Raw genomic sequence first — 144,179 nt, 5'->3', positions numbered from 1 at the left:
CTTAGCACCTAAGAGAGGAAGGACAGTTTTAGCTGAAAAAATAATAGTTCCATTGATCCAGGAGGTAAGAATGCTACCTGATCATTTTGAGCTCCTCAATCCCCTGAATGTGTTGGTGAAAAGGGATGGGGAGATACTTTATTGGTTGACATGACTGATTATAATAATCAAGAGGAAAGAAGGTTGCTGTTCCACAGTGTAAGCAGAGAAGCACTTGTCTAGAAGCCAACAATCCCTCTGAATCCTCTCCCAGTACTGCCATGTTAATGGTAATAGTCAATGAACAACTACAACAACCTTATAAAGACAGGACAGCTGAGGCTCAGACCCGTAGAAATGAAAGTATGGGTTATCCCACCAGGCATATCATACTCTGACTGAGGGTGAAAGGAACATAGAATGGAGAGCAAGGAAAGGAAATTGCTGATGTGCTGTAGGAATGATAATCATGGTATACACCCCTGTTTTCTTCCTTGCTCAAATGTATTCATTAATCTTTTTTAAAAAATTTCTCTTTCTCCTATTATTTCATATATGATACATTAGTGGTAACTAACTTAACAATTTAATTATGGGATATCATGACAAGATTACTATTAGCTAGAATAGGGGTCAGCAACCTTTTTCTGTAAATAGTCCAATAGTGAATACTTTAGGCTTTGCGAGTCATACTGCATCTGATGGCAATAATTACTCAACTCTGCCACTGGGGCACAAAAGCAGCCACAGACAATAACAAGTGAGCACGGCTCTGTTCCAATAAAACTTTATTTACAAAAATGAGTGGTGGGCTGGATTTGATCTGGAAGCAGTCATTTGCCAACTCCTGAACTAAAGGCTAAATGTGCATCATGATATTTGCAGTGATTGGTGAGACTTGGATTCTCCCCTTTGGGAAGAGGGTGAGGAATGGGTGCATTTTGTTTTGTAGGAAAATGTTTTTGTAGCCATCGTGATTTTGAAGTTTAATTATAGGTCTTTGTGGACTCAGGTAAAGAGGTGGACTGTGGCAGGTATTGAAAACTTGCTCGCTCAATTTCTAATCCCGACCCCTTTTACCATGCTTGTCTGTACAGTAGAGGCTGGAAAGCTGACCCTTCATGTCTAAGAATCCCTTTGAGCTGGGGCTTTACATGTAACCTAAGTTCTGCCAAGAAGACACATTCATTCAAGACCTGAGAGTAGAACTGAACTAAGGGAAGTTCAGCAGTACTCAAGGAGATCAGATATTCAGATGAGCCCAGGGGCAGGAGGCTTTGGTTCTCTTAGGGTTAACATGGTGGAGATTTCCCTGTGTGGTCCCTAAGATCACTGGAGTTGAGCAGAAAGCAGCAGTGAAGGGCAATTGCACCAGAACAGTTTTCAGCAGGATCTAAGCTTTCTTCAGGCTGCATTGTTTCCAACTGTCAGCATCCAAGCTTGGATTACTCCAGAAGAGTAGAATACTAAAAAATACTAGTTTTTATTATAGGAATCACTTCTCTTCTGAATAATGACTCTTTTTTAATAATTTTTACTACCCAACAACTAGTAGAATGCCTAGCACATAGTCAGCATACATAATATTGTAGTGAATTGAAATCAGTGCCTTGTTATTATCCTAAATAGATGGGACTATAGCCGGAAGCATGTAAGGCTGGAGAATGCTGTAGTGGCTGTACAATTTTCTTTTCTCCTTATTAGCCAACTTCTGGGACTTTGGTAAAGGAAACTAATAACAAAAACTTTGAAATGAGGCTCAAAACTAGAAGGCACAGATTTTGTTGGGTTAAAACTTCACCTTTCACAAACAAAAGCAGATCTTCAGAGATAGCACTGGCTATCTACACAATGGCTAATGTGTGTGCATATGAAATCATTAATTTACATTTATAACTAATAAGTAATTAATTAATTTATATTAAATTAATAATGCTAATTGAGTGGCAAAGCCTAGACATTGGAGGGGAGAACATTTATTGTATATTATGTATTAAGTAGTATGATTTAAATACATTTTCTTATTTAATCCACACAATGCTATAAAGTGAATATTATTTCATCTTCACAGCCCCTATAAAATAGGCATCATGAGGAAACTAGGAATGGGGTTGGTTAAGTAACTAGTAATGGACATTCACTGAAATGCCATTCCTAGAATGGATCATTCTCCCCATTGCCTCAGGCTTCGCACAAGCTCTTCCCTCAGTCTAGAATGTTCTGTGTGCTTGGTTTCAACCAATTACTATTTATTCATGCTTCATCTCTCAGCCTCAACATTACTTACACAGAAAAACCCTCCCTGAGCCCCCAGTCAGAGCAGGTACTCTCATTGCTCCCTATATCTTTTCTTCTCAGCATGTATCACGGTTTTCAACCACTCATTTTGTGGCCATTGGATTTGTCTATCTCCTCTACTAACCTGTAGGCTCATTGAGGCCACCTAGATCTGTCTTTTCACATCCCCAATTCCTAGTACAGAGCCTGGCACATAATAGGTACTCAGTAAATACATCTTGAATGAATGCTGCATGCCAGGAGTATTGCTAGACACTGTACCTTAATTATCTCATTCAATCCTCGCAACAAACCTATGAGTTATGTCCCATTTTTGTCCCCATTCTACAAAGAAAAAGTTGAAGAGCAGGAGTATAATAACCTGCCAAGCTTCACAGACCTGTGAGTGACAGAACTGAGACCCAAGGCTGATAACTTTTTACTACACTATATTGCTCTTATATATTTCAATTAGCATCTTCAGATAGACTTTTATTTTCCCTCAAGTGAAAGTGAAGAATAAGTCACTACAAGACAAGCAAACCATCACAAATATAGCTTTATCATGTGTGAAGGCTGCTACAGATGGAAGAAAGCACAATATCAGGGTCAGACTTGAAATTCTTTCCACACTTTCGTGGGAGGAAACAAAAGCTGGGGATTTCAGAAAACAAACTTTGCACTGTAAGAGCTTTAGAAAAAGCTCCACAAATCCTGCTATACACATTGAACTTCTATAACACCATAATTTAAAAGAGTAGTCATCTTAGGTTTTTGCGCACACAAAAAATCACTATACAAAAAACTATAAATAGGTGACTAGATTATCTTCTGCACAATCTTTTCTTTTCCTAGAAAAGTTTTCATAAATTCTATCATCTGTTTTATTTTACTTTTAAATGAACTTTCATTTATAAAAATATATATTTAGACATAATCTTACATAAATGCATAAATTTGGAGCTTTTCTTCTCTTTTTTGTTTGACTTTTGCAATCTCTTATCTTCCGTCTACATCCATCAGCCCTTACTCCCACCCCAAGGGAGTCAGTTTTAACAACCTAGTTTATATCCCTTCATGTATTATTTATGTTCACATAATTCTATTTACTCTTACATATGTACATCTATATATTATAGGAACAAACAAGTATTTTGGTCGTTGTTTTACAAGAGGAAGTTTGTATTACTTATGCCTTTCTGCATCCTGCTTTTCTCCTTCAACCTCTTGTGGAAATTCCTCCCTATCAGCTGGGATTGCTCTAATTCATTCTTTTAAAATGGCTGCATAGTATTCCATGGTCTGCATATATCGTATAGTTTATTCAGTCCTGCTCCTGTTGATGGGAAATGTTCTTTTCCTAGGGGCCACTAGAGAGCACCATTGGAGCAGGGTCACGTTAAGCAGCATCTCCTTTAGGGAGGAGATTTAGAGACACGTTTGTTATTAAACTTGCCTCTCTGTTCTCATCCTCCCTGTTCTGATCAAGGTTTTGTTCATCCGCAGCTCAGAGAGGGATCTGAGAACTCTGACTTTCCCCAAGCAGTAGCTTACCATTCCAGCCATGGTGGAATGATAACAGGCCCACCAGCATTCTTTTTCAGATTCCCCACAATTGTTCACAGACCCAGAGGGAAAAGTCTCTGTAGAAATAATATAATCAGTAGAACCAACAAGAACAGCCACTATAACGTTATCACCACTATTACTGTAATTTATGGGGAGCAAAAAATTGCCAGTAATCAGGCTAAGACCTTGACACATGTTATCTCACTTTATATTCACAACAATCCTGTGAAGGAAGCACAACCGTTATCCCATTATACAGATGAAGTGTATGGTATAGAGATAACACACAGAGAGATCCAGACCTTTCCAAGATCCCAGGGAGGTTCCTCATGCCCATGTATTAAGTCTGTCACTGTGGCTCCTCCTGGATCTCTGTCTTCGACTCCTGGCACCACCTCTCCCAGTCCAAGTCCAATCCAAGTTTCCTACAGTTTTCCAAAGGTCACAGAGTTCTTACGCCTTTGCATTCGCTATAACTCCTATCCTGCATGCCTTCCTCTGCTTCCCAGGAGCGTCACCTTGACCCCAACCAACCCTTTATCCCTGAGTCAAGGAGTCAGCTTACATCTTGCCCTGTCTGTGGAGCTTCCCCGGGGAGACTCAGACATGCCTTATACCTCAAGATAATGAAAGAGTTGCTTACTTATCTAACTCTCCTACTAGAAAGAAAGTTCTAATGCCAAGTCTTACTGTTTTGAATATCCCTGTGCCTGGCACAGTGGTTGGCCCATAGCAGATGGTCCATATATGTTCATAAATGATTAAATGATTGAAGGAATGAGATATAAGGACTCTCTCTCTTAAAAAACTAGAGTCAACCCAAGCATAAGATAAATAAGTAAAAGCCAATAGACTTGGGTCAAATCCATTTACCAAGCCAATTGGTAGCAAATAAAGAGCCCCTGGCTTCTGTTCCACAGCCGAGCCCGCAGCACTCCTGTGCCTGTGGATCTGGACAGTCAAACCTGAGGAAAGAGTGTGCCAGGCTATTCACATATCCCTAGGCTCTGTTATTAGTTGCTGCCGAGAGATAAGCTGCGATTTTTTTATTAGACCGGAAGTACTTCAGGATTCAGAATCATACAGCAGCTCTTGGCAGGAAAAAGCGAGAGAAAATTCACCTTTCATCAGAAAAAAATTTGTGGTAAAATTGGATATTATTTTTCTCTTTCAAAACACACACAGAAACTGTTTGGCTTGGTTGGGCTTACTTATTATTTCCTCTTGCAAAAGGCTTATCAATCCTCCTGGGAAAAGAAATGAAGACCCAGCAATGTGAAAGTCATTGGGATCACAATTAGAAATGTTCTTTCTCCTGTGGTGTTTTCTTTTCTGTAAACTCCAGATGCCACTAATGAGAATGCCCAATTATTACATCTATTGACCAGGGGCAGTGCTCTTTGCTGCCCAATAATACAGCATTCGGTGGCAGCTCATTCTAATGAGAAACTCGGTTATTGTGGGATTCTTCACTCAGGAAGACAGTTAAAAAGTTATATTCTGAGTTGAACTTGCAGCTACAAATGCATGTATTCAGAGGTACTGGGAGGAGACTTCTGGAGAGTTTTTCCCCTCTGACAGAAGTTGGCTTTCTACTTTTTTGCATTTTCATGCCCCAAATTTTAAATACATTTTTAATAAGACAGAATCAGAGATTTAGATGGAAGCCCTGAACGTTACATGCCCCCACACAGGCAGAACTCTTCTTAACTCTTTCCTGGAAGCAAACCCACCCTTTTCTCAAAAATATCTCAAAGGGACATCACAAACTGGTGCATCCTGCTATCTCTTGGCACAATTTGCTTCCTTGAGGCTCAAATACTATTGTCTTCATTTCCTTTACTGCTCAAATAGGAGCTTAGCTTTTCCATTGCTTTGATTTCCTCTGCTGCTCAAGCAGAAGCTTAGTGTTTTCCATTGTCTCCAGAGTCATTGTGGTCTTTAGTCTGTAGAGAGATGTCTAGAGAACGGTCCCTGTATGCTTTGTGCTGTTTTGTGCTTCCATGTCTTTGCACATACTGGGCCGTCTGTCTGGAAATCTTCTCTTTACCTGTGATTCACCCTTTCCCACATTAAGAACTCCTGTTAAACCTCCAACACCTGGTCCCTGTGAAGAGCCACTCATCTCCACGTTCTGCCACTCCCCAATTTAGGATATCAATTACTAGTTCCTGTGTGCTACCGAAAGCTCTTCTAAAACTGTGCTCTTCAAAATGTAGTCCTTAGACCAGCAACAGCAGCATCACTTGGGAGATTATTAAAACTGAGCACTCATATGCCCTACTTCTGACCCACTGAATCATTATATCAGGGGTGTAGGGCCTGGGGATCTGGATTTTAACAAATTGCTTAAATTTAAGAAGCACTATTCTAAAATAGTTTTAATCGCAGATAATCTTTGGCAATTGTGGATTTAATACTCTTAACAGACAAGAAGGTTCATGACATGGATTTATCATTTTACTGAACAAAATTGAGACAGAATCCTGTGGAGGTCATTTAGTGAAAAGAATCTTTGTAACAACCCAAACTCTACGTCTCGCTGAAATCATTGATCTTCATTTCTGATTACAGACATATCTGGGGGGAAAAATTACAAGGCAAATTTGGAAATCCATAGATATCTCCCTTGAGAATGTCAAGGGTCAATGCTTTTGCCCTTTTAACATTATGTTGGAATTATTCCTTTGCATATTTGTCTCATATTAGTCATAAAGTCTACATCCATCTATCATTCATCTCAGAATGAACGAGCATAGGCCCTGACACATAGTAAGCATTTAAGATGTTAACTGAAACAATAAATGAATGAATGTCCACATAGAGTGTTTCTTTCTGAAACCACACTGCCTATTGTAGACAATACAGCCACCAAACTTTGTTTTAGTTTGGTCTCTGCAAATAGTTTTGGCTTATCCTAATGTTTTTCAAACTGAGGTCCCTGGACCGACCAACTGCACTTAGCATCATCTGGGATGGACATCCTGTACAGATGCCTAGACACACCCTATAATATTGCATCTGAGTCTCCAGTTTGTGGGATGCAAAAATCCCAGGTGTTTCTTATGTAAACAAAGTTAGAGAACCACTGGATTATGTGGTTATCCCAATTTACAGTATTTCTAAAGTTGGTCACTAACTATGGAATAAGGAAAAAAAAAATCCCTAACCAGAAGGCTCATTATCTAAATTCGGTGTAGGAAGAGTCCTAATGAGATAGGGAAGAAAGGATCCCATGGAGAAATTTCATTATGCAAAGATTCCAAACAGTCCCATGAGTTCTATTGTAGGTTTGCATTGAAATCCATACCTTTGTCAATAGTTGCTTTGGGAAGTGGGAAAAGAGTTTAAGACGTTTCTTTTGTTAAGCCAGCCCTTACGTAAGAAACCAGAGAAATGTACTCCCAGGAATTCAAATCAAGGAAAGGAAAACAACTAGAGGAAGTAGGAAAATTATTTTAAAAAGGAAAAACTAAAAAAAGCCAAGCATAGAATTATAGATTCTTCCCAAGCCCCTCCTTTCAAAAGAGCCTGATAAAGGGCACAGGAGACGGCAATTTGCCACGGTTTGATTTCAGGGTTGAAAACTCGATATTTGCTCCCTGAGAGTTCTTTAACTGAAGATGTGTCCTCCTGTTCCATAATTTGAGATAACACCCAAAATATACCCTGAGGAAAAAAAACACATTGGCCTAAATTCAAGATATAATATGGGAAGACGGTGGTGGAGGTGTGTAGCTTTTTAATCTCCCTAAATCATCCCGTAAAAACAGACAAAGCCAAACCAAAAAGCCACAGCCAATATCTGTAATATTAAGTAATAAATTGTCCTCATGAACTCCAGGTCAGGAGTGAGCGGGGACAAATCAGCAAGACTCATGTAGTGTCAGCATCTATATTGGAAGCAACCAAGGGCAGGAAGGGGGCATCTACAGATCTGAAAAGAAGTTAACTCCCAAACTGCCAACCTATATTGACTGGAAAGCATGGGCAGCCAATGAGAGGACTGCAGCTGAACCGGAGGGGTTTTTGGCAGGTGAGTACAATGGGATGGCAGTAAGGTTTTAAGAGGCTGGATCAATCTGGGACTCAGGAACTGTGGAAACAAATTTGCCAAAGTGATCTTTTTGCGTGTGTGTGAGGAAGATTGTTGCTGAGCTAACACCTGTGCCTATCTTCCTCTATTTTATGTGGGATGTGGCCACAGCATGGCTTGATGAGCAGTACTAGGTCCACGCCCAGGATCTGAACCCGTGAGCCCTGGGCTGTCAAAGAGGAGCACATGAACCCAACCTCTACACCACCGGGCCAGCCCCCCAAAGTGTTCTTCCAGGACAAACCCCCACGCTAGGGAGACTGTTGGGAATAAAACCTAAATTGACCAAGGGAGAGAAAAAAAAAGAGAAAGTCCAGATAAAGTGGGGATGAGAATAAAATCAAGAGACCTCCAAAACTATGAGGCCATATTTTTGAATAAAAATGATAAAACAATAGAAGAGAGAACTCTATAGCAATGGAGCTAGAAAAGCTATCCTGATCCATCCCCTCCTCCTAAAGGTTGAGGAAAATTAATCTCTTGTAAAAACGAGCAACAAAAAAGGATCCTAGTTGAATTCTATACAACGTTTTTATAAGAAAATAGAAAATTAGGCACAGGAAAACATCCCTATAATAATGAAAGCACTTCAAAGAAATGTCCATAAAAACAGATGAAAACTACAACATTTTTTAAATGAACTAAGAGAAAAATTCTTAATGATAAATTACCTGAAAGAACAACACAAGTCAGAATAAAAAAACTCAGAAATTGGGGCTGGCCCTGTGGCTGAGTGGTTAAGTTCGCGCGCTCTGCTGCAGGTGGCCCCAGGGTTTCGTTGGTTCAAATCCTGGGCGCGGACATGGCACTGCTTGTCAAACCACACTGAGGCAGCATCCCACATGCCACAACTAGGAGGATCCACAACGAAAAAAAAACTCAGAAATGAGGTGGTACAACCAAGGGCAAAAATAAGAAAAATTTTTTAAAATCATTTCAAAATGTAGAGTGAATCACAACACAAAAGAAGATATCCAAATGGCGAATAAGAATGTGAAAAACTGTTCGACGTTACTAGCCATCAGAAAGGCAAATATAAACCCCGAGATATCATGACACATCCATTAGAATGGCTAAAATTGAAAAGACTGGTAATACCAAGCACCAGCAAGGATGTGGATGAAATGGAATTCCTATACACTGCTGGTGGGAGTGTAAAATGGTACAGCTGCTTTAGAAAACTGGCAGTTTCTAATACAGGTAAAAATGCATCTGCCCTGTGATCCAACAATTTGTCTCCTAGATATTTTCCAAGAGAAATGAGTACATTTGTTCTCATGAAGATTTACACAAGAATGCTCATCACAGCTATAATTCGTAATAAACAAAATCTGAAAACAACACAAACACCCATCGATAGAAGAAAGAAAAATTGTGGTACACATATAAGAACTGCTGAAATACACTGCAATGGATATTGTATTGGATATTTTTGATATATTAAGTACTGTGTTGATATTTTAGATATATTGGATATTGTATTGGATGTTTTTGGATACATCTCAAAAAACATTATCTTGAGTAAGAAGTCAGACATGAGAGTACATACTGTTTTGATGCTATTGATTTGAAATTCAAAAACAGGCAAAAATAATCTATGGCAATAGAAGTCAGAATAATGGTTGCCTCTTTGGGGATGTAAGGATTTCTACTAGAAAGGAGCACGAGAGAACTTTCTGGAAAGATGATAATGTTCTGTATCTTGATGCGCTTGATGGTTACACAGGTCTATACATGTGTGATTTGGGGGTCCACAAGACCACTCCCAAGTTCAATGACTTGCCAGGAGGACTCACAGGACTGAGCATATAGTCATAGTGGGCTATGATTTATTACAGAAAAAAGATGCAAAGTGAAATCAGCAAAGAAAAGGCACTGAGGGCAAAGTTCAATGTAAACAAGGAGCAAGCTTCCTAGAGTTCACTCCTAGTGAACTCACACAGGATATTGTTAATTCCTGTGCAATGACTTGCCATATGTGTGAAGTGTCGTCTCCCAGGGAAACCCCTCAGAGACTCAGTAACAGAGTTTTTATCGTAAAGCAGTCACATAGGCAGCTTCTGTCTAGCATGTACCAAACTTTCAGACTCTTAGAAGGAAAATAAGTGTTCAGCGTAAACCATGTTGTTTGCATGAACACACAATGAGCCTTTCTTATCAGGAAAACAACAGAAAACCTCCTGAAATTCAAGTTCCTAGATGCCAGCCAAGGGCCAACCTTGCAAGCATCCTTTTCTAAGCACAGCAGTCAAGCCTGCAGTGTTAACTCTTTTCTGCACAACATGTAAGACTTCACCAAGCTGTACGTTTAAGATTTTGGTATTTTATTGCATGTAGATTACATATCAATTTTTAAAATTTAAAAATGTAGAATGACAGGTCCAGGTCCACAGATTCTCTTCTGTGAGCAGATGGTCATGAGTCATTAAACAAGAAAACCATGATGACATTGAGGCCTACAAAGAGGGCAAAGCAAAGGGCTCTGCTTCCCTCAACTTGCTAAGGGCTCGACTGTCTCGGGGGCATACTGGTTCCTGTTCTTCAGCAGCATAATGTAATGGAAAGAAAATGGGCTTTGGCCTCAGAACGAACTGGTTTTAAAATCTAGTTCCATCATTTGGTAGCTGGGTGATAACAGGCATGATAATTCACTTATCTGAGCTCTAGTCTCTTCATCAACAAGATGAAAATGGCAATGTCCACCACTGAAATGTCGTAAGGATTAAACAAAACAACACATGCAGTAGGCACCTAAAAAGTGTCAAGTTCCTTACTAAACTAAGCTAAAATTCTATAAACAAAGATAAGACACACATATGAAAAATTATAGGACAAGAGAACTTGATAGGTTCCATGAAGTTTGTTGAAAGGCCTGATCTCTGTAGGGGGCCAGACAAAGAGGTTACTGGTGGCCTGATGAAGAACTCTAGGAAAGAGGTGACATATGACCTGGTGATTGAATATTTGGAAGGATTTTGAGATTCAGAGATGAAGAGGGGGCATTTTAGGACCAGGGAAGGGTACATGCAAATTAGCAAGCTGGATTTATCTTGGGCTCTTGCCAGCCCAAATTTTGCTGAGAGAACTAGCATTTGTTTACCCTCATGACTTCGCCATGACCAGGCTATTATGGGTACCAAACATAAAGCCATGCTGAAGGCGTAACACAGTGGGCTCTTCCAGTCTGGATCTAAGGCAGATGCCAATTTGGCTCTTGACATATAGCAATATGGAGCATGGGGATGACCTCAACCAAGAATACCATTGAATCCACAAGGTAAAATGGCGGCTCTGGAGAAACATCAAATGCCTGCAGTCTTCACTTTGTTTGTTACAGTCTGCTCAGATTCTACCTCTTTTTTCTTTTTATTTATTCAATGGATATTTATAGAGTGTGCTGTCTGTGCCAGGCATTGTGCTACACTCTACGAATGAACTATATGCTTCTTGGCCCCAAGGAGTTCACAAACTGGTCACAAAGGCTACATGTAAATGCATGAATTACATTAGAGGACAGCTGGAGCTTCAGGGGACAGATGAACAAGGATTTCGGGATCACACAGGATATGACTGAGCCCTAGTTTGATGCATCTGGTTTCAACTTTGACAAAACGCTCACAGCTGCCTGTTAAACTGAAGGATGGATATGATAAACTAGCTACTTTCCAAAACTGGTCATATGAAAAAAACACTGGGCTCTAGGTAAGGTCGGAGTGCCCTCTACTGAAACGGGAAGCTGGAATTAGAAGACAAACTATTCTGAGTTTGTCTATATAAAAACACTCTCTGTACCCTTTTATTTGTAGAAATGAACAAATATCTTCCTCTCGTAATAATAATCCACCTTGAGCCTCACTGGATTCTTATGTTTATTGGATTGGGAGGCAAGAAAGGAGGACCAAGGAACATCAAACAGATGTGAACATCACAATGGCAAAACAGACTTAGGCTAACCAGCACAGCAAAACTTTCCAGGTTGATTGGTGGGCTATTCAAATCCAAGGCGGGTTAGCCTGGAGCCTGTTCATAGAATGACCACAACACTGGAGCCCCTACTCTTGGCAAGCTACCAGGTGTTTTCATGCTCCCCCTTCCAACACTTTACATGGATAAAAAGAAATTCAGCCATGAAAGACATGGAGGAAACTTAACAGCATATACTAAGTGAAAGAAGCCAATTTGAAAATGCCACATACTGTATGATCCAATTGTAGGACATTCTGGAAAAGGCAAAACTATGAAGACAATAAAAAAAGGTCAGTGGTCGCCAGAGGTTCGGAGGGAGGGAGGGATGAGTAGGCAGAGCACAGAGGAGTTTTAGGGTAGTGAAACTACTCTGTATGATACTATAATAATGGATACATCCCATTATACATTTGTCCAAACCCATAGAATGTACAACACCAAGAGTAAACCTCAGTGTAAACTATGGACTTTGGGTGGTAACGGTGTGTCAATGTAGGTTCATGGATTGTAACAAACGTACTCCTCTGGTGCAAGATATTGACAGTTGGGAAGGAAGCTGCACGGTGGCAGGGGGAGCTATATTTGAGAATTCTATACTGTCTGCTCAATTTTGTTGTGAACCTAAAACAGCTCTAAAAAGTAAAGTGCATTTAAAAAGAGAAAAAAATTAATTAAGGCTAAATTCATCATAAGGCAGATCTCGGCAGGCAAAAGAAGATCGTAGACAGGTAACTTGTCTTGCCATCTAAAGGGGCTGTAGATAGGAAGACAGGCTATGTGTGTGATGGACTGAATGGTAGTGTTAGCTGCAAAGAAAGCCATCTTGATTCTCTCCTCTTGCCCAATCTCCCCAGCAAACAGCAAGCCCCAGCGACAATGACCGTCATTACATGTGGTTGAAATTCTGATCGATTTAACAGAAATTGAGGCATTCACTCCAAAGTAGCAACGATTGTAATCTTAACTCTTATTTTTAACATGTGCCCCAAACTGTAGAACTCAAACTGACGTTCAGACTAAAGTGTGACACCAAAGGAGGAAGCAATTTCCTTAAGGACTCACCTCCAACAGCTGGAGAGTGCCTGGCCCTGATGATTGGCAATGTGCTAAGGACACAATATTCATTTCTTCTGTGTAATAGAAGAGACAGGGGAAATGCTGTGGCTTGCAAAAATGGAGGTTCTACAATAAGTGACTCTTTAGCATACAAGTTACCTTATGGCAGCAATCGGGGGCTAATATCAGTATCTTTCCTTTGGGTTGGATTATTTGATTTTAAGTCCTTATTTACCCCTCTGAATTAACTTTCCAAAATGGATCCATATTTTGAAAGTGTGATTAATAGATCTTCAAAAATGTCCCAGGAGAACACTGTAGTCATTTACTTAAACTGGCATTTAGATTAAAGTAATTAACAGTTCTAGAAATTTTCCTAGTTTCTTTAATTACAGAGTGAGGCTAAATATTTCATCACTCCTGCGTGATTAACATGCTAGTACATATGAAAATGTAAGGGGGAGTTCCCCCTTTGGACAGGTGCTGAAGGCCTTTCTTGCAATAAACATCCCCAGCCACCATGAGTTTGGACATCTGGTAGAGATTTTGTAGCAATGGACATCTGGAATTTAATTTGCTACATGTACTAGAAACTCCTTCCTAAAAAAAAAAACCTCTTCTTTATTCAAAGTAATCTGCAGTCTCTTATAATCCACTCACACCCCCCGACCCAGCCTCTTGGAAAAAAAATCTCCACAATGCCTATTGTGAAAACTCTTGGAATTCATTGGCTTTGCAAAATGGTAACTTATTGCAATTCAAGCAAAGTTATTCCAGTTCTTCCTCATTTCAGTCCATTGATGAGATCTGGCTTTATAAGTAAAGTGATCTCTCACGATACTTCAGCTTCATTAGTCAATGTTGTCATCTATTCCGTGGCCTGTGGATTCAACAGTATGTGCGAAGGTATGGTAAGAGGGAGCAGCAGGAGAGGCAGCAGGGACTCATTTGTGTTTCTTGCGTACAGTGTTCTTTTCCTGTGGAAATGGGCTTTTGTGACTGCTCTTTCCACAGTTCAGCAGATTGCTTGCTTCCCTGCAAATGGCTGCTATCAATGTACGCCCTTACTTTCATTTGTGAGACCCAACCACCATTTCCCAAAGTAGATTTCAGGCTTAGATTTCAGCATGAGGTAAAACATATTCCAAGACATGTCTTGAATAAAGTCAGGATATTTAAAGAAAACCTGACAGACCGACCTCAGGTAAGATGGTTCTTGCTCTTTTATTTTTTGCCATCCTCAAATGCTGGGTCAACCCACCTCCAGAAAGTAAGAAGGAGCCATTAGATAACATCAGCCCCCTTTTCAGTCTCAGGGGTAGCAGATTGCCCCACGGGATGAAAAACTAGAAGCTGACATTTAGATCCTGACTGTGTCTTTCCCAGTCCTTTCTAAACTTGGCCTACGGGCAGTTTCACGTGTAATATAAGTACTTATTAGTACTTCTCAGAGTGGTTCCTCCTCCGTTGAAACAGATCCTGAAAGGAAATGTTGACTCTGACTCTTCCCTTAATTACTCATATTCAGCATTTCCTACCATCACTAACACCCTTCTCATTAAATAAAAACTGTCCTCAAACAGTTATCACTCTTACAAAAATTTTATGTTCCTTTCTTTCATCTATGTCTCCTTATAAGAAATTTTCCTTCAGGATCTAATATATCAGATTCAATCTGCTAAAGCACTTACTATGTTTCTAATAATTGAAACATGAATTGATTGCCCATGAAAAACATGCTCATTCCAGAAAAACACATCCCTGTAGTTGGGACCTTTTGAAAAACGGGAAAGTTACATATGGGAAATATACAATATGGGAACAGTTTAAGTGGGTTTCTCTAAGTCAGTACCAGATGATCTTCCAGTAGTCTTTTGCTTTAAGACAAAATGAAACCTAAAGTTGGCTGAGTAAAGGAGGACTTGTGGTGGTGGGTTTTGTAAATATATTAGATTGGGAACACATGTTTTTTAAGGAAAGGAAGCTTGACACAGTGAAACCTTTTGACACAACAAAGGAAGGAAATTTGTGTCTGTCCATCACGTGCTATTTGCTGTTCAGTGTCGCATTCAACCCCGATCTCTGGTGTCCCCGTTTGTATTGGAGCCATTTCCTGCATGATAGTACGTTCCTGTTTGAGCACGCCATGCCTGGGAAAAGGCAGTATCGCTTACCCCACCCAGGCAGGCGAGAGCTGTAAGACGTCATCAGCACCCTCTCCGTTTCCGTTGCTGGGCGTTAGTTATTCTGCAGGGTTTGCATCTTTCTCTATTTACTTCCTGCTCAGTTCAGGGAATACTATAGAAGTGTCCAAAGCCTTGGTTTCAAGATGAATTGGCAAAGCTCAGAAAAGGAAGACAAGAAGGAGGAAATACATTTCAAGGTCCAAGATTTTATTACCAGAATTTTGAAGCCTATAGGATTCACCTGTTCCTTGCCACTCAAAAGTGTGACCCATGGACCGGCAGCATTGGAATCACATGGTTACTTATTACAAATGCAAAACTTCAGACCCACCCAAGACCTGTTAGATCAGAATCTGCATTTTAACGAGATACTCAAGTAACTCACATGCACACTAAAGTTTGAGATAAGTTCACTTAGTTCAACCCTTTTATTTACAAAGAAACTGAGCCTCAAGCAAGTAGTTAATGCCAAACCACAAAGCTATACATCAGTGTGGCTAGGACTAGAACCTTAACACAAATGTTCCAGCTAGTCTATTTCATTGTGTATGAAAGGAAGATCTACAGCTCAAATGTCCCAGCGACAACAGTCCTACAAACTCTCATCACGTTTCAACCCACAGGCCAAACCAAGTTCTCCTTATCCATCAAAGCTGCCTCACTCTCTCCTCAGCCATCTTGGATTCCATGACAATCCTTCTCCAGCAAATTCTTGAACTCCCCTTGGACCCTTTTCTCAAAGCACTCACCTCGAGTCAACTCAGCCACCCACTTTCCCCATTCCTGCACCCAAACAGCTGGGCAAAGCTGGAGAAAAATCACCCAACTGAATAGATTGCTATCAATTTACATTTATAATCAGCAGCCTCATCTGAGCCCTCTGTGGTGTCCATTAATCTACTATTTTTCTATAGCAGCAGCTTTTCCATTTTATACCTTTTCCAGTTTCCTCAAACTTCCCACACCCACTCTCAAGTAATGACTTGTCTCCAACTTCACTGAGATAATAAAAGTAATTAGCTATCAAACCCCTCAACTTCCCACCACTGATTCTAAATCTGCATACCATCCTGCATCCATCTTCTCCTTTCCTCCCTTTTACAATAGAGAAGTTATCCCCCCACCTCCTAACAGAGGCTAGCTCAGAATGGACCCGGTGAAACGATTCACTCTCCTCTTCTCTGGAAGCGACCTTGCTCCACAGATCCTCTCTCTTTTCCTTAAATATGCACATGCACACATCTCTGCTTCTGAATCCATTTCATCTGCATCCAGATATATTCTAGTACCTCCCTTCTTAAACAAGAAGCAAACTAGCAAAGTTTTAGGGAAAACCTTTCTAGTTTGATCCTATTTCAATTCTCTCCTTCACACTTAGCTTCTTGGAAGAGTGCATTCTCTACACATATAGTCTGTACATTTTTATCTCCTGTTCACTATTTTTCAGAATAACTTCATTGATAAATCGTTGTTTTGTTTTTTTTTTAATTTAAACACTAGGGGGAAAAATGAAAGAAGAAAGCAAAGAAAATATCACCAGAGGGGCCGGCCCAGTAGCGTAGTGGTTAAGTTCACGTGCTGTGCTTCAGCAGCCCGGAGTTCACCAGTTCAGATCCTGGGTGGGGACCTATGCACCACTTATCAAGCCATGCTATGGCAGGCATCCCACATATAAAATAGAGGAAGAAGGGCACAGACATTAGCTCAGGACCAGTCTTCCTCAGCAAAAAGAGGAGGATTGGCAGCAGATATTAGCTCAGGGCTAATCTTCCTCAAAAAAATATATATATACATATATATATATATCTCACCAGAACTCTCACACCCCCAAAATAATCATCTCTTTTCTCTTTATAACATTTTTCTCTATTAATGTGTACCAACAGGAAGATGGATATGTAGGGGGGAAATGTACAAATGGAATTGTATTCTATATGCCGTTTTTTAGAGCAAAATTGAACTGTTCTTGAATTTAGTGGAAGGAATGTTTAGGAAATGAAATAAAAAGACTGACTCCTTATTTTGAACAATAAGGAAATTAGCCTTTTATATCCTCACATTGTTAGCTTTTATGAGTTATATGGTGGCTTTTACTTTGTCAAGATTTTTAATACTTAAAATCTGTTTTGTAGTTATAATCCTTCAAGTATTCAGCCAAAGCTCTCTATTTAAATGTAACTACTGTGGCTAGAGTTTGGTGGGAGAGCAGGAGAGGAGAAATGTGGTTGAGAGGTGGACAGGAGTCATTTCACACAGGGAATTTTAGGTCAAAATATGAAGTTGGGACTTCATTCAAAATGCAACGTAAGCTTTAGAAGGCATAAGCAAGAAGAGGAGAGAGGGATAGGAACTAATTTACCTTGTTAGAGAACCAATTTGAGTCCTTTGTAGAGAATGAATTGAAAGAAGAGGTGGGGTGAAAACGTAGAAGCAGGAAGTCCAGTTAGGAGATTATTGTAGTAATCCAGGCAAGAGATGATGGTGGCTTGGACTAGAGTGATAACAGCAAGGATATAAAAGAGTAGCCTGTCTGAGCTATACATTATGAGCAGAGTGACGGGACTTCCTAGAGTGGATGGAGTACCAGTAGAGGAATGAGAAAAATGGAACCAAGGACAAATTTTAGTGTTTGGTTGGTTGATTTTGTTTTACTTGAGCCACTGGGTTAAAATTAGTGCCACTTATTGAGAGGGGAAAGGCTTGAGAAGTAATAGGTTGGATCAGGAACAGGGGTCCAGGAATGTCACATTTGAGATATCTATTAGAACTCAAGTAGACAGTGGTATCTACATCTAGTGTAGAGTTCAGTGGAGAGAGAAATTTAGGAGTGGGTCAACATATGGATGGAATTAATGCCAAGAGGGACATCACCTTAGGTAGGTAGCCCTCACTGTGCAACAGAATCACCTGAGAAGCTTTAGGAAATACTTGTACCCAGTTCTCTACCCTAAAATAAATCAGCATACGTGAGGATGGGATGTGGCATCAACATTGAGAGAGAAGTGGACCAAGGACTAAGCCCCGGGATGCACTCACATTTAGACATTGGAAAGAGGAGAATCCAGTAAGGAAGACTGAGAAGGAGTAGCCATGGAGGGAGGTGGAGAAATAGAAAAGTCCTAAAAGCCAAAAGAAGAAAGTGTTTCATGAGGATGGAGAGGCCACTCTGCTGCGGAGATGTTGAGAAAGGTGAGGGCCAAGTAAACATGGAGGAGGAAGCCAAGTGACCACCTGTTTGCTTTTGTTTTATCCATCACGTAAAGGGAAATCACCAGCTAAGAGAGAGTAGAAACAGCGACGGAGGCTGGAGGAGAGAGGAAAGTATGTGAAGGCCATTTTAAAGAATTAGAGAGCAAAGAGAACACACAAAGAAAGCCGGGAAGTACCAGGTGCTGTTTTGAAAATTATGGGCGTAAATTTAAAGTAGGACTAGTCAAGCCATTTGTATTAGTTACTCCAACCCATTCAAGTGCTCGAAGTAGCAGACAGTTTGGTTTAATCATGGTAGGGTTTTTGTTTGGGGTTTTGTTTCATTTTTTGTTTGTTTTGCCAAGTGAATTTAACGAAGGGAGAGAGGGAGGGAAGGGAGTTAACTTGGACTCCTGGTTTCCCAGGGGTTGATTGCAGTGATGGACCATAGAATCAAAGCCTTCAACATGAGAAATCTCTCACTCTAAACCAAGCACCACCCATAACACAAAGGCTTTAGTTGCAAGGGAATTTGCCAAAAATCAAAATAAAACAAAATAAAAAGTACTATTCAGTTTTCAAGAGTGTGGTTTGAAGCTGGATACAGAAGGAGTGAGGCTAGAAAGCTTGATGAATAATGAAAAGTGGTAGGATAGATGGACGGGGGATCCCAATGAAGTAGAAGAACTGGTAGGGTGTGGACATAAGAGTGGGCCAGAGGACCAGCGCTGGGGAGACTTTGTTCTAATTGCTTTCAACTTTTGCATTTTTCCTCTGTATTCACTATGATTACCTTCAGCTTTTTCTCTATGTTAATAATTTGGTTTTCAGCTGTGTGCACTCTGTTCATCGTTGTAATTAATGTATGTTTTGTAATGACGTTGTTTGGGTTCTTAATTTGTTCCCTTAGCTATGAAATCTCCTTTCGCGTTTCATGCTGTTGTTGTTACCATTCTATCCTTGAATTCTTATTTGTTATATTCCTGTTCAAGACCCAAAGCACCCATGGAAATATGGGCTGAACTGTTTATCTGTGGTTTGCGCAGTATATCCCACTTCCTCACCCCCTCCTTCCCTTCTCTTTCTTCCTTCTTTCCATCCTTTGTTCCTTCTAGTCTGTCTTCTTTCCTCCCTGCCTGCCTCTCTTGCTCCTTCTTTCCCTTCCTCCTTCTGCTTACTTCCCTCCATCCTCTTTCTTTCTACTTTCTCCTTTCCTTCCTTCCTCCTCTCTCCCTCCCTATTCTCAATCTGTCTAGCACCATGGCTGTGTTTTTTCATACAAGCTTAAGGTGGAGAGGTCTAACAAACTTCTCTTTGCTCTGAAGAATGCAAGTCAGTTCTCACTGACACCCGCTGCAGCTCATCTGAGACTGTATCTTTTTCTCCTCTGAGCTACAGTTTAAAGAGTGAATATTGTATTTGATTTATTTTTCTGCAGTGCAAAGGGAAGGGGGAGAGCTCTGCTGGGGCTCTTGGCAAACTTAAAGACATGAGCTCTTCTATTTCTTCAGAGATTTTCTTAATATCCTGTATGAAAATCATATCACCTAGTTGTGGTTGCTATTCCCTTAAAAATATTCCCAGTGGTGAACATTCAGCCACCTGCTTTAGTCCCGACCTACTTGGGGACTTCTGACAAGTTATTCTGGCACTTGGCCTTCCCACTTCCCCATTTGGAAGAGGAAGCACATTCTCAGCACTCACACCCACAGCCCTCACAGGGAAACTTTCCATAGTAGGCAAGATTAAGTAAAAACCTTTACCTCTGTCCATAGCCTCTGGTCGGTTATTATTGTGACATTGCGAATCTCTCTGCTCAAAGACTCCCAAAGACAGACATCTGCAAAAGGCAACCATGAGGATAAGAAGGAAATGTGCCTTGGCTGCTGTGGCCCCGTAGAGGACAGAGTCCTGCCTGTGCGTTGCCTAGAGAGCCAAGCTTTGTCCCCTAAGGAAAAACCTCCTTACTGGAAGGCAGAAAGCACTAGATTTGGATCCAGCTGACCTGGCTTATACAAAGGCCTTGGTTTTCTCATCAGTAACCTGGGCATAATAATTATATATACTTCATGGTGTTACAGAAACATTAACTGAGATCATGTACATAAAATACTCAGTATAGTGCCTGGCACATAGAATATTCTCGTAAATGTTAGCTAAAATTATTATTAAGTATATCTGCTTATTATTAAGGATATCTTTTCAGTCTTTGAGAAGCTTCACCCATGACCTTCTTAAAATGTGTGGCCTTAAGTAGATTTCAAACTCACTCTTTTAGGACTCGTTCCCCAGTGTTGCTACTTTTTAATTTACCCAACAAATCTTTTGTGATCCTTTACGCCATTTTGCCTGATTAGAATTTTTCTGTGTAGCTTTGCTTTAGCTGTCAATTTTAACTGTTCTAAAAACTTTTATTCAAGATTCATTTGTTCAACATTTATTTAGAGCTTTTTTGAGAAATCTTTTTATCTTATTCCTATTAGTTCCCTTTTGTCTTTATTTTTATAATGTGGACTGAGAAGGAACCGGTGCCAGGATGATGACCATGAGAGAACTCTTAGGGGAGGCTAGATCCACTTATTCATTCCACACACCTCTGTTGAGTACATGTCTTATGCCTATGTGCCAGGCACTACTCTAGGAGCTGGGACCACAAAGAATAAAAACACATTCCCTGGTCTCAAGGACCCAGAGACTAAGTAAAAGATACAGACAGATCAACCTGTAATAAATATATGGTGTGATAAATGCTAGATACAAGAATGCCTATGAGGCTACTGAGCCTGAGAGTCAGAGGAAGCTGAATTGGGAAGGAGGAGCAGGGAAGAATTTTTGGAGTTTAGGTGACAACTGAGTGACTGAGGTTTAGTGAGTTAAGAAAGGGGACAAGGAAGTCCCAGGGAGAGGGAAGAGCATTAGTACAAGCCCAAAACATGAGAGAGAGACTAGTCCACTCAGGGAACCACATGTAGTTTGATTTGTTGGAAATTAGGAACAAGGAGGGGAGGTTCCAGAGATGAGGCCTCATGAGCCAGGTGAACCAGTTTGTATTCCATCCTGATGTCAAAGGGAGTGATCAAAGGCCCTTAATCAGGGGAGTGAAGAGACCAGATTTGTGCTTTGAGAGGTCATTGCGGTAATGATATGGAAAAGACTTGAAGAGGAGAAAGCCTAAAGATGGAGAGACTAATTAGAAGGTGAATACAACAGGCAGAGAATGAGGCAGGTCTAAGCTAAGGCAATAGCAGTGGAATTCAGAGAACTAGATGGCTATCAGAGATATGAAGTAGCAAAATCAGTAACCCTTGGTGACCAAATAGACAAGGCAGACAAGGGGTAAAAAAGGGTCAAGGATGACTCTTAAATGCTTGGCTTAGGCATCTGAATAGATTATGTTGGGATTCAACGGTAAGAAGCACAGGAGGATGGATAAATTTAAGGGGTTAAGTAATTACCCACTTTAGGTATCTTAGGTTGAATTACTTATAGAATGTCCAGCCCAGACAGAAGTGTTTAAGAATGGAGCAGTAAACATTTTGCAATATGTATGTGCAACAAATCATCATGCTGTGAGCCTTAAACTTATACAATTTTATATGTCAATGATATCTCAATAAAGCTGAGGAGAAAAAGAGTGGTGCAATGTATCCAGTTCGGAGTTTAAGAGAAAGCTAGGCAGGATACAACTAGTAGTCAAGGCCACAGACATATACAGAGAGTGAGTAGAATGAGAAGAGAAGAAAGGGTCAAGGAGGAAAGATGGAGGAATGCCAATACCGAAAAAGAAGAGAGATGAAAAGAAAAAGCTGAAGAGATAGAAAGGAAATAAGAAGAATTGGAAACCATATTAATACTCAAGTTTTAAGACTCAGTTCAGGTCCCACCTTCCCCAGTGGTAAGTAAAAGGGGGACCTTATAAAGGGCATAATGGAACATGTACTACATATCTCAACTACATTTAAATCTTCCATCACATGCTCAGTCCTTATATTTCATCGAGTCATCTAAGCCAGATTCTGTGCCAATTACCAAAATTCAGTTCACATCATGTTCTCCACTATCAACTAGCAAAAAATGTTCACCGTTTTCAAGAAACATACAGTCATCAGGAATCACGTAACCATTTCTTTTTTTGTGGGAGGAGGTAGGAGGAGGAGCTTGATTCTTCTTTTGCCTCAACTTCTAATATTGGATGATAAATTTGGTGAAGACAGCATTAGAGAACAAGCTGTTGTATCTAAATTTAAAGAACCGATAATTAAGGCACTCAAAGATTGTTGTGAAGTACTAGCCTCCCCTTTTATGTTGTCCATAGCTTGGTAAACTTTTGGTTTTGGTGGGTGGGAGGGATGACTGTGCTCACTGAATGATTTCCTCACTGATATGTTATCATTTTCTCTATAGGAGGCAATCTGGCATTACACGCTCTTATTTCACCCTTCCAGAAAGTTTTATCACCATATTCTCTATCAAGTCAATACGCATAGTTACCATCCTGTCTTTCAAGACCTTCATGTCTTCTCGGCACGGTAGAGAACTTTATGAGGGCTAAGATTTATGTAATATAAAAATGGGAGTTCTGTGTCAATGGAGAAAGGAAACCAAACTGTCAACCAATTGAAACCAAACTGTCAACCAGTTATCTTATCTCTTATGGCAAAATTTCCTTACAGTCAATTAGCTATGTGGGGAAAATATTTGTGTCAAAAACGCTTGTGGCAAAGATGTCTGTTGCAGAGATGCTTATGGTGAAAATACCAAGTATGCTCCTCCCCATCCCCAAGCTCAGCCTCTGAAGCTCTCAAGGTGAGGGAATCACGTCTTTCTCATCTCATCCTGAGCACCTAGTGAATATTTCTGGCACATTTTTTCTGGTCCATCAATAAATGTTCGTTGAACAAAATTGAAATCAAGGGCAGAAAAATATTCAAAGAGGAGAAAACAATCAACTCTATGAACTACTTTCCAGAAGCCAAGTCAAAACATTGTGCTTACAAACAAGATAGTGAACTGGCAAAGTTCTTGGCAAGAGAACTTAGTGGACGAAGAGAAGCAGGAACCAAACAACCAAGCAAGTGGATTGAGACAGTGGAGAAAGCAAAAGATTTCTCTTTCAAGTTGATGGTGAAGGGTTATGTTACCTCATGTAGCAGCTGGTCAGGAAAGGATTTTCACCATAATTGTTCTTCAGTTAGCAACAAAGTTTTCAGAAATGAATTAACATCGTTAAGGGAGGAATAAATAGGTGTAGTGGAAATGGCAGGGTGAAAGAGAATCAAGGGAGATTTTTTTAAGTTGGAAGATAATTGAACATAATTATATACCAAAAGGAAATCAAAACACCAAGGAGAGAATGAAGACACAGGAGCCAGAGGCACCATTGATAAAGTGTATCCTGAGAAAGTAAAATGACAGGAGATCCAGAACACGGATGAACTATGTGGAATGAAGGCATTGTCCTCATAGAAACTGAGGGGAATAAAGGCTTCAGATTCAGATCTGTGGGTCAAGAGGAGAGGGAGGAACACCTGCTGACCTCTGTTTCTCTGATTAAATCCCGGATGGCATCATCTCCTGAGAGTTTGGGGCAGTGCTGAGGATGCGTTAGGAGACTGGCAAAGGTTTGCGTAGTTGTGGATAAGCAAGAGGTTACTAACTAGAGGTGTGCACGAACATTACTGGAAGAATGTCAAAGGTGCTGCTGGCTTGATGCTGCTGACAGTTGGCTGCTATCTCTGAGGCTTCTGTTGCTGGAGTTACACGTGTTTACACAGCATCTATGTGAATAAAAGAGCTGATTTGGGAGTTAGGGGGAGGGGGGAAGCGTCTACTGTGTGTAACTAGTTTATGAGAATTATATATATATATAGGAAACATTTTTCACCTATTTTTTTATCCGTGTTCTATAACCTAAATAAAAATACATGATGGTTTATCCTTTTAAAGTTGAGTATCCAAATATCTAATTACGGACCACCTACATTCAACAAAAGTTATTTTTGCCTTATTTTCATCATTTGTTTCAAGAAATAAACATGACAGTGATGATTACCCGGGGCTGGGGGAAATGGAGAGATATTAGTCAAAGGGTAGTAACTTCCAGTTATCAGATTAACAAGCTCTGGGGATCTAATGTACAGCATTTGATTATAGCTAATAATACTGTGTTATACACTTGAAAGTTGCTAAGAGAGTAGATCTTAAATGTTCTCACCACAAAACAGAAATGGTAGGGCCAGCCCTATGGCCTATGTTTGGTACCCTCTGCTTCAGCGGCCCGGGTTCAGTTCCCCAGGCGCAGAACTACACCAGTCGTGGGCAGGATGTGGGTCATGTGACAGTGACCCACATACGAAATAGAGGAAGATTGGTACAGATGTTAGCTCAGGGCAAATCCTCAGCAAAAAAAAGACGTACTTACGTGATGGGATGCGAGTGTTAGCTAATGCTATGATGGTAATCATTTTGCAAAACATAAACGTATCAAATCCACACATGCACATCTTAAACTATACAATGTTATACCTCTATTATATCTCAATAAACTAGAAAAAAGAGAAATAAACATGACATTTATTGTTGAAGTATCTAAGTACCTCTCCCTTCTGCTCTCTCTAGAAATCACCAGATTCTTTGACTAACCTCCATGTTTTCATAATTTATCACCAAGATATATTATCTATAAGCAATGTTGATATTTACTTGACACTACAGTTTCTGGTAAAAGAATAGTATATGGAATACATATAGTATTGTTTTGAATGTTTTAATTGTTTAAATAAGTGTCATCTTACTGTACACTTTCAACAATTTGCTTTTTTCACTCTAGTTTTTGTTTTTGAGATTTACCATGTTAAATCTGAAAATCGGAATAGTATTATAGTTTTAAGTTCATGTTAGAAGCACTAATTTATTTTGCTTGAAAAAATTCTTTTATTTATTTATTTTTTTTGAGGAATATTAGCCCTCAGCTACCATCTGCTGCCAATCCTCCTCTTTTTGCTGAGGAAGACCGGCCCTGGGCTAACATCCATGTCCATCTTCCTCTACTTTATATATGGGATGCCTACCACAGCATGGCTTGCCAAGCAGTGCATATGTCCGCACTTGGGGTCTGAACCAGCAAACCTCATGCCACCGAAGCAGAATCTGCGAACTTAACCACCATGCCACAGGGCTTGCCCTGTAGTTTATTTCTTAAATTAAAAAACACAATTCCCTATTACAAATATTTTAATAAATGTAATCCTTGAAACAAACAGTCATTGTCTCAAGTTTATAAGTTAATAGTTTTTGGACAGTAACTATTAAACAAATTTCTGCTTATTATGGGAAAGGTCTTTGCTCTTTTAAGTAAACAGACTTACATAGAGACAACTTTAAGATAACAAAATACAAAAGAAGCATAGATTAAATTAAAAATCCTGGTTACTGGAATGTAAATATTCTCCGACCTTCTGCATTATCTTTCTAATCTAAACGAAGAATAATGGCCCACCCGGTGTTTTGGATTCCCAAAAGCCCTTAGGCCAATAATTTCACTGAAGTTTCCTATTTATTACTGAAACACGTGGTTTATAGTTTCAACTATAATTTTCACTGAGGTTGACGAAAATATTTGGGGTTAATAATGTATAATATAGAACATTAACGAGTCTATAGGTATAAAATCTATGTTCACGTAGCACCAATTCGTTTTAATTCTTTGTAGCATCCATTTTATGAATATCCTACATTTTCATCCATTCTCTAGCAAAAGAGTTAGGTTCTTTCCAGTTTTTCATTATCACAAGCAATGCTGCAAGAACATTCATGAACACACCTCTGTGCACACATGCAAGAGTTTCTCTAGCTTCTCATAAGCAGAACTGTTGGGTCTCGGAGAATGTACATCTTAACTTTGATATCACATAAGGATCATATCCTTACTAGATATTGTCAAATTGTTCTTGAAGGAGTTGCATCAGTGTTTTCTCTCCCCACCTGTGTGTGAGACTTCTGTCTTGTTTTTCCACATCCCCACTCACATTTAGAATTATCAAGCTTTTAAGTTTTCACCCATCTGTTGAGTATGCATCCATGTCTTAATTTGCATTTCCCTGGTTGCTGGTGAGACTAAACACTTTTCATGTGCTTATTGGCCATGCTGGTATCCTTTTTTCGTGATCACGTCCTTTGCAAATTTTCCCAAGGTTTTGTCTTTTCTTGAAAGGTTTGTAAGAATTCCTAATATATTCTGGATAGAAATTCTTTTTCAGTTTTGTGTGTTACAAAAACTCTTTCAGCCTGTGGATTTAGTTCTACCACCTTAATTTATGTTTACCGTTCTCTTTTTCTTCCTCATTCTCTTATGTTTTCTCCTTTCTTGCCTTCTATGTACTTATAACATTTTTATATACATTCTTTTTTCTCCTCTGTGGCTTTAAAGCTGTACATAGTTTCTGTTCTTTTAATCATCACTCAATTTTTTGACCTACAGAGATAGCTACAATATTTTTCTAACGAAGTCTGAAAGAGTGGTTCTCAAAGTGTGGACCCCAGATGAGTAGCATCAGCATCACCTCGTAATTGCTAGAAATGCAAATTTTCAGGTCCCACCACAGAACTAATGAGTCAGAAACTCTGAGAGTGGGGTACAAAACCTTGTGTCCCAAGTGATTCTGATGCATGCCAAAGTTTGAGAAACACTGGCCTAGAATTACTTAACATCTTTTTCCACCTCCCAAACAACCAGTCTTCTTTTCCTACCCAACGAAAAGACATTGACTACCGCTTCTGCCTCTACCCTCTTCCTTGGTATTCTTACCTAGAATTTCGAGGGTATGTACGTGTGCGCGTCAATAGTGTCGATGGTTGATTAAACACAACAGCATTTTAAAAATATTAGTTCCTCTTGTTTTTGCATCTTGATCCTTGGATATCTGTTAGGTTCTTTCATTGAAAGAACTGAAGTTTCTTTCATTGAGGATCTTAAGTGGTAAATTCCGTTATCTGGTTCTCTCAGCTATTTGCTATCAGCACCTTGAAAACATTGCTGTGTTGTAACCCGGCATCTGTTGCAGATTAGCAGGACTCCTGTCTTTCTCTCTTGTGGCTTTTAAGACTTTTCTCTTTACGCTTGGAGTTCTGCAATATTACCATCTTGTGTCTACATGTGCATTTATTTCCATTTATCTCTTTCATTATCCTTTGCCCTCTTTAAAATGTGAGGATTTACTAATTTCTTTAACTCTGAAGAGTCCTCAGTCACTCTCTCGTTGAATATTGTTTTTCACCATTCTTTTTTTCTTCTAAACTTCCTGTTGGATGTGTGCTGAAACTTCTCAATCTATGTCTCTTTCCTGCTGTTCCATATATTTTCTCTTTTTCTCTCTGTGCTGCATTTCTGGTGAATTTCTAATACAATTGTCCAGAGCACTGTTTTTTTCTTCAACCACATCAGCCTCGTGTTGATCCAATCTATTGTGTGTCTTATTCCACTGTCCTTATTTTTCATGTACAAGACATATAAATGGTTCTATTTAATATGTGTGTTTTTATTTCATTTCTGTCTATTTTTGTTTGGCTACTTCTTGTGCTTTTTATAAAACTTTTTCTTTCATTTACCACTCTGAAGATCCTAAACACAAGGGTTTAAAGTATTTTCCATATTTCTCTACCATTTTAATTGTACCTAAAGTGAACTCGTCTCAAATTGTTGGCTGTCCCTCTTAGACTAGATGTCTTCATATAGTTTGGAATATACGCTTCAAGCTCACGTTTGGTGAAATCTCTTTTTTTTCTTCCATTCCAGCCAGTCTCCCAGTTCTAGCGGAAACCTGCCACTGTCTCTCTCTCCCCAGGCCCTCGATATTATTGCAGAGATTGAACATCTGTCACTGTGTGGGCTTGCCTCATTTTCAGGTTTTGAGTTTGTACAGTGTCTTTCTTCACTGTGTACAAAGTTTCATAGAAGTGACGGCCCTAAGGAGTTTTCCAGCCTGTCTCTCTTTCTCTTTTCACATCCGTTTATTTATGTAGGCTTACTGCACTGCCTAGAAGCTGAACACAAGTGGTTATACAAGTCGTCTGTCTTTTGTGATTTTAAAGGAAATGCTTTTAATGTTTCACTATTAAGTATGGTGTTTTCTGTAGTTTTTTTAAAAAAATTCTTTTATCGAGGTCATATTGACCTACAACATTCTATAAATTTCAGGTTTATGCCACTATACTTCAGTTTCTGTATAGACTGCATCTTGTTCAGCATTAATAGTCTAGTTGACACCTGTCACTGAACATATATGCCCCTTTACCCCTTTCATCCTACCCCTACTCCCTTCCCCTCTGGTAACCACTAATCTGTTCTCCTTATCCATGTGTTTTTTTAATTATCTTTCACACGAGAGAAATCATATGGTATTTGTCTTTCTCTTTCTGACTTACTTCACTTAACATAATACTCTCAAGGTCCACCCATGTTGTCACAAATGGCACAGTTTTGTCTTTTTTTATGGATGAGTAGTATTCTATTGTATGTGTATACCACATCTTCTTTATCCATTCATCCATCGATGGGCACTTGTGTTGCTTCCACATCTTGGCTATTGTGAATAATGCCAACCTCCCTTTTTAACCTGGGGAGCCTACTGAAGGATCTAGTTTCAAGAAGCTCTTGCCTGCTTTCTGACATACAGCCCAGCAGGGTCCAGCACCAACCCTTAACCATAGCTTTGTCATTTTGTTGTGTTTCTGGCACATGGAAGTGTTATTCTTTTTTATTAATATATCTATTACTTTCGTTTTCTATTTTTACACTGCTATGTGTTTGGAGCAAAGGTGTCACTTCAAAAAATAAATTTATAATCTCTCCTTGACACACAGGTCTGACAAGGAATCTGCTTTGTTATGTTTTTAGGACCCAGGAGGGTAAACAGAATCATGTGGACTTCCAGTTTCCGGTCCAGCATGTAAAGATCTTGGAAGCTGTCATCCTGTCCTAACAACAAGTTAAAAGCTGAACAAACTCAAAATTAACAACTTCTCTTAGATTCCTCAGCAAGGTGAGGTCACAGTGCAAACCACTGCCCCCAAAATTAAAGAGGTAGACAAGCGGATACAGAGAATGATAACCTACCACAGCAGAAACCTCCACAGAAAGAGAACCTAACTGTAACTGACAAATCGCTGGAGGCTCAGTGTGGACAAGCGGCAGTAAATATTGGAGAAAAATCCCTTCATGCTTCCAGCAGAGGGAGGGTAAAGGAATTGTTTTGAAATACTCTAGAGAATTCTGTACTTCTTAACAAGGCCTGCTCTCAAAAGAAACTATTTTAACAGAGCCTAACCCAATAGGATTTTATCAGAGCCTAACCGATTTAGGGGGAAGGGAAATATCCAATTGTAGCTCTTTGTAGCCTTCCATATGGGGGAAGAGAAATACGCAACTCCAGCCCATGCTGACATCTTGTCCCACATAAGGGGGAGGGGCAGAGGACTGAGAAGCACCTGTGAGGTTCACAGTCCAGAGGCACAGGCTCACTAAACGACTGAGACCTAATCATAGGACTATGGAAGACTTCTCCTCCCCACATCTCACCACCACATCCCTAAAGGCCTGTTTACTAGAGTTCCTTTTACCCAGTACATCATGTCTGGTTTCCAACAAAAAAGTACAAGGCATACTAAAAGGCAAAGAACAGTTTGAAAAGACAGAGCAAGCGTCAGAACCAGACTCAGATAGGTCAGCGATGAGACCTATTATTAGACATACTATTATGAGACCAGGAGTTTACTATGCTAAGGAGTCTAATGGAAAAAATTGACAACATGCAAGAATAGATGGGTAATGCAAGCAGAGAGATGGAAATTCTGAGAAACAATCAAAAAGAAATACTAGCGATCAAAAACAGTAACAGAAATGAAGAATGTCTTCAATGGGGTCATTAGTAGACTGGGCATGGTTGAGGACAGAATCTCTAAGCTTGAGCGTGTGTCGATAGGAACTTCACAATCTGAAAAGCAAAGAGAACAAAGGCTGGAGAAAAAAAAAAAAGAACGTCCAAGGACTGTGAAACCCACTACAAAAGGTGTAATACAAGTATAATGGGAATATTAGAAGAAAGTGATATATAATTATTATTTGCATCTATATGTCCAATTAAATTTCATCTTCTAAGCACTTCTCTTAGAAGATAAGACAATTACTCTCACAGTAATTCTTTGTGAAATTTCTTCATAATTAGGTTATAAGCCACACCAGAAAAGGCATCTTCAAAGTCACACATTACATTCAGCAGGGATCAATGTAGAGACCACACAGATCACCACTGTCAAGGGGTTTGAGTAAGGTCTAAACAAGGCTTGGCAAATGCTCAGCACACATATCATGGTTGAATTGTTGATCTAGGTAATTAATCGCTGTACTCTTTCTCACTGTGCCTTGGCAGCACCTCATGACCATTCTCAATACAGTGCACTGGGCAGTCACTTCCAATTTACTGGAGTCAGCATGCGAAATGAATTCCATTTACCCATATTTCCTAATGTGTTTCCGTGGCAGCTTCCTTCTATAAAACATTAATTGGTTAAAAAAAATAGAGAGAGAGAGAGAGAGAGAGAGTGTCAAATGAATTTGAAAATAGTGAATCAAAATTACACAGGTTTTTTCTAGCTGTCAGACTTAAAAATATACATTATAAATTTCTATTTTCTGAACTTCCTAAGCCAGAAAGGAGCAGCTCATAGAACGAGTGCTCCCTGGAACACACTTTCAGAAATATGGCTCTAGAAGCATTCATGGATACATTGTTTAGGGGAAGGTAGAGAAATTCGGAGGTAGAGCAGAGGTTGGCAAATTTTCTCCTTAAAAAATCAGACAGTAAATATTTGGAGCTTTGCAGACTGAACAGGCTCTGTCACAATTCCTCAACTCTGCTGTGGCAGCAAAAAAAAAAAACAGCCACAGTCAGCACTGGGAGCAGCTGTGTTCCAATAAAACTTTATTTAGGAAAAGAGGCCTGTGGGCTGTGGTCTTCCAGCCCCTGTTACAGAGTATAATGATGATGCTTTGCCACAAAACATTCTTTCATTCAACAAATACTAATTGAGTGCCTGCGCTGTGTGTTCTGGCTCCATAAATATTGCAGGATGCATACATAGATGAATATATGTGTGTACGGGAGGCCAGAGAGTTTAGGGCATAGACACTGTATGAAGTCCTGGAACCTTCATAGTTTACATTTACATATAGTTTTTCACTTGATTTTTTTAATCAATATTTTTAATATCCTCAATGCACAGAGAAGACAGTGAGATTCAAACTTCCTTTGGTGGCCATGAGAAAGATAGCATCTAGGAATGGTAGGTGCATGGGCACACCCTTCGGATGGCATTTCTAAGTTACTTATTATGGCAGCTTGACATTGACCCCAACTTATAGTGTGAGTCCTACAAATATTGAACCATAATAAAACCATCAGGAAACCTTAACTAATTACCTTTTGCCTTAAACAATGGAAATAAATCCAATCCCGCAGTGTTAAATGTTCCAGGATGGGATAGATCCTTGGGTTGTTCAAAGAGACTAATTGCATCTTTTTCCACATCCAACTCACTAGTCATCTCGCTGAGCTCTAAACCTGGCCAGGAGCAAGGAAAGATAGCGGCACGCTCTGTTGTGTTCAGTGTTTTGTTTTGAAATCCTGATGGAAAAGCTTTATTTAGGTCTGGCTAGCCTGCCAAACTTTCCAAACAAAGGCTTCATGGCTTGGTTCTTTTCCAGGTTCTGTTGATTCTTGTAAATCAAGTTAACCCCAGACATGTTCAGGCTTTGTTCAAACCACCACCAGCCTCCACTCCCATGCCAGCTTCCCATGCCAGCTGTTGAGTACAGCATTCAGATATCTGCTGTCCCAGTGACACTATGTCCTTCCCTAGGAAAAGAGAACTCCCGAGAAGTTTCAAGCATTTAACATCTGACAATTACAGAAAACAGGGAAAGGAAGCAATTTATAATGAAAGGGGAGATTGGTGCCCATGATTACTTTCTCAAGCTCTGTTCACTATCTTTTCTAATTGTAACCTTTTTGAATAAGCACTAGGAGTTAGGGTGTTTCTGACCAAAAAAAAACACTGAAGTCCCCATAGCGCTCTATACCACGTCGCTGATATGAAACAATTAGTATTGTGGCCAGACACAGGCCTCCAATTTTAAAAAGTGCTGTGTTCCTTGAAATTCCTTAGGTTTGGCTGCCCTGCTGGCCATAGACCCAACCACTAGAATGTTGAATAGCGCAAATGTTGTTCTCTGCCTACGCCATTTGTTTCACTTCTTAGAATTCCTATGGAAATTTTCCTATGAAACAGATTTGAAAGTCAGGATGAACAATGAGCTTCCTTTTGAACAATTGTCTTCCACTCCCCACCCCCAGCCACACCAGATGAAAGTAAAAAATGTTCTCAGATTGCACAGCAAAATTTGGGCCTTGTAGGGCCTCAGAAGAGCAGGAAAATGTGGGGGCCGTTCTTCAGTGGGTTCACACGTCTGATCTACATGAAAGCAAATTCCTGGGAATTACCCTTCAGCCGGCATCATTCAGTAAGCTGGTTCCCAAACAAAAGTATTGCTACTGCGTCCGCCAATGGCGATTGTCACCACTCATAAACATCTGTAGATTTAACTCACCCCAGAGCTCTAAAGAGTAGGAAATCAGGCATTTGTTATTTCCACCGAACAAACCGACATTGACCAAACAAGGGACAAAGCAAAGCAAAGCAAAATGAAATGACAAGAGATAGGAGTGACTGAGGCAAGGCAGACTATAGAGACACAGGAGAGGGTCTGTCCCTGGGAGGCCTAATAGACGGTAAAGAACACTTGACCAGCATTTAGAACCACGCCTCCTGTTAAATCAGCTAAACAAAGACGCCATTAGACTGATGTGCGCTCATGCTGTGGTGGCTAGCAAGCAAACCAAAATCTAAGCCTATTTATGCTTCAAGGTTAGAAATCAAAATGCTAAGGACAATGAATCGCAAACAGCCAACTAGGCTTTAACTCTAAGCCAATCAATAATTTCCTTACTTTGCTCCCATCTTCTCTCTATAACAGCCTCCAGAGCCCCGGCTCCTGTTGTCTGTGGAGCATTCCTAACCACTTTAGGCTTGGCGCTGCCCAATTTGAATCGATTCTTGCTCAATTAAACTCTTAAAAATTTTAATATGCCTCAGTTTAGATTTCAACATTTCTGATGTCAGAAGAGGGAACTGAAGGAGATCCTCCCACAGCCTCCGGGAGCAAGGAGGCATAGGTACCTGCTGAGCCCCTTCAGCTCACTGCTTTCTCCCTGCCTCTGGAGATGGAGAAGTAAGTCCCTTTGGGATCTTGGCTTTGCAGGTTTTGCCTTATGAGCTTTCAGACTTTACCTGAGCGTTTCTTTTTCCAGACTGGGTTCAGAAACTAGCGAGAGTGGACGGGGTCTCGGTTCACTTCGGGCAGGTCCAGCTTAGAAACCCAACAGGATCTGGTGTGGGACTGGGTCTGACTTAGAAACCGGACAGGATCTAACTTAACTGGATTGGGTCTAGTGTGAGGCTTCAGGTGAATAAAATTTATTTTTAATGCTAATCAAGCAGGTTAGCCTTACCAAAGATAATCTTAAATTACAGCAGCCACAGTGGAGAACTTTTAACCTAGATAAGCTTATCATTTAGGAGGTGCCCTGGAGAGAAAGGGGTCTCAGCCAAGCACTACCATAAAGGGGAGAGGGAAAATTTTTTCCTCCTCTATTGTTTCTGGTGACCAGGATGGGACCTTCTGGGACGCCCCCACTTGCTCCAGAGCCTGCCGAAAGGATCCTGGGAAAACTGGCAGAAGCCAGCAAAGGGTGAAAATTCTTATGAAGTCAGCTCTCCCAGATCTGTATCGTGGTACCTGGTTGAGAGACGAAGGTAAAATTTCATATTGCCCCTTCCTTTCCAAATTCAGATGGGCGGGAAAAAAGCACTTGGAAGAAATAGATCTTTGAATTGTGACTCATGAATTTCCTTTTAGGTGCCCACTGCTTGTCAATCCTTTCTCTCCCAGGGACAGCTATTGCCTTCTTGTTCACCTTCTTTTGTGTCCTGAGAACTTGGCTTGACAACCATCAGGATGGAGGCCATCAGAATACGGCCGGATAGAAATGTGGGTTGTACTCCCTTTGTGGCTAGGGTCCAGCAACTCTTGGCAGTTCTCAGAGGCATTGTCTAAGTCTTTCTTTCCTTGGGCTATCTTGGGTGTGGCTCTGAGCCTTGGGAGGACAGTATCTTTCGCACGTCTTTGGAGAGGCCTCGGGTGGCTTGTGTTAGGAAGTATTTGGTGGATGCTTCTATGGCCCAGGGGTTATATTTTTTTATTAAAATGGGTGCATGCATGGGGTTGTTCAACACTGCTGGGAATATTTCTTGTTTCTCCTGGCTGAAACCTGACAAGATATTCAAAAGAATTTTTTTTTTAAGTAGCGCTATGGTCAGAAGTTGGCCAAATTGGAGGCTGACATTCAGAGTCTGATAGGAAGGTTTTCTAAGGCCTTCTCCCCTAAGCTAAAGGAACTATGCACCCAGAGGGAAAGGAAAAACATTACAAAGACAAACAGCTCTAAATCTAGAACACAGGAATCTTTTGATGTCCATCTTAGTTGAAGATCTTCTTCCTGCTATAAAGAAGCAAACTGAGAATAACGTAGTAGGATGGGTGGGTCAGCCTCCATATCATTCAGGTGGCAACCCAATTCTTTGAGGAATTAAAAACAACTGTACTTGTAACCATGGGCCCATTTAGAGCCAGTCAGAACAAACTCCATCTCTTATCAACAAAGTAATTAAGGATTGTCTTTCAGAAAAACTGCAGTCACATAGCCAGAGCATGCGCAAAAGAAGGAACTGACCTGAAATGACCGCAGAACCAAAGATCCTGCTTCCCACATAACCTGAGGACCAGGACACGACCAGAACTTGAAAGTCAGACTCTTATCAGAAGTGAGGGGTCTTATTCAGGAAGATCTGGTGTTAAATACCTTCCCCACCTCATCAAAAAATGTTTAGAACCCTGTTGTAAATATTTAGAACCCTCTCATAAATGTTTAAAACCTTACCATGAATGCTCGAAGCCCACCAAGCAAAACCTGTCCCACCAGCGTTGCCACGTGCCAGCCTGTTCTCCCTAACCTCTTAAACTTTGCCCCAAATCCTGAATCAGGGAGACAGATCTGAAGACACACACACCCTGTTCTCCCTGCAGATCGATCTTGCTGAATAAAGCTGATCTCTTTTCCCAAAGGCTGATGCCATAATTAATCCACCATTTCAGTGCATTGGGCAAGTGAACCCCAATTTTGTGTGGTAACATACTTATCTTACAAATGAGTCTTTACAAGAACAGACATGGGGCTCTAGAAACAATTCAAAAGCCCACCTGTCCGTTTCAGCAGTCCCCAAACCTCCCCTATTCACGTCAAAAGGCTTGTAGATACTGTAAAATTCTGGATTTAGGATCAAAAGTGCTTCTTGGAGGAACCTGTATTCTTTCCCTGTGCCTTTGAGATGTAAATATTCTACCCAGTCTTCTCTAGGAACTAAGGACCATCTCTGAAATGCAAATGTCAGGAAGGTAATTCTTATGGAACGAAAGAAAGGGAGAAAGCCTCTGTGAAGCCAGCTCCTAAGGTAGAATTAATCCCTTCATCTGTGATCACATTTCATTTTTATGTATCTCGTTCCTTCATTGATTCATTTACTCAAGAAGAAAATCAACTGTCAGGCACTGTGCTGCATATAGAGGAAAGAGGATAGCCCCAGTCCTCAAATTCTTGTTGTATAGTGGGGGAGAAAGGAAAGTCACAGGCAATTACAATACAGTATTACACATGCCACCATGGGAGAAGGATTCGGTGCTATGGGACCCCCTGGCACGGTGACAATTTCCCAGAGGATATAACAGTTAAACTGAGATCTAGGGGGGAAAAAAAAGCAGAGAGTAGCCAAGAAAAGGAGTGGGAAGGAGAAAGATCCGGGTAGAAAGAAAAGCATGTATGCAGACCCAAAAATGAGAGAACTAGTGGTGAGTTTGGAGAACTGAAAATATGTACTCAAGAAATACAGGGGAAATATGGGACATACACTGTAAAGCGGATTGGAGACTAAACCACAGACCTTGAATTGGAGAACAAGAGAGTGCCTATTTCCTACTCTCATGATTCATCAGGGGAACTGGTTCCTTAATTTGGCCACCTTGATCTGTCAATTTCTGAGAGGGATACTCCTCTTTGAGCCTTAATGCTGCCTTCTATTGTTGTGTGTTGTCCTATTTTTCCCTTTGCATTTTTTTGGCTTAATATTCTGTTAATATTACTATTACTCTGTATTAATATTGTTATATCAAGTTTTTGTTTAGTATATCATCTTCTTTCATTTTAATCATTCCATATCATTCTAAGATATGTGTATAAACAGCTTATAATTATATTTTATTTTTTAATCCAAATTGAGAGATTTTTGTATCCAATATTTGAATGGTTGTAATTTTTTCTCTTCAGGGAAGGATTCGCCCTAAGCTCACATCTGTTACCAATCTTCCTCTTTTTTTTTCCTCCCCAAAGTCCCAGTGCGTAGTTGTATATCCTAGCTGTAAGTCCTTCTAGTTCTATGTGAGCTGTCGCCACGGCATGGCTACTGACAGACAGGTGGTGTGGTTCTGAGATGGGGGAACAAACCTGGGTCCCTGAAGCAGTAAGAGCGCCAAAGTTTAACCACTAGACCATCAGGGCTAGCTCCATCTTCTTATTTTTTTTTTTTTTTTGGTTTTGCTATTCATTCTTGTTTCCTTTTCTTCTTTTTGCTTTCATTAAATAGATAAGCTTCTTAAAAATTTTTTTTCACTTTTCAGTTTGGAACTTATACATTTGGTGTATTTTTAGGATACATTCTTACATTTATAATATGCTGACAAAGTCAAGGTTAATCAGTATCTTTTTTCTCTACCGAAAAAGACGAGGACTTTAGCATACAGGTAACTTCCCCTGCCTCATGACTTCCACGTTATTAGGGAGTGTTTTACTTCCAGCTTGTTTTCAAACACGAAAACAAAGTTATGCTTGTTATTTATGGAAAGTACTTTTCAGTATTGTGTTCTATGTTTTACTGCTTCCTTTGTTCCTCATTACTTCTTGCACCCCATAGCTTCATCTGCAACTATTGTTCTCCTCCCTGAGGTATAGTCCTTGGGGCTGTCTAGAGTACCACTCTTAGACTTGTGTATCTGGGGCCCTGATGTGTGACTTAGGACAGTAGGGTCGCTCAGCCCTCCATCCACAGTGCCCATCTTCAAGAGCCAAGGAACCTGGGAGCCCAAGAAGACACACCCCCCTGGCATTACCTCTTGTCCTCTTCTGAACCATCTTCCAAAGATTCAGGACCCTGGCATTTTCTGTCTGGATGGCAAACGTCAGGGGCAGGCTTTCAGTATAAGTTGTGGTCCCCATGGAACTCTGGCTCCTGCTCTTTGATACTAGTTCCTCCCTAGTTTCCAACATGTATAAATTTCCTATATTCATTTTGAGCTCAGCTATACATGTGTGAATATGAAAAATATGCTCCCTAATAATTCTATGTGTTTTGAGCAGAAAGGTTGTTGAGGAGAAGGGAAGCTGGATTTCACATGGGCTACCGCCTCCTAAACCTTAATTTTACATTTAAATTAAGTGTAAGATTTAGGTGAAATAAAATTAATTGAATCACATTGATTAATTTTAAGGTAAAATTAAATTACTACACATTAAGTAATCCTCTTACTGTGGGTCCAATAATATCCTGGGCTAGGTATGATTAACCTTATGACCTAGGGCAGATGACTTTATCATTCTGCATCATAATTTCTCTTTTTAAAAAGGAGACTGGTGTGGGCTGCACAAAGTGACTTCCTTCCAAAGATTATAGCAGGGAAAGGGGGGAATAAAGAGTAACTATAGAGGCTGGCCTAGTGGTGCAGTGGTTAAGTCCACACTTTCCACCTTGGCAGCCCACGGTTTGCTGGTTTGGATCCCGGGTGCGGACCTACATAACGCTTGTCAAACCATGCTGTGGGAGGCGTCCCACATATAAAGTAGAGGAAGATGGGCACAGATGTTAGCTCAGGGCCACTCTTCCTCAGCAAAAAGAGGAGGATTGGTGGCAGATGTTGGCTCAGGGCTAATCTTCCTCAAAAAAAAAAAAGTAACCGTACAGTTGAGAAACCTGACAAACACTACCTCTACCACATGCTCAAGGTCGACATCAAAGGTGATCAGTCATGTTAATAACAGGTACTCCTGATACAATGTGATGAGAACGGTACCTTACCTCTATGATCTTCTCCAAAACCCAGTCCAATTATGAGAAAAATGTCAATCAGGCTCCAAGGAAGGACATTCTACAAAATGCATGGCAAATATAACTCAAAACTGCCAAAGTCATCAAAAAAAAAAGTCAGAGAAACTGCTACAACTTGGGGGGACCCTAAGGACACGTGATTAATAAAGTGACGTCGTATCCTAGATGAGATTCCAGAACAGATAAAGGACATTAGTTAAAAACTAAGATAATCTGAATAAAATAGAAACCCTATTTAACATATCAATATTAATTCATCAATTGTAGCAAATGTACCAACTAATATTAGATGTTAATAATAGGGAAAATCAGATATGGGGTATATGGGAGCTCTCTGTGCTATCTTCACAGTGTTTCTGTATGTCTAAACCTATTCTAAAAAGTTCATTTTAAAAGATATTTTAAACAAAGGAAAAGATTTTGGATACAATGATTTTTAGAACAGTATTTAGCCTCAACATTCTGATATCTAAATATATAATAACAAATCTCCAAGGTTAGCAACAGTAGAAAGAAAATCTTTTGTTAGAGATAGGAAATTGATCATGCAAACTCAACAACAATATTGTATCCATAAATATCATGTTATCATTTCATACATATCCATTTGTACCTGTCTACCCAACATTACCTTTTCTATATGTACCTATGTTGATAGACTCAGACATCATTCATTCATTTTAACTGGAGTATAGTAGTCAAACGTATGAATATACTATAATGTATTTATGCAGTCCCTTGGCGATGAACATTCATGTTCTTTCCCAAAAAAAAGAAAGATTCTAATTCAATCGATCTAAAAGGGAGCCCGTGAATCTGCTGTTTTCACAGTAAATCCCATGGTTCTGATGGAAATGGCCCATAACTACACTTTAGGAAGGATAATCCCAGGCTTTGGAAAACCATAGGAAATGGCAGAGCCCAGAAGATAATATCCCATACAGGGACTCCTCCCCCTTCATAACCTGTTCTTTTTCCGTATGGTACTGAAACCATAGCATTCACTATTAACAGCTCAGTTCAAGGCCATTTGAGTCACAGAAGTCTAATCAGAGAAAGCGTAAACGCTCTTTCTCTCTAAACACAGAAACTCACACCAAGCAAGTACAGGTACATCTAAATAGCTAACTCACCCTGGTAATTAACAGTAGACTTAATTTCACCCTTGAAGCAGGACTCTACCTACTGCTGATAGACTCTCTTCTTGACCAAACATGAGTCAGGTTCCTCTGGATCCTCTTTCTGACCTGGACCCTGACCTCGGGCTCTGTCCTCTGCCCATTTAGTCTAGTCTTAGCAAGAATTCTGCTGGGTCAGTTTAGGGAAAATCTCCCATCCTTGATAATCTGATCAAATTCCTCATGTCTACCCTCAGTATCTTATCACCCTGGCCTGCTTCCAACAGAAATCCTGTCAAGCCAGAATTCCCCTACCCCTGATGTTTCCTCTTAGTAATTTTCCATCCACCAATCTCCACTGTGCTCTTAGCTATAAATTTCCATTTGTCCTTGTTGTATTCAGAGTTAAGCTCCATTTCTCTCTCCAGGTACAAAATTCCATTGTAATAGCCCCCTTGAATAAAGTCTGCCTTACCATCTTTAACAAGTGCCCTGAATAATTTTTTTTTTTGAGGAAGATTAGCCCTGAGCTAACATCTGCTGCCAATCCTCCTCTTGTTGCTGAGGAAGACTGGCCCTGAGCTAACTTCTGTGCCCATCTTCCTCCACTTTATGTGTGGGATGCCTACCACAGCATGGCTTGACAGGTGGTGCCATGTCCACACCCAGGATCCAAACCGAAGAACCCTGGGCCGCCAAAGCAGAATGTGCACACTTAACCACTGAGCCACCAGGCCGGCCTCCTGAATAATTTTTTTAACACCTCCAATCAGTATAATATTTTCTACATAGCCCTCACTAAGATTTTCCCCCCACAGGATTGGAACCAAAATTTGTTTTTAAAATGTGTACAATGGAAGGATTTCATTCTAAATTGTCAATTATATAATTTTTTTAAATCCATGTTTCAGGGAAACATACTTAATCTTAACATAAAATTCATGTCGCTTATCACAAAGTTAGACAGTCAAGTGTATAAAGGAGAAACAAAACAGAAGCGGTATTTACAAATTTAGACTACATGAGGCATTTTGTTAATAAACAACACAATACATACTTTAACCCACTACATTTCAAAAATGATGCATCTGTCAACAATATGATAAAAGTCGTAGTATTAAAGACTTTAAATTCAAGGTTATAGTGTTGAAGACCTTAAATTTAAGGTTTTCGTGTTGAAGATTTTAAATTCAAGGTTGGTAGCATTGAAGACTAAAGTCAAGATCAAAGTCAAGGTGATAAAGACTTTGAGTTCAAAGTTGTAGTGATGACATTGGTACAATGAATAAACTCTCAGACATATGAGAGACTGACAGACACACTCACACAAAGTTACAAGGAAGGCAGGGTTTGTTTCAAATACTAATCTCTCACTAAGCAAACTCAGAAATTCAATGACTAGATAGATTCCATTGGCTCTAACTTACTAAGTGTAGAAATAAATTAAGGAAAAATTTAAAGAAAGCCAGAATAGAGTCATCCTTCTTGTTCCTCATTCCTTACTGCCAATGTTACTATTCTTTGTCTTTCATTGGTTACCTTTATGCCTCATATTAATCATTTGTCTTCTATAAGCTGACAAAATAAAGAACCAAATAAAATTAAAAGAACCTCTCATGTTATTTCAATCAAATATGTAGCAGCAAAATAGGTATTAAGTTGATAATTTAGATTATCCAAAATAGCCAACAATTATACTTGTCAATAGACTTTGAATCCAATTATTTTAGATTATATTACATTAAAAATTCACAGCTGGGGGCCAGCCCAGTGGCACAGTGGTCAAGTGCACACGTTCCACTTCAGCGGCCCGGGGTTTGCCGGTTCGGATCCCGGGTGCAGACATGGCACCGCTTGGCACGCCATGCTGTGGTAGGTGTCCCACATATAAAGTACAGGACGATGGGCATGGATGTTAGCTCAGGGCCAGTCTTCCTCAGCAAAAAGAGGAGGATTGGCAGCAGTTAGCTCAGGGCTAATCTTCCTCAGAAAAAAAAAAAAATTCACAGCTGAAGTCAACAAATTAAGTCATTTCAAGGAATTGGAAACAAGAGCCAGAAAAGATAGATCATTGATATAATAAAATCATCCCTCTTTCACCAAAAAGAAATTTGTGTTTGTAGTTTGACCTTCTTGCTCTGGATAAAACTGCACAGGGAGCCCCTGATCCTTGTGATTCGTAATCTTGTTTATATATCATCTATCCACTTGGGTCCTTAGTTAGCCTTGCTGGCAAATGTTTTCAACATAAAGCTGCAACAAAGGAAAGCTATAATTACCAGATCTCTTCCTTTCAGCTATTGAAAGAAGGTGATTTACAAATATGGAAGACACTACAAACGTAAAGGATTTTCCAGTGCTCACAGAGCACAGCTTCCAGGAAGATGTTAAGACAAATACACTTTCTTGTGGCCAAGACCCTGGGCCTGGAATCCGAATGGATTATATGTTTCAGAGCCAGGGAGGGTTACTCACCCAGTCTCTGTGTTCTGAGAACATTGCTTTAGCAGGAGGAAAACCATAGTATTATCCACAACCTTCCTGAAGATGATCAGAAGGGACTCCAAATATAAGCGCTCATATCCTATAGATAGTATTTGATGCGGGGTCGGTGAGCCGAGGAGTCGAAAGAAAGATTTCTTAGACTCTTAAGATCTGGCAGTAGTGCTCTTTTATTTAGAGAATAGTGTAGCATGGGGACAGGACCCATGGGCAGTCAGAGCTTCTGCTGCCACTTCTGCTGCCCCCGCTCGCATGGGGTCAGGACCCATGGGCAGGCAGAGCTGGTGCGTGGGGACAAGACCCACGGGCAGTCAGAGCTCCTACTGCTGCCGCTTCTGCTGCTGCCCCGAGTTGAGGGTTAGGGCTAAATTTAAGGCATAGGTATGTGAGTCATCTCTTTACGAAGACAAAGGAAAGAACAAAAAAAAGTTAAAATGGTATCAGTGCAGGTGGGGTCTGGTTATTGGGTGATCCCATGACTTTTAGACAAGAATCAAATCGGATTAAGTAAAGGTCAGAAGCCACCACCCTAAATCAGTTACATGAGATAGCCAGACAGCAACCAGCTTAAGTTCTTGCCTTCCCCATTAAGAGTTTCTAGGGATAAGGTCATCTCTCCTCTTCTTCCTGGTACAGAGAGGGAGGCACCTTTTACAGATAGAGATTTACCTTACAAATGTAAATGTGTCCCAACATGGGCAAGTTCCATTCCCCAGAGCCTCCTTCCCTGTCCCAGTTTATCGAAAGCAATCAGCCCAAAACAGTCCTGATGCCAAAGAGACATATCCTGGAGTGGCCAATTTCAGGTCCCTACAAGGTCATCCCCCCTTCCTTCACAAACGCAAATGTCTCCAAAGGGCAAGCAAAATTCCAGTCCTCGGAGCCTGCTTCTCATCTGCAGTTTTAAAAGTAACCAGCCTAAAAATCCTCATCATAAACCCTTTTAAAATTAAGCAGCCTAAAAATCCTCATCAGTATTGACACCATTCAATATCCAGTGGCTGATGATACAGTTTGTGGATTTTCCAGATTTGTCACTTCCTCTAGAGTTCGATGGCATCAGACTCATATGTAGGTGAAGTATGCAAGAGGGCAAAACTACTTTAAAAATAAACCAAACAAATCAGAGAAATAGAACTCCCAGCAACACATTACTTTTAGCATTATAGGCACCATGGGTAAATATTAAAATGGCGTTGTTGCCTAAGAAGGAATTTGTTTTAGACATGAGGAACAGCCTGATTTTGAATTAATTTAGCAGGGGCGAAGGATCTTGAGGGTTGGACATGGAATGTATGAGCAGTGATGGCAGTGAAAGGTACAAAGAGGTCTGAGAATGTGGTCTTGCGCATACAGCAAGGCTGCAACAGTAGACCCGAGGCAGCCTGGAGGAAGTGGAGGTGTGACTAGGAAGAAAAGGGGTGCAGAAATATGGGAAACCTTGGCACCAAAGGTGCTCCTTTTCCACATCCTCTAACTCAGTTTCAACTTGTCCTACAAACCTTTTTATTGCATGTTAGCATTTCCTTACTCAATAAGAAGGAAGAGTGAAAATATGGATGGTTAAAGCACCGAGAGATCATTAGAAATGAATTGTTTTTATTCCATGCTAGTTTATGGTAAAAGGGATTGGAAGAGACAGATGATTAGCTGAACTGAAATTTTCCCTCACAAGAAGGGACAGCAGAGAACCGCACATACCAGCTACAGACCAGGGTGCAGCCGCATGCTTCCATTTCATAGTTGTCTTGCCACATGTCATAGCTCTGGTCTGCGCACATCTGGTTTGCTGAGGTACGGTGCTAGTGCAACTAGGGCACAATGCAAACCTTGTGAGGACACTCGAACAAATCCACTAAACGTGCACTGCCTGGCCTGACGTCCTGTTTTCTAGATACAAACAACTGAATATGGGGCATGTGTTAAACTAGGGTGGGGCCTTCCATAGGGCATTCTCAGTGGTTCCCAAATCTGGCTTTATTTCAGAAGTTTGTTTTTAAAAACCAGATTCTCTAATCTTTAGTCCTCATAAAACTACTAAATTAAAATTCACAGATGTCTGGAAATCTGACTTTTTTGTAAAACAAACCACTGAGATATTGTTGATGAACAGCTGTGTTTGGGACATGGCTATTCTCATTTAATCCCCTTTGTAATTTTACAAAAGCATTAGTAGTCCCATTTCAGAGATGAGAAAGCTGAGGATCAGAAGGAATAGGAACCTGCTCAAAGTAACACTGCTAGTAAAGAGACTTAACTGGTGTTGGGGAGGGAGACATTTCCTCTACCCACTCTAGGTCCTTCTGGCTGGGCTATGAGTTAAATTCACATGAGACAGAATAACAGGAGAAAATTAAACAAAGCTTTATAACATGTACACATGGAGAGATTCAGGAAAACTCAGCAACTCACCAAAATGGCAGAGGATCTCATCTTCAATACCATCTTCAGCTACAAATGAGGATGTTGGGGGTGGGAGGAGTCAGTTATGGCAGAGTACCAGAAAAGCACAGTAAACAAGAGTAAGGTTATTATGCAGATTTAAGTCCTTGCCTTCTGCATTGATAAGAGTTTCTAGAGATAAGGTCATCCCCCCTTCTTCCTGGTACAGAGAGGGAGACACCTTTACAGATGGAGATTTCCCTTACAAATGTAAATGTTTCTTACAAAGGGTAACTTCTGCTTTTCAGAGTTTCTCTCATGTCTTCAGTTTTTAAAAGTAACCAGCCCAAAATAATCCTCATGCCAAAGAGACATATCTTGGGGTGGCCAATTCCAATCCCCAACACTGGCATCAAACCTAGGTTGGTCACCAAAACATCCACTGCACCTTCAGCAACAAACTGTACCAGGCACTTCACTCTGTGTGGAATCCACTGACTACTCACTAAGAGCCATTTTCCTTGGGAGAAGAATGACCACATACACATCTTAGAAGGAGGCAACAAGTTCTGGTGTGATCTTTCCTTCATGTCAGAACTCCCTCTTCCTCCCACCCATGCTAGGAGCAAAAGATGCTCTTTTCCTCCCGAGATTTGTAGATCCTACGTTCTCCCACATCAGGAACCTATCTGACCCCGGCCTTCCTCCCTGAGGAACTGGGTGTTTATGATCAATACAGACTGGTGGGAGAGGTGGGAGGAGGTAAACCTGCCACGCCCTCCCAGAGGATCCCATCCTCCTTCCTGGGAAAGACTGATTTCATTATCCTCCGAGTCCACCCCCTACCTCGTGCCTCCCCCATGAAGTTCAGGTATTAAAGGGCTTTTGCTTACAAAGCAAATTGCTTATATGAAATAATTCATTCCACCTAAAAAAAAAAATCTGCAAATGCCAATCAGTGCTTCAATAAACGGGAAATAACTAGGGTGGATACAGTTCCATCCAAAAACAAAGAAACATATGTTTTTGTCAGTCTCTGCAGTCTGACATGTATCTTTTCCTTTAAACTGCTTAAAATAATAAAGAACTTGAAGAAAACAAAGGATATCTGGGATTTCATTGTAGGGATACCTATAGCCCAAGGAACCATACTAATGGTAAGAATTTCAGACAGTGGACAAAGGACTTTACCATGGGCTCCAAATCTTTGCTCCAGCAACAGCCTCATACTGTGCTGTGCATCAGATCTGCCCTGCATTAGCCACAAAAAGAATTGAGGAAGACAGTACAGATGGAGCCACCAGGGTTAACAAAACACGACATTCAGATGTGTTCTCTACTGGAGGGAAAAGGGAGAGGAATATCAGGGGCTCACTACATGCTGTGGGGTTCTCACACTGCAGTGTTCATAAGAAACACCTGGGGAGTTTGTCATAAAATTATATTCCCAGCTCCAGGTCCTGGAGATTCCAATTCTCCAGTATGACTTGGGGCTTGTGATTCTGCATTTTCATCAAGACCTCAGGTGATTCTGATTCAGGTGTTTTCCATAACTTTCTATTTAAAAAATTCTCAGACCTCAGGAAACTTTTAAGAATAGTACAATGGGGGCTGGCCTGGTGCCTTAGCAGTTAAGTTCGTGCACTCTGTTTTGGCAGCCCAGGGTTCCCCGGTTCAGATGCCGGGCAAGGACCTATGAACAGCTCATTAAGCCACGCTGTGGCAGGCGTCCCACATATAAAAGAGAGGAAGATGGGCACAGATGTTGGCTCAGGGCCAATCTTCCTCAGCAAAAAAGAGGAGGATTGGCAGTGGATGTTAGCTCAGGGATAATCTTCCTCAAAGAAAAAAGAAAAAAAGAACAGTACAATGAACACCAGTATAACCTTCATCAAAATCAAGGCTCAGCAAATTTTTTCAGTAAAGTAACCCAGTAAATATTTTCAGCTCTGCAGGCCATATAGTCTTTGGGGCAACTACTTAACCCTGCCAATGCAATAAGGAAGCAAATGAATGTGGCTATCTTCCAATAAGATGTTATTTACAGACACTGAAATTGAAATTTCACGTAACTTTCATGTCATAAAATATACTCTCCTTTTGACTTTTCCCAACTTGTTATATTTAAAGATGTAAAAACCATTCTTAGCTCAAAATTGGTACAAAAACAGTGAGGGGAACAAGTCTGGCCCACAAGTCAGTTTGCCAACTCCTGATGCATCGTGAGCATAAAGTCTCTTTTCTGAGGATGAACTTTAAATGCGTTATCACGTCTCATATCCAGACTAATCACACGGTCCATCTCAGGAAAATCAAAATGAATCTATCAAGTTGTTTTCTGACCCATTATTTGTTGTCTTTTTGGATACAATATTTTCACAGCTTGCTATGGTTGATATTTTTGGATGCCTGGTGGCGCACAGTTCATTTAGAAATATTCACAGCTCAATCAGTCATCCTCTAATTTTATCACATAAAAATAGTGTGCCCTTCCCCAAAACACCAAGGCCTAGTTAGGCATCCTTTTTTCAGCTTTTTTCCCATATTGAAGATAAATATGAATAAAAACCCTCTATCTTCCAGATGATTCCAATGGTCTAGCAAGACCTGAACAACACTTAGTTATCTGTGAGCAAGGGACCGGGGATGCCTTTCCTTGATTTTTTTCCTCCCTTTTTGTTGAAAATGAGCTCCAGCCCAGTGTCTGCTTCCATTTCTGGCAGATTGAGTTTTTACCAAGTTCAGACCAACAGGCATGACACAAATCTGTTACCAAATTACTCCGATTCACCGTCTTCACCTCTAGGGGAATTCTCAAGTTATCAAACGTGGCTTCATAAGTATCTGAAAGGCAAACAGGAATTTTGGAGAGTAACCTCTAACTCTGAATGACAAAATCATTAAACATTGTCACAATGGAATCTAAGTACTTACCTATTAGGACCAACTGAAAATATTTGAATTAACTAAGTGCGTTCCTGCTTATTGAAATGCCTTTCAACTGGACCTATCCAAACATTACCTCATCTCTTAAGGAACGATCACCAGTTATCTGAAGCACTCAAGCCTCTATCCATCACCTCATTGCCCACCCTTCCTCAAAACAAACTAATCCATGTAATGGCACGAGGATGTGTTCTCTTCTGGTGAAGGTAGAGAAGAGGGAAGTCATAAGTGCCCCCTCCCCAGTCCTGCATCTAAACATCAGCTTAGCGGCTGCTTTGGAGCCATACTCGATGAGACTGTGTGTCTCTGCCTTTCATCTTCTCACGAGCACTCTCTCCCAGCCTCTGAAGCTAATATGTAGCACGCTGGCTCAGGCGGAGAGGCAGGGATCTCACAGCAAAGAACTAAAATTCTACCCCGCTGGGATATGAGAAGGCCCTGTGTTTCTCATCAGCCGGTTGATCTGTGGACGGCCATGTTTCTGGAGCTCAACCACCGCCTCATCTGATGGAAAATGCTTACCAACTTACAAAGCACCTTCGAATATATTTTCTCGGTAGGAATAAAACAGATTGCTGCCTCCCAACTGCCTGAAATGTGTATATCAGCTTAGACAACCAATTTAACAACTGGATAGGATTAAGGACAAAAACTTTATTAAAAAGTTCTATTAAAAGAGACAATAGTGAAATACCTTGTTTAAGGTTGGGAGGTGTGTAATACAGGAATTGCAAGTAAAAATCATAAACGTAATTTTGTTTTAGTCACAAAAAATAATGAAGTTAAACAGGGGGCCTATTATATTACTGCAGTGGTTCCTAAACCTGGGTACATGTTAGAATTACCCAGGGAGCTTTAAAAAAATTCCAATGCCCAGGCTGCACCCCACACCAATTAAATCTGAATGCAGGGGTTGGCGGTGGGGCCTAGGCCTCTATATTTCTTAAAGCTCCCAGGTGATTCCCACAAGCAGCCAAGGATGAGAACCTCTGCATTGGAGAATATGATTCCTGTCCATCGAAGCTTGGTCTTCCAAAATCTACTTGGTGAACAGTTTCCCCTTCTCTTTTCGGCTAGAACATTTTTTACAGCTGGAATTTGGAATAAAAAATGATTGACTGATAGAGAGTCACACACATATCTAAAAAATACATGCACACATATTTATTTAACTTAGGCCCTGATTATTAGCATACAAATCAGAAAAACTAGGTGCCTCGGAACTTACATATCCTCTCCAAATCTTTAAAGAGCCAAACTCTAAAAAAAAAAAAAAAAAAACACACACATAAAAGATATTTATTTAAGTCATAAAAAACACACACACAAACTTTAATCACCTTCAGGAACCATGATCCAATAATATATTTAATAGGTAAGATCTCATTCATCAATATACAAAAAAAAAAAAAAAAACCCTAAACTTGGATTAAGACATGTGCCTTTAGCAAGGGCACTTACAGTTAGAAAGGTTTATCGGTAGCACTTTGAGGTAGCATATTTGGTAAAGTAACAGAAGTCACAGAGCTGCTCTGCAGTTTCTCCCGGACACAAAGGGACAGGTCATCAGCCGTTGCTCCTGGTAGAGGAAAGTGAATTTGTCTGTACTCATTGCCAAAATCCGCCTGAACACACTTCCTACTCTCTCGCCATGGCCATCCCTCCACCACACTGTGTGCCTTGTGGGTTTACGAAAAGGTCAAGGCATTCTGATGCTTCTTTCCTCTTGGTGTGGTGACATCCTAAGCGGTGGAGCCAATCTCCTTCTGACACATACAATCCTCACCCACCGGCAGGAGATGCATGCACCCAGTGGGAAGCAAAATAGGGCTTCATGGCGCCTTTTTTTAACTGGCTCTAACAATTTAATTAATTAAGTGACCGAGTCCTCTAAAGCTATAAAGGGGCCCATTTCTGAATATTCGCTCCACGATTCTGGCCCTTAAAAGGCTCTCCCTTTTTTCTCCCCCGAGTACAATATTTTCCGGTATCATTAAGCTTTTTGCAATTTTCCTGGGAGCGTGCTCAGCAGAAAAGGGTAAAAAAGAATCCACTCATAAAAACAACAACAAAAAACCCGGGTGCAGGAGCAACCCCAAGAACAGACTTCCTTTGTGCAAGTTGAAACGACACAAGTTTACAGTTCAGGAAAATGGCCTGCTTCTTTTAAAAATAATGTAAATATTCAGCTCAGCTCTGTATTTTAAACACAAATATACAGTCAAAACAGACTAAGGATTAAAGCTGCAAAAATGGTCCCAACAACCTCAGACCTTGGTGGAGGTCAAATTTTTGCCCGATGGTCACAGATTAAAGAGACGGTTAATCCCTAAAAGCCCTTTTGTCCCAATATACTTCCTGTTTGAAATCTGAACCCTTAGAAGGAATCAATATACAAATGAATAAAAATAGCACATGTCCAGGCAAAAAAGGGCATGAGCTGAGCCTGAGTTGCCACTTAAAACTCTATCATTCAGTATCATAGAAAATTCTCGAAGGCTGCCCAGAACCAGGGCCCAAGGCATCACTGAACTTGCCAGCCACCCAAGTCCACTGCTGATCAAAGTCAACGACACCACTGAGCATTAGACTTCAAGTATCCAAGGTGCTACAAGAGCTGGTCCTCTCGAGGACTCAGGCTGACTCTCAGAACCCCCACCCCACTGCGCAACATCCCATTCTAACAAAGGTGAAGCATTGCTTGTGGTCAGGACAAACACCGCGGTGGAAGGTGAGGAAGAAGAGAACTGCTCTCTGAATACACCAGCCTAACAAATACAAATACATTCTCCAACATTTTGTACAACTAGAAGGTGCGTGAGCTGGTATTCGAGCAAGTACTTAAAACTCGGTCTTTTCTCCCCTTTCTGTATCGAACAGGAAAATGGTTCCATTGGGTTAACAGTGTCACTTTAAAATGCCATAAATTAAATAAGTTAGTTCACATTTTTTTCCCCCTCGCACTTAAGTTACAGTTAGTCTCTAATGTGCTTTTGAAGTTGCTTTAAGAGCTCCAGGTCTCTTCTGCGGACAGTGCCAGCTCTGGGACAGCCATACTCGTCCAGCTGCAAAGGTATGAATTGTTCAAGCAGCCCAAGGCCCTGTCCAGCAGGACTGGTAAACAGCTTCGTCCACGATGGTTTAAAGTTTCCACTGAATCCCAAAAATATGGTACTCCCTAAAAAAAAAAACGTTCAATTTGTACATCTACTAGTTCCAGGCAAGATAACACAGGAGGTGAGTCGGAGGTGAGCAAAACAAAGACAGCTATAAAGCAAAAAACAAAACTCCACTTCCTTACGTCAGCAAATGAACTCTTACCACCCACCTCTTGGCCCCAACAACAAACCACATCCCAACACACTTCCTCTAACTCTGTCTCCTTATTTAGAATTTATCTTCACGATACCCACCCCAGCAAACAATCTCATGAAAATGGTCTGGGAGCCAAATTCCACCATCAAATTGCTGGCCTCATAAGAACTTCATAGAATAATGCAAATACAAACCTTTGTTATAAAGATGAGCTGGTTTGGCTAATCCCAGAGGTACTAAGGAATCCGAAATATTCAACTGCTTTATTTCTCCTCTTGTGCTCAACAGAACAACTGACCTGTAGGTAAAAGTTAGAAAATCAGTGCAAATTTCAGTAATTAAGCAGGTATTTACTGAGCATCCTTCTAAACTGAATACAGTATAGAAACAATAGATAAAAGCACAACTCAAAAAAAAAACCCAAAAATGACCCACATGCTTTTTCACTCCTGCTGTTACAAATCTCCACTTCCCCGCCCCACCCAGAAACTATGCTGCTATTACAAGGGGTCTCTAAATGTAGGGACAACAAGTCATGTAGGTCAGCTGAGCTAGTGGATGGCTCGGGACACAGCTCTTTTCTGGATTAAACTATTGTAACGGGGAGGTGGGTTTTGTTTGTTTCTGATGCTCTATTTACCTATTTATGTCCTATTATTTATTTATCAAATAGGAAAAAAAATAGTTCTAAAAAGGAAGGAAATAAAATCTGCTCCCCCATGGTTTAGTTGCAATGGCCAACTTCATTATGCAGTATATCAACACATACTCAGATCTGTCTGGATTTTCTCTCTCCCCTCCTTAGAATACTATGCCGGCTTAATTACTGTGGCTTCATAGTTTATTTTAATTATGTGATAAAATAGACCCTTATATTATTATCATTTGTTTAAAAATATTTTATTACTCTCCTACATTTATTCTTCCAGATGAACTTCAGTATCAACTGTCAAGTACAGCAGAAAAGTAACCTATTGGGACACTAACGGAAATGTGATCCATTTACATTTTAATTTAGGTAGAATAACATCTTTACAATGTTAATTTTTCCATCCCGAAACAGGGAATGTCTCTCCTTTTATTCAACTCTTGCTGTATATCCCTTAGTGGAGTGTTTACTTTCTTAATGTGCATCTTGACATTTCTTATTGAGATTCCTAAGTCTCAGGTTGGTGTGGGTTCTTGGTTGAAGTCTTTCTAAAGCAATCGTGATTCAATTCAGAGCCAGAGGAGAAGTCTGACCATAGCAACCCTGCAGGCCTGACCTTCTTCAATGGGTCACACTGCTCGGATTGTCCCAGGAGACCACCTACAGGTCGCCCCTCGCCCACCCGCACCCCCACATGTACAGTCTCCGTAGAAGTCACTGCCAGTTGCACCATAACTTCTTAACATTTTGTTAAGATGCAACATACACATAGAATAGTATTCCTAAGTGTACAGCATGGGAAATTTTTGCAAACTAAACATACTTGTATAACCAGCACCCAGATCAAGAAACAGACCACTACCAGCACCTCGAAAGCCTTCCTTGAGTCCCCTTTCTAGAAACAACCTTGTGGCTTTGTAATAAGTTGCTCTTAACTCTTAAATCTACAGGCCATCTTGCAGGCCTGCCGTGTCACCCTAAATATTTGTGGTGAAATTTATCTCCTGGATTGTTTCAGGTGGACTGAGTGCACGTGTTTTCAACATTAGGAAAAAATCTTTAAATCCTTAAAGAAAACTGAGGCCTTGGAAAGGAATTCCCTACAAGTGTCTTAAACCAGAAGACATATATACACTGACTATTACATTCAAATAATCCAATGATTTTATGGGACTTATTGAGATCTGGTCCTGTAATGTGTAAAGAGCATAAGTCATCAAATCAACTGAAGATGATTCAAAAGCTAGACAGCCTTTGCTCCCTCAGTAGCTTAAGTCCCTCCCTTAATGGCTTCACTAAATGAAGACGGCCTGTAAATCAACATCTGCAACAAAGCTGAAGGGGTGGAAAGGAGCCTGAATTCATCTCCTTGCCTCCAAGCAGGGTCTGACCAATGCTAAAAAAGAAAGGTTTCTCTCCTGTGCACCTTTCTTCAGAGACTAACAAAGAAAAACTAATCAGACAAGGGCTCTTAAAAGAGAAACCAGGGGCCACCCAGTGGTGTAGGGAGTTAAGTTGGCGTGCTCCACTTCAGCGGCCCAGGGTTCGCCAGTTCAGATCCCAGGTGCAGACCGATGCACCACTTGTGAAGCCATGCTGTGGTAGGTATCCCACATATAAAATAGAGGAAGACGGGCCCAGATGTTAGCTCAGGGCCAAGCTTCCTCAGCAAAAAGAGGAGGATTGGCAGCAGATGTTAGCTCAGGGCCAATCCTCCTCACCAAAAATAAAAAGAGAGCAAGAAACCACATACTTTTCCACTTAAAAACTGGTTTACTCCTGGGGCGGGGCGCATGGCCGAGTGGTTAAGTTTGAGCACTCCACTTCAGCAGCCCAGGGTTTCACCAATTCAGATCCTGGGCATGGACATAGCACCATTCATCAAGCCATGCTGAGGTGGCCTCCCACACAGCACAACCAGAGGCACTCACAACTAGAATATACAACTATGTACTGGGGGGCTTTCGGGAGAAGAATAAAAAAAAAAGAAGATTGGCAACACATGTTAGCTCAGGTGCCAATTTGTTTTAAAAAGAAAATCAATTTACTCCTTTTCCGTCACTTCCAAGTGACCCAGGTGAATGCTCCATATGCCAGTGTCAGAGCACAAGGCTGTCTGAGGGTTCCTCAGTGGGACAGGTGGCTGCAAAAGTAAAATCATCTATAAAATTGCTTTAAAACGGTAACGAGCTTTCTAAGTTGGGTGCAATGTAGATCAACTTAATACTAAAAAGTGGGACAGTAATGCTCCTAAGTATTAAGCTTTTCTCTGCCTTATCTAAGAGCCTTCCAACCATCTGCAAACTCTTCTAACATCCAAGCTCTCGCTTACCAACAATAAGCAGCTTAGACCACCCAGGCATCAACCTGCGATGGGGAAGGAATGAACACCTTTCAAGAGTCCTAAATGCCCGCAGAGTACAAGGCAGGCTGACAAACCAAAGTTCAGAGTTGACCAAATGTCACCTTTAAGATGGCTTGTCTCTCCTGCAGAGCAAGCTCCACCTACCTTGGAGGGATGCCTGCTTTTAAATACTCTTCCATGCGACTGACATCAGCAAGAGAGAAAATCTTTTTCTCCGTCAACCGGAAGGGAACGCCGCAAGCGTCCACGATGAGGAGGAGGACACCCGCACTGCGCAAGGTAAAGTCGGTGCCGTTGACCTGAGAATACAAAAATGTCTTCTGTGGTCACCACCATTTCAGTACCTCCAGGACGACTCATCTTTCCAGCCCCTTCTCTTCATCTTCCAAACCCATGCAGGATTCAAATTGCATATTCTATTTCCTCTCCCTCCACCGACATTTGAAGTCGTGCCTGTGTTCTCAGAGACTTTGCCTCGACTGGTCTTTACTGACTGGAAGGCTCTGAGGAAGCCATGGTGACTGCCCTCAGCTGAGGAGGGGGACTCTGGGTTCAAGAATTGCAGCTCAGACAGCTCACTTATTATCACATTGGTTGTGAAAAAACATATATACCATGCCTCAAGCCACCTATACCCCCATTAGGATTTAGGTTTGGAATATCAGAAGTGCCAGGTTGCCTCGTCTCCTGTGTTCCAAATACATCTCTCCTTTTAAGTCAAAATGGAAAAGTGGTAATTTTACCAGGATTTAAGCCACAAGGTATTACTATATTTTGTCCAATTACTGCGAAGTGAAAGTTCCAGCCGTCCTCTTTAAGTTAATGGTTTGAGACCTTTTCAAGAAAAATGAACTCCAGACACATCCAAATATCATTAAATCCTCAGCCAAAAAGGAAGGAAAAAAACCTTACTGGACTGAAATATGATTCAACATGAATTTAAGCCATAGGTGCTGTTTCTGTTTAAAATGTGTAAAATTATAAACTACACTAAAAGCTAACAAAGGAGAAATGCTCTCAGTACTACTTTCCTTGCTTGGGGAAATTAAATTTTATATCTAATCACTACTGATCTCACAGAAATAAAAAGGACTTTTTAAGCTATGTTTAAACTGCTCTAATAGAGAGAATAATTCTAGAAGGCCTGGAGGTAAAGTGCCATCTTATATCTGGAAAGACTAAAAGTGATTCTCTCGGGGGCCAGCCTGGTGGTGTGGTAGTTAAGTTCACACACTCTACTTCCGTGGCCCAGAGTTGGCAGGTTTGGATCCTGGGACGACTTAACACACCACTCACCAAGCCATGCTGTGGCAGCCTCCCCCATACAAAATAGGGGACGATTGGCACAGGTGTTGGCTCAGGGCCAATCTTCCTCACCAAAAAAAAAGTGATTCTCTTATTTTTAAAAACCTGAATATTTAAAATTGAGATACCTTTGAGGAAAAAATGTGCAATGATCCTCAACACCCTCAAACTGTCCTTTTGAAAAGTACACCCCCAAAACCTGTTGCTTAAAGGAAATACAAAAGTTTCCATAAAAACTAAAGCATTGCCACGTCCAAGCAAAGAGTCTGCAGGTAAAGCATGAGAAAATATTGGAGGTAAATATGACAAAACACGGTATTCTATGACTTTTCTAGGGTCTCAAGTACCCAACCTGCAGCAATGGAGTCTAACAATGTCATCAGACCCTGGGGCAAGGCTGCCTGAGATTTTTTGGGCAAAACAATGTCACCTTTAATTATCTAGTGAGCTAGCAGAGCAGGGAGCACTCAGCACCCACCTGCTTCCCTTATGCAACCGACTCCCATCAGATACCTAGCTGGCAGGCCGGGACCAGGCTCTTCAGGCAGCTGACCGCATGAAGATGCTCAGTCAACCAATTTCATGCCAATAAAATCACATTGTGAACACACTGCAAATTGAACGTTCGTTACCAGAGGGCAATAGCTATAAATAAATGCTGGAGAAATCTTTGAGCTATGTTTAAGCAGGGATATTCTCTTTATTTTTTATTTTTTTTTACTGTGGTAAGAACACATCATGAGACCCAGCCTCTCAACAATTTTAAGTGCACGATACATTATCGTGGACGATAGGGCAAGCAGATTGTGAGAGCTTACGAACCTTACTCAACTGAAACAATTAATAACTCGCATTTCACTGCCCCCCCAAGTAGGGATATTCCTAATGCAGAGTTGCTAAAAAAGTCAAATTTAAGTTCTCAAGCTGGAGAGTGGGGATGACTGCACAACAATATGAATGGACTTCATACCACTGAACTATACACTTAAAAACGGCTAAGATGGCGAATTTTATGTTCTCTGTACTTTGACACAGTAAAAAAATTGAGAAAGAAAAAAAAGAATAAGATTTAATTTTGTCTACATATATGTGTATCTGTGATTGTGTTGCCCACCACTTAAAAAAGCTGAGCTCGGGGCCAGCCCGGTGGTGCAGCAGTTAAGTTTGCACGTTCCGCTTCTCAGTGGCCGGGGGTTCGCCGGTTCGAATCCTGGGTGCGGACATGGCACCACTTGGCACGCCATGCTGTGGTAGGCGTCCCACATATAAAGTAGAGGAAGATGGGCATGGATGTTAGCTTAGGGCCAGTCTTCCTCAGCAAAAAGAGGAGGATTGGCAGTAGTTAGCTCAGGGCTAATCTTCCTCAAAAAAAAAAGCTGAGCTCTTAGAGAGCACGTAAGACCAGGCTCAATCCCTGGCGGGGTATCAGTAGGATGGCTAGACCCCTGCTACCCAAAGAGCATGTTATATGGTGGCACCCAGGTCAACCTAGCTCTGGAAAAGCCACATGCCAAGAGCTGCTCACCACTGGCTAGCCTGGCTCTAAACGCAAATTCTAGTGTTGACGCTGAGACTCAGTTCTGTTCCTCCATTAATCCATCTAGAAAAGACACTTTGCATCCTCACTTTCCTCATCTGAAAAAAATGAGGGCCTGGCAACCTCAAAATAAAAGGCCAAAGAGATTTAAAAACGTTCATTTCCTATATCTTAAATAACTGGGGAGGTTCTTGTAAGCTTCAACAACCATGGTTAAACACAGTTTTCTATGTATTGATTGCCTATGGCAATTATTTTTTACCCAAAGATGCCTTTTTTCCTACAGAATCTGGGTCACCTGTAATGCTATTAATGAGTGAAAAGTAGTGTGAACAAATTTTAACATTGACCTACAAGTAATCAGTAAACACAATCTACTGAGGAAAAAAAAAATTTTAATAAAAATAAGTTATTTAGGGGCTGGCCCAGTGGCACAGTAGTTAAGTTTGCATGTTCTGCTTTGGCAGCCCGGGGGTCACAGATTTGGATCCTGAGTGCAGACATGCACCACTCATCAAGCCATGTTGTGGCAGCGTCCCACATAAAATAGAGGAAGATGGGCACAGATGTCAGCTCAGTGACAATCTTCCTCACCAAAAAAGTCAATAAATAATTTATTTAAAAACGCAAACATTCAGGAGGTATTTATACCTCTATTGCATTGCTCACCCCCAACAATCAAAATGTGATTGCAAATAAGTGACTGTTGCCAGAGATAATTCATGTCACCAGGATGAAACGAAAAAGCCAGAAGCCAAAGCTGTGACCACGCCAGATGGTACTCACAGAGATCACAGACGGGGCTCCGCGCTGCAGCTCCGCTTTGCTGGGGGACTGGAACTGCACGGGGAGGTAGCTCTCATGAGGATCACTAGTGAACACCACCTAGACGGGGAGGAAGTCCCACACCTATGTCAACCGCATCTTCCTCCAAAAGGCGCCCTCAAAAGAAACTCAATTATACCAAAGCCAGCTGGTGCTTTTTTCCCTAAACTTTTACACTTTTTCATAAGCTGGCATTCCACCTTTTGAAATAGGCTTAAGGTGAGAAGCGTATGTTTCCCATTTTCTGGAACAATTAGTTTTTGATACCTGTAACCTTGTTAATAAAATAAATTCTACAAATGGCTAAATAAATGTGCTTTATATTTGAATCTTTGTAAACATTTCATGCACAAACAGTCACAGATCTTTTCAAAGGTCCTTTTTAGGCCAGTTATCCTGAATTAGCACGGAGTCACTCCAGGACTGAGGAAAGAATGATAGCTGATGAGAACTAGCCTGTCTAAAAACTTTCAGTACCTTGTGCATCACCAGGTCTAAATTCCTCTGCCTGACCTGCAAATGGTCCCGTAAATTGAGCCACACCTGATATTCAAGCCCCGCTCTCCCACTGTTTTATCACAGCCAGCAGGGAGGGCAGTTTCCTCACTTTCCCACACTCTGCCTTCCCGCCACTCTGCCTTTGCAGATGCTGTTCCCTCCCCAAGAATGCCCTTCCCTGTTTCGTTCTACTCCTCCAGATCACTCTGTCTCCAAATTCCCCTTCCTCCCTCCTTCCTAAGGGCTCTCTTCTCACTCAAAAGCACTCTTAATTCTCACACAATTTAGCACTTAAAGTCTGAGCCCTTAGAAATAGATGGCAGCAACTTCACCACAACAGCAAATGAGCGGGACACTAAGCATTCAGGAGCCGTATGCTTTTTCTGCAGTCTCAGATTTTGGGTCAAAAATTCATGTGCATTTTCCTACTTACTCCTCACATACATGTGTTTGTGTTTGATATTCCAAACAAAATTTCCCCTCAAATCTCCATGTAAAAATGCTCCTCCCAGATGCTTCAAATATTTGCATCTGCGCAAAGTCAGTAATCAGTACATTTTCAAAAAATGAACTCTAATCAACGTTTCCAGTACAAATAAAGAATGCTAAACATCCACGCATGGAGCCATTTAACAAGATAGGCCTAGAATATTTCCAGTGATGATTCAATTACTTTTCACGAATTATAATGGTTATTAGAATTGTTATGATAAATTATATAAAGCCTTTTCAGTAATGAAGGACTTTCTTCGCAAATTCGGCTCGAGAATTAGGCTGGAGAATTTACTTCCCCACAAAGATTATCTAAAAATGTCACTTTAACAGTCAAAACCTTACAGGCAAGGACCTGTAAACTCTTCATGTACCCAGTTTGTTTGCTGGTTGGTTTTAGTCGAACTAGAGAACAGGGGTGGCTCATGGGTATGAGAAACCAAGACCATGAGAGTGAGCTGCCATTGAAAAACTACTTATCCTATACCATGATAGGAAGCATACATCCATCTTTCTCTTCCTGCTCTTACTGCCCTCAATGAACAGAAACAAGAAAAATTAGAAATGAAATATTTGTACAGTGGAAGAAGAATTTCTGTTTTTTCAAGTCACTTAGAATGATAAGAAATGAAAATAAATATTTAGAGGTTTTTCTCCATATTAATAGGCAGTATGCATTTCTGTGGTAATTCTAGCTTCTAAAAAAAACGTCCTCTAGGGGCTGGCCAGTGGCCTAGTGTTCCAGCATGTTCCACTTCGGCGGCCCAGGTTTGGACCTACATCACTCATCAGCGGCCAGGCTGTGGCAGCAACCCACATACAGAAAAATAGAGGAAGACTGGCCGCAGATGTTAGTTTAGGGCAAATCTTCCTCAGCAAAAAAAAACAAAAAAACAAGACCTCCTCTAGCCCAGTGTATCTCAAATGTGAACATATGTCAGAATCACTTGTGGGGCTTGTTAAACCACAGATGGCTGGGCCCCACTCCTGGGGTTTCTGATTCAACAGGTCTGGAGTGGGCCCAAGAATTCGAATTTCTCACAAGTTCCCAGGTGATGCTGATGCTGCTGGTCCAGGGACCATACTTTGAGAACCATTTCCCTTGACCCATATTTGTTAGCATAAAGGTTAAATGTTAATTAGGGCAGTATTAACTCTACACTTCTTTTTCACTTGGAATCAGTCTGACTTCCTTTGGAAACCCCACACTCAATTTTTTGGATTTACTTTCATTGCCATGTTTTCTCATGATCCAGAAGATGACCATCTAATTAAGAATCTATCAAGAGAAGCATTTCACTTGTAGCCAAGGTCTGTTTGTACTTTTAATTACAGGCAAACAACATAGCGCATATTCAAAATTAAGAGTGGCTTTCCACCTTAAAAAAAGGAAACCACTTCCATCTGAGCTGCATTTTCTGTAGAGAAGTTTCACACTGCCAATAAAACACAGCATGTCACGACATCACTGACATGTAAACCCAATAGCAACATTGTAACAGAATCACAGCTGAGACAGAAAAGACCACAACCAACAAATCCACAATCAACCAGGGTAAACTGACGAATCACAGGGGGAAGGTATTTTTATTACAAATTTGGACTGGTGTGCTTCTTATGAGCATCACATTCTAGAATGGGCCGAAATTCAGGAGAAAGCATACAATACTTATAAATTGGCAAAACAGAAGTTTCAAAGAAAAATGTACTTATTGCAAAGATATCTTTTGATTTTTCCTCCCTGGCTATAGCCCACTTTTCTTCCTTGTTTACCTGCTGGGTTCCACAGCCTTGACAGAGTCCCGTGAGCATGGATGGCATCCGCTTGAGCGCTGATGGCTTCTTGTAATACTGGGGATACGCTTTGGCCATGCAGTTACTGATGGCTTTTGAGTCTGTTGTTGCCTGGATCTTGACTCGTTCGCATCCCTGAGATGAACAGTAACTGTGGCCAATCCTGTGGCTTTTGGCTTTGAGATACAAAAACAGCAACCTGCATAAAACAGAAGCCAATCCACTGGGAGTTAGACTGACTCTCAAAAACTTAGAAAAATTCCTCAAATTGACACATGGCCCAAAGAGACATTTCTCCAATAAAGTAACTTCTTAAAAGAAAAATAAATTACAAAACTAATAAAGTTGTTTCTCTTTCCTTTCTACCCAACTAGGGCCCTAAGTGAAACGCAATACTGCTTTAGAAAATATTTTGGTAACCTGATTCAGTCGTTCCACAAGATAGCAAAGTTGATTTCTGGTGTGAATTAGTTCAATAGGTAATTTGGGAGGATGGAATTTGGCTTGGCTGAAAAATTCCTTGGAAAACTTTACACTTGTATTGAGTTTAGAATTAGTGTGTTTTTTTAATTATTTATTATTTTTTTGGTTTATAAATCATTTTGGTTTAAGGCACAGAAATGGACCAATAAAAACAGCAACTGTGATTTGTTTGGCTAAGGCCAAGACATGGTCTCAAATCAATTCCTGTGATGTTTACTAAGAGCAGATGGGCAGGGGGTCTTTCTGTCTGTACTTTGGCCAAAAATCAAGTGAAATGAACAGTCCCACCCACTCTGCTATCCTCCTACTGCCAAGATGAATGGAAAAGTCACTTCCAGGCAGCAGTCCAACATCTGTCAGCAAACCTAGTCCTCCTAAACCAAGAAAGTCAAGATTCTAAAGGACTTGATCAAATGTGATTGATTACTGGAGATCAAGAATTCACATTTTCATATGAGGTCAATGAACCATGCACAGTTGCAATTATGAGGTAAAAATCAGTATTGTTCCAATATCCAATAATTTTACCATTTATACATAAGGAATAACTGGAACCTGATTAGGCATGGGCCTTTTGATATATAATTAAAATCATCAAAATGAATAGAATTAAAAAGAACTAGAACCTCAAAGGCTGAGGGATTCTAGAACCATCCAAACGAAGAAATATTTCCCATCTTGTTATACATTTAATCATTAATTTGTGATCACCAGATTGTCCTTACAAATTTGGGTGTTCCATTTATTTTTGTGGAAAATCAACTGGTAACGTGGAAGTTCTGTCATTTATAGAATAAAAGTCCAAGTAGGTTAAGTCTAATTAGAAATATGATAAGAAAAGATTTAAGCTGATCACACCTGCTACTGGAGGTGCCCTGGAGGGCAAATGAGTTGCACCATATTCAAAGGCTAACAAGGCACTTGACTGAACCTCAAACCTCATTCTCCCAATTATACTTGCCACCCTTCTCCCGAGGCTGACCTTCCGTCTTTCCCAGACATGCCATGCCACGTTCTGCCATGCCTCCATGCATTTCTATTTAGACTGTTCTTGGGATACCTCACCCATCTCTTTTTCCGTTTCCTTCTACTCATTCCTCAAGAGTTAGCCCCAGTGTCACCCTCTGGGGATGTCTCTGGTCACCCTAGGCTGAACTTCTGGGTTACCTCCAAAGGCACACGGAATATCCCACTATGGGACCTATAGCATTTAAACCTTTTGCTTTCTAATTACTTGCTTTACATGCCCACATCCTTCAACAGACTGCGAATTCACAGAAGAAATGCGTCTTACCTACATCAGTATCTCTACAGTACCTAGACTACGAAATCTAGTAGGAATGTCAGCTTAAGGAATGGATATTGAAGGAGCATGCTACTTGCTGGAAGAGTACAGGAGATCGAGCCTACCATAACCCAAAGGCTGAGAGACTGTAACTGGATAAAAGCAGACAAGGCCAACAGGACCCCAGCTGAACAGGATTAGAATTAAAAAGTGGAAAGATGCAGCCTAGAGAAAGTTGAGAGCAAATATGCCATGGTTATACAGTGAGTTTTAAAAATTCAAGGTCAACTTGAGAGATAGCCTTAAAGGAAGAGAGAAATGAGCTTCCACTGAAATATGAACTACATTATATAAATAATCATCTTAAGAGTTGTTATGGAAAATATTTTTAAATTTTTGATTGGGCCTACTGGTTCTTCACTGACAAGGATAATTTCTCCATCTAAATTGCCTTAATAGGTACAAGGCAAACATCTTCACTCAATTCCTACTGCCAACTATAATTACGAGTCATTCTAGTTCTCCTCCAAACCTCTAATAGTGATGAGCAGAGAATTCCCCACATCAGCTGCTTTTCTAAACAGCCGTCACATCACAGCCTATTCTTAGTTATGCTGAAGAACTAGTAATTTCACCATTAAAGAAAAATAGCAATAATTCTCATTCACTAGTTGTGCCGAATTACCCCGTGCCAGAGTCAAAATAGAATTTCCTCTCAGACTGCTTCTTCTGCAACTCTGCCAGTGAATGCACAGGCTCATATTCTTCCATTTTGGATAATGAGCCATTGTGCCGCTGAAAAAATCCAAAGGTAACCTGAAAACTTGTGTTGGATGGATAGCAGAGGCCAACCCGAATCCAGTCATTCCTACAAAGGAGAGACAATAAAAAAGTGAAGTCACATTTGAGCCAATACATTTTGAGTATTACAGCATATGTAAATTTTAGCCAGGATTTTCTCCTCTTTCAATTTCTGCTATATATTGAGCTACTAATAACAGAAGTCTTGAACTCTGACATATTAACGAATCATCTACCTCCTTTTTAGGTTACGCAAACTTCTCTTCATCAATATACTTACAACAATAATATGGCTTACAAAAATTTCTTGGTTTCACAGGACTTCAGGGAATGCGAATAGAAGTTGGGTAAAATGTACTTAGACACTGCAAGCAGATAATAAAATTAAGCGAGGTGGTTGGGTATGGGTCTACTAAGATGGAAGAAACACAATAGCCTGATCATGGAAGTGGACACTGGTAAAATCTTTCCAAAGAATTTCTTGTTTCATAAATTTATTTTTATCTTTCATTACTACATTAGGATAAATACCTAGTGGTAAAACTGCTAGTTATAAAGGCATATGTATTTTTCAAGCTTTTGATGAACATTACCAAATTCCCATAGTGTTTTTTCTTACCTAATGTCCTTACGTATAAAATACTTATTGGAAAACATTAAAAGTATTTTCCCTTTCTTATCATTTGCTTTTTTGGGCATTTTTCTAATTGTGGTAAAAATATACATAACAAAAAATTTGCCACTTTAGCCATTTGTAACACTACTGGTCAGTGGCATTAAGTGCATTCATAAGGTTGTGCAACACCACCATCCAGTTCCAGAACTTTTTAATCATTCTAAAGAATTTTTAAGCACTATGTAACAAGGCCCTAAAATTGTTCAGAGGTTTCATCCAGTAATTCCACTAAAGAATAGTTAGAAACGCAGACCAAAAATGGGTAAGAAAAGATGTTCTACACAGTATCATTTATAATTGCAAAAAAGGGGTGGAGGGGCAGAAGAAAAACAACCTAAATGTTCACAGGGGAGGGAGTAGTTAAATAGATTTTGTGTATCTATATGCTCAGAAAACATTTGAGAGTGGGGAGAGAGAATACTATATAAATATTTATAGTGCCTCACTTTGATTAGGATACTTATAGGTTATTTCAATTTTCTTTATGTTTTTCTGTATTTTCCTTATTTTGTTTAATGAATAAGTACAGCTTTTATAACTTCTAAAGCGTTATTTTCAGAAGCGGCACTATGACACAATCTATGACCTCTCTATAATAATTATTAAATTTGGAAAAAAAAATTGTTCATCTCTTCCTCTTGCCTCTGCCCATGATGTAATTTTTACAAACTTCTAAACTAATTAAACAAGGAAAGTTTGACTGAACTTCAAGCCCATGTGAATCTTTGAAACTTCTGGGCTCAGCTTCTTTTCACTTTAAAACATTTTTACTTGCTCAGTATTTGCTCAAAGGTCACGTGTGGGACCTATGGAACCCTGCATACCATCTGATTGTACTATCTCGTCCGAGATTCGTAACCTGCCAGATGTACCTTTTGGGATTACTGCTCATTCTTGGACAGTTCTCCTTGGGCCTCTCTGACAATCATTTGCTTCTTTCACTGACTTCTCTGCAGCTCACTGATGAGAGTGATAATACCGGATGGGGCTTTTAAAAACCTCAGCCTGGACACAACGTGGACTAAGAATTGGAAGCGGGGAGACCGTGTAGGAGGCTGCTCCAGGGATCCAGCCAAGAGAGGGTGATGGCCTGAACTCAGTCACAAGAGGTGGGGGTGGAAAGAAGCGGAGAGATGTGAACGACATTAAGGAGATAGAACCAGCAGGGTTTGATCACTGAGCAGATGGAGAGATGAGCGAAAAGGAAGAGTCAAGGATGAGTCCTTGATTTTTGGACTTTTAGGATTTTTGTCTTGGTTGACTTAGTAAGTGGGGGTATGACTCTCCAGCAAGGGCACAGAGAAGCAGCAGCAAGTGTAATAGGAAAACAGCAATGGTTCAGTTTAGAGCATGTGCTGAAGGCCTAACTCTCACAGAATAAGGGCATCAGCCACCATGATCTTCACCCATCCTTGGAAGTGACCTACTTAAAGCTGAATTCCTACATGTCTTATGTCCACCTCTGTTAGTTTCAATTGGGTGCTTTAAGATCATTCTGACAAGTGGAGCTTTATGATCAGTCAGGTGAACAAGCCTTTTCAATTCACTTGAGTTTACTGATTACTTGAGTTTTTTCTCTCTGTATACTGTGAACTCCTAGAGGGCAAGTATTTTTCTCATTCATCATTATATGAACTGCCACACAGTAAATGTTTGAATAAATTAATGTGAAAACAGAGTCTTTGCTTGAAAGTGCTACAAGGACAGACAACAGAGAAATCAAGAAGGAACAGAAAGATGGTTTCAGGCAGGGGCTGTAAATACCTAGCATTCATGCCACAACTCTTCCATCTCTTGCCCACAGCAGACATTCCTAATCAATCACACCACTCTCTCCTGTCAAGTCTACACTTGGCCTCAAAACTCTTATCATTTGCCAAGTAGCCAAGAACTCAGAACACCAGATAAAACTTCTTCCCAACCTAGCAATGGGGAATTAAACTATTCAGCAGACTGTATTAAAACGTACTGTTAAACGGCTTTCTGCACACAATACCTTGACCATAGAGAAAAATAAGTGCTTTTAAAAATGACAGCATTCAATTTGCATAATCTCTTAATTCCATCAACATAAAATATACAGCCTCCACACAAGGGGAGCGAAGTATATGAAACTGGCATTCTTTCCTTGCTACAAAGAAGATATGTTATTATTTTTCTCCACTAAATTACTACTCGCTCAACTATTTGAAATAACAGCAATAGAAACATACTTGTTGAAGTTTATGAGGTATAGAAAAGCAATCTTGGGTGCCGGCCCATTCCAGTGGACGGTGTAGCCCTTCTCCAGCATGATCACAGGCTGGTACTGTGGAAAGGCGGCCTTCTGGTTGATGCCCCGGAGCACCATAGGGGAGGATGGATACTCATCTCGTGCGACGGTCATAGTCAGGTTCTGAGTGCTCCATGTCTGCACGTAAACCTTCAAAAGAATAATTAAGAATTAAAGGGAAGAGAATGAAAATTTAAATAGCTAAATAAACATTTCCAACACAAACGCAAATGTCTGTACTTTCAAAGGAGAGATTCTGTGATCTATGCCAGAGTAAATGAGCAGGGGCCAACTTCATCCTAGGCTACACTTACAATGAAGCCTGCTTTAACTGAAATGGGAAAAACAGACCATGCGTTCTGCGAGCCAAGATCCTCATCATCTCTTCCACCACAACTGGCCAGCTTATTCATCAGAATATGAAACTTTTGTGGCTTATATTGCTTGTCAAAGAAATTCCTCAATCTGAAGAACACGCGTACAAAATATTGGTAAATTAATGTGAAAACTGATACTCTCTAGTCAAATCTGAGACACTTTCCTCTAAAACAAGAGATGGAAAATTTAAATATCTTAGAGCTTCAGCTCTCAATTTTCCATGACCTACATCAGCCCAAGAAGTCATTTTTCACCCACTCAAAAAAAAAAAAAAGTTATAAAGTGCTCTGCAAAACTGGAAAAACATATTAACCTAAGACAAATTTGAGAAGTCCTGAACTTATTCCAGTGGCATTTGAGCCCTTTTCTGTGCCAAAACAAAACCTTCCCCAAAGAACAAACCTCAGAATGATTTCCTAAAACGAATCAGTATGCTGTAACAGAATTCCCCAGGAGTATTAATACATTTGCAAAATATTGCATTTAATCCACAGTACTTCTCTACTTTTCTGTTTCTGTCATTTCTACAGTTTTGTCCATATTGATTCCACAATCACACATCCTGTGAGCCAGAAAATTTCTTAACTCTCATTCATGTTTGACTACTTCAATATACTACTCTTCTCTACTGACAATTAAAGATTTAAAATAAAGAGACAGGAAATATATATTTTGAGACTACTTCATTTAAATATATATGTTTAATATATATTACATATTATTTATTTAAATGTTTATATTTAACCTATAATTATATAAATTAATAAAATATATATTATTATAATATATAGTTACATATAAATATAGGTTATATATAATAGGCTACATATACATATATATGTGTGTGTATATACATATATACATCTATCTCCTGCCTTCTTCCAAATCCAAGAAGGATCTGAGGTGGCACATGTAACCTGAGTTCTCTTTACATTACCCCCTTTTTTCCTGAGCACCTTTATCCCTGGGTCAGGAGAGAGCAGACATTCGATTAAAATATATTTACAAATAGCTAAATGATGATTATTCTATCTTCAGATCCAGTCGCTTGTCTTTTGCCTAAAAATGTATTATACATTATCTAAGTTACATTACATATTATTATATATTATCTAAGTATTATTATACATTATAGCGTACTATATGTTATCTAAGATAACATGTTATACATTATCAAAGTAATAACAAATGGCTGCAGATCTGGGCTCCCAGCCCAAACTCCAAATTCTCAGGAGAAAATTTCTGACCTATGGTCCTGCCATTCCCAGAGGCTCCTGGGAAGTATTAGATGACTTCTTTCTTTCTTCATCGCTATATAAAAAATAGAATTACTACTCTAGTTTGTAAGATAGAAGGATCAGATTCACATTCTCACATATATTAGAAATCCAAAGAGTTTACAGACATACATAGTAATTTTAACTATATATAAATTTTATATAAAATTTTCAAAGATAACGTTTGCATTAGTGAGCACACACAGCTTTAAGACACATACACCACTGAATACACATGGCTAGCAAGAGATTTAACTAAAACTGTAGCTACAAAAGGACTACAAGCTCTTTGTTTTTGTTTTAATTGCAGAATTTCTATAGCTTCCTAGGTATTGGGTCAACTTAATTTTAGGGAAGAAAGTCTGATTAAGAATAAAAGGAATGGAAAAAAGAAATCACATTTTAAACCACCTTTTTTCTTCTTCATTTTACTACAGTTAATTCTCCATCCATTCCTTGTCCCTCTCAGAACTTAAGTATGACCTTTTTTTTTTTTGCTCACAGGAATGAGAAATCCCACAACAGAGAAGTTAATACTCCATTAAAATAAACCAGAAAATCTCTGCAATCTGTATCCTTCTTAAGCCCTTTGTTTTGTCTATAGACAAGAATCTTTTTGAAGTTGTTTTTTGTTTTCTTTTAATCTCAGCATCGGCATTCTTTAGCAGTTATGATTCAAAGTCAGAGGAGCAGTGAGGAATTCTGCTCCAAGGAACTCCCACTATAGAAGGCTTAGCGGGTAGAAACCACACACAACTCAGAGGCTGAACAAGCTGAAGAGCAGGAGCCCAGGCACACACCCGTGACAGGCAAAGCAGCCAGGGCTCAGCAGAGGGGCTGCATCACAGAACTGTCCTCGCCCAGAAGAACCCACCCTGCAAATAAGAGCATTGAGCACCAAGCCTTTCCTGCCTTTGGGACTGTCAGAGCCCAAGCCCCTTGGAAGACCCCCGCTCTTCCCCCAGTTCTCCTCTCCGTGCTCTAATTATCCTTTTCCTTTGTTCCTTCATCTCCCTTGAGGTCTACTACTAAATCCTACCATTTAATTCTCTCAAATAAGGAAACAAAATTTTGCCCCCTTCAAAACTCTGCACAACTGGTACTTCTGTTCTGTAATCTCCTCCATCCATCCAAATATCACTATTAAAATCATCTTTGCAACTTAGAATCCTGCTCCTCAAATGATACTAATTGCAGCAAGCACTTCACTATGGGCCAGGCCACAAGCTGAATGCTTTACGTATATTCACGCATTCTATCTTCACAACAGCCTCGTACAGAGGAACTAGTGTTATCCTCATTGTGAGTAGTTAACTCATATGGAAGGAAATAATGAAGCCAGGATTCAAACCCAGGTGGTCTGGCTCCAGCATCTGTGCTCTTAACATCTACCTCCCAAATTAGTCCATCCACTTAGACTGGGCATCGAGCTAATAAACACGCACCGGCTTAATGTTTTCAAAGAGGTGTTTTCCGATCTATATCATCCCCTTCATATTTTCATAGATATTATATCATAATTTGAAGAACTTCCTTGGATTCTTTCCTTGTCCAGTCATTTCCAGTTCCTAGCTCTGTCTCTGGGAACATCTCACTTTCCACGTGACCTATTGATATTTTGCCTCAAAAGGCAGATCCCCTGATTCAATAGAGATAATGACCCTGAAAGCAAAGAAGAAAACTCTCAGGGGACAAGGCTGTAGTGTGGCAAGAAAACCAGGCCTAAGACTCAGGAAATAGGGGTTCTCACCCCAACTATATGCAAACCATATTTAAACAAGGGTACATCATCTCACCTCTTTTGACCCACTCTTCCACTTGTTAAACTGGTCTGGAGTGGGGGAGTTTTGCATAAAATTCTATGAGTCCATGATTCCTAATGAATTTTTTTTTTCCCTAAAGAAAAACCATGCTTTGGAAAGTCTCAATCATACTGAAGAGCTGAAGACTTCTCCTCAGAGAAACAGCGCCGTCAGGAGGTGCAAGGAGTCGGGCATCACACTGCCTTCTGGCCTACCTGGGCATAGTTCCCACTGCAGATCACTGCGTTCCATTTGGTCATGTTGACACAGCTTGGATGGCGGATCAGGTAGTTGTCCATTCTTCCCACGTAAGCATCCTTGTAGCCTGTCACAGAGCCATCAACATCATGGAATATGGAGTTCTTATCACCATCCAGCTCACAATCTTCAAACCAGGGGCCGGGTTTTCCAAAGAAGACATTCAGAGAGACCTGACAGCAGTGAAAAACAAGGACATCGCAAAATGAGGGCTCCTGCCATCTTACCCAGCATCCTCTGCACGGATCCAACTGCATATCCATTACATTACAAATCCATTAGCGCTTTCATCTTCAGGCAGTTCTGAGTTACGGTTCACAGTTGTCACCACAGTACCCAATCAATCAAAGTTTTCAATTAATTATGATATGCTCCAGGAGAAAAAATTCCCAAAGCCTTGTGAAGTTCAAGCAGCAAATGTTAAAATTCATCTTTAGTATTTCCCTTTGTTTCCACTTAAAAATTACTACCTGCTCTCCAGAAAAAAACTAGTCTGTGGTAAGAGAAATCAGAACAGTCGTGGAAAGGGGAACGATGCAGTCACACATATTGGTTAAAAATTATAAACTGTACACTTAAGATCTACGCGTTTCCCTCTATGCAAATTATCTCAAGTAAATAAAGATCCATTATTAGTTCTATCTTAAGAGCTACAAATTTTATTTCATTCCAAATGTTATAGTTATTTCATCATGACTTCCCTCACTAAAAAATAAGCAGAGTTCAAAACTGAAACACAGTCTAAGTGTCGCCTCAGTATGGCTGAGTGACCACCGGACTCATTAGAATCTGCTGAAAAGTGAAAGTTGCCTTCTCTCTCCTCAACACAGACCAAGCGCAACTCAGTGATTTTCACGTCAAGTAGAGTTAATATACAGGCTTTATTGAACACAAAGTACACAGCCACAAAGCCGGCTGCAGGTAACGTGTTTTACTGTCTTTTGCTGCTTCTTATTAACGGTAAATTTACTAATGTCATTCAAGCCACGCAGATCCACCTCTAAAATGCTCGTATGCACTCACCACCTTGGGATGTTCGAAAATCAACTGGACATGTAAATGATAAGCAACTCAACGTGAAATTGGTGATGACTGGGACAAGTGGCTCTAGATTCTTAGTTCTAGGCTTTCTTCTCTTGTCCCCTGTACCTCCTGTGTTTAAATCTAAGAGAAGTTTAGGGCCTATTTTCCACCTTTTTGGGTGGAACACATTTGGCAAACTGTCCCTTTATGAACTGTTCCCAGAGCATCGCCACCATACACAAGTCCAGGCTGACGATTCCCTTAGGCTGTTAGAATTCTAGAATTCTTGGGTTGGCCCCATAGCTGAGTGGTTAAGTTTGTGCACACTGCTTCAGCGGCCCAGGGTTTGCCGGTTTGGATCCTGGGCACAGACCTATGCACCACTTATCAAGCCATGCTATGGCGGCATCCCACATAGAAAAACTAGAATGACCTACAACTAGGATATCCAACTATGCACTGGGGCTTTGGGCGGGGGGGGGGGGGGGGGGGGGGAGGACAAGAGAAAGATTGGCAATGGATTTTAGCTCCGGGCCAATCTTCCTCACCAAAAAGCATAAAAAAAAGAATTCTAGAATTCTACAACACATGCAACATCTAACAAACTGCCTCAGTATGCCCACATCTGTGGTCACTAAACTCTCTGCTTGAGGAGGTCCTTGTGAGTGGTATGCAAACAGCCAGCCTCCTGCTGGACCACTGATCTGAGACCTGCTCTATTCATTCACATGGGAAGCTATGTATAGTACGGCTCTTCCGCTTCCCTGGAGTCACGTGACCTGAAAGAGAAGCAGCCAACCAAGCTGCCATCCCCCTTTGCACCTCTGCCCCATGCCTCAGCTAGTCTAGAAAACCAGATAGAGTCTTTGGTAAACTATCCCAAGTCCTATTTTAAATTGGGCAACCACAGAGTTTGCCTGTGGACATGAATGAGAGAACTATGAGCCACTTTCCAGTTGTGGCTGCCTGTGAGAGGAGGGAGCGAGATGGTCGGAGCCTCAGTCTCTCTATGCCACTGTCACCTTGGAACCGGCAGGATGGGAGGAGGCTGGGCGGATGTGATCAGATTGTCCCGTGTATTCAGGGTAAAGGGGGACTGGTGAAACCACTATGAAAACTATTTCTGTAGGCTACTGCACTGTAAACAATTATTTCTAAGTATTCTTTGCAATCTTCCTAAAAACCTTTCAATAATTTATATCAGAAATAACCCAATTTTTTTTTTATACCACCAAAGTATTGCTCTTCTTTCCAAACCTTTTATCCTCTAGTGACCCAGAAGAATATGCCCAGATAAGTGAACTAAGAGGCAGAACGCAAATCTCTTCATGGATTATGACACTGAACTTCTTGTTCTTATGAAACTCTACAATCTCCATCCCTGTGCTGTCCCTTTAAGTCATTTTCCCTTTCAAGCTATCATTTGAATATCAAAAATACCCCAGGTCACATGGGACTCCTGTTTCCACCTTGAGCTCACCGGGACAGAGTACACGGAATCACGAGCTGCCTTTGTATGTACTGCTCCTCCCACTCATACTCAGTATGACTCCCTTGTGTTTTTGTCTTGTCTTTGAGAATGTGCTAGCCCTCCTTCTCCCGCCATAGTCACTCTGGAGGAACCATAACAACAGACTTACATGTGGACCAAACTTCACAAGGGAGATGTTGTTTCTGGGGGTTATCTGCCAGGAATTCTTCATGAGGAAGCCAACGGCACTGGTATACCGATCTGGAGTTGGCACATATTTCTTGAAAGTGCACTTGGTGAGATGAATGGGCCCATCATAAATCTGAAAGCCTCTAATTGGGAAAGTCCTGTTGAAATACAAGATTTTGTTTAATGCACATGGGCCCATCCCCTTAACAGCGCTTCACTCACATATTTGTTTTATAAATACTGTTGCATAACCCATACGCACTAAGCACAATTCTAGGAAACAGTGGTAACCAAGACAAGATCCCTGATCAAACGAAACATATGCTGTAGCAGGAAAGGCAACAAGAAAAGCAAAGGATAATTTCAGATAATAAGTCCTATGGAGACCATAAGACGCAGTAATACAACCGATTGCAGAGGAGAGAGATGCTATTTTGGATACAACGGAGGCCTCTCTGAAGAGGTGACTTTTGCTTCCTTGAATCAACTCAGTTAAGACCTTTTATTTGGTAACCTATATACTTTAATTTTGGTTCCAAAGTCTCTAGCATGAGAACAAAAGACAAATCTGTGCTTAAACAGAGAACTTCCTTTCAAGCCACTAAATGATAGTAATGAGGTGAAATGATATACTCAAAAGTATAAAAGGATAAGTCCTCAAGGCTTACTATGTCAAAGGGGTAGCTAGATTGAGAAATGCACCTTATTCATTTTCCTCCTTTCTGTTCAAAGACAAACTCCTTCATCCACTAATCATATATCATTAACCATAATTAATGGACAAAACCCATAACAATCTGGATCCCTCAGACTTCTCCCCTATTAAACTCTTTAATGGCATTGCAGAGAATTTCTATAGCAACTAACTAGTTCACAACTTGGCAGTGTTTTATAATCAAAGCATATATGCTAGCGAGAAAATCAAACAGCCTGGTTAAAAACGTATGCATCTTGATGTATGTCTAAGGATATATCCCAAAATGGTTCTCTCTCATAGAAAAGGTTGTAAAGATACAGTAAAATAAAAACTGGATCCATTGGCCAATGAGGAATCTTTGTTTTGGAAAATCCTCCTTAGCAAAGCAGCAGCAAGCATCTTGCAATAAAACTGGGAGCCAATATAAAATAAAAAGAAAGGACTTGAATTGGCCGCCATCCTACTATAGCCCATAACCCAACCAATATAGTTTTTTCCCCCCTAATCTATGTATTAGAAGAGGCAGCAATAGCCCAATGGTTAAGAGCACAGCATTGAAGCCAAACTAACAGGGTTTGAATCCCACTTCTGCTACTCATTTATAAAGCTAGAGGATGACAGTACCTACATCATCTGACTTTGTGAGGACTGAGTGAATAATAAAGGGTTTTAGAACAGGGCCTGATACATCATAACCAGGAAGTTCCCTCCTAGTGGCTTCCATGGTCTCAGAAGAGATCGACAGAGCGCATAGCACACAATGACGCTCAACATTTCCTAACGACAAGCAGGGGGGAGAGGAGCTAAGCAGGGGTAACTCTTTGCCAGAAGCTAGTAAAGCCCTTCCGCCAACCCTCACCCCTGTTCCTCAAGGCTAACAGCCTGTTTGCCCCATTCCCCTGACCTGTCCTAGCCCCATGTCCAGATACAGCGTACAACTTCAAGGGAATTGATGCTTGACGAACTCTGACAGCAGCTCTGATATAAGGCCCCTAGAACACTAATATTTCTCTACCTGGTTTCCTCACAAGTAAAATAAGGACAAGCCCAAACCGAGTCTCAGAGCTGAGGTATGGATTCATTAGTTAATAGTTCCCTAAATACTCTGAAGAATCTTTCTAGTGCATTTCTGTTTTAATGACTGCGATTCTTTTGGCAGAAAACATGCCAACGTCTACCCCCAAACCCCTTCAACATCTAAAACACTGTTTGTTCTACAGCTGTGGTTAGGTTTTGAGTCAGTTTTGGCATCTATCAACTCTTATTTTCTAGGACTGTTTTCAATAGGTAATATCCTTTTTCCAGTGGCTATTTCTGAAAACCAACATCAAAACTTGAGGGAGAACTGACCTAATGTCATAGTTTATGGTTTGGCAACTTTCTGTGGCTCAAGAAAGAAAAAAAAATCATCACCAGTTTATATAAGGCCTTGCAGAAGGAATGAGAAACAAGCTATGTTCCTTTGTTATAAAACTGATAATGAAATCCATGAAGTGTTTAAGAATTAACGTTCCAGAATTCCAGAGGATAACACATACAATAGTAATAATAATAATAGTAATAAGACAACGTGGGAAAAGTGTCACAATGGAAACCAATCCATCCAGGATTATTATAGAAACTTCCATAAGGGTTAGGTTTCCATGTATCATTTAAATTTAACACTCTACTGCTAAGGCAATGCTTACCGGTTCCTGGGTAGCGTCCGAGGTTTCTGGTCTATTCCTCCAGTGCCTACGTACTTGTTCTGACCACCCTGAAAGCCGTAATTCCTGCTCTCCCCAACAAAGAGAGATTCAGATACCTCCTGGCTGGAACCTTCATCACTTGGGAAGCTTCCATCACTGTTAAAATGAGAATAATCCTTAACCACACATCTCTAGAAAATTTAAACTGCTCCTCAAATGAAGGCAAGCTACAACTTAAAAAGCTAAAAATTCAAAGCAGCCAGGAGCTTTGCATAACAGGTAGTACCAAGCCATTAAAAGGTGCTTCGAAACTGTGAATACGCCTCTTATAGATTAACATGTGGTTTGCAAATTAGAAAGAAAGAAATGAAATTTAATTTAGCACCAACAACTGTTTTAGTCTTGGGCAACAATACTGCAAATGGGGAGAATGAACTTCCCCTAAAAACAACAATTAGACGACAAGTGTGTTCAATATAGCAACAAGGATAACTGTCATCTGGAGAAAAATATATAACATAAAAAGTTCAGTTCTTGGGGCCAGCCCTGTGGCTGACTGGTTAAGTTGGGGGTGCTCTGCTTCGGCAGCCTGGGGTTCACAGGTTCGGATCCAGGGCACAGACCTATAACACTTGTCAGCCATGCTGTGGCAGTGACCCACATATAAAATAGAGGCAGACTGGCACAGATATTAGCTCAGGGCAACTCTTCCTCAGCAAAAAAAATAAATAAAATTCAGTTCTTAAAGACCATTGCAAAATTAGACCAGCTTCTAAAAAAGAAAATATTTAGGGGCCGCCTCTGTGGCTGAGTGGTTAAGTTCACATGCTCCACTGCGGCGGCCCAGGGTTCAGATCCTGGGCGCGGACATGGCACCGCTCCTCAGGCCATGTTGAGGCGGCGTCCCACATCCCACAACTAGAAAGACATGCAACTAAGATATACAACTGCATACAGGTGGGGTTTGGGGAGATATAGCAGGAAAAAAAAAAAAAGAAGATTGGCAACGGTTGTTAGCCCAGGTGCCAAAAGAAAAGAAAATATTTGATCTGCTCTCAATTTTTACTCCCTTCTTCTGTACTCCTCTACTTTTTAAGACCTTAGTTTAAAGCTCAAGTGTTTTCTTCCAAGGAAAAAACATGATGGGCCTACCCTTCCATGGAATTCTAGTTATACTAACCCACTACTTTGATATGAACTCAATTAATCAATAAAAATGTATTTTTGGCTCTCTAGTGGTTTCAGGAAGTGGTATGAATATTTTTTAATGCTGATAAATGATATAACTTTCCTGTGTTATGCAGACAAAAAGAATATCAAGGGTTATTTTATCTTACAGCTTTAAATAATCAGATAAGTATTTTTAAAGTAACTACAAACCTCGCAAAGGTCAGTCCTATTCCATTATCTGCAAATCTGTAAGAGAAAAGAGAATGAGGGAACGTTCTAATTTATCACATCATGTAAGAAGAGAATTCTCTCAGTATTTAACTCTCACGAAATCCAGGAGGTTCTAACAATGTTTACTCTCCGAGAGCACAAAATAAGTCTCACTTCCCAGTAACTAAAAGCACAGACTCCACAGCGAAGGCCCCTGGTTTGTATCTCGGCTTGGCCAATTACCAGCTGTGTGACCTTGGGCAAGTCACTCAACCTGTCTCTCCCTCAGTTTTCTCACCTATTAGTTGAAATAATAATATAATGTTCCTCACAGGATACTTGAGAGCATTAAACATACTAATTAATTTTAACCATTTAGTGCCAGGCATCTACTAAGCAGCACTGAAATGTTAGCTATAATTATTATTTTCCTAATTATTTAAAAAACCATTAGATCATGGTATTCTCATAAAAACTCTTCAACATTAATACCCAAGCTACTTTTATAAATGTAATACAATATCAGTTTTTTTGCACAGTAAAAGTCGGAGATGATGGTAAAATGCCAAGAAGCTGATGTCAGTGTCAGCCAGAAAAAAAACGCTTTTCTAGACTTGAGAACACCTAATCTTAGCTGAACATACATCAGACTTTTCCCAAAATTATATAAATGGAAAAGAGGTGAGATGCTTACTGCCTCGAGTCATGTTAAGACATAAGTCAACAGACTTATTAAGGCAGAATTCACAACTTTTGTTTTGAATGGCAGTGGAAGAGCATCAAAAAAATTCTGAGCTTCCAAGAGGAAGGAGAAAAACTCCAGGTAGTTCCAAAATCTTTATTTAGCTCTCTGACATAGACCATGTTTGTTATAGAAAGTTACATTCCCAGTTTCTGTTCAATCTCATCAAAAACCTCTCATGTCACCAGACAAGTTCAGTTCCAATAAAAGCAGCAGAATGAGACGATTCCAAACATTTGCAGTCTGTTAACACTAGCAGACTTCCTCAGAGCTTGTCCTGCCTATTAGTAATAATAACAGGATTCCAGAAACCACCACTGTACTTTCAGTCTACTGGGTTTTTAAAAGTAGCCTTAAAAAATAAATCCAACAGCGTCATCAGATAATAACTTGTAGAGAATACCTACGCTGAATTCTGAACAACAATGTCTCCCCCTCTGACCCACGCTCCGTTGTCATTATTTTTAAAAGCAATGAGCCTGTCAATTACAGCAGCAACACGTGGCTTTTCAGGGTCTGCATCCTGATGGGGCCGAAACCTTGAGGTTGAAAAAAAACAAAAAACACAGGACTTCTAAAGAAAGTAATAAGGTAATAGAAATCAGCTACTTACAATTGTAAGCCTAAATGTCAAAAAGCAGGATTTCAATTTGACCAAAACCAAAACAAAACAAAAATCTTGAGACACATTTAATTATTTGTATTTCAAATATTGAAAAACAAATTACATTTATTTACACAGGTTTCCAGAGAATTGCTTTCATATCTTAGTTATTTTTTTTAAATCAACTTATAGAATGGGCTCTGCAGAACATTCTAGGCACTAAGACCATTTCAAAAAGAAAAACCAGAAGACAAACAAAAGCCCTCAGACCAGGAAATCTGGCACATTTTCATAAATTCTTCAGCTGTATGATACTAATACAAACTTACTGAATATATCAATCACATATTTCAACATACATGTATGTGACCTGGAGTATTGTTTGAGTTGTGTGCTGGTGAAATGTTTTAGATATAGAGATAAAACTGGATACAATAGCTTAAAAATGTCTAAATTTAAAATAGATTGTATTTCATTGACTTGTTAATTATGAAGACTAAATTTTACCTTTTCTTTCTCTTCCTTCTAAAATACTTACAAGGACCTAGTGAAAAGGTCAAAAAATTGGTGTCAAAAACTGTCCACTATAACAACTCAAATAAATAATTCCATAAGGCCACCTATTTAAAAAAAGATCATTGCTATCTTAATCTTACATGGCTGGGGGGGAGAGGAGGGAAGAAAAACTAGATAGCTTTTCAAAAACTACTTCAGCAGGTTGACTTTCAATCATATGGTCAGGAAATATCATTTGTACAAAGGCTACTACCACAGTTGCTGGTACACAGTAGGTGCTCACTAAATGTGCATGATGGGAGAAGAAGCTACACACAGAGAACAGCAGGGGCAAAGGTCCTCCGGCATGAGTGAGCTTGGCACATTCAAGAAACAAGCAAGTTGGCTGGAGAGTAAGAAGCACGGGGGAGCCGACGGAGAGGTGGGCCTGTGCCAGGCAGGGATGTGGTTCTCTATTCTAAATGCAACGGGAAAGGCAGAGAATAGAATGGTGGTTGCCAGGGGCTGTGGGCAAGGGAGAAATGGAGAGGTGATGGTCAAGGGTACAAAGTTTTAGTTACACAAGATAAATAAATTCTAGAGATTTACTATACAGCATAGTGCCGACAGCTAACACATCTGCATTGTGGACTTAAAATTTGCTAAAAGAGTAGATCTTATAAGTGTTCTGACCACAAAACATTAAAAATTTTTAAAAATTTAAAAAATAATAACAGTAGAAGAGGTGGGAGGAAACTTTGGGAGGTGGTAGATATGTCTATGGCCTTGATGGTGGTGATGGTTTCACCGGTGTATACTTATCCTCAAATTCATCGAGTTACATACAATAAATATGCACAACTCTTTACATGCTGCTCATACCTGAATAAAGTGGGTGGATAAATAAAAAGATAAATAAATAAGTGTGATGGAAAGTCATCGGAAACATGGAATCAGGGAAGTGATGTGACCGGATTTCCTTTTTTTTATTAACTGCTCTCTAGCTGATACTTGGTGAAAGAATTGTAGAGAATGGACTACAAGGAGATCAGTGTGGAAAGCGTCATGTGCACCCCTAGATTGTGTATACGCCCCTTACACTAAACAGCTCAGACCTAAGGGGTAAAAAGTCTGACTCAGCCATCACCCACTCTTCTGGCATTGTAGTGGCTGCCAGACAGCTTTGCAGTCATTACATAATATCAAGCAGATGGAAGAGTTCTGGAAAGGAAACTACACAATATTCTGGGGGAAAAAAAAAAAGGCCAAAAAAAAGTACCATAAAGAAGCATCTGATTCTCTCCCGTAGCCACCTCATTTTTTCTCAAATTCCTATCCATACAAATCAGTCATTGACCATTTGCCTGGATACCCTTTCTTTCCCTCCCTCTTTCCCACTTCCCTCTAACTGTAGAAAATTCAGTTAACTTTCCCAGTTTTTCCTCATGCTCATTTAGGAGCTTTAAGCTCACTTCCCAACCCTTCCTTAATTGTCCGCTGCTTTAAATGTACTGGTTGGTTCACGCGCCATTTTACTCTTTTGGATGAAATTTCCCAATCTCAAACCGAGAGCTTTCTTTAGTTAAAAGTTCTGATTTCTCGATTCCCGTAATTGCACATGTTGAGGATACAAGGAGAGGCTCATCTGATTAGCTATTGAGTCAACTTCCCCTTTGATGAACAGACTTAGTATCTTCTGGATCCCATGAGCCTGACATTTAATTCACAGGCTGGCTTATTACTCATTTGTGTTAGAATTCTATCATTTTTACTCACGTCTGGACTGCATGAATGCACGTGGGCATACTCTATATACTAGTTTATATAAAATTAAATGTATATACCAGCTGTCAAAATGTCATATCGCTCCTCTTCTATAATCGGTCCTTTTCAATAACAACTTCCAAATAGAGTCTAATTCCTTACCAATATGTATGCATTTATAAACTAGAAAATCATGGAAAAATTACCATTATCATAATATCATATAAACACACTTGGTAAAGAACTTCAGAGGCCATTATGGATAAATTGGTTTATTGTCAAGTCTAACTAAAATATCAACAGATTTTGAAAGATAGTTTCTCATCCATCTATTCAAACACACACACATAATTTTTTAAGGCAGGGAAGAGAGTCAATTGTGCTGTGTTTAAGGATTTTTCTGTTAATATGAACAGAAAGCACACATTACTGGTACACATTTCTAGTTCTACCAGTCACAAGAAACTCTTAAACAGCAGCAGTGACCTTCTAGCAAAGATTTTTTTGTTTTGTCACTTAACATTCTCTTCTTGCTTCATAATTGGTTGTCATCTATATGCTTTTTCTTATCTCCTCTATTTTTCCATTTCATATCTTGCTCAGCTATCAGGTGTCCAGTACCCTGCATTTCATTTTTAGAATGCCCACAATTCCCCAGCTTCTCAAATGCTATCTGATCATCGCTTTACAACATTTCAGACTCAGCTTGACCTTTAAGGAATCCTGATGAGTAATTTTACTACCTATAGTTTCCCAGTTTTCTCCTGACCTCATGCCTTTTTACTGTGTCGCAAGGATCCTGCCTCACACTTAAGTCAACTCACTGACCTACAGTGTAGCTCCTACCTTATGTCCTTGTGAACAACAGGGTCTGGTGTCCTCTTCTTAAGAGTCTATTAACAGAGCCAATTAAATCTAGCACCCTTTCAAATCCCTAAGTTGGTCAAGGAACTTGAAGTACAAAACAACAACAACATGTACAGTTTCTACTGAACATGACCTTAAGTTGCCATCTTTTCCAGGAAATTGTATTTCCAGTGGGTACATTTTATTTATTTTGGCTCATACATAGCATGTGAAAGAACTTTGGTGAAATGCTGATCCATACCCCAATCACATTTTGTGGTTATAAAGGAGAGCAACACAGAGTCCAGCTATGACGTAAATCTGAGACTACAAAGGACCAAACCAGAACTAGCTTGATCATCAAGTTGGAGACATTTTCCCTTTGAAATAGATTTTGACCACTAACAATGAATCCTACATGCCTTGGTTTTCAGGGATTACACTAAAACAGCTTAGCTCACCTTGTTTTTCAATGAATCATATTCTACTTTAGGCCAAATTAGGACGTTCTTCAGCATATCTCTCTTTCTTTCTCTTTCTGCAACTCTCTCTAACACCAACTTACAACTGGGAAAAACATCAACTTCTTTGGCATCTCAAGAAGATAAAAAGCCCAGCCCCAGAACCTAGAACTGCAGAATAAGTGTTTTTCCAAAACCCTCCTACAAATTTTGAAAACTTTGGTTTAAACGTGTTACTGGAGAAAAGAGCACAATGGCTTAATCCAGGAAATTTTGCTTTCGCAAGATATGGCTTGAGCGTGATTTAAAAGGACCGGCTCTACCTTGCACTGTTATCCAAACACAGGTATTCCCTTGGGTCAGCAGCACTAGCGGTGGTTGTTTTGACACCTTTGTCAATAAATAAGCCAGCCTGGAAAATATAATAATGGACTGAAATGAATATGAATCCCAAGTTACATCTACATACATAATGATTCACGAAAATAAGTTTTAGCTTATCATGTCTACCAAAAAAAAAGAGAGGGAAGGAATAAACAGCAAAGCAAAGCAATTATGAAAACAATTACTTTCCTGGATATTTTTTTAATTTTACTCATTTGGTCTTTCAGCAAATATTTGTCGAGTGCCTACCTAGTAGTGGGCACCAAACATATACATGAACAAGAAAACCATGGTCTTTGTTGTTATTGACACACAAACTGGCAGGAAGACAATCAAATAAACAATTACAATCCAACACGATAAGCATGTGATAAAGGAAGGAGATGAGGCTTTGACCGCACACGAGGAAGCATCAAGATGAGAACTTCTGCCAAGGTGGGAGTGAGAGGATTCAGGGACTGTCTCCTAAAAGTGCCCTGCTACAGCTGAAACTTGAAGGATGATGGGGAGGAATTAACCACACAAAAGAAGGGGTTAGGGACAAAGGGCAGGGAGTGGGCGGGAAGCAGCTGAAGAACCCAGAGGAAAGTACTCAAGGGAGTACTGTTTTTTGGTACAAAAAGTCTGGAGATGAGAAAGAGCATAGCACATGTGAGAACAAACAAATCTTAGGTGGACAAACAGGAAACGTACGGAGGAAAGAAAGGTAAGAAGATGACTAAAGAGAAGCGATGCCAGAGGACGCAGAGTTGATCCGCAGAAGAGTCAGACAATGCGACTTTTAATAAAGGTAACAAGAAAGAATATGCTAGCTACAAGATGGATAATGGATTGGAAAGGGACAAAAAAAAAAAAAAAAAAAAAGGAGATAAGGCAGGAGACAACTACAGTAATCCAGAAGAGAAGTAAAGATGACCTAGATTGTGGCAGCAGTAACAGGGAAAAATGGATAGAGTGAGAATCCTTTACTAGGTGAATTACCATTTAGTAATTAATAATATGCCTAAGGGTGAGGGAGAGGAAGCCATAAAGGCTCACGTATTTCTAGTTTGGGCAATTAGGTGGCTAGTGGTTTCACTCACTGACAGAGATACGGGAATGGGGCTGGGGACAAAAATAGGGATTTTAGGGGACAAACAGAGGGCCTAGAAAGAGTTAGCCAGAAGCAGCGGGAGCCCAGCGCCGCAAGAGGGACTGCAGAAAAGCCGAGGAGTGAGAGAGGGCTTTCCCCGAAGGATTCCAGAGAACCCACTAGTTGTGTTTTTAAGACCTTGCCTTTTCTACCCTACGCCCTCTAAACTCTGCCCAGGCTAGCAGACCGCGCGCGAGGCCCATTCGCCTGAGGCGCATGCGCAGGAGAGCTAATGAGAGACCTTGCACACAACCAGGCAGCCCATGCTGGACCGCGCGCTCCGCCAGTTCAGCAAAACCACTTCCAACCTCATTCACCCACCAGCCTAGCCTCAGACGCTGCACAAATGCCATTGACAGCGCTTCCGTTCTCACGGCTTTGGGAGCGCATTTTAGTCTTTATTCTTTTCATCGTTATTATTATATAATGTTTTCTTCTTTCTGCTTTCTCTGCTCTAACTGGGCACTCTTTTTCTATCCAGAGCTTTTCTTTTCGTTTCTTGCTTGCTTTCTTTTTTTTAACAGCGAAGCTTCTGGATTCTGCTACGTGTGCTTTCTACTTCCAGAATTCTAACTAATTTGGGGTTTTTCACCGACCAGCATAAACCAGGATGCTGCTACCGGGTAACTGATTTAAGTTCATTTTTGCCAATCCACAGAGTACAGATTTGCTACAAAGGTAAGCTCTTTCTTTAATAAAACTATCACAACTGGGAGGAAGGGTGTAACAATCTCCTGAGAAAAGATGAACCAAACCGAAGTCAGAAAAGAAAGGATTTTAGTTTGAACACATTTTCTTTATGTGTCCCGGAGACATCAAAATGGTACTCAGTAGGCAGTCAGATAGACATGACTGAGCCAGACTAGATACAGATTTGGGAGGCATGAAGCCATAGAGGCCAGGGTTTGTGCACTTATGACTGATCCAAAGATGACAGGTTCCTCTCTGAGGACCCCAAGGACTTTGGCTATAAAGTACCATTCTGGATAGTCACTCCCAAACTTAATAAATTAAAACCTAATCATCCACTCATTATTCAGATCTAATATGCTTATAATTAATAGAGTACATTACTACATATCTTCATGGTATATGACATTAAAAACAATTAGAATGAAGTATTTTTTACACCACTTATAATTACAAAATTTAGAGGATTTCCACTTTGAAATGCTACTTTCAATAATTATTAGCCTTAATCAACTATTCAGCTCACAAAAATCATAATTCTGTGTAAGTGTTTTCCTCTCTCAAGTCTTCAATCAAGTGATTCTAAGCTCTTCAAATTATAATACTCTTAGGTTTTTAAAGGACCTTCTGAGAATCATAAACAGAAAGTATTAATTGAACTTTTTTGTGGATCACATCCGGGTAAAGAATCTGGGCATTGCATCATACACTGAAAACATCAAAGTGCCTTGTGAGCACCCAATGAACCAGATGAATTTATCATCAGGGGTGAGGGATGAGTACCAAGTATCATGGAAATTGGAGCTCCTAAATGGCCTTTAGTTTACTTGACCTGGATCATTTTTAATTAGGTCAAATATTATTCAAACAATATTTCACTATTTACATAATCAGTATTAAATGCCCAATAGGACATCTATCAGCACTGAGAAGAGAGAAAATATGCTTTTTAATCCCCAGAAGCATATTATCTAATGTGTACATCCCCAGAAACATGTAATGATATTAAAGATTGGAAAGAAGGTAAGAGGGAAGAAAGGAGAGGATGAGGACTCATGGGTCAAGTCCATTATTATATTTATTGACATTGAATGCACATGTGTATGTTAGCGCATATTCCTATGTGTAAATAGAAAGCTGCATATACATCCTGAAGGTGGAGATGTTAGGAGGCTGCATTTTTAATCACAAATTACTTTCTCTGATGACAAGTTCTACCTAAAACTGACGTTTCTCAGTTGTAATCACTGTAGTCCAACCTTTACCCTGTAAATCGTATGAACTGAATGTTAAAACCTAGGAACCTACCTTAAAACTTGAATGGACCCTGTTGTTATAAAATATACCCAATGGAGTGAGTTCTGGTTTCGCCAAGAGCTGCAATCCACTGGACTCTCCAGTAGGTTCCTTGTGGAATAAATACCATATTCCAGCATCCTATAATTAACAGGACAAGATTATTAAAAGCCTCCTTTTATAAAGCCACTCTATGAAACACCTTCATAAACTAAGCACTTCACAAGAAAGTTTAATCTTTTTAACATTAATTAGTCATTGTTTCAAGGTCAGAATTGACTATAAAAAGTTGTGAACCCATCTAGTGGCTTCAAAGCAGTTCTATTATGCTTTTAAAAAAAAAAAAGCAAGTTCAATTTGCTTGCAGGATAGGACGAAAGATAGAAATAATTGTCTGATACTAAAATTTATTTTCAAAATAACTTTCCCATCATTATCTACTTTAAAAAGTTATGCAGAATTAGAAGCACACAAGCTTTCCTCCCTTCCATGTGACTGACCAGGACAGCACAGCCTTTTAGCAATATGGGTTTTTTTCTGTTTACCTCCAAATCTGATCAATAGATGAGTCATACCTATTAAACAACTACCCGCCAACACGCAGAGCTCACTGACTTCTTTCAAACAACTCCAATGCCCTTCCTGTCCTGAGGCAAGTTTTTGCCAAAGAAAAAAAACCACCACACGCATGAATCAGGATGCTGTCTCAGTCTGGACCCTGTCTGTTCAATTTCAGTATTACTGACTTTACCAGGAAGAGAACAGTTCAAACATTTTGACACTCAAAATGAGATATAAAAAATCACAATGAAGTGTTCTTAATCCCTGTGACCATTTTTTATTTTGTAGTGTAATTAAAAACCAGCCCAATGTGAAGGATAACTTTACATTATGGAGTTTTGATTAAACACGTTGTTAAAATTTAAACGTATAGTCCAAAAGTGTGGTATTGATTCAAATCTGGCAAACATTTAGCGCCCACTATGTGCCAGGTGACAGACTATTCTCAAAGAATTCATAGTCTAATTGGAAATACAGAGAGAACTAAAATATATGTAATAAGTACTATATTAGCTGTAGCAAATAAAGTCCTTTAGGAGTATAGAGAGGTGAACTGTGGAAAGCATATATACCTACACATGAAAGTGAATGCAATATTTAACATTTTTCCATTATGAAAATGTACAGATGGATCTTAATAAAAGAAACTACTGTGAAAAATGTGTCTGCCATCTCTACTCTTTTGGGCATAAAACAGACAACAGAAGACAACTTGTGGGGTTGTGGAGAAGGCTCCATACCATAGTCCTATAAGCCGAGGGCAGACTGAACCCTCCCGGGATGCAATGGGGTTTGGGGATGGAGGATGGAGACGTGGGTAGCAGCTGGTTCCTGTTCAACACTGTGGTGTCAAAACAGATAAAGGGAGCTTTGTGAAAAGCAGTGGAAAGGTACAAGAAGAAAAGGTTTGATTTACTTTGGGAGCAAAACTCTTGCCAGAACATGAGCTTTACTGGAACAGCTTTTCTAGAGAGAAAAGAAAGAAGGAACTCACAGAATGAAAAGGAAGAAGAATGTACATGAGGTGGAAAAGATAAACCTGCTTTCTTCTTTTCTCACAGGAGCCCCAGGAAGGGTTTCTGGCAACCTCGCCTTACATGTTTCATGGACTATTTGCAATTTGCTTTGATCTTCAAACCCTGGCTTCTGAAAACAGCTGAAAGGACTCTGCTCTGGCTGTTCACTTGTCATGTAACAGATCAGAAGATGATCCTGGGGTAAGACTGCATATCAAACCCTCGGTCATCTTTACCCAGAAACTCATCTGCCACTTAGAAACTCTCGACACAAACCCCATATGGGCCCAACTAATATTTGATGAAAAATGAATGAATGGAAACCTGAAATAATTAAATGTCCAGGTCTTTCCCAGCCCTGTCAAATAAGAATTTTATGTTTTAGGTTTTTAAGGAAAATCAAGGATGTGAACTCCACCATCACCCAGTGGCGCCTGTGTCCTAGTTAACGCAAAGAACTACTCCCTTCCACTAATCTTTTACTTCCTCCTGGAAAACAGTGCTCGGTATTTCTTCCCTTTAAAAGTCTTAATAGCCATGATGTATAAATATGAATATTTAGTTACTGCTGCAAAGCTCATATGTCTGTGTTGTAGTTTTCAGCACAGATATAATCATAATAGTATAATGTCTTAAAGATTTATTTGTAAATTATAAATTAGGAGTTTTAAATCACACTCAATTATAAATGTAGATTTCTCCAAGCTTATCCAGGGGACATTTCGGCCATCCAACAAGAGTTCATTCATTCTCTTAAGTTATTCTTGTGTTTGTGAAACAATTAAAGGCACAGAGTCAGTTTAAGGCACATAGTTGAGTTTAGCTGCTTTGTGAACGAGATGAAATCCCCAAGGGGACATGATCCCTGCATTTAACAAAAGGATGTGTCCCTTGACCGGAGTCACAGTTGTCACAGTATTCTACAGAATAATCCATTCTCATAATTTCAGAAAAGCTGAGGCTTTCTTTGTTCATCAGCACTGAAAACTGAAATAATCAGTTACTTGGCCACACATGACTTAAGATGAGAAGCCAGAAAGATTGTATATAAGACTCTACAAATAGACTCTGGAGATGACGTGATAACCCTAGAAACTAGCCTGCCCCTTTTGCTCCATTTAGCATCTGTCTTGCCATACATGTACATCCTCACTAGCACAAACGATTCAGAAGAACTGGAGGAACTGTCTCAACTGCATCGTGCTGTCAGCTCCACAAGCGGCACCAGAAAACGACGACGTGCTAGTGTTCGATTGCCACACGTTACGTTACATCCGTAAACACGAGAAGATTTATAAACACGAATAGGAAAAAACCGAAAGCACTTCAATATTATTTACCTGTGAGCCTGCAGCTGCATTATTAATCAGATTATTGTTGGGATGAGCAATCCAGAAAGTTGAAACAGCCCTGCAAGGCATTTTTTAAGGTGATTTAAACGTTCATCATGAAAAATACTGCCCACTAAAAACTTCCCCCAAAAGTCAAAGGCCTTGACCATCACACATGAGTTTTTCTCTCTGCCAGTTACTCACATACAGTCAGTGGCAGGTACAGGGACGTAATTTCCAAACACTTTTTCTCGCATGGCGGTGCACATGGAGTTATTCCTGTCCGTGGGGAGGAGGGTGCCCGGCTTGGTAAGGAGTCCAAGATTGTGGAAGAAAGTATTTCTCTGTTCAACACCATCTTCCAAAAAGAAACAATGACCTAGTGTGTCAAATCCAATGGTGTCTTTTATCTGCAGAAATATAAGTGTATAATGTCATTGGTAACAAGATTGATTATGGTTTAAGTGACAAGTGCTACTCAGTGTAACATGCTCAGGACAAATGCAAAAAAGAAGTTTTAATCTTAGCTGAAGGAGCAAAGTCAAATGTCAAGTTTTATTGATCTCTTAGGAGAATAATTTGGGTAGCTAAAAAAGTAGGCTTCCTTAACACACAAAAACAGCAGAATTCTCAGTAAAAGCAGGACAGAGTAAGGCATGTGGTACAACAGCTTCCTTATATAAAATTGAGGAGTCATGAGAATTAAAGAGCTAACTGTTTCAATAATATGCATCAACATAACGTGAGGCTACTTACCAGCAAGCCATTGGTCCCATGCACAGTGATGCACCTGGAGAAGCTGTGATGAATAGACAGACCGTCCACAAATGTCCCTTGTCTGTACCCTCCTTTATAATCCACATCTCCACACAGGTGAAAATGAACAGGATACCGCCCCAGGTGCTGCTGACCCAGGTGTTCCAATTCCGCGTAAGAAAGATGGACTGAAGTAAAATTTCTCATTACCTACCAGACAAGGTAACCAAAATCAAAAGGATACATTTCATTATAGGAAAGTAGTAAACAATATTGTTTTAATAGAAAATGTCTGAAAGAGAATACATATTAACACATTTATTTTTTTTGCATCCTGTTTTCCCAGATCCACAGTTAATAATTCAGCAAATGCTCCTTTGCACAGTGAATGCTTTAAAGAGCTCTAAAAATAGTCTCTTATTAGGAATAAAAGGAAATGTAACCAGAAAAGTTGCAGAAATGATTTCCGTATATATGTTTTGATTTGGTCAAATATTTTGGTCAATTCCAGGCTCATCTTGTTCATTTCTATAACTTCTGCCGTCGTTTAATGAAGTTATTTCTAAGTCATCCCTCAATGTTTTTGTTAGCACATAATATTGTTTACTTCAGTTTTTCAAAAATTCCTCTGATCCAAGATCAGAGCACACTCAATATTTGTAACCACTGCATTTTCAATCATACTACTAAAAACAAAGGAATAACGCTGACCGACATTTCAGAAATCAGTGTCACAGAAATGTTGCTAACAACTGGAGTTTACTCAAAGCACAAAAATTGATTTTAAAACACATGTAGGCAAAATGCAGTCCAATCAGCTAGCTCTCAGAGCGATGCTTACCAAAGTGAGGGCTCAGTACTTTCAGAGAATAAAAATCTGCATACAAAAAATATTTTTACAGAACCAAATTTTCTATGTGTATATTACTACTGCTTGCCCTTTCAAAATATGTTTTAAAAAGATCCAGTGTATTTTTTTCAGAGATTGCATGCATGGATACCGAGATGATTTGGTTTTTTATCTCTGTATAGTTGGTTCCTCCCAATGTAAATGGATTTAATTCTTCATGGGACAATTCCTAAATGGTTTAACTGCAGGTCCTGGTCAATTAAATGAAGATATAACTTTCTCTTTTAATTATCTAAAATCTCCTCATTGTCAGTGAATAGAGAAATAAAATATGATTTCTTTTTAATATCCATATAGATCTCATTCCAAAACTTGAAAGTTTTTCAAACGTGTATTTAGCAACTACGGTCCCAAAGACGTCATTAAATCCCTCTGCCTACCATGACATGTCCCCCAAAGGTATCATAATCAAAGAACTGGCACTGGTTTTCAGCATAGCATGAATCTTCCATTTCTCCTCGGATTACAACATTCCGGGTGAGAATTCCAACCTCAGCTCTCATGTCTACACCATCAACGATTTCACCCATGTGCAGGAACTGAGGGGTCTCTGGTGGATGTGGGCAAAAGAAAAGAATATTAGAACAAAGAAAACAAACATGTCAAAGGCAGTCCTCTTTATTCTGTAACTCCAAGACGTTATCAACATTTATTGTCTGCTTCCATTTTTTACTACCTCAGAGTCACAGAATCCCAGGAAGCTAGGATTTTAAAGATTATCTAGTCTAACCACCCACGTAAGGCCTGAACCCCCACTACCAACTGTCAAACCCACACACAGACACAGAGCTTGCTCCCCACTAAAGTGGCTTGGTCTTCTCTTGAACAACACCAATAATCTAGAATCTACTACGAATCCATATTCTCTCTCTAGTTCCTATCCACATGCTCTTTTCTGCTCCCCAGAGGGCACACAAAGGACCAAATGCAAGTCCAGAAAAACAAATGGTTTTGGAGATGTTGATAATAAGGTGTCAAGTTGTCTTTGCTTCTACTTCAAAGCCAAAGTAATCTGCATTGGACATTAAGAGTACAGAAATTACTATCTTTTCTCACTTCTTACCTTAATATTATTAAGAATTCTTTTAAATCCCCACCTTTATTGGAAGTTTAGAAGCACTCTAATAATGAGCTTTTCTCTGATGTTTTTATTATATAAACTCAGGAAGGAAAAATACAAATCAATCAAGGAGTCGAGGTCATGGAGATTCATTATCATGTAGACTTGTTAACAAGAGTGGGAATTTCCAAAAACTCAATGCCAGATGGGATCACAGTTCATTGGAGTTTTTTGGCTTTTGCTTACACCTTGTACAATCGAGAAGGAAAAGTACAACACTAATGATGCACAGGGAAAAAATGCCATGAGCCAATCATCCTCCTTTTTTTGAAAGCAAAAATTTTCCCTTAACCTTCAAAGCACTAAATGACCCAAAGAGTACTTATTAAATAGTTACTGTAAACTCTTTTGTTTTATACCATAAATGTATAATCTTGAGTACAGAAGCAAGGAAAGCCACACAGTGATTGAAATGCACAATGAATTCCATAACTGAGACAACATACAAAGAAGCTTCTCCTGTGACCAGGCTCAGAATAAGTACCTGGTAAAATGGCAGCCATTCCTTCTAAACACAACTTACAGTAAGAATCTCATTATGCATTGCTCTCCCTCAAAAAATCTATTTCAAGATTCTGATATGAAATGTAGTCTTATGAAAATCCTTTTTTGGTACCATTTTATATAATAGTGAGATCTACTTTTTGCCAAGGAAGTAGGCACTCAAAAACCATGGGGATTTTTTTTTTAATTAAGCAGATGGACTTGTATTAAAAAATGGATTGAGCTGAATGGTTGGGTTTACTATTATTTGATAGTGGAAAATTAGTAATAAAGAAGTTGGAGAGAACCTTTGAAATATCAATCCATCTAATCTGCATCTTTTCTTTTTTTTAACAAAGAAACAGGCATGACACACTGATTTCCTTGCTCTATATCATTAACAGCAACACTATCGGTCAATAAATACCTTTTTCTAACATCCTCTGGGATCTAGCGTTCAATGTACACCACTGCTAAGACCTTTAGTACTAATGATGATGATGGTGACAATGATGATGATGGGGAAAAAAAATAACTCCAGGAATCAACTCCCAAGAAAAGAGTGTTTCCCAGGAAGAATTCTGAGCTATCTCATACCTTTGACTTTGACCTGGAAAGGGCTGCACTCAGGACAGGGGAGAAGAGTGAACTCCTCTGCTTGGTACATAGAATAGTCTGTGCTTGCGACCACAATCTGCTCTCCGGGTTTCCAGCTACTAACATCATCCAGCAGATGAAGCTTCACTCCATCCATGACCTCCACCCGGAAACCTGAAAGAGAAACGCCTAAACCAAAAGACAACAAAGAAAGTGATGCATTAGCAGGAATTTTTCTTTTTCTAAAATCAACCCCCTCATGATTCACAAATCAAAAGTTAAGATAAAGATAAGTCAGCAAATTTTTACTATTGCTAACCATGTGCCAGTCACTCTGCAGACACTATGATTAAAAGATGAAAATATGGTTAGCTCAGGGACGATCTTCCTCAAGCAAAAAGAGGAAGATTAGCTGTGGATGTTAGCCCAGGGCCAATCTTCCTCACCAAAAGAAAAAGAAAGAAAGAAAGAAAAGAAAATATAGATCCCTGCCCTCAAGGAGAGAGAGTCCCATGCACCCCTAACCATGATGGGGTGTAACATGTCACTTTGGTCAACTCTTCTTTTATAATTTTGAAGAAGGCTCTCAATCCCCAAATCTCTCACTATACTTCATTTCAGTGCTAAAACTGTAATACTGCTCCCAAGCCACCCTAAAGTGTAATAGGAACATATCACATTCAGGCAGCAGCTGCCAAACACAGAATAGGTCTGTAATAAATACCCAATGTTTCAATTTAATCCATGCACAGGACAAGAGATAGGACGTTAGCACACACACAATCTTAATATTAAGAATAAAAGCTTACCTTAGGCAATCCCTCATTTCTGTGCCTTTGCTCACACTTTATTCTTTACCTAGAATATCCTTCCACTCTTATTCACCAACCAAGATACCATCCTCCTTATAACGTTCAGGCGAATCTTTAGACTTCCCAAACACCCTTGCTGGCAGCAACCTCTCTCTCCAGTATCCTCCTTCTGGTACTATTCATACCTTTACAATTGGAGGATAGCTCGCCTCCCCAGAAGTTACATCAGCGAAGGCAGCAAAGGGTGTCCGTCTGAGTACTCACTACTCAGTTGTGTTCCTAGCACAGACTCACAGATGTCTGCTGAATGGATGAGCTTTCCCACTATGATCTGCAGGGTGACCCAAAGGCCACGTGGCACTGCCCCTGTCCAACTCAGCTCCTTTCCTGGGATAAGGTCAACTATGTATGTAATCCAGGGACTGCCAAATACTGATCTCTCCTGATACCCCCTTTCAGAACGCAAAGTTGTTTCCCCATTAGTTAGGCAGACGAAAACTGAAAGCCAATCCAACTTCTCCATAACTTATACTCTTACACACAACCAAGTGTAGAAGTGTTTCCTGCTTCTAAGCATCCATGGTATAACCTGTCGTAAGCCAAAAGCTGACTTAATGGAAATGTATACGGCATAGATGGAAGCTACTTCATAAGATCAGTGGAGAAGGAAAAACACTGCATTCCAAAGATATCTTTTTACTAAATATCTATACTTCTCTATCATCCTTGTAAGTAACTAGCATAGTGACCTGGTGCTCCTTTGAGATAATGACTCTCAGGGGCAATGATAGGAGTGAAAGAACACATTTACTTAAGAGAATCAAAAGGAGGGAAATTCAGGCACGGCACGAGGAATAATACAGATATCCTTACAGATTTGAGCCAACTACCCTGATAAGACCTAACCTGAGCAAGTCTTAGATTCTGTTCCTCTAGACTTTGTGTCTACAAACACCAAAAAAGGGAACCTAATAAACTTAAAGTGTTATATATATATTTCTTGCATCCAGATACTACAGCCTGTACGGGGATTTTGTCCAAACAATAACTCTAACAATAATAGCAGTAGCTAACAGTTGTTGGAACTTCTCATGCATAATAACCTTTCGTCAAAACAGCTTTGAGAGATAGGAACTATTATATGCTTTAGAGATGAAGAAATCAAAGGTCAAGGAGTTTGAAGAGCAGCTAAAAAGTGGTAGAGCCCATAACTGGACGCTAATCCAATTCCAGAGCCCAATTTCCTAACTTCTGTATTATTCTGCCTTCCCAAGAATCAAAAACAGGCAGGTTAAGAACAAAGACAATCAAAAACCTCATGGCGGCAACAACAATCATTACCCAAAATTTCAGATTTTTACCAAAATAAATTTTTAAGGGCAACTAAGAAACAATTTCTCATATGAAATTTCAATAATGCTTTAAAAAAATGACTACTAGACAAATAAGTTTCAATTTAAAAGATCATTAGAATTTGTTCTGTTTTAAAAGATGAAGCCAGAAGGTTGGATGCGGAAGATCTGAATTATTCAATAATTCCTTAATTTCTTCTGGCTTTAAAAGAAAATCCTGCCTAAGATTCTCTCCTATTAGCGCTACTAAATTGGAAGTGTGAAATAAGTTCATCCTCCCTGCTTCCTGGAGAGAATTTCCACCTCTTCCAGAAATTAAGAGTCATTGAGAACATGGGACATAAACGATGTCCTACAAAAGATAGCTAGCCATGTACCCTCGTCCAGATATGAGTAGTCATCGGTAATGTCAAAACGAAAACAAAATTTCCCACAAAGGAAATGTTAACTCGAGTTTTGTCAGTAATTATCTTCTGCCTGAAATCTTACTGGAGGCAGTTCCACTAAACGCTTCACGCAGGTCCAAATTCCTGCTGAGAAATGCTTCTCACCCACCTCTGCTTTTTAACCATGATACGGTAGAAAGAGCAGTAGTCTTGGAGGCAGGAAGCTGAGGCTTGATTCCAGCTTCCTCACCCATAACGGATCCCATTTCCTCACCTCAAACCCAGAGAGCTGCTTAGAGGCAACATGTGAAAGTCCACGTTACATAACAGAAAATCTGTTTGTTTTAAAGCCAAGGATTTTCTCTCTTCAATTACAGTGATACAAAACACACCATTGTAACCCAAGTCATGTTTGCATCATCATTAAAATAGCTAACATTGGAGTGCTTACTCTACACACTGTGCTAGAAACTTCGTATTCTTCACATTTGATACTCACAGCATCTCTAACATGGTTGTTTCTATTATTATCCCCATTTTTCAGATGCGGAAACTGAGAGGAAGTCTAAGTCATGTGCCCACCATAATATGGTAAGAGAAAGAGCTGAGGGTTGAACCCAGGCATTCTGTCTCCAGAAGTAAATACTTTGCTACATTGCTGCTAAAAACAGAGGTATAAGCCCAGTCTAAAATAAGCCTTTCTGGGTAATTACAGATATAACAAAGCACCTCTTGATTACCTATTTCATTAATTTGGGTATAATTGGTTGGAAAAGAAAGCTGGTGGGCAAGCACAGACAAGAGGCTGCCAATCTATACCTGAAGCCAAAAAATCTGGCAGCAAAGTAGGTAATTAAAAAAATTCTACAGTGAACAGCTCAAGAAAAAAAGTCAGAAGTACCATAAACACTAGTGCAATAATGCTGGCATTATTCGAACAAATTATAGTTCTTCTTAAAGATGGATTATAATCAAACCATGTTGAAGAAAATGTAAAGACATAAGATAACTTTACAATATGTTATTTAAAGAAAGGAAAACAGGTTAAAACAAACTCAACGGTAGGGGAGGGAAAATATACAAGATAAAAAATACTAGATTATTTGCACCAAAATAATAATCTCTGGGTAACAGGGTTAAAGACTAATTTTTACTTTGTACTTTCTGTGTTTTCCAGTTTGTGTGTAAGATAAATGTATTAGCTGGATCATCCGAGAAAAATTGATAAGGAAATGAGAAGTTTGTTTACAGAGTATGCTTTCAAAGGTAATATTTGCTGACATATCTTCATAAGAAAAGATACAAAGTACAAGATCATGTTCACAGTCATGGAGCATAACCAAAGACAGCTCACTCTACCACATCCAGACTGGTTCAACTGGTCCCAAATCCAGGAAACAAATCCATTTCTACTAGTTAACCACACTATATGACTCAGAATCAAGAACAAAGTTCAATTAGGGGTGCCTCAACTAGACTAGATCATTCTCTCGTCCAGAGAGAACTCTTGAGTCTAAAAGATCAAGTAGAGTAGGGAAACTATAGGTTTCATCTTCAATCAGTTGAGAAATCTACCCAGACTGTTATCTGAATACAATACCACTTAAAAAATCTGTCACAATACTTACCAATGTCTTACAAGAGTATAAACTGTACTTGCCTACCTTCAATCCATTCACTATATGCTGTCACAGCGAACTTCTGACCATCCACAGTATAAAATTCTCTTTGGGCAAGAGCCTTCCCTCCACTACTGTGATTTTCATAGTTTCTCACAGATTCATTGCAAGATGTATTTCCACCATCAATGACACCAACCAAAGCCCAAGCTTGCCTAGAAGGAAAAAGAACACGTGCATTTGATTCTTTATCATGGTACTGACCCAAATCCCTAACACAGATGTTATGTCAGGTGCTGTTTAATTCTCATATTCCATTCTTGTCAATCTCTCCATCCCTTCTTCCATATGAGGTTGCAAGTCCAAACCTTGACTGAAGTAACTGACATCATAGAAGGAAATGCACCCGGATTGTAAATCCTTGTCTGTACAGCTCCGTAACAGGTGAGACACCGATGACTATAACTTCAATTAATCATTGACTTCCTTCCTCAATATACACCGATTCCATTCACTATCATTTGGACCACAAGCCCATTTATTTTCCTTCTTTTTTAAAATGATTATCGCCTGCTCTCTTTTCAACTCTCCACTCTGTCATGTTCTCCAGTCTAGCTGCATCATAGGATCACATGGGGAGATTGAGAAATATATAGATGCTAAGACCCAGCCCCAGACCAATGCAATCACCATCTCTACAGGTGGGGCCTGGCATGCATATGTTTTTGAAGTTCCCCAGGTGATTTGAACACGCAGCCACACTTGAGAACCACTGAGTTAGAGTAGTGGTTCTCAAACTTTAGTAGGCATCAAAATCACCCGGAGGGGCTGGCCCCGTGGCCAAGCGGTTAAGTTCGCACGCTCCACTGCAGGTGGCCCAGTGTTTCGTTGGTTCGAATCCTGGGCACAGACATGGCACTGCTCATCAAACCACGCTGAGGCAGCGTCCCACATGCCACAACTAGAAGGACCCACAACAAAGAAAATACAAATATGTACTGGGGGCCTTTGGGGAGAAAAAGGAAAAAAATAAAATCTTTAAAAAAAAAAATCACCTGGAGGGCTTGTTACATCAGATTGCGGGCCCCACTCTCACTGAGGCGGGGCCAGAGAATTTGCATTTATAACAAGTTCCCAGGTGATGTTGATGTTGCTGGTCTGAGCACCACTTTGAGAACCCCAGAGTTAGAGGTCAGAGGTCAGAGCAGTAGTTATCAACCTTGACTGCACATCGATTGCCCGGGGGTCCTAGTCTTTGGAGATCCTGATGTAAATGATCTAGGGTGGGCCCTGCACATGGGATTTTTAAAATTCTCAGGTATGCAAGCCAGGCTGAGAACCACTGGGTTACCGGCTTCTAAATATCCTTAAATCGAAACTGTAGAATCACTCGCCAACAGATTTTTAAATTTTACCTGCTATATGTCTCCCTGTTGAAAGCAATGTGTTTGAAAACACTATTTTATTTCTATGATATTAAACATCCCAGGACTTGCTCAAGCTTGTGGCCAAAATAAGAAAAAAAAAAAAAAAAAAGACAAAAAGCCAGAAAATTTGCCCTAAGACTTCTGGTTTAAAACATGAAAAGAAAAATGTCAACCTCCTACCCTAGAAAAAAAAAAATACCAAATGTAATCTATGCCAGACAGATGGCTGCATATTCACAGATAAAAGCTACCCAAAGTGTGCCTCCATCCTTCTAAATTCCACACCCACCCGTGCGTGGATTAGCCGCTCTTTGGCTGACAGTGTCTACAGCTCTATTTATATTCCTTGATACAGCAGAAGGAATCAGACAAAGAATGTCTCAATTTATTATCTCCCATTTGAGAGGGATGGAGAGCAAAAATATCAGAGGTGGCTTTTATTTACCAGAACTGCCTCAGCAACTGTAAAACAATGTTCTGTTCTACTGACATTATCTCCAAAACACTCCTACTTTCCTCCTCCACTTGAGGAAAATTTCAGCACAGGAGAACATTATCTTCAAAGGGGTATGTTTATGTACATTGGAGATAATGTCAACGCAATAAAATGTTGGCAAAGGATCACAACTCTTTTTTCCTCCCTCAAATCAGCAGCAGTATGTTAAAGGGAATTTAGAAACCAGTAGGGAGAGGAATCAAAAAAAGTCAAACAAAAATATTCATAGCTAGTGATCACACAAATCTAGAACAAATAATGACATAAAAAAACCAAAAGTTGTAATCCCTGGCATTACTGGATAATAAATCAAAGTAGGTGTCAAACTTTGAAAAGACCATGCTTCCACTCCTGGGTTTATAAATTATATAAATATGTGCACAGGTGCATCAAGAGACGGGTAAAAGAACATTCGGAGAAACTCTTTTTATAACAGAGGTCCAAACTGGAAAACCACCAGATGTCCAGGAATAAATAAATTGTGGCATAGTCACACAATAGAAAATAAACAGCAAAAATGAGCCAGCACTACATGCCATGACATAGATGACACTGGGTAACAGAGTGGAGCAAAGAAGCCAGACACAAATATGATATATTGTCTGCTTCCATTTATATGAGGTTCAAAAACAGGCAAACCTAAACTTTAGTGTTCACCACACATTGCAGAGAGTGGTTCCCCTTGGTGAGCAGAGGGAGTGATCAGTGACTAGGAGGGGACAGGAGGGGGCTTCCGGGCTTGGGCAATGTTCTATTTCTTGACTTGGGTGGTAGCTCCCCAGGTATCATGTTGTGATAAGTCATTAAACTCTACATTCTTGTCTTTAGCACTTTTCTGTATGTGTATTATACTTAATTAAAAACCAAAAAACCTTGGCCATGTTATTCTGGAAATAGGGTCTGGAAAGCCCTCCTTCCCCACTGCCTGCACAGCACACTCCTAACCACCCTTCAGGCCTCTCCTGTTTGGGAAGCCTCCACGGATCCCCAGGCCAATTTGAGGGCTGCTTCTATTTATGCTCCCATCACAGCCTGTAGTTGCAGCAAATGTCTCATTGCATGATCCTTGTCTATTTGGGTCTCTGTTTATCCACTAGGTTAAACGCTGGCTCTGAGATGGTATCCTCTCATCTAAGCATCTATGGGTACCCAGCACTTAGCATCTCCAAAGTATTCCCTGGGTGAATAAACGCATTTTAAAAACATTACAGATCCTCTTTCTTCACTAATTTTTGTTTTTTTAACTTTCTCTAGAATTCCTATAGATGATGTTCCCTTCCAACAACCGCCCAAAGGAAAATATAATTAGATCACCCAACCATCAAAGGAAAAAATGAGGTCATTTCAACATGCAAGTTTTGAAGTCGTCTCACTTTTCACTGCAGATATTCCCTGACTTTACTAAGAACAGTAAGCAGAATTAAAACTTCTGTTTTTTTAATTAAATGTTGAGCCAGCTACTTCCTCAGACTCAGGGCTGCATTAGGAAATCATGGCACCATAGTCTATAGAACCACCAATGTAGAAATGAATCCTCCTCTCTGGCACTCCAGCTTGCTCCTCCCTCACGTGTGCCTCGGCTCCACAGACCTCCACCAGCCAAACAAGCAGATTCAGATCTGCACGCAAAGGATCCCAAAGGAAGACAAGAAAAAGAAAACTGTGCATGTTCCACTCCCTCAGGCTTTTAGACAACTTTTACACCTTCGCATGGAATTGGGCCCTAACCATTCAACTCATAAGTTGCCTCAGTTGGCCTGAGTTTCACATGCGCTTCATTCAGAAGGTAGTGAAAGAGGGAAGTACACCATCCTTAAACTGCCTGATTGTGTCAGTACCACATTTCTGTTCTTAACTTTTCACAAGCCCGATATTATGCTTCACAAAGTGCTTCATAAACCAAAGCCAAGAAAAGGGCTTCTGTAACCAGTATCTTGTCCTCCGGTCCCACGTTTCAAAGGAAGAGGAACCAGACTTCCAAATGGTAGTAGCCATTCTGACACCTGAAGCCCAGCTGTGGTGCGGTGTGTTTCTCCACCCTCCCTCTCCTCTCACACAGACACAGACCCTAACACATAGCTGGGAAGGAAAAGATATGCCCACCTGTAGCCCAGTCCTTGGATCAGGTTACTTCCCAAGCGGTCCTGGATCATTTGTATGGTTCCTTGTAGGAGGCTTTTGGCTGCTGAATCTCCAACAGCTATAGCAACAATCCGTCCTGGATCCTGGACCCTCAGAAACTCCTCAAGTCGCCTACTCTCATTGTGGTATTCATGGGTATCAAATCTCTCACTTTCCAAAATTTTGGCTGTGTCTTGGTCAATGACCCTAACATTGAGGCCCCTGGAAAAGTCTTTTTCAAAGGCGTAGGACCCAAAGGTCAAGCCTGAAGAATGCAGTGTTCTCGTCAACAACGTCCACGATGTTTTCTGTGCCCCGTGTAACTCCAGTGTCCCGCCAGCTTCCACACCAATAAATTTTTTGCCAAATGTTGGCATACTTTCACCTTCATCTGACCTGCCATACAAGGCAATTGTCGCTTTGGATTTATAGCGGCATTTTTCTGCTCCAATATGAAGCGCCCCACCATCCTTGATCAGGATGTAACGAGTCCTCAAAGTAATATTTCTGGATCCGTCTTTATCATCCCCAAATACAAGTAGTCCTGCAGAGAACAACACTAGTGTAAGCCAACTTCTGAAACATCTTTCTGAGATACAGAGAAATAGCTTTCACCTTAAGAGGGAAAAAAAGATACTTCCGCAATTAAGTTGGGAAAAGGAGTCTGCTTAGGAAATTAAACCTACTTTCAAAACACAGTGAAGGAAGAAATGAAGAGTTCATATCTCAACACACTAAAAATGCCCATGTATATGAATTTCAATCCATTCACTTTAGAGGGAAATCATTTCTAGGAAAAGATCTAAGAGCCTACAAATATGAATCTCATTTTTACCTATGGTTAACCCATGTTAATTCTCTCATCACTCTCCTTAGTTGTAACAAAGATGTAGCTATGAGATTACCTTCTGGAACTGTTCCCTTTTCTATACATCAAGAGTCTTGACTTGAGTAATTTCTAAGGCCCTTCTAGCTTTTGAATTCTTCAGTTCTACCTTAGGAACTTTTCATGTCTCCGTGGTTGGAGTGACACCACATCCTAAAGGCTAAGAAAAGTTTTCTATATAAAGAACATCAAATCTTCCTCCATTGTAAAGAGCAACCTTGCAGTTCCCACAGACAGGGACCTTTACTTACCTCCATCCTGAATGACTACAGAATTCACTGTGGCATCTGAGGTCAGACGGAACATATCTCCCTCCTTGATAACGACTTGCTTTGCAGAATCTTGACCTGGATCCCAGTTCCTGAGACGGGGGTTTTGATCTGGGCAGTTCTCTATAAAACAATGCAACATTGATATCCCATCAATCCAACAAAATGCAAGAATACTTTTAGACAAATCCAAGCATTACCATCATTTATTGCAATCTGCAAGTAATGGACTGACATAGTTTAATTTCCTACCATAAGGAGGGAAATCCCATCCCAGCAGCAGAGACATGTCAAAACCTTTACTTCCTCAAAACATAAAAAAGATTTCATCACAAAACTAAGTGGCTGCCTATCATCTAGTTTGGGCCAAACTCTACAAGATAAAACTCAAGTTCCCTGAATACTCTACTCTGGAAATAATAGTAAGAAGCAAAACCGTGAACTGTCCTTGGACCCACACTGGAAAGCTGTTTTAGAAAAGAAAATATGTTCACAACATACTGGTGAATAAAAAAACGGAAATTGCTAAGCAATATGTGTATTAGGTCTTCTCAGGTTCCTTCCTGGCACAGTGAATTATAAAGTAGGCGATAACAGCACCTCTTTCATTCGCAAGGCAGCAGCTGATAAATATTGCTATCTTCAGACATGAACACTTTCCCAACGAAACTATAAGCAGCAAACAGCCAAAGATCCAACTTCTCATTTTCAGAGATGAGGAAACTACAGATTAGAGCAACCAAACGCAAGATTACGTAGCAACTTGAGTGATACGGAAGTTCCCCTTTAAGAAATGAGGTTTACTCGCCGTTTTCCTTCACTAGAATTGGAATTTGCCTCTTGAATAGGTAATGATGAAAATGTAAAAGTATTCCGCATTGCCACAGCTATTCAACGCAGGAGATCTTTAGTTTCTAGTCTAATTTGGAAGAGGGGGGCAAAACACACCAATTTTGATGGACTAATGACCAAGTATTTACTGAGGATCAATTTGTCCACTCTGTACTAGACACTGTAAAATGTATAAAGCATAGAATGAGTTCACAGCCTTCAGAGCTTATAATCTAGCTGGAGAGAAAAAGCCACCATGTATGAAATAACTGAATACTGAATAATGTGGTAGCTAATTTAGGTGCAAAAGAGCTGAGAAAGTAGGAGTGGGGCTGGAGTAACTGAGGCAGCTTCAGTGGAACAGTTTACACTAGACCCCCAAGTGATGCAGTGTATTTAGCGAAGAGGAGTATGAGGGGGCGATAAGAGCACTAGTGATGCAAGCATCCCTTGCTCTCCAAGCCCAGGTGGTTGTTCAGCTGGAATAGCCAGGTGTAAACTACATTGAAACTAAGCAAAGGGAGGAATAGACAAGATATGCTTGGGAATCATGAAAGTGGAAGGTACATCTTTAGGGATAATATACGCAAAAGTAGAGAGACTGGGTATAGCACAAAGATACTAGTCTACATAGAAAGAAAATTCTGATTCCTCACTTTGAAGTTGCATAACACTAATGCAAACATCTTACTTCTAAGCACTTCTATGGCCCTAGGCTTATGCTTTCTCTTTCAGGTGACAGAAACTACTGCAGTTAAAATTAGTCTCACGAGTTAAGTCCTTGGCAATTACCCATGGAACTGATTTTTCTCACAGCAGTTTCATAATTGTTGATATTTAATTCTTTTGATAAATCAGTGATTATCACTATTATACTAAGAATAAGCCTTAAACTCTTCTTCCCACTGAAGAAACAAATCTCATGAATTTGTTCTGACTTAACAGTGAAGATTCATTGAACTTTTCTTCTATCTCCCTTTCTTCCCATACAACATCTAGCTGGACTTCTCCGTCATGTCATGTCACAAGCAAACATATGCCCCATGTGATAAGCACTGTACTCAGCTATGGAGAAGAATATCCAGTCTTTTGAGATCTAGAGCCTACCACAATAGTTATATAATTCCTCTCAATTGTTTAGTTATTCCCCAGGAGAGCATGCTTCATTAGAACTATCACCAAAAATTCTAGGCTGTTTCCATCCAGTAAAGTACATTTAATGAGAATATCTGTGGTATGCAAAAACCATTGAAAAATAGCTCAGCCAGCCCCACCTTCCTGCTACCCGCTTGTTGAGCAGTGGGTGCGTTATCAAAGTTACGTAACAGCAATAACCACAGTGAAGCTGACCCTGAAATAGTTCAGCATACCAGATCTTTCCACTGATATTCTGCACTTATCCTGCCAAAATGTGAAACTAAAGAATGTTGATTCAAGGAACCACATCAGCGATTGAATGTCTTAGATGGAAGACATCATTTAAAGCCACAGATTTCAGCTCTAGTTTTCCACTAATCTAGCATCCCTTTAACTGCAGATTACTTGGAAAGAATGACTCAACAGCAGTGAACTTGGCTATTCTGCCGGAGAAAAGGGGAGAGACAGTTAAAGCTGTGTGCAATGGAAAGCAAGGTCAAAAGTTCATAATGTGGTCTATTGGCATGGCCAACAAAGATGTTGATACGCACATCTCTCTTACTTCAGGTCTATTCTCTTACAAGTATGGACACTACCTCTTCCAGGACCTTGAAGTCTGTAAGCTCCCTAAAGCACCCATGAAAACTAAATAAAATAATATTTGCAGGTCTTATAAATGGTAAAATCCTTCTCAAATGTTATAACCATTTAAGGAGGTACCTAATTCAACAACAATCTGTTGTAGACTGTAAAAAAAAATGCAGATAAATATGGTACCCAGTGCAGGCTGTTATGGTCTGCTTCTCCTTCCATAGCACGGAGCCCTCTGATTTTGAGAAGGATGAATGGGATTCTGTTATGAGGCCATTCTTTGTTGGTATTATATTCAGGCTGACTAACAACAAACTTCTTCAAAATCATTCAAAGTATGGATACATTACCAACTGGAAAAGCAAAGGCCTCCTAAGAAGTTAAAGCGTCCCTACACGATGTTGACCACGAAGTCATGAGTCATTTGTAGACAAATATATCAGAACTTATACCTCCTACGGGATGTTTTCTTTTAAGGATATACATTGTTCCTCAAAAATACTTGAAGCTTCTCTTTTGGAACTGCCTCCCCAGCCAGTTTCAAACCACAGAACTCAAATCTTATTTTTTTCACTTATTTTTTTAAAAAGATTAAATGTAGTTTATCACTACCTTTATGATCAAAAAAACTTTGAGCCATCTGAAAATCATACCTCCCACAAAGGATGAAACTGTGCTAGCACAAGAATTAAGTAAAGACTTTTAAAATTAGAATTTCGAAAAGAAATTCTCCAAGAACATCCTGAGACAAAGTGACAAAATGGAAAGGAAGAGCCATCCTTTAAGTGGATCATTTCTAGTGGACTCCTTTAACAATTGCTCTCATTTGTAAGAAGTTACACCTCATATTACCGAATCGTAGTATTAGTCAACTAGACCCAACTTCAGATAACAAAAGATTTATAGAAATGTTTATTCTACCATTTCCTCCCCTCTTTCTTCTCCTAGAATATGTTCTACGTGCACACACACACACACATGCACTTACCATCTGGAGCATATTTTGAGGATATTCCTAAAATGATTGCCAGTGCAACAAAAAATGAGAAGCTAGTAATAGCAAAGCAAATGAAAGTATTTTTGTGCCTCTTCTGCTTTCGGCTCTCTCTCTGGGCTTGCTGCTCTTCAGATGAGAATGCAAAGGTGGCCCGGGCTTCCTGTCTGATGGAGGTCAGTTTGGCTGAAGCTTGGCTCTTTGGAGGAGGAGGAGGGCGCAGTGGGACAACCTTCCCTGGAACATAGCCAGATGAGTGGTGGCTGTTTCCATTCTGAGGTTGCAGGAAAGCAGGGGAGCGTCCCCTGGAATCAGTGGCATGCATGATACACTGTCACTGCGAAAAGAAAAAAAATTAAGGTTCAGAAATGTGAGAATTGTAACGGCTTTTTTTTAGTATATTTTTATTGTGGTACAAGATACATATTATAAAACGTACCACTTTAACTATTTTTAAGCGTACAGTTCAGAGGCAGTAAGTACATCCACAAGGTTGTACAACCATCACCACCATCCATTTCCCAAACTTTTTCATCATCCCAAACAGAAACTCTGTAGCCATCAAGCAATAATTCCCCATTTCCTCCTGTCCCTGGTAACCCAGTAAAATGACTTTTTGAAAATATCAAGTCAGCTTACATCCATGATATAACAAACTGCTTCAAAAGTCCCCTTCATTGCTCATCTTCCAATGCCGCTGCTTCTCCAGCCTGGCCACACATTATGATCTGCTAACGCTAATGCCCTTAACACAATTAAACCAGGATCTCTGAGCCTGGGAGCCAAGCATATATGTCTTTTAAATGTTCCCCACGTGATTCTAACGAGCGCCGGGTTGAGAGCCCTAGCAACTTTCTCAATTTTCAGTGTGCATAAGAATCACCAGGGAAGCTTGTTAGAAATGTAGATTCCTGGGCTCTTCACTCTAATGAAATTTGTGCAAAGAGGGCCCTGGACGGACTTTACATTTTAAAAACACCCCTTGGTGACACTGCAGCAGGTGGTCGCACTTTGAGTATCATTCTTCTAAGCTCTTCGAATTGAAGTTAAAGTCCATGCGTCATATGAGGATCACAGGGTGGCCCTCACAAGTTCTAACAGACAAGCATTCACGCTTAGTATTTAATTCCTCACTAGATTCGTCTCGTGGGGAAGCAACTTAAGTATTTCTACCTGTGTCAGCACTAGAGACTCGATTCACTTAGTGAGAAAGCTAAAGTCGAGATTATTTCTTTAAATCCTCAAATTTAAAAAAAAAAGTAGGCATTCAAATATTATGTTTAAGATGATAAAAAAATAGCTAACACTCATAGAGCACTTATTGCCAGGCACTGTTCTAAACACCTTACGTATATCAACTCATTTAATATATTTACTACAACAGATCTATGAGTAGGTGCCCTTATCCCCATTTTACACATGAGAAAAAACTGTGGCCTAAAATAGTTAATTAGCTGGCATATGGGAGAACCAGGACTCAGACACATTCTGACTCTCGGGTTCAGGCTCTTAACAGTTACCCTACTGTGTCTTTCTAAACAACTGAGAGGCAATAATTTCAAAGAATCAATTTCGCAAGGGCGAAACTAAACTGTGCTGAGTCTGAAAGGGCACAGTAATCTCCGGAATTCTCCACGCAGAAGTTCACTAGACTATACATGATTCTTTCTTGTCTAAGAGAAGCTGACACACAAAAAAGTGAAGTCCTTTTTTATTTTTTATATTCTTTATAGTAAGCACTTTTAAGTTTCTGAATGAAAGAGTAAGTTTTGAATGAAACCTTACCTTTACTCTGCCCGTCAGAGAGGGAGAGAGGGAGGGAGAGAGGGAGGGAGAGAGGGAGGGAAGGGGAGATGGGGGGGAGAAAGAGGGAGGAAGAGAGAGGGAGAGAGAGGGGGAGGGAAGGGGAGATGGGGGGAGAAAGAGGGAGGAAGAGAGAGGGAGAGAGAGGGGGAGAGAGGGAGGGAGAGGGGGAGGGGTGGAGGGAGAGGGGGAGAGGGGAAGAGGGGGAGGGAGGGGGAGGGAGGGAGGCGGGGGAGATAGAGGGGAGGGGGAGAGAAAGAGAGGGAGGTAGGAAGGAGAGCAGGGAGGAGGGGAGGGAGGGGGAAGGGAAGGGAGGAAGGGCTATGACATATAAGGTTCTTATTGCAATGACTATGGATAAATAAGACGTGCTCAATGGCTTCAGAAACATGATGTTCAACCTCTCCCATTACTTCCCTTCCTTCAAAACTAGAGCATCTCAGAGTCACCTGACTTCATTCAATACCCTTATAATTAATCACCCTCATCTTCTGCCAAAAACAATGAATAAGATCCTGGTTATAAGTGTACGTCCAAATTGCTCTAAACTGCAGCAAATCCATTAAACACAAAATGTGGTCATTAGAGAAGCCACAAATAAGCATTCCCAGGACCCAAACAACCTGGAAATTAATGGGGACAGGAAGGGAATCTAATCAAGAACTGATGCTGATTTTACATGGGGCAAAGAACAATCTCAGTGTATCTGTCAAAAATACTTGGTTTGTGGGGTTTGATTTCTGAACAAAAGCAATTACTTAGATGAAGCTTAAGTTTCATGACAAAAGGAAAACAGCATGAACCAAGGTGCTATGGAAGAAACTGCTGCGTGTGCCAAGCAGAAGAACGAAATAATGGATACATCCCACTGGAACAAATGAGAGAGTGGTACAACAAAGACCCGTTTATGATCGCCTGTTAACAAAGAAAGGACTAAACTAGATATTCTTGAGTGCCAGGCTCGCCAGGGTGGGGGGAATCATGACTATAATCTGCCCTGAAACGGGAGTGGGAATCTTTTGTCTGAGGCTGCAATCATCCGATACTTCATTGTTTCAGGGTGAGAAAGATTGTTATTATTTAACAGGCTAGAGGACCCTTTTGTGGGAGATAATGTCTCTCCAGATGCACCCACAATAAAACAAAAGGCAGTGAGAAGCTAAATGAAGTCACCATCCCACTGGGAATAACTAGTGTCTTCACATTCACAAAATGGTATCCTAACATGAAATTCAGTTTGTGGTGTCTGCCACAATCTAAAAGTCAATAAATCAAAAATAATCACAGTTGTGTTTTCCCCATAATTCTTCTGCAAAACTATATAGTTTTGTGTATATATAAATACTATTTCTAAACACAAATGTGTGTGTGTATATATACAGTTATGTGTGTGTATATATATGTATAATCTGAGCCCATTAACTCTATTTTACCAAAAAACATGTAAATGCATACGCAGCAAATACAATCATTCTTTTCCTAAGTAACACATTGTTGCAACAATATCTTAGAATAAAATTACAACAAAAAAAGTCATATTTTATCCAGACTTCCCTCTGAATTTACTAAAATTTTTAAAGATATAAGATCCAAATACATCGCTTTGGGCTTTCACTTTACATTTATGAGTTTACGTTATGAGTAGTAGTGTGAATCAATTACTTAAAAGTATATTGATGGTTATAGATGTAAACTATTCATGGGCAAAAACCTGACATTTCACTCATTCAATAAGCAGTTGTGAGCCTTTGCTGTCATTAGAGGATAGTGTTAGGATTTATGGGGGACAGACAAAAGATTGACAGCATCCCTAAGAAATGCAATTGCTAAATTCAATTTTAAATCACTTGATTGAAGGCCGAGAGAAATCAACCAAGCAAATATTGTAAAAATGGTGGTCAGGTTCCCAAGCTATCTCAACAACGGTTGTTTAATCCATATGGTTGTCAGTACTTGTAGTTTGAGTTTGGGGTCTTGAGAACAAAGGAGGCACCTCATAGAGGAAAGAGGATGAAGAGTTTCCTCTGGTCTTCAAGGCGAGTATCAGGTGCCATTTTAAAATTTTTACTACAAATCAATGTTTCTACTTAATACACTTAATTTGTTTGTATTACATGTCATTGTTTAAAAGGCTGCATTTCTGGTGGAAAGCACATATTACGTAGAAGGAACACATGAGTATTCTTTGATATATTTTAAGGGCTGTCACAGCCTGTGCTGAGTCCCTAAAGACAGATAATCCAAAATGAGAGAAAACCCAAGTCATTCATACTGAATTTGGAAACACACTCCACAAAGTTTTTGAAGTGTAAGTTTTGGTATTTAGATGTTTCTTGGAAGAATTATCTTGTGAGTATTTATTTACCGGATGATATAAAGTGGTAGCCCAAAAGGCTTGGTAATTAGTTAATTAATTAAAAAATAAAATTAGGGGCCAGCCCTGAGGCGCCATGGTTAAGTTCAGTGTGCTCTGCTTCAGTGGCCCAGGTTCAATGGTTTGGATCCCAGGGGCAGACCTACACCACTTATCAGTCACACTGCAGTGGCAACCCACATGTAAAGTGGAGGGAGATTGGCACAGATATTAGCTCAGGGCTAATCTTCCTCAGCAAAAAATAAATAAATAAAATTAAACAATTAAAAATTTGCACAGGGAATTTAGGCAAACATTTAAAATAGATAATGAAAGAAATTACTAAGTATATGAAACTGTCATATCAACTTAAAAGATATACATGCAAATGCTGGAAAAAAAGGGAATCATTCAAAACCTAGTACTTCTGTCTAATTACCAGTTGCCTTCACACACACACAAAAACACACCTTAAAAACTTGCTGTTATTTTAAATAAAATCCTTCTCTTGGATAAAGAGTACATAACCTCAAACAGTATCTCAAGGTAGGAGGGGCTTGTACAGTTGCTAAGAGCATTCAATTAATTCACGCGGTAATACAGTAGTAATCATAGAAAGTAATTTATTTGGAAATTTCAATAACATTAAAGGAGATCATGGTTGTTAGGATTTTTTTGACCTATAAAAAGGGCTATGATTTTAACAAAATTGAGATAGTCTCATTTAAAGTTTTCAAACACTATCTCATCCATGAAGCCTTCCCTGGATTCCCCAAGAAGTTGCTTGCCTGTCCTTCCCTGTCCTCTGTTTAAAATGCTTATTGGATCCTCTTGCTTTCTGCCTCATGTTTCAGGGAATGTACATAGTTGGCCATCTACCGCAGTTGACTATAAGCCTCTTGAGGTCAGGGACGACATCTTACTCATCTTGGTATTCTCAAGGGACCTGACGCGTGGTAGGTTCTCATAAGTGCTTGATGAATTTAGATCACACTAATCCTCTGTATATCGTACACACACACACACACACACACACACACACACACACTGGAATTTCCCATTAATCCTCCTTCAACCTCCTTGAGGCTCTGGGAAATCTGTTTAATCTCTATATATCAGTTGTCCTGACTTGGGAAAAACCAAGAACATTTACTACTTCAAGCAAAAGAGTCAATGCATTAGTTTTTACAAAATACAATCCTAGTATGCAATCTAGTGGGTAATAAAAGGTATTATTAATACTGCAAATAGGAATTCTAAAGATAAAGAGCAGCAAGCTATCTAGACAAGCTCAACCATTCACAATATTTTCTAACAGTTTTAACAACACACCTCTGAAACGCAGCAGGCACATAGGAAAAAGGAAAATGTTCCACTCCACTTTATACTGTTACGCTGACAGCCAATAAATGCTGGGATCAAAGGGAAAGTAATTCAAAACTAATAAGAGCTCTTTAAAAGGGCTGAGTGTTCATGTTCTCTCCATGGCTCAGATGCTAACATGGAAGACAAATGCCTACCACACGTACACAGTGGTTGAGGACATTCGTCCTGTAGACCATATGCTCAGTCCTCAAAATTGTCCAGCCCCTCCAACCCAATGCACAGGGGGTCCCACGGCTGGCCATGCAGATTGGCTCCATCACATTGAACCCTAATGAAAATGCAATACTCTTGACTCATTTAAGCTCTTTTAATTCTCCCTACACTTGCTATGAGAACTTATTTTTGAATGGAAAATTCAGGCTTATAGGAACAGTCAAGAAGTTGGCATGATCTCATCAAGTTTATTCTTTGATTAAGGACAAAATTCTTGAAGCAGTATCCAACTTAAAGGTCAATTCTACAAGTTACAGTCTTTGCTTTCCAAGAGTTTCAGTACAACTGGCCAAAATCCAGCTGAGGAAACTTTTCCTTTTATTAAGATCTTGGTAGGTCTTTATAACACACTGACTGGTATGCTCCGTCACAGCAAAAAGTAAGACACGCCAGGAAAGAGAAGTGTTCATGAATTATCATGAAAACAAACCATAGAGGTTTACAATTATTAGTAATAATGACCTAATAAAATTCTCAACCAGCTCCTAATGGCCTTGAACTTTCAGTTAATGGTTCCAGCTTCCGACCTCCTATTTTTAGGAGAAAGACAACAGAGTAACATCAAGGTGATTTTCAGGTTTGGGTTTTTTTGGGGTGCGATGGGGTAGAGTATTTCATTGAGTTTTGTTGTGTATTCAGATTATGTCTGTAGCTGACAAACAGTGAGCTCACTACCTCAATCACACAAAATTGTTCAATAACAAATAAATTTAGCAATGTTGACTTTTAGTCCCTTTAATTTCGCAATTGGTCAAATATTTAAGTGTGATCGATATTCTCACGAAGATTGTGTATTTAAATACATATTATAAAGATTTTCAAAAACAAAGGTTGAAGTTAGTTTCAAGGGGGAAAATCCTTTTCTATGTAGTTTAGAGGAATATATTTTATTACATATTCTATTCCTACAGCATACAGGATAAAATACATTCTTCTACAACCACCACCGGAAAGGAATTCAGCATAAATGCTAGGTCTCTACGTATATCTATTTGGGAGAAAACAGACAGCTGGTGGGAAAAAATGAAGTTCCCTTTCATTCAGAGATCTGCTTGGTTTTGTGGACGCTTACTCCCCAGGAATCAACTCCCCCGAGAATTCTAACCAGGACAGAGCCTTCACACTGTTGCACAAGACACATTCTCCATTATTATCTTGCACTTCTCCTTTTCCTTCCACTCTCAAAATCAAGATGAGTCACCATCACCTGCAATTGTCTGGTACATTCCCAAGAAATAAGACCCTTTGCACAGTTAGTTTACTTACATTGATGAGCATACCTCGGCCAAAGTTGAGAGGTAGAAGTGAACACACCAACCCTTAATTACAAATCTTTCCCTATGAAGTGAAAGGATAAGGGACTGAGAAACTTCAAATCTATTCCCCTACCTTTTTTCTCCACTTGGTCAATTGAGATGCACATGTGGAATGATATTCTTACAAGTTAAGCTACTATTACACATAAACACCAATATACACCAGACTTCTAGTTTGGTAGCATGTATTGTTCACACTATCTCCTCCCTCAAAGGAAATAATTCTCTCAATATATGCTAACTCTATTAAAATATAATACAGAGAAATTATAAGGAACACTTCAAGTATGTAGTCCTAAAAAGACTAAATTTACTAAAGAGTGGGGGTTTTTTTTTGCCACTATGCATTTGAATTGGAGTATTAAAGTTAGATGTTTGTTCCCTCCCCCCCCCACGCTTAGAAATTCACTTTTTGGTTAAGCTACACCCTCTTTGCTAGAAAACTATAGTCAGAAAATAGTACATCCCTGGAAAAGAAAAATTAACTGAAAATACTAAGAATTTGTTTATGTCAAAAACAATGAAAGAATAAATGCTTATGAGTCTGTGTTTAAGGAATTCAGATTAACACATTAGCTACAATTTCACTAAAGTGGATAGATCCTCCACAAATTATACTGAATCTCCTGTTAAAACATGGATTCCTCAAAACAAGGAGTCTTTATTTATAATATCTAATGTCCAAAGTAAATCAAGTTAACACTTTCCCATTTTAAAGTTAAATAAGTAACATTTAAGGAATATTTTTCATTCATTCTTATACTCCTCTCATTTATGTAAGGTACAGGAGACAGCGTCTGATTTTTCTGCCACCAAATATACTCATTCATCTTGTCTTTTTCAAATCTGGTAAGCGTATCCACAAAACGCAGTTCGTGACCCTAAAGCCAAGATGGCTGATACAGCGAAAAGGCTGGTGAACATTATCACAGGCAACAAAAGAGACACAAAGGGAGGATAAATACAGACTTACAGATCAACGGGGAGAAAGGGATGATGAAGAATATCGAACACTCGTTGCCCAATCAAAAGGAAAATAAAAGCAAAGTACACAGGGCCCTGGATGGAAGCAAAGATCTAAAGGAGAAACAAAACTGGAGGCAGATCATTCTTCAACTTGGAAAATGGGAGAACGAAGGAGAGGGTCATTTTACCCACCAGTCCTCTGCTCTTCACTTCTGTTTCTTGTTTTCCAATTATTATTCCTCAGATTCTTTTTTATCCTCAATTCTTTCTATTGAAAGGCTCTTCTCTTTTCTCTTCTCCCTCCCAATCCTCCTTAGACCGTCCCCCCTCGCCCTTGTTCCCCAAGGGCCGGGAGGACACAGCAGAGAGGCTCCCAAGCTGCTGACAGTGACGGATGGCTGTGCAGAGGCACACAATGGCAGGCGCAGGCATGTCATCAGCCTTGCAGCTGGCCTTCAAAAGAAAGAACCAAAACCAAAGTCTGACCTGAGGGAGGCTGATTTAATGAAGGTTACAGCAAAGGGCAGAGCTGCCTGTGGGCTGCATTCTCTGCCGAGTGCCAGGGACAAAGCTTTCAAATACTTCTCAAGAAGAAAGACCCAAGAAAGTTATGTTGGGAGAATGTTGAAAGGTGGGAAAAAAGAAAACGAAACAGAGACGTGTTTGATAAATAAGCACAGACATGCCAGAAGTTCATGATTCTAGTGATATCCAGAAATCAAAATGCAATGACAGTAGGAAACATCTAATGAGTATGTTTTGACATGCCTTTCAAACTAGGAAATATTCCAGATAAATAATGAGATGCCCAGAGTGGAGTGATCCAGGGCTACTCAATCCAGCATCAAAGTAAAGTTTCTATTCACAGCAGGGCCCGTACCAGAATCCAAATGTACTATTTCTTTTACCTACCACACATGGCCTATTTTTTATACAGTTTCAACCTCTGAGAGAAAAGCCTTGCCAAACAGGGAGTACGTTCAGGTTTGAGCATCTCTTATGGGACAAGAGCTCTGCTAGATGATAGGGACCTAGTGGTGCAAAAAAAAAATATACATGATCTCTGCCTTCAAGGAGCTCAAAGCCCAGTGTCGAGGGCAGGAGACGACACAAATAAACAATTAATTGCAATGCATGTTGGGGCAAGGACACTGGGCTGGTGGGTCTTAGGAAGTGATGGCCTGAGTTTATTAAATCCCTACGAATGGAAGAGAGTTTAAATTTTCAAGAGCCCTGGCAAACTTACTTTCCCAAATGTATACATCAGACTACTACGAACAGCTCCCTTTGTGTGTGTGAACTAAAATCTGCCACTAAACTCTGCCACTAAAATGACAACACACTGTCCAACAATGACCAATATGGGAGGAAAACAGACTCACACAGTCTTCATATTCTCTGGAAGGCTGTCAGGCAGAGTGTCACCTGGAGATGAGCTCCTGGCCAAAATACAAATTAGTCATAGTCCCTGTCCTCCTGGGGCATGTGAAACCCTCCTACCAAAGGGACCATATTACAGCTCCTCAACAGTCTCCATGATGTTCATCAAAACTCAGGGGTGCCCGAGAGTCAAAAGGCAGGACCCCCAATGAATGAGCAATTACTCAGAGCTGTGGCTGGACTTTGCATAACTGGCCAGCGACAGAATACAGCCAGCAGCCACAGGACAGGCAAACGGGCTGCACGATGAGCTCAGGTGCCACAAACCCAAACAGGGAGAAAGACGACATGCTTTAAGGTTAAAGCCAGGCTCAGACAACATGGTCACCAGGCAGCCTGGGAAAGTTATCCAGGAGCTGACCAGACATCATGAAGGGTGGCCATATGGTAAAGACAGGCAGTGTCAAAATCAGCACGGGCACTTGGGAAAGCAGCAATTCACACTAATCAAAAGACATCATTAACGTTAAACATCGCGTTAATCAAAAGACATGCTGGAAGACAGTTCATCTCTCATTTGGCCTTTTCAGCTAACCCACCATACACAGCCCATTTCCCATCAAACTGCTAGCTCCTCCACATTACTAGCACTTCATTTCTGTCTGAGTATACCACAGGATGGCTGGAGAATGGCTATCAGCAAGCACCTCTTGAGCCATTAAAGCCACATCTTTCTCAATAATGAAGTATAATATTTTTGAAATCCTCATACAAAGTTGATTTTATACTGGTGGCACTGGTGGTATTAAAAAAACAATGTTTGTACACTTTAACGCTGCCATACGTCAATTATATCTCAACAAAACTAGGAAAAAAATTATAAGCCAAAATAGTTGTGTTTTGGGTTTTTTTACCAGAGTTTTTTTAATGACTTTCTCATTCTTTCTGAAACAGTAATTAGGCACTTGTCCTTGTATTAAACTTAATCTTTCCAACCCCTAAAATGTTAATAATTAACTTTCTGCCCTCATCGTATGTAAAAAAAAATATCCTTCAGGGAAGTGAGTCACCATTAGCGGACACCATTGTGACCACAGCAGACTTGCAGTCTGCAAGCACAAGCCAATAATTGGGCAAGAGCCCCCAAATCAATAACAATTTCACTCTAGGAGAGACTCAGTAATCAGACATGACCAGGACATCTAGTTTGCAGTGGATAGTCATACGTTTTAAGATACATCAAACTCAGAGTCAATTAGGACAATTCTTTTGTCAATGGCTCAATATGGATTGTCTTAAATTGTAACCCTTTTAGGCAACAATGTTCCAAACACAGATCTATGCAGTGTTATGCCACTTTTTTTCCTTTTAAGTATATTAAAGCTAAGACTGCTACAAGTTCTCCTAGGCAAACTTTTTATACTATAAAGTCTCATCAAATGTTGCCAAATTTTTACTTAATGTCCAAACTAAGATGGAGCCCTGATAAAATAAATGTAAAAGATTTATCACTTGTCACCAAGTAAGGAAATGTCTTGTCAGGAATATAATTACAAAGTTAGTCTAATAATAACAATTTCAAAGCAGAATTGCCTCCTAGATCAAAGGACTGATTTGTTGGGCGATACCAATTCTGTGTTTTAAGTTATCCACAGCTGCCCAGTCTGTTTCACTTTTTTTAAGGAGTCGTTTTAATAAGGACGCTATGCCTTGCTCATCTTTGTATTGCTCACAGCAACCAGCACAATGCCCTGCGTATCTTAGGAATGCAATAAAATATTTGCTGAACACAGTTCCTGACAACTAACATTAAAGGCTTCCCAAAGCGAGTACAGGGAAAACAAAAGAACCCGCAGACATATTTCTAATGCAATTCATAACCCAAATCTGAATAATATTTCCAGGAACTTACACCTTTTAAAAAATGTACACTTCTACAATATTTTAAATTTGTGTACTATTTATATAGAAAATGCAAGTAAAGCTAAGATTATTTTTTTACAGTTAGTTCCTCATTTAACAGAAATTTATTACAAGTAACATCACCCCACTGTGTTCACCCTATCATGCGTAACTTCTCCCAGACTAAAAAGAAGGTATGTTGTCGCCTTAAACTTGGGTGCAATGGGTTTCTAAGCCCATTTGCAAATTATTTCACCATTAAAACATTAAAATAACTAAACTGCTAACAAAACTAAACAGAAACAAGTTAGAGAATATGGGAGGAAAAAAATGGCTGGGTGTAAATAGGGACAAAGAGATTCTTATTCGTGCTAAGCCATTAATTTACTATATGACCTTACCTAATTAGTTAGCCTCTCTGGGCCTCAACTTCATTTTAATATTGTTTTTAAGGCCCTTTCAAACTACATGCTAAGATTCAGCATATGTAGTACAGTCCTGAAAACTGATTTACATTCACACCGCCCTCCCCTCCAAAGTCACATTGAACACGGCAGCTTTAAATATCTGAGTATAGATTTCTTTCAAAGGCAATTTATTAAAATGTCAGATGAGCTTAAGTCCATTTCTAGTGGAGAATTAAGGCAAGTATATTAAAGCAAGTATTGCCTACAGACTCGAGTTTCCCCGAGACAGCAGCAGCTGCTTCTAAGAGAACAGCCTCTCTTTAACAGGGTAGTTGAAAATTACACCTCTTTACAAACGGAGAAAATTAGTAAGGGTGATTTTCATGGTCTCAAAAACGCAGATGCATGGCTTTTCTCTTCCTTTCTTTTTCCTTTTCTAGATTCATCTTGTTAGGAGAGAAGAAAGCAGAAGGGCTAGCCTGACTTGGGAGGCAGAGAGCAGAGTAGGGAACTTACAGTACAGACCCAGACAAGCCCTTCTCAATTGATGTACTGCACCAGACAGGCCAGCCTGCTAATTAGTGCTCACAAGCTCAACGCCATGAAAAGATTTCCTGTGGCTGGGATGGGAAGATGTCTGAACAAGTGTGGAATGCCATTTGACAATAGCTAAGCTAAAGTCTGCAGACTTGCAGTCAAGGCGAGGTTCAGAACACTCTGGAAAGGGCCGAAAAAATAAAAATCTGTGACTGACACCAGGTACACAAAGTTATGATCTGTGTCTGTTCACAGCTTTAAAAAGAACAGATTCTGAAAGTACCTTTTGATACCAAACAGTGGCAGCTTGTATTGTACTTTATCATAGACATAGCAAGTTAAATCAAGGTTAGCCCTCAAAGAATTCCATCAAGTATTTTTGAAATCATTTTACAGATGAAGAAACAATGTGTGGAGAATTAGGGAATATGCCCAACAGCAAATTTTTAGCAATTGTCAGTCTTGTTTTAGACTCAATCTGACTTCAAGTCCTCCAGTCTTTACATGTCAAGATGGAACCCCGACACCAGTTTTCAGAAGTCCCTACTACTTTGTCTGATATTGTAAATTTTATTTTTCATAAAATTGCTTCCCCCACAATCCCCAATCTGGTCCTCCTTTGGGTTCTTAAAGCATTCTATGAGTAACTCCCCAAACACTTACATACTTACTGGGCCTTCTAACTGTTCATTTCCTTTTCTCCCTGGCTAGACTCATTTCAACAGCAGAGGTTGTCTTATCTTTCTTCATAGATGAAAGCCACCACACAGATTATCTTCACTCCCTGGGACCCCCCAAGCTTCAACCATTCCAGCCAACTCCTTCTTCCTACCAGCAAGAACACTCCACAAAGTGGACATTCGGGTTGCTTCTAGAGGGCCTGACACACAACAGGTGATTAAGAATTGTTAGTTGAATGGATGGTGAGTGAGGGGGTGGATGGATGATGCACTACTCACAAATATTTTACAGCACTTTACAAGGTCCACATTTACATACAGCATCCCATGTGAGTTTAAAACTGTGAATTTGATAGTGATCATTTAAAGTTTCTTTCTGAAGTGTGATTCATCATCCTCAAGTTCAGAAGTTGCCCAGAGGTGCATAGCTAGTAAGTAGTAGCCTTTCAGCTTCACATGACTACCCACAAGGCCCACAAGACTACCTTACTGTCTTTGTCTTCCTTTCCAAGATCGCTGTTTGAGAACAGGTTTGATTCGGTCTATTAGAACTGTTTTCCTGTTGTGAAATCTAAGACTTCTGAAAATTTATGGGTTACAGGTTAGATCAAGAAAGGAGACTTTACTCAAACAATGAGCTATGACAAAGGAAATCTAAACAAGCACCATGTAAGAATTTAGCGACGTGACTTCCCTGTTCACACACACAGTGACCAGTCCTCAGCCGGCTTGCTCGCTCATTCACACAGGCTGTTAAAGCAGAACAGGTGATGACACAGAACTCACTTCTAATCTTAATTTTCTGAGCCTGTAAACCCATTCATTAGCTAAAACAGCATCAGGTGGACTGAAGGGAAAGCCAGCAGACTTCCAGTTCCACCCACCCACCCACACACAGATTCTGCAGGGCAGGTACACAGAAAGCTGAGGGGAGTGATTTCAATGTAAAGGATAAAACGCCCTAAGGTGCTACCCAATGTTTACCAAGCAGAGGAAGTGCCTACTGCACTTTCTTCTGCTTTGCCCAGAAATGCAAACTCAAAAGAGCCCTTTGCATAGCTCATCAAAGGTACAGGGGGCTCCCTCCGCTCAGGTGAAACCTCCCTCCATCCCCCTTCCTCTAAATTCCTCTCACTTCGTACTTTCTTCTCTCGAAAACAGCTGCACACCCTTCACACGTGCAATTATGCAAGATCACATCACATTGTCACACGGAAACAAGGAGAGTCAACAGCAGCCAGTGAGCGGCTCTTGCGTGTAAGGAAAGTTCTTAAAACTATTAAGCACTCTATCCTTAACCCCTACTGCCTGATGAAAGGAGATATATATCAAAGTCTGTTTTCTTAACCTTATGCGGAGAATTTGAGTAGTTTCCGCTCCATTGCGCGGTCTGGTGACATTCATCAACCCTCAGCAGAGAGCATCCAGGGACGTCAAGACCTTGGTTTTATTGCAAGGGGTGGAGCAACTAGCATTAACTGCTGCACTTTGGGGTCCTCACAGAGCGGGACCCCCTCCTCTGCCAAGACCTCCCAACTCTGCAGAGGAAAGCTGGGAGTGGGGTCCAGGGCTAAGGCTTTCCCCAGCTTTAAACAAGGCTGCACGCGATGTTCAAGCCTCGCCTTAGCTTAACTAACAGAAAGCGGCGTGGCGGTGGGGTGCGGAGGGCCCCCCCAACCCAGGGGAATAGTAAAGAGACAAAGATCACCCCGAAGGCGTACGCGCGCGCGCACTGAAGCCCAGACTCTGCAATGCACATTCCATCAACCTTTCACTGTAGACGGCTTCCTGTGGGGTTTATTCCCCCACCGCAGCCCTCTCCAGAAAGTTTAAGGCTGTTCACACCGACTTTCAAAGGTCCATTGTTCCCTCTCCCGTAAACGTAATGAAAAGAGAGAGGGAGAGAAAGAAATCAAGACTTGGTTCCCAAAGACCCTTTCTTACGCAGAGGACTCACTCCGGGGGAGTCTCGTTACTCCTAATCCAAAGACGGGAAAGAGGCGCGCGGGGGGAGCGCAGAGGGTGCTGCGGGGGCCGGGAGGATGTTTTCCGTTTCGGCAGAAATGCCCAAAAGCCAGGCCGTCAGGAGCCGGGAAGGTGCCGGGGGACAGCTGCCTGCGTCCTCGCAGTGGCCCCCAACAGGCAACAAGGGAGACGGGACGGAAAGCGCGTGGCCCCGTCGTTTCTTACCTTCCCCGCCCCCGCTTAGCGTCGGCTAATTCAGGTGCCTACACAGCGGTCCAGAGAAACGGAGCCGAGCTCCTGGCGTCCCCGGGTCCGGATCTTCCCTCCATGGCCAAGGAGTCCCTCTAGCCCCGGCGCCCGGCGCCCGCCGCCGCCGCCGCTGCTGCTTTTACGCAACTGGCAGCTGCAGCCTCTGCCTGGAGGTGAAACACTCTCCTCCCGGGAGTGACGCGCACTTCCCTCCGCCTCCGCCTCCTCCTCCTCCAGCCCCGAGCCTCAGGGACAGGGGCCTCGGCTCACTCTTTCCCGGAGCAGCCGCTTGGCTTTCTCCGCTCCTTCCCCTCCAGGAGGAAGAGGAGGAGGAAAAGGAGGAGGGCGCGGGCCGGAGCGTCCCGCGACAATGGGGAGGCGGAGCAGGGTCGCTGGAGTCGCGCTTGTCCCTGGTCGGCGGGCGCCGCGGCTCGCTAGGGTCGCGCTCAGCCTCCGCCGGCCAAACAAGCTGCCCGGCTCTGCGGGGCCGAGGGCTGCGGATTGGGCGGGCGGGCGCGCCGACGGAGGCGGGGGGAGAGGAGGAGCCTGCGGCCGGAGGAGGCGGTGGCCGCGCAGGGCTCCTCCCGCCGCCCAGCTCCGCGCGAGCTGGCCGCCGGGGCTCAGCGCCTCTCTCTGCGGAGCACAGGACCGGCCCCCGAGCGCCCCGCGGCTGGGGCAGGGCCCCCACCCAGCGTCCCCAGCTGCTGCTGCAAAGTCCTACCTGTGCCGCGCCGCGCGCATCCGGCCCGGATGAACCTGAGCCTGCGCCCCCATCACCTCCTGGCTGAGCCTGAGCCTTCGCCCCTCACCGCCCCCTGGCTAAGCCTGACTCTGCACCCCCATCGCCCGCAGCTGAGCCTGACTCTGGGCCTCGATTACCTCCTGGCTGAGCCTGACTCTGAGCCCCTGCCGTCACTCCCAGCAGAACCTGACACTGCGCCCCCGTCACCTCACGGCTGAACCGGACACTGCACCTTCAGAGCTCGTGGCTGAACCTGATTCTACGCCCCAGTCATCTCCCGGCTTAGCCTAACACTGTGCCCCATGACCCCACAGTTGAGCTGGACACTGCACCTTCATCGCTCGCGGCTGAGCCTGACTCTGCGCCCTATCATCCCCAAAGGGACTTCCACAACTCCCACCACCGCACGCACCACGGCCGCCCCCACCTGGCCAACACGGGCGCTGGGTTCTTCGCCGTTTCTCAGGATAGCTCCTCTGGCGGCTCTGAGCGGACCTAACACGCCCCTGTCATGCTGAATAAATATACCTACCTCTCCCCACGCCCCCTGCCCGCGCTACTCTGGAGTGGCTGCCGCTTACAGGAGTGGCGCCCCAGGCCACTCCCCCGCCCACCCCAAAGTTCGGCTTTCTCTGGAAATACCTCTCTATGGATGTCCGCCACCGGCTGGAGTAGCCTGACGGCCGCCACCCCGCCCCTTGCTGGAGCCGCTCTCATCCTGGAAAAGCTTTGGCTCCAGCTGAGGGCGCGGCCCGGGCTTGATCAGTCAGACCCACGAGGTCCCGAGCTAGTGACAGCAGCAGGACTGCCAAATCCTGGTCGTCATCATCCTCTATTTAATTCGGAATTGGAAGTTTTCCCGCTAGGGAACTCTCAGTGAATACTGTACAGATAGGATTGTTCAGCTTTCAGGGTTGCGATTTTTTGTCGGTTCTCCCCCCACCCTTTTAATAAAAACTCTGTCATGTAACCACGACACACAGGGCAGGCGGGAAGGGGAATTCCCTACTTCGAGGGTTTTGGTTAAGGGCTTTGTAGAAATTAATGATTCCAAATCTTGGTGATGATAAGATTACCCGGGGGCACTTTGAAAAATTTGGATTCCCAGACCCCACCGCAACCTACTGAATTAGAGGTGCCTGGAATAATAAGTCTGAGAAAAAATGCTAGAATGTATCCTTGAATTAATTAAAACCTTGGAAAGATGCCAAAATAGCAACACGGTCTGGTGCTGCGACCTTAAAAAAACCTTACCCAACTTTGGGAGCCACATTGCCTTCTGGGAGAGAAAGGAAGGGTCTTAAAATAAGGCAAATGAGTTTTTATTTATTTATTTATTTTATTGGGGTGATATTAGCTTACAACATTGTGTAAATTTCAGGTGTACATCACGATAGTTCAGTTTCTGTATAGACTGCATCGTGTTCACCAACAGTCCAGTTTTTGTCTATCACCATACTTATGTGCCCTTTTATCCCTTTCACCCTCCCCCCACCCCTTTCTCCTCTAGTAACCACTAATCCATTCTCCTTATCTATGTGTTTGTTTATTTTCCACATATGAGTGAAATCATACGGTATTTGTCTTTCTCTCACTGACTTCCCTAGCATAATACCCTGAAGGTCCATCCATGTTGTCGCAAATGGGATGATTCTGTCTTTTTTTAATGGCTAAGTAGTATTCCATTGTATATATATATACACCACATCTTTATCAGTTCATCCACTGATAGGCACTTGGATTGCTTCCACATCTTGGCTATTGTGCATAATGCTGCAGTGAACATAGGGGTGCATATATCTTTTTGAATTATTGATTTCATGTTCTTTGGATAAATACCCAGTAGTGGAATAGCTAGATCTTATGGAATTTCTATTTTTAATTTTTTGAGAACTCTCCATACTGTTTTCCATAGTGGCTTCACCAGTTTGCTTTCCCACCACCAGTGTATGAGGGTTCCCTTTTCTCCACAACCTCTCCAACACTTGTTATTTCTTGTCTTGTTAATTATAGCCATTCTGACAGGTGCAAGGTGATATTTTATTGTAGGCCAGTTTCCCACATTTGCATTTCCCTCATAATTAGTGATGTTGAACATTTTTTCATGTGCCTGTTGGCCATCTGTATATCTTCTTTGAAAAAATGTCTGTTCATATTCTCTGCTCATTTTTTGATCGGATTGTTCATTTTGTTGTTGTTGAGTTGTATGGTTTCTTTATATATTTTGGAAATTAACCCCTTGTCAGATATATGATTTGCAAATATTTTCTCCCAGTTGGTGGGTTGTATTTTTGTTTTGTTCATAGTTTCCTTTACTGTGCAGAAGCTTTTTAGTCTAACGGAGTCCCATTTGATTGTTTTTTCTTTTGTTTCCCTTGCCTGAGTAGTGATAGTATTTAAAAAGATACTGCTAAGACCAAAGTCATAGAGTGTACAGCCTGTTTTCTTCTAGGAGTTTTATGGTTTCAGGTCTTGCATTCAAATCTTTAATCCATTTTGAGTTAATTTTTGTGTATGGATAAGATAATGTTCTACTTTCATTCTTTTGCATATGGTTGTCCAGTTTTCCCAGCACCACAAAAGAAAAGAGATTTTCTTTTCTCCATTGTATATTCTTGACTCCTTTGTTGAAGATTAGCTGTCCGTAGATGCGTGGTTTTAGTTCTGGGCTTTCAATTCTGTTCCATTGATCTGTGTATCTGTTTTTGTGCCAGTACCATGATGTTTTGATTACTATAGCTTTGTAGTATATTTTGAAGTGAGGGAGTGATACTTCTAGCTTTGTTCTTTTTTCTCAGGATTTCTTTGGTTATTTGGTTGTTCCATTTAAATTTTAGGATTCTTTGTTCTATTTCCATGAAGAATGTCACTGGGATTGCAGTGAATCTGTAGATTGCTTTTGGTAATATGGACATCTTAACTATATTTATTCTTCCAATCCATGAGCATGGAATATATTTCCATTTCTTTATGTCTTCTTCGATTTCTTTCAATGATGTCATATAGTTTTCATTGTATAGGTCTTTCAGCTCCTTGGTTAAATGTCTTCCTAGGTATTTTATTCTTTTTGTTGCAATTGTAAACAGGATTGTATTCTTTATTTCTCTTTCTGCTAGTTCATTGTTAGTGTATAGAAATGCAACTGATTTTCGTAAGTTGATTTTGTACCATGAAACTTTGCTGTAGTTGTTGATTGTTTCTAATAGTTTTTTGGTGGCTTCCTTAGAGTTTTCTCTATATAGAATCAAGTCATCTGCAAATAGAGTTTCACTTGTTCCTTTCCAGTTTATATCCCTTTTATTTCTTTTTCTTTCCTAATTACTCTGGCCAAAACCTCCAGTACTATGCTGCATAAGAGTGATGAGAGTGAGCATCCTTGTCTTGTTCCTGTTCTTAGAGGAAGAGCTTTCAGTTTTTCACCATTGAGTATGATGTTGGCTGTGGGTTTGTCATATATGGCCTTTATTATGCTGAGGTACTTTCCTTCTATACCCATTTTATTGAGTTTTTGTAATAAATGGATGTTGAATCTTGTCAAATGCTGTCTCTGCGTCTACTGAGATGATCATGTGATTTTTATTCTTCATTTTGTTAATGTGATGTATCACATTGATTGATTTGTGGATGTTGAACCATCCTTGCATCCCTGGAATAAATCCCACTTGATTGTGGTATATGATCCTTTTAATGTATTGTTGTATTTGATTTGCTAATATTTTGTGGAGGATTTTTGCATCTATGTTCATCAGTGATATTGGCCTGTAATTTCCCATTTTTGTGTTCTCTTTAGTATCAGGGTAGTGTTGGTCTCATAGAATGAGTTAGGAAGCATCTCATCCTCTGCAATATTTTGGAATAGTTTGAAAAGGATAGGTATTAAATCTTCTTTGAGTGTTTGGTAGAATTCTCAAGAGAAGCCATCTGGTGCTGGACTTTTGTTTTCTGGGAGGTCTTTTGGTTACTGTTTCAATCTCTTTGGTTGTGATTGGTCATTTCAGATTCTCTATTTCTAATTGATTCAGTTTGGGAGGTTGTATGAATCTAAGAATTTATCCATTTCTTCTAGGTTATCCAATTTGTTGGAATATAGCTTTTGACAGTATTCTCTTATAATTCTTTTTATTTCTGTGGTGTCAACTGTAATTTCTCCTTTCATTTCTGATTTTATTTATTTGAGTCTTCTTTTCTTCTTAGTGAATCTGGCTAAAGGTTTGTCAATTTTATTTATATTCTCCAAGAACCAGCTCTTAGTTTCCTTGATCCTTTCCATTTTATTCTCCAAGAACCAGCTCTTAGTTTCCTTGATCCTTTCCATTTTTTTTTTTTCGGTCTCTATTTCATTTATTTCTGCTCTGATTTTTATTACTTCCTTCCTTCTACTGACTTTGGGCTTTGTTTGTTCTTCTTTTTCTTATTCTTTTAGGTATAGTGTAAGATCGCTTATTTGAGATTTTTCTTGTTTGTTGAGGTGGGGCTGTATTGCTATAATTTCCCTCTTAGTACTGCTTTTGCTGCATCCCATAAGAGTTGGTATGTTTTTATTTCCTTTGTCTCTAGGTATTTTTTGATTTTTCCTTTCACTGGTTGATTGATTGATTCACTGGTTGTTTAGTAGCATGTTGTTTAGTCTGCACATATTTGTGACTTTCCTGGCTTTTCTCTTATAGTTGATTTCTATTTTCATACCATTGTGATTGGAAAATATGCTTGATATTATTTCAATTTTCTTCAATTTATTGAGGCTTGCTTTGTAAGACAGATGGTTTCGAATGACAAATGAAGAGATAAAGGGCTATTTTAGCAGTCTAAAGATGAAATATTTAGGACTATGCCTTATAAAGACAGGGCAGGAACTGTATCATGTGTGGTAGGCTGAAAAATAGCCCCTCAAAGATATCAGATCCTAATCAGTAGACCCTGGAAATGTTCCCTTATACTGAAACAAGGTCTTTACAGATTAAATTAAGGATCTTGCATTGGGGAGATTATCCTGGATTATCAGAGTAGACCCAGCTGCAGTCATGTGTATCCTTTTAAAAGGAAGCCAAAGAGGAGATTTGACACACACAGATGAGGAAAAGGCAATGTAACCATGGAGGCAGAGATTAGAGTGATGCAGCCACAAGTCAAGGAATGCCAGCAGCCACTAGAAGCTGGAAGAGGCAGAGAAGGATGCTCCCCTAGAGCATCCAGAGTTAGAACAGTCCTGTCTCCACCTTGATTTCAGCTCATTGAAACTGATTGTGGACTTCTGACCTCCAGGAGCATGAGAGAATAAATTTCTGTTGTTTCCAACCACCAAGTTTGTGGTAATGTGTTACAGCAGTCGTGGGAAACAAATATACCCTGTGGCCTGTGTAATGCCACTTTACACAAAAATGCCCATTTTCTGAGTTTTAATTAAGTTCCAGACAATTTGCTTGGAGTTGGAACATATTATCTAATTTAATCCTCTCAATAATTATTATTCTAATTCTAGAGATGAGGACACTGCGACTGAGAAAGTTTCAGGAGCCTGCCAGAATAAAGTTTGCCAACCACTCAAACATTAAAAATAACAATTAAAAATTCATATGCAGTCATGTGCCACATTACAATGTCTCAGCCAATGATGGTCTGCGTAGATGACAGTGGTCGCATAAGGTTAGTACTATATAGCTTAAGTGTGTGGTAGACTGTACCCTCTAAGATTGTGTGAGTACTATAGGGGAGGAAGAACTTTTCCTCTACCCTTTCAGCTTCTTCTGGCTCATATGAGAATTAAAGCAACATCAGACAGATTAACAGGAGAAAAACAAAACCAAAGTTTAATAATGTGTATACGTGGAAGAAACCCCAGAAAACTGAGTAATTTGCCAAAATGGCCAAAGCCCTCACCTTAAATACTATCATCAGCTAAAAACAAAAGAAGATGTTGGGGGTGGGGAGAGTCAGGGACTTCAAAGGGGAGGAAGGCAATTCACAGGTAGGTGAAAACAAGCAAACTTTTGGCAAACAAGTGTTTGGCCACAGAGAAACAGAATAACACAGAGGGGAGCCCAACGAACAGGCTTTTCTAGGTTCCTCCCTGTCTACCACCTAGTTCATGTTATGCTAAGGTGACGGCTTGCTTCCTGAGACAGTTTTTTAATCTGAATTCTTTTAGGCAGTTAAGGGGGAGATAACAAGAAAAACTTTCTGTGTCTTTTGTTTCTTAAAAATGATCAGTCTAAAACAGTTCTCAGGTTAAAGAGACACGTTTGAGGGGGGAGCAAATTTTGTTCCCCTTCAGTACACTCTATGATGTTCACACAATGACGAAATCACCTAAGGACGCATTTCTCAGAACATATCCCCATTGTTAAATGACACATGACTGTAAACTGTTTTAATGAAAGTTTTGGTTTTAAAAAGGTCTTGCCTCCATCACCTATAACTCTTACCAAAACCAGGGGAAATGGATGCTAATAGTGGAGGAGGCTGTGCGTGAGTCGGGGAAGGGATTTAGGGAACTCTCTGTACCTTGTGTTTCATTTTGCTGTGAAACTAAAACTGCTCTAAATAAAGCCTTTTCACAAAAAAGGGGGGGAGGATTGAATCTTTGTGTAGCCCTCCTTTGAGAATTTTATAAACTCTTATCTATTTATCTGGAACATGAGAAACGGAAGGAAACTAATGTGAAAGGAAGTTACAAAGGGACAGAACAAACTGAGATGCCACAAACTTCTCTGGTCAGTGGAATTGCTGTTGTCACCAATTGGGTTCCCAGGGAAGTAGGCTCTGACACAGAGTGGCAGGATGTTCATTAAGGAATGCCCAGGGGATTGACATCTGTGGAGGGAGGGATAGGAAGCAGCACGGGGCAGAGGGAGAATTGGAGCTTCAATGTGGACCCGACAACAGGCTCGGCCGATCCCTTCCCTCCCACCCCCTCGGAGGCCCTGGAGCTGGCATGGCCCTTCAGGATTATTAGGCCTAGATGGCTGGACCTTTATATAGCTTCCTGACTCAGGCACTGGATGTTGCCCGTAATGGGAAGTCGAATGACCTTGGGGAATGTGACTCAGCAGCTGAGGCAGTCCCCCGGAAGGGCCAGCTGTTGACAGCACTCAGAACTGGCAACATGTCCTCCCTTGGAGGCAGATCTGGTCCGAGCATCTCCATCTCACCCACTCACATGGTATGCGACACCCTCACCATTATGCTGTTCTAGATGAGGAGATGAGTGGGACGCTCTTCTGATGTAGGGTTTTTTTGTTTTTTATCTTTCCTGGTGGTGGCAGTGCTCAGTCTTGAGGCAGGATAGCACACTGGCTAGGAGTTGAGGTCCTTTGGGTAGATTGCCTGGATTAGAACCACAGTCCATTGCCCACTAGCTGTATAACTTTGGACAAGATGCTCAGCCTCTCTGTGCTCAGTTTCTTCATTTAAAAATGGGAATAGTGATAGTACCTAGCCCATGAAGTCATTATGAGAATTAAATACGGTAATAATGTAAGGGGCTTAGCTCACACCTAACAAGTGCTCAGCAAATTGCCTCTGGTCACCTCTTCTTTAGTCCTCCATGGTTGGCTAAAGTGGAATCTTATATCAGGTTACACCCCAATAACTTTTTTGGTGGGGATAGAAAACTGAGTGCTCTTGGGATCCAGGTTGGAGATGAAGGCCATGAGAAACATATAATGAGCATCACCTAGTGGAAGCTGGAACTTTCTTTTTAATGGTAAGAAATAGCAGCCATATTCCAAACGTGCCTTTTTCTTTCAAACCTCTCTGGCTCTGTGTACGCTTCCCTTTCCCCATCACTCTGGAACGTCAGAGTGGGGCATCAGAAGTTTCATCCCAAAGTGTATCTCTTTGGGTTGATTATTTTTAAGAACAAAAGACTCTGAAAGAAACTTTGACCTTCCCCCTAACTGCCTACAAGAATTTAAGATAGAAGGCCTGTCCCAGGAAGGAGCTGTCACCATAGATAACTCTAGGTGTGATAGGCAGGAAGGTGCTTAGCAAGGCCCATTTTTGTCAAGGTTCTCTCTTGGTCCCATTGTCTAGAGATGGCTCAGCAAACATTTGTTTACCAAACATTTGCTTTTCCATATCCATGTAAATTACCTCCCTCTCCTTTGAAGTCCTAAACCACTACCCCAGCATCCTCCTTTGTCTTTAACTAAAGATGGTATTTAAGGTGGTAGCTTCAGCCATTTTGGTGAGATATTCAGTTTTCCAGGGTTTCACCCATGTGTACATGTTACTAACCTTTGTTTGATTTTCTCCTGTTATTCTGTCTCATGTCAATTTAATTCTTAGACCAGCCAGAAGAAACTAGAGCATAGAGGAATAAGTCTTCCTTCTCTACACCAGTTCCCCCATTCTGTACCCTGACTGACCCAACACTTTCCCACATTTGCCACTATGCTTTTCATTTCCCAAGAACTATATCAAATGCCACCCTCTCTGTGAACATTCCAGGGTCCGTCAGGGCCTCCCCTCAGCTCTGATGGCTCTGTATGCACAACTGCTACAAGCCTACCACACTGTGCCATGATTATTAATGGGTCTTACCCCCAGCCATTCCCATCCTGCCCACTCCCTCACAGCTGGTAGACTGGACCTCTGAAGATTCAGAGATTCAAGATGGAATCTCATTCATTTATAAATCCTTGGGACCTCGCACAGTGTTTGCAGAATGACACTGCTTGCTGAGTGGATGACAAAGGAGTTTGCAGAGCTCTTCAGAAGAAGAGAGAGGAACAAATACGAAGATTTGGAAAAAGTATGTGCCTGCATTCAGCACTTTAGTGCCTCTGCTTGCGATGCATTTTCCAGCTCCAAATCCTTTTAAGACAGAACCTGGCTCTACTATCACTCAGTCCTCCCTTTCTGTTTTCCCCCAGGCTGTAGAAACTAATTCCTACAAACAGTGTTTCATTCTATGAGGGTCTGAACAGATCACTTTTCAATCATGTTTTTCTGTTCATACTTGTTCCCTGTTACACTTGGTTTATGGGTGTGGAAATGATTCTCCAGGTGACTAATGCCTCACTAGGAAGGTGTTGATATGCTGTTTGCCATCCTCATCTTAATTAGAAGTCTTAGAAGAATTTTCCCCCATTGACCTGGTGCCATAACATTACGGAATGTTAGTGTGGCCTTTCTCTGCTGTGGTGCAGCTGACTGTCTACAAAACCGTCTTTTCTTTCCTTATGTCCTTCCATCCAACTAACCTCATTCTCACACTTCATCGGCTTGTTATGAAGACTGTATATTTCCAGTTAAACTCTCTGGATACTTGTTTTAAACTATGATGTAAGCAATTCTGATAGAACTAAAATTCTGATGCAGTCATTTCAGAGAAAGGAAAAATTTACTTATTTTAAGCCTCTAAATTCTTTTAGGTAAGTAGGAATCAAACCTCTTTTCTTTTTCTCATTGGAAAACATGACCTTTTATTCTGAAAAAAAGCAACATCCCATCCTGATTCTCTTCCAATATCTTCAAAATTAGCACAAAATCCTCTTAGGTTCTATACCCTTATTATTTTTCTATTTTAAGGGCCTGTATAAGCATCTTTATATAAGTGGTTTTGCTTTGCTGCTGGCAGGCAGACCCAAGAACCAGAAGGGACATTTCCCCAATCATCTCATTTCACAGTTGAGGACACTGTCCTTGAGAAAGGAAATGAGCAGCCTGAGCCCATTCGGCTAGGAAAAGTTGCAACTGTAACTTATTTTGCATTCAGATTTTCTTATACAACGCCCAATATACACACAGTATTGCCACCACTGTCTCATGTTTGCTGTATGAGGACTGCATGATATATGTAAACTGAAGAAATACTCATGAGAAATATCGCACCTTTTCATAATACTCAGAGATGTGGACTGACAGATTTTAAATAGTAAATTTGTATAACAATTGAGGAAGCTGGTTATGTATATAGATTTTAATTTGAAATAGTACCAATATCCTGAAATCATGCATTATCTCCTGGGTTTTATCCCTTCCTTCCTGTTCCTCCCTTCCAGGCAACCAGCAAAGAAGCATAAACCTGCTCTATCTCAAGAGATTAAGACTCCTGCGTACTCTTCAAAGGAGCATAATTAGAAAGGAAAAGCAAGATTAGGGGCTTCTTACCTGCATAAATTCATAGCTGTGAAATTCCCCAAAGTATATTGTATAAAAGCTCTCTGCGTTTTCTATAGTTATTATTAAAAACTAAATAAAGCACAAGAAAAAATAAACACCTGCAGTCTCAGGGCCATCTGGATGACAAAAGAGCTCTCCAGGAAGCTCTCGGTCCATTGATTGGAAAACCCACAGGTAACAACTTGCCAGAAGTTACCATCAGTCTAGCTCAATTCTACAAATCCCTTTTGTGACATTTCTACATTTTTCTCTAAAGAAATGAACATGAGACTATTTTGAAAGATGGTCAAGATTCCTTGAACTATTATAAACAAACTAACAAAAGTTATCAAATATATCCCAAGTTTCTAAGAGTACAATGAAAAAATCACCAAAGAAAAGAAAAATCTAATTGTATATTCTATCTGGATATAAGAAATTGCCTTTAAACTGAGGCATTGTTTTCAGAAAACCACTATTAAAATGTGCAGGGTGCTTAAAAACGGAGGGAGGAATTTCCATCCACTCCATGGTCACAGCAACACAGGGCCGTTTATAGATGAGCTGAATACAGTTTAAAAAACTCAGAGCTCAGTTATTTATTTAACAAATCTTTATTGTTGGCCTGCGGGACAAACACTGATAGACCTTCGAGGGTGCATACAACAGCAAAGGCAGCGCACTTCGGTCGGCGTTCCTCCTTAGTAGAAGGAAACTGCCAAGTAAACCAACAAGCAAATGGTAAAACAGATGTGATCAACTCTCTAGAGGAAATAAACAAAATTATAAAATAATATAACAATTTTAATATATTAAATTAACACAATAATTATAATGTATAGTACAAAAAAATAAAATAATGAGTGGAATAGAAATTACCTTGATGGCCCCCAATGAACCACACCTCCAGGGGTTCGTGTTCTTGTGAGGTCCTCTTCCATGCTGACTCTGGACTTGGCATGTGACTTGCTTTGCCCAATGCAACAATGGAAGAGTGATGTAAGCAGAGACTTCAAAAGCTCTTGCACGAAGAGTTGAGGGTGCGTGGGGCAAGTGATATTTAAGATAATGTGGCCAGGGAATACATCTCCAAGGAAGTGACAGGTAATCTAAGATCTAAAGGATGTTAACCCTGAGACCATCCTTTATGTTACAGTTGTGAAAAAGGAAGGACCAGGTCAGGTTAAGCCCTGAGGACCAGGGAATCTGGGCTTTGAATATTGTGAACTCAGGAGAGGCCAATGGCAAACTTTTTGCCTCGTTTCTGCTTATATTGGCCTTACCTAGGTAACAGACAAATCAAAAGAAGTTACAAAGGTTTAAGAATTTTCTAGACAGATTCCTCACTTGATATAGAAATGTAGAAAAGCTGTTTAGCTGAAAATAAACAACAATTTTAAGAAGGCCAGGCAGCTTTCACTTTTGTGTCTTTGGAAGCCCTGAGTTCCCCTGTAAATATCTGGCTACCCAGCTGGAGGAACCACGTGGAGAGAGTGCTGTACCTCCACTTTCTCGTTATAGTGAGATACCATGTTTGGGAAAGAGGACCAGAGACGTCATAGAGAGAGAGAAGACCCAGCCACCTCAGTATCCCAGCTGAGTTCAGTCCCACCTGCCCCACCAAATAAATGCAGGCATACGAGTGACCACTGGCAGGAACAGCAGAGGACCTGCCCAGCTGAGCCCAGTCCAGACTTCAGAATCATGAGCAAATGAAGTAGTTGTTAGTTTAAGCCACTAAGGTTGGGGTGGATATTACGCAGCAATATAGAACCTCAGCCAGTGGTTGTTGACTGGAGGTAATTTTGTCCCCCAGGGGATATTTGGCAATGTCTAGAAGCCATGTGAGTTGTTATACTGTGGATTTGGGAACCACTGGCCTCAAGTGGATAGACGCCAGGTGTGCGGCTAAACATCCTGCAACGCAAAGGACAAAAAATTATCTGGCCCAAAATGTCAGTAGTGCCCAGCTTGCAAAACTCTGACCTACGTAAGATTTTGATAGGTAATTGTTGAAGTCTTCCATAGAGGCTATGCCAATGTATTTTCCTGAGAGCAAACATAGGATTACCTATTGCCTCACCAGCAGCACACATCACCAGATACACAGATATGTAGATCCAAATATAGACGTAGATATAGGTATGTACCTATCTTTGCCATGGGAAAAAAATATCATAACTCTAATGTATTCCTCTAATAATAATTGAGGATGAGTGTCTTTCAGGTATACAAGAGCCATTTTCTTTTCTGTGACTTGTCTGTTCAAAATGAACCTTTGCTCACTTTTCTACTGGTCTGTTGTTCTTATTCTCATTGATTTGTAAAAGCTCTCTATATATTAAGGAAATTATCCCTTTGTGATTTGAGTTGAAATTATGATTTCCTAGTTTAGCAGACTCATTTCAAGCGGTAAATAGCTAGAAATCAAACTATACCAAGAAAACCGCACTTAAGTGAAAAAATATGCTTGTAAGTTGCAACTTGAACCAGTGTAGGAAACTAACAAATGATGTGTCGAGGAAAGAAAACTAGTATTTGCTGCCAAGAACCGCACGATGAAGTATAGAGAAAACCAGCACATGTGAGTAGGAGGCTGAATGGACGGGGTGCCACAATCAGGACAGAAATAAACCCCCTTTGAGGCCAGACTGTAAAGCTGGGAGTGAGTTTCAAACTGCAGGCAATTATGTAAAACAGTAGAGGATACCAAAGGTCAAAGATCAGGCTCTAAGTTCAGCCTCTAAACTCCCCTTCCCCTTCTGAAGCGTTCACCTCTTGTCTCTCTCTCAGCCCCTCCTGATACAAAAATGGCTGCCAACCAGGGATGCACAAGCAAGGCTTCTGGAGCCACACTGTTTCAGCTCCAGTCTCAGCAATACCACTTACTAGCCGTGTGACTTTGCACAAGTTCCTTAAGCTCTCTGTACCTGTTTCCTTATCTGTAAGTGGAAATAATCATAGTACCCACCCCACAGAGTTGTTATGACAGGAAGTGAGTTAATAAGTATGAAGCATTTAGAAGAGTACCTGGTACTTGTATGCCTACGGTTAAAGTTATTTAATGTTATTAACACACGCATACTTACTCTACTTCAGACAAGTAACCATATCTCAAATTTTCAGTTACCTGTTATGTATAAACATCCTCATTTCACAGACAAGGAAATGGAGGCTCAGAGAAAGTAAACAGGACCCACTGTTTTCATCACCTTTAGGTCATCTGCCAATATTAAAGAAAGTAACACCCTTACAAGGAAAGCTTGCAGAAAAAAATTTTAGTTACACAGGCAACTGGAAAACCATCTTCCAGTATACAGAGGGTTATTGTGAGGACCAGAAATTACCCTGGTCTTGTTGCTCCAGACGGCAGAAGTGACACCAATAAGTAGAAAACCAAGGGACACAGACTTTGGTTTAGTCTTCTGAAGAACTTGCTGTTTTTCCTTTCCATTGTAGCCTCAGTCCCTAGCTCAGTGCACGGCAATGGTTCTCAGCTCTCAATAAATATTTGTTGAAAAAATGACTGAATAAACAAGTAAATAGTAAGAGCTTTCCAAAATGGAACAGTCTGCCTCAGGAGCACTCCATCCTGGCCATGTGTAAGAAGAGCTAAGCTAAGTACCTGGTGGAGGGTTAGAACAACTGCCTATTGACACTGAATTATTCTGAGTCTTCAGGAAGAAAAATGATGCTAGTAAAAGCAGTAAGAGAAGTACCTCTCAGAACCACTAAGGGACTGAATTCTGACTTTCGAACTTTCTGTACTACAGGAGAGACTAACTTCAAAAGGAACTCTTGTCAAATGCCTCTCTGCCTGGTGAGTCATTGTGTCTGTGTGGCACAGAGTCCAGAGACAAGAGCGCTCTACTGATACTTTATACAGGTTAAATCAAGTAAAGGAGAATGTTGTAAGCAGCCTGCCTCAGCAAAGAAAAAAAAAGAGGGAAGGGATGGTTCGAGAGGGCACTGGCAACATACAAAGTACTGATAGAAATTAATAATTCCCATCATTTGAGAATTCACTAGGTGCCAACCACTGTGAGAAATCAACATCTCAATGGAAAAATGACAGTTATCTTCCAATATTTGAAGATATTGGAGCCTAAGACGCCCCAATTCAAACTCCAACTGGACCGTTTAACCATTGTTTGACTCTAGCAAGTTTCCCAAATCCTATGTGCTTTAGTTTTGTCACATGTAACTCAATAAAATGAGGATAAATAATTCTACAGGGTTACAACACAATACATGCAAAAGGTCTACCACAGGACCCAGTATATTTCTGGCACTACTGTCCCCTTCCTCCCCCCAGTCCACACATTATAAGGAGCTGCTGATGATAGTTGGAATGACCAAAGATTAAATGGCTTGCTACATGGGTTGGGGACTTCCTATCCCTGGAGGTGTTTATGCGGAGGCTGGACAGCTACACGCAAATAGCAACACTTATATAAGGCTTACTATGAGCCAGGAACTGCTGTGTGTGCTTTACAGATAAGTACAAAGAGAGACAGAGATAGAGACAGAGATAGAAATATAGATACAGATACAGATTGATTAATTCTGCTGATCTTCACAAGAACCCTTTGGGGTAAAAACTATCATTATCCACATTTTACAGATGAGGAAACTAAGACAGAGCAGCTAAGTAATCTGTGTGAGATTGCACAGCTAGTAGATGCCAGAAATTTGAACCCAGGGAGTCTTGCTCATAACCACTTCACTGACTGCAAATAAGCAATAGTGTGAAGGACATTTGACTACTATTGGCAGTGTGCTGGTGTCGATGACCTGAACGTTCCTCCCAGCACAGAGATCCCATGGGCCCACAATCTCAGTATGACGTGAAGAGCTAAAGAGATTCAACAATGACAGAAAACACAGGTTTAAAAGGGGAAGGAAGAGATGCCCACACCTGCATCCCCCAGGCTCGGGGAAAGCACCACTCGAAAACCTGGCCTTACCAAGCAGGGCAGCAAACCAGAGATGTTTCATAAAGCCAGACCCTAGGTGTCACCAGTGTGACAGGACGACCAGTCATCCGTCCATCCTTTTGCACCTTCATTCACACAGGAAATAACACCGTCAGCTCCGGTGTGTGTGTGCTGCCGGTGCTGACGCACGGAGGGCGGAAAGAGCACGGGTGGGAGAGCAGGCTGCTGGCGCCCACAGCTTTCAGCCGGTCCTGAAGCTCTGCTTGTTGCATCCCTCTTCTTTGCCCCGGGCCACGTCTGGCAGCTGCTTGTACAAGGCTCAGGTTGTTTGGAGGGAGGCGCGGGGAACCCACATGACATATTTGAAACTTTGGTTTTAAAAGTTATGACCATGGATTTCGGTTTAGGGCTTGGATGTTTGGGGTAAAAAGGGGAGCAAGAGGATTAGTAGGTGATAACAGGACTTTTCTTCTCTTGTTCCTCTCTGCCTTTAGCAGCGTTTCGATTTAACGTCTCATGCTAAATATCAAATTAAAAGTCATTCTGCTGGAAAAATAATGCTGACTTACAAATGCATATTAGTGAACAGAATGCTTTCACAGACTCTGTCAATCCTTGTAACATGCCCATGGAGTAGACAGCATGATGATTAGGCCCATTATATAGATGAGAAAGTGAGGTTCAAGGAAATAGTAAATACCACTCAAAACAGTATTCAAATAGTTTGTCTCTAAGAAATGAAAACACTCCTGGTTTTTAAATTAAATATTTGTGAATGATTAACCCATGTTACATATAAAGATTCAGCCTTATTCAAACTCCCTATTCATCTGCTCCACAGATTACTTGCTCGTCACAGGAGCAAAAGTTATAGCCCAGAGGAAGGAGGGGGACAGCTGTGGATCAAAAGAGACTTAAGATACCCAATAACCCACTGCAGTGTGTGGTTCCTGACTGGATTCTGATTTGAGAGAATCAGTAAAAGACATTTTTGGGATCAGATGAGAAAATTTGAATACGAGTAGGAATTACATGACATTAAGGAATTATTGTTAACCTTCTTGGGTGTGTTAATGGTGTCGTAGTTATAAAGAAAAATTTTCTGATTTTTTAGAGCTTCCCACTGAAGTATTAGGAGTACAATGTCCTGGCATCTTTAAAATGGATTAGCAAAACATGATCAATGAATCATATGTGACACTATACTGACAATTGTTAACTCTAGGTTATGGATATATGACTGTTTATTGTATGTCTATTTTTCTGTAGGTTTAAGTTTTTCATAATAAAAAGTTACAGAAAAACTATTGAAGAAAACAGTAACTCATTATTCCTTTCACACTTGAATGCCTTTGTCTTTTTTCTTTTTGCATTTTTATCTTTTCCTTGACTTCTTTTCAGCATATGGAAAATTTGGCATAAGACATAAATGGAAAAAGCCTGATCTCACATTTGAGTGAAATTTTACAGCTCTAATCATCTTTGATCACATTTCACCCCACACCACTCCAGATTAAATGGGAGCCCACTACAGAAGGCGAAAATGTTCCTCAGAAGAGAAAAGGAAATGCTACTCTAAGAGGCTTTTTTCTTTTTTTTTTTTTGGTTTTTGCCTTTCATTTTGAAATCATTTCAAACTTACAGGAGTTGCAAGAATAGAACAAGAACACCTGTGTAGCCTTCATCCGGATTCATCAACTGTTAATAGCTCATCACATTTCTGTCTCTATCTCTTTCTATCTATACAGTTTTATGTGTTTTTTCTGAGCCATTTGAAAATAAACAACAGACGTCATTCCCTTTTACCAGTAAATACTTCAGCATGTATCTCCTGGAAACAGGGACTTTTTAAAATAACAACATTATCAAATTCAGAAATGTTAGCGTACACAGTCCATATTCAAACTTTGCCAATTGGCCCAACAATGTCGTTCATATAATTTCCCTCCAAGCAGGAATTCAGGATCCAACCTAGGATGGTGCATCACATTTGGTTGCCATGTCTCTCAATCTAGAACAGTCCCTTAGCTTTTCTCTGTCTTTCACAACACGAACAATGAAAAGTACAGGTAGTTGTTTCATATAATCTCCTTTAATTTAGGCAGAAAAACTAATAACTCTCTTTATGATTCCAAGGATTTTATCAATTCAAACCCTCTCTTCTCCAATACGAGCTAGAATTACATTTATAGAAGAGAAAAATTCAACAGTTAAATCTGGAAAGTATAAAAACAGCATTATTCTCAGGGAGAAGGCTTAGAGAGGCTCCACTGGGGAGTGAAATTAGACAAATTTACATGACAATATCAGGTTTAAACTAGGCAAAAAGATAATTGGCAACTGTAATAATTTAGCACTAAAACATATTACTAAAGGACTCTCTAGTGATCTTTAAAAGTTTGGGTTTTTTTTCCTTTTAATTTAATTTTTAATTTTTTTTTTTTTTTTTTTACTTTTTAAAGTAGCATAAATATTTCCCTATCTGGGTTGTGTAAGATACGTTTATGCAAAAGCAAGAAAATCAAATTATAACTTAAGATATCTTCCAGAATTTGGATTCTTATGCATAAGGAACCTTAGAGATCATCCAATTCAACTCTTTGTTTTACAGAAAAAGAGACGAAGACCCAGACTATCTCCTACAGACATAGTCAGACAAGTGCACATGGGTGTTTGCACAAGGATGTTCACCTAGCACTGTTTATGATAATGGGGGGAGAGGAAATGATCTCAATGTCCATCAATGGCAGGTTGTTTTTATAAAATTGTTTTGTCAATACATTAGATTCTCTGTGGCCGTTAAATAAGAATGCAAGTGTATTTGGAATGAAAGATGCCCATTGTATATGAAATGCAAAAGCAAACACTAAAATAATCACATATAGTACACTCCCATTTTTATAAAAGTAAATGTATGTGTGGGAGTTGAAAAAAGTCTGGAAATGGCCTCTAGGCAAGACTAGAATTGATTTCAACTGACTTTTTTATTTTTAGTAAAGTGTGAATTTTATATCAATTCTTACTTCAGTAAACAGGAAACATAAAGTTATTTTCATTGCAAGGAGAAGCAAGGATATTCTTTTCATTTTCAGTTTCACTGGTGAATATTAACCACCCCCAAAAGTGTGTTGAACAATGTTATGAAATTGTTACTAGAAGCATTATTCTTAAAGGTCAAGTTCAAAATTGCATTAAAGACAGCAGGGAAGAAAGCCATACCTACAGTGTATTTGAAAACAGAGTTTTGTCACTGGGGTTAGAATCTAAAAAGGAAAAAGAAAGTGTCTCACTCATTTGAAAATGACATGCTGTGGGGAACTTTTTGGGTGGATGGGTAGAAGAATGAATACATGGACGGATGGACTTAAATATATATGACTGTGCATGGTGTGTCTCCCCATGAAGAATTCTAGGTGACTGGAAAGAGATAAACTGCTGGATTGATCATAGGTTTTCATTCTTCAGTATTTACAGCCAACTTTCACAGTAACCATATTTTTTTATGCTATTACACCTTCTTAAGAAAGAGGACAGAGAACTTTAGGCCTCTGCTGTTCCTCAAACCTCTGCCTAATCAATAGCCCTATATTGGCAACAAAGAGTGGGCAAAGACATGGTGAATGGTGATGACCACCACTATTTCAGGAGTTCTTAACTTCTGTAGGAGGTATTGGGTCCCCTTTAAAATCCAGAAAAATGCACAAACAATTCTGGCTCAAGTTCAAGAGATTCTTGAGCCCCCAGAATCCCACCCATTAATTTCATTGAGGTTCACCAACTCCGTGTTGAAAACTCCTGAGCTAAGTCGTAGCAGATGGCTGGAGCTGGTAATAACAGGCAGAATTGACCATAGACATTTTGGAGGTCAAGCCCATGCATTTCTAATTGACGCAGAGGATCTTGGCTACCTTGAATGTAGCTGAGGCAATCGGGCACTTAAGATTAGGAAGGAAGAAGCTGGAAGTCAATATATTTTTCTGGTTAATACTTTGAGTGAAAAGAGTGCCTTTCAGCATAAGTAATTCACTACAGTCCCAAGTGGTGAATTAAGGACGAGAGTCCGTGATCCCTTACAAAAAAGAAAAAGAAAGAAAACTGAGAATGCATTTATTTATTCAACACCTCTATATTGAATTCCCACTATACGGCAGGCCTTGTTCCAGGAGCTGGAGACATAACAAAGAACAGAATAGACTAAGTGCCTGCCATGTGTAATTCACTTTCTTGTGGAGGTGGGGAGGGAGACAATAAACAAGTAAGCAAACAATTACATAATATAATGTCACATGTTAATAAGTGCCAAAAAGAAAAATACAGGAGGGGAAAGAGAAAGAGAGCATTGGGGTGGCTGTATGACAGAGGGCAGTTAGGGAAGGCCTTGCTGAGAGACACTTGAATAGACGCCAGAATGGAGTGAAAGAGTGAGGCATGCAGCATCTGGGGAAAGAGTTTTCCAGGAAAACAGAACAGAAAATGCAAAGGCCCCAAAGAGGGAATGTGTTCCATGTGTTTGAGAAACAGCTAGGAGGCGACTGTGGTTGGAGGGAGGTGAGCAAGGGAAAGAGTGGGGAGGAAGTCTGGGACGTGTCTTGGAGTCAAACCATGTAGAGGCTTAGGGGCCATGAGAGGGACTTTGAATTATCTTCTAAGAGTTGCGGGAAGCCATTGGAAGGTTTTCAGGAGGGCAGTATCATGAGTTGACATATTTTAGCTCATTCCAGCTGCTATGTGGAAAAGAGACAGTAGAAGGGTAAGAGCAAAGGCAGAGAAGAGGGAAAAGAATGCTGACATTCCATTTCCCCATGGTAAACAGTGATTTTTAGTGACCCTGGAAAGAGAACACAGATGAAAGATTATTGGGATCAAACTGCATCTTTTAGACCAGTTCGCTGAACCCAGAATATCACCAACATCCAGATGGTGGGTCCTGGAACCAGTCAGCAATCACTCACTTAATGTTAGCTATGATATTGTGAACTATAACAAGAAAAATATATTTGGTCTTCCTCCAATGTTCCTGGCACAGAGCTCCTAAAACCCTTGGAATTTCCTAAGCCATGAGAGCAACTAAGGTATCTTTTGTTATGTTAATGAGGTGAATTTTGGAGAGCACTGAAGGATGGGGGCTAATTGCCAGGACCAACTATGTGATTAGAGAGTTGGAATTTTCAGTCCTATCCGCTGACCTCAGGGAGGGGAGAGGGGCTGGAGGTTGAATCAGTTCTCAGTGGTCAATGGTTTAATCAATCATGCCTGTGTCATGAAGCCTCTATACAAACCCAAAAGATGGGGTTTGGAGAGCGATGGTAGCTCCTCACCCTTTCTCCATGCCTTGCCCTACGCATCTCTTCCATCTGGCTGTTCCTGAGTTACAATAAACTAGTAATCTAGTAAATAAAATGTTTCTCTGAGTTCTGTGAGCCACTCTAACAAATTAATCCTACCCAAGGAGGAGGTTCTTGGAAGAACAAGTGACAACGTGGACTTGTGACTGGGGTCTGAAGTGGGTGGGGAGGCAGTCTTGTAGGACTGAACCCTTAACCGTGAAATCTGATGCTATTTCCAGGTAGACAGTGTCAGAATTGAGTTGAATTGTAGGATACCCAGTTGGTGTCTGAGAATTGCTTGGTGGCATGTGGGACATCCCCCACCGTCACATCAAAATTAGTACCAGAATATTATTAGTTCTTATCTTCTTTATGCAAATAATTGCTTGTTTCTTCATGAGTCTTCCCATTGCAAGGAAGGTGCAATAGCTGGGATGTAGCAGCTAAAGCCCTGGACTCAGGACCAGAAGACCTGAGTCAAGTCCTGGGTCTGACACTCAGGACCTGTAGAGATTGGGTAAGTCAAATAACCTCTCTAGACCTCAGATTCTTCATCTGTAAGATGAGAAATAGTGTTAGCTTCTTCACAGAGCAGTTATGAAACTTCACAGAGCAGTAAAACTCAAAACAGTATTTGAGGAGTGACATCAGCATCATGGTGGAGTGAGCACTTCCCTTACACTCTCCCCTCTAAGATACAATGAAAAGGTTATTCATATGTCCTTTCACACAAAACAAAAGACATCTGAGAGACCTATGCAGCCATATGTCTGAAGGAAGAGGTGCTGGATCCCCAGAGGAAGTGCAAGGAGGTAAGGAAAATCTCCTCTATATGCCAAATGGCAGCAACCCTGGAACAGTGCACAGCTCTCAGAGGAGAGGGGGGAGGGGTGGCCCTCCACAGGAACACCTTCACTCTACAAGTTCCCTCACAGCCAGAAGGAAAGCCTCATACAGAGGTGGTTAAGCTATTGCAAGGGTGTCTTCATCAAGCCAGCACCTCAGGAGAGTAGATAGTGAGGACAGAGTGAGAAGCCCCCAGGATGGCACAGGTAGAAGAAAGCGTCCCTCCCCCCACCTGGTGCTCCAGCTTAGCAGGTCAGCCAGAGCACCCATCCATATCATAGCAAAGTAGCAGCCGTGAGTGACCAAGCCACAGATTGTGGCAGGCTCAGAATACACAGCTCTTGACGCCCACCCAGTGGAAGCAAGTGGAAGCTGTAACCAAATACTATGGCTATGCAGAGACACAAATCCACGTCATGAAACAATATGAAAAAAATATCTTAATACTCTAGACCAGAAGGAAATGACAAGCACCCAGAAATCAATCCTGAAGGCACAGAAATTTATAATCTAAATGACAGAGAATTCAGAAAAGCTATCACAAAGAAACTCAATGAGTTAAAACAAAATACAGATAGACTGTTCAATGAAATCAGGAACTTCTTCACAAAAAAATTGAAACCATAAAGAAAAACTAATCAGAAATGTTGGAGATGAAAAACACAATGACTGAGATAAAGAAAAATCTGGAATCCCCAAATAACACAGCTGATATTATGGAGGACAGAATTAGCAGCTTGGAGGATAGAAATATGGAAGTGATGCACATGGAGGAGAGAGAACTAAGACTAAAAAGAAGTGAAGAAATTCTTAGAGAAATATCTGACTCAATTAGGAAATACAGCATAAGGATTATAGGTATTTCAGAGAGAGAGAAGAGAAGTGGAAAGAAGCAGAAAACTTGTTCAAAGAAATAATAGCTGAGAACTTCCCAAACCTGGGGAAGAAGCTGAAAATACAACTGAAAGAAGCTATTAGATCTCCTAACTAAATCAATGTTAAAAGACCTTCTCCAAGGCATATAATAGTAAGCTAGCAAAAGCCAGTGACAAAGAAAAAATATTAAAGGCAGAAAGACAGAAGAAAATAACTTACAAAGGAACCCCTATTAGGCTTTCAGCAGATTTCTCAGTAGAAACCTTACAGGCTAGGAGAGAGTGGAACGATATATACAAAATTCTGAAAGACAAAAACCTTTCAACCAAGAATACTCTATCCTGTGAAAACGTCCTTCAGATATGATGGAAAAATAAAAGCTTCCCCAGGTAAACAGAAGCTGAGGGAGTTCACTGCCACAAACCCCGCACCTCCCCCTACAAAAAAAAGACACACAAGAAACGCTCAGGAAGGTCCTCATACCTGAAAAAAAATAAAGGGGTTACAAAGCCTTGAGCGAGGAGATAAATAGGCAGACAAAATCAGAAAATGGCAGCTCTCTATCTGAACAAGTTAGCAAACACCTAATTGTAACATGAAATCTAAAGAGAAGGAAAACATCAAAAATAAATGTTATCTTGTCATTTTAACTACAAACTCACAACACAAGATGGAATAAGTTGTGACAATAATAACTTAGAAGGGGAAGAGGTAGGGACGGAATTGGCTTAGTCTAAGGAAATAAGAGGCTATCAGAAAATGGAGTATCACATCTGTGAGATTTTTAATACAAATCTCATGGTAACCACTAAACAAATAATCTTAACAGAGAAACAAATGATAAATAAAGAGAAAACTAAGAAAACCATCATGGAGAACTACCAAACTGAACTGGTATTCCAAAATATACAGGACAAGAAGCACGGGAAAATGAGCGATAAAATGGCAGCATTAAGCCCTCATATGTCAATAATCACTCTAAATGTAAATGGATTGAATTCTCCAACCAAAAGACACAGACTGGCAGGAGGGATTAAAAAACAATACCCAACAATATGCTGCCTCCAGAAAATACATCTCAGCTCTAAAGACAAACACAAGCGCAGAGTGAAGGTATGGAAGACAATACTCCAAGCCAATGGGAAACGAAAGAAAGTAGGTGTTGTCATATTTATATCAGAAAAAGTAGACTTCAAGACAAAGCCGGTAATGAGAGAAAAGAGGGGCGGTACATAATGATAAAAGGGACACTCCACCAAGATGCCATAACACTAATAAATATATATGCATCCAACACAGAAGCACCAAAGTACATAAAGGAACTATTAACAAATCTAAAAGGAGATATTAACAACAACACAATAATAGTAAGGGACTTTAACACCTCACTTACGTCAATGGATAAGTCATCCAGACAGAAAGTCAATAAGGAAATAGTAGATTTAAACTAAAGCTAGACCAGATGGGCTTAATAGATATCTAGAGAACACTCCATCCAAAAACATCAGAATACACTTTCTTCTCAAATACACATGGAATGTTCTCAAGGATAGACCATATATACAGAAACAACGGAAGCCTCAATAAATTTTAAAAGATTGAAATCATATCAAGCACCTTTTCCAACCATGATGCTATGAAACTAGAACCCAACTACAAGAAATAAGTTGGGAAAGTGACAAATATGTGGAGACTAAACAACATGCTAATGAACGATAAATGGATCATTGAAGAAAATTAAAGGAGAAATAAAAAATGTCTGCAAACAAATGAGAATGAAAATACACCATACCAACTCATATGGGATGCAGCAAAAGTGGTCCTAAGATGGAAATTCACAGCAATAAAACCCCACATTAACAAACAAGAAAAATTTCAAATAAGCAATCTTAAACTACACCTAACGGAATTAGAAAAAGAAGAACAAACAAAGCCCAAAGTCAGCAGAAGGGGGGAAATAAAAATCAGAGCAG

General features: G+C 40.3%; 1 protein-coding gene across 3 annotated transcripts; it reads right to left on the bottom strand.

Annotated features, from left to right (window-relative positions):
* Positions 1 to 48,284: 48,284 nt before the first annotated feature.
* CEMIP2 (cell migration inducing hyaluronidase 2) lies at positions 48,285 to 120,661 on the bottom strand. 3 transcript variants are annotated; one of them, XM_014848870.3, is made up of 24 exons: positions 120,544 to 120,661; positions 104,212 to 104,554; positions 100,647 to 100,787; positions 99,492 to 100,053; positions 95,511 to 95,680; positions 91,297 to 91,485; positions 89,477 to 89,646; positions 88,187 to 88,396; positions 87,635 to 87,840; positions 87,440 to 87,509; positions 84,535 to 84,663; positions 81,344 to 81,432; positions 77,258 to 77,389; positions 76,109 to 76,144; positions 74,729 to 74,884; positions 72,324 to 72,501; positions 69,618 to 69,833; positions 65,887 to 66,095; positions 62,882 to 63,064; positions 60,408 to 60,627; positions 57,606 to 57,704; positions 54,122 to 54,276; positions 51,158 to 51,261; positions 48,285 to 50,826 (listed from the first exon to the last, which is right to left on the bottom strand). In XM_014848870.3, exons 2-24 carry the CDS (start codon positions 104,540 to 104,542, stop codon positions 50,624 to 50,626), a joined length of 4,158 nt encoding a protein of 1,385 aa, XP_014704356.3. In that variant the 5' UTR covers positions 104,543 to 104,554; positions 120,544 to 120,661; the 3' UTR covers positions 48,285 to 50,623. The 3 variants fall into 3 exon arrangements, with proteins under 3 accessions (XP_014704356.3, XP_014704347.3, XP_070351580.1); XM_014848861.3 differs by lacking the exon at positions 120,544 to 120,661 and adding an exon at positions 119,351 to 119,490; XM_070495479.1 differs by lacking the exon at positions 120,544 to 120,661 and adding an exon at positions 112,447 to 112,581.
* Positions 120,662 to 144,179: the final 23,518 nt, after the last annotated feature.

The sequence above is a fragment of the Equus asinus genome, chromosome 23 (genome assembly GCF_041296235.1).
Source record: "Equus asinus isolate D_3611 breed Donkey chromosome 23, EquAss-T2T_v2, whole genome shotgun sequence".
Taxonomy (NCBI): domain Eukaryota; kingdom Metazoa; phylum Chordata; class Mammalia; order Perissodactyla; family Equidae; genus Equus; species Equus asinus.
The sequence above is the reverse complement of the archived record's forward strand: the minus strand, read 5'-3'. Positions and strand labels throughout refer to the sequence as shown.

What these genes read in the sequence shown, in the direction of transcription:
- CEMIP2 (XM_014848870.3), bottom strand. Translation starts at nt 104,542, where the DNA reads ATGCATGCCACTGATTCCAGGGGACGCTCCCCTGCTTTCCTGCAACCT. An exon ending in ATGCAGCTGCAGGCTCACAG is followed by an intron (nt 84,664 to 87,439) that starts GTAAATAATATT and finishes TGTTAATTATAG; the next exon opens with GATGCTGGAATATGGTATTT. An exon ending in AAGGCTGTGGAACCCAGCAG is followed by an intron (nt 57,705 to 60,407) that starts GTAAACAAGGAA and finishes CTCCCCGTCTAG; the next exon opens with GTGGTGTTCACTAGTGATCC.